The sequence below is a fragment of the Bidens hawaiensis genome, unplaced genomic scaffold (genome assembly GCF_021521415.1).
Source record: "Bidens hawaiensis isolate Kalapana, Puna unplaced genomic scaffold, B.hawaiensis_p1.1 tig00046643_1, whole genome shotgun sequence".
NCBI lineage: Eukaryota > Viridiplantae > Streptophyta > Magnoliopsida > Asterales > Asteraceae > Bidens > Bidens hawaiensis.
Window position 1 is genome coordinate 1 of NW_027498312.1, and position 126,308 is coordinate 126,308.

Here is a 126,308-nt window from a genome sequence, read left to right on the forward strand (position 1 = left end):
TGCGTGAAGGTTTGTCGTTTTTTGGGTTTATGCGGGTTTTGCCGCCTTCCCCATGCAACGACTTTCCACGTAATTATGCGGTGAAAACCGGCATATTAGTGTTGATAGTTCATAAAAGTATAAATGTAAAATCATCAGCGTCGATGTTTTAAGGAGAATCATTTCCATTAGAAGTGGCTCTTGGCCTTTTCTTTACTAATTTGGAATTGATTTACATGCAAACTGTGTAAATGAGCTCCCTTCCATGTTGTTGGGATGGGAGTGCCATCGAGCCGATACGCACCTGGTTCGGGATCTCGTTCTTTACGCAGCATGTAGTCTCCACATTGAAGCTGGAATTTTATTCGTGTTTTCCCCCGCTGGGGTTCTACACACATCAGCCTGCTCAGCGTTCATTGCGCCACGAGGTGCGCGAGCGTCCCATCTCTGACAAATGCTTCGACCATGTCCTTTACGTCTATGCATTCTTCAGTGTTGTGGCCTTTTGTCCTGTGAAAGTCACAGTATTTGCTCCGATCAGCATTGTGACGATGTCGGATTATTTGAGGCTTTGGCCATGGGAGCTCCTCGGTGGCGAATATCTCGGTGACGCTTTTGGTGAGCGGCGTCCATCTGGAGTTCTTGTTTGACTGTACGTTATCCCTTCCGCCTAACCGATTTTGCAAGCCGGATGAGGTGTCAAAGTTTACCCTTGACTGCCAAATGCCTAGCTTTCGCTTTTTGTTTAATCGGGCGGTAAGGACGTTGTCTTCCCTTGTTTTCTGGGTGTAGAGGTTTGTGCTCTGTGGGAGATCTCTACCCAGTTGCTTCTCCGTTTCCGCAAAGCGTTTTGCTGCTGTCATGATGGCATCCCATGTGGATGGCATGCCATCTTTACCCGTTAAGGTGCGGATGAGCTCTGGGTCGTTCGCGCCCTGAATAAAGGCAGCGCGAACAAGATCTTCGCTAATGTTACCCAGACTTAGCTTCTTCGAATTGAAGCGAGTGATGAAGTCTAGCAAAGATTCGTCTTTTTCTCGAATGCACTTGAGGATTGTCCATTGCTCCTCGGTATACTTTCTTTGCTGGCTGAAGTGTTGGCTAAACTTCTGTTGGAAGTCTGCCCAGTCGTAGATGTGGTTGACCGGTAGACGATCGAACCACGCTCTAGCGGCCCCGACAAGCGTCATTTGGAACATGTAACACCACGTGGGTTCCGTCCAACTACTGACGGTTGCCCCCGCTATGAATCTGTTCAAATGATCATCTGGGTCAGATATACCATCATAGGTGCCTATGCTGGACATTTGTTTGGCACTTTTTGGGGCGATTGCTTCCGCAATGTCCCTTGCAAATTTGGACGTTCCCCGCATTTGCAACGTTTGGTCTGAATGTTTTGGAGAAGTCTCGTGGACTTCCACTTGTGCTTTTTGGTTTGAAGGCTTGTCCAAAATGCCTTCTCGGTTGGGAGTCCGTTTCCTTACGCTTCCCTTTTGCCCTATGGCGAGGGTTCGTGTCGGAGTCGGATTCCTCGGAGTCATTGTCCAAGTATTCTTCGAATTCGTCGGCCTGTTGGACGGAACGCAAGCGTTCGTCCAACTCAGCTTGGAATTCCTTTTGACGTGCCTCCGCCCATGCCTTAACTTCATCGAGAGTTTGGCGGGGGAGTCTTGTTCGTTTTTCAAACTGGGTATCAGTGAATCCCAGTGGGCGATTATTTACTGCACTTGCCTCAGCTTGGGTAACTGGGGTAGTGTTTGTAAAATTTACTTCACTTGCCCCGGCTTGGGTAGCCGGGGTAGTGTTTGTAAAAACTGTGTTGCTGGTATTCCCCCCAGTAGCTGGGGTTGTGGTTACCGGGGTTTCTTTAACCATCTTTGAAGTTTGAAAAAACTGGAGAAAAATGTTCTAGCTTTATGCACGGATGGCGCCAATGAAGAAACACTAACCGGTCCCCGGGCAGATTACGGGTAACCTGGGGGTTAGATAGATGTTTCCCACGAGGGGTTAGACCCAGAGAAGATGGTTCTTCTGATAACCTGCAAAACAGACACCGTGAGCTTGTCACTGAGAAGGGGGGGGGGGGTTCCTCCTTGTGACCACCCTCCGGCGTGAGAATCAGACTAGATTGCTCTTTAAATATAAGTGTATATTAAGAGATTGCTAGAGCAGATATCAGGTATATTATGATGATACAAGATAAGATGAGATGGTCATACCATTTGGGGTATTTATAGCCGAAGGTAGGTTTCCAAGGAGGTGTGGCCGGCTGCAACAGTGTTCCTGTTCCACCAACAGTGGCCTACGCACGTGCCCTGCTGGTAGTTGGTGGGTAGGCAGCGGCTGATAGTGACCAGGCCTGCTGTGTACTATTCCTTTTCCACCAACTGCCGGCTATGCACGTGGTATGGCAGTAGTTGGTGAGTAGGCAGCGGCTAATAGTGACATACAGTACAGGAGCATGCTGCTCGCCATACTGTTGTCAATAAGCTGTCGTATCTTTAGTCAGATCTTTTTCCCATACCTCGTCAGGTACAGTACAGAAGATCTTCCCGTATCGTACGGACTGGCTTACTTGGGCGGGAGTATTCCCCCTCCCGCCCTTATGCGGGATTGTTCCCGGCTTTGCTCATTCCTTCAGGTGACACTGAATGATTGAGAGCTGAGTGCCTTGTGCGTGTAGCCTTGCTGCGCGGGTGGCCTTCCCTGATGGCTTGTATCCGAAGCTGCGAGAACAGGCGGAGTTCTTCACCATCGGGAGGCATTTCCTGCGGGAACAGCTTGCGTACTGCGCGTAAGGACGTCACGTCTCTGAGCATGGTTGGTCCTGCGGATCCAGTTGGTTTCTGCGCAGACGTCCCTCTTCAAGGTGAGTCTTGCGGGTCCAACTGGGCTCTGCTGGGACCTACCTCTTCAATCGTGAATACAAATCGAATACCTTATGAAATTGAAATCGAAGAAATATGAAATCTGAGTGAGAATGAATTTTTTTTTTTTTGAAAAATAAGTGAGAATGAAATAAGCCCTAAATCATATTTTGTTCATCGGAGAAGAAAAACCCGTGGCAGGAAAATAGGAACTATTATTGGTGTTAGATATTTTTTTTAATAATAGAACCCTAAATAAGTGATGGGCGGGAAAATAAAAATCTAGACGATTATGAATGTAACAGCTGTCCTAATTTGGTTAGATTAGATTAATAACCAAATTTTAATTTTCAGTACACAGCTGAGTTTCTTTTAAAATATTATTTTCTATAATTTGTTTTAATATTTTTTCTGATACGCGGGTTCAGTGAGTCAAAGTCAATGACATATAAATAAGCTTTAAGTCCTCGAAAGTTTTGAGGCTCCTTTCAAAATTCGATTATTTAAATTCAAATTTTAGGCTGTAAGAAAAAGGCCAAAAGAAATCTGATGGGACGTGTTTCAGTCGAAAGAAATGTTTTGGCTACAAATAGAATGGAAAATAATATGAGCCTTTATCAACCATAAATACATTGCACGTTACATGTTTTGTATGCTAACTAAAACTTGTGTCATATGTTCAAGATATGTTTAATAACATACTGATTAAGGTTTACTTAATTCACCAGCATTAGTTAACTAAGGGATCTGAGTAAGAACTAGTTTGCTCGTGTAATATTTCCGAGCAAAGTTTGGATTTACTATAAAAATTGAAGTTTGTTTGAGAAAAATATTTTCTTAAGAAAATATTCTAAGTAAACTCTGCTAAAGGTAATGTATCGAGCACACTCAGGATTACAAGGTCTGTTCGACAAGGAACATGTTTACTCGAATACCTGAATTACACTTGTATTTTTTTTTTTTAGTATGTTTTGTAATGATTAAGATTTCTAGATGGAATGCCAGACGCCTATAAAGAGAATGATTAGGTCCGGTTTATTGTTTGAAGTCAAAGAGGAGACGGATGCGGGCGGTCGGGCCCAAGCCCAGCCCAGTTGCGATTTATTGTTTAATAATTTACAAACCCTAGTTCAGTCTTTAATTAAACAATGGTATGTACTTGTAATTATTTATCACTCAATAAAGAATACCTAGTTGCCACCCGTGGACATAAGTCAGTTTAGATCGAGCCACGTTAAATCCTCGTTTTTGTATATTGCTTTCGTGTTTGTATTCGATTCGTGTGTGCGTTTAATCCTAACATGACTCGCGAAAATTATTGTTTAGTAATTATGGAGTTATTTCACAAAAGATGTTATAACTCGTTTAAGAGCTATTCGAGTTTGGTGAGGCCCATGAACCGCTGAAATTAATGTTTGGTGATTAAGGGGTTATTTCACAAATAAATGAGATGTTATAACTCGTTTATGAGATATTCGGGCTTGGTGAGACCCATATTCGCGAATTCGGTTAAAACGTATGAGAAATCTCTAATAACAAATTAAGAAATCTGGTTGTTTGAGAGGGGGAGGGGAACAATCAAAGAGTGACGCCTAGGATTTTTTGGTAGTCATTATTTATATAGATAGATAGATATTACTAAAATATTAACTGAAATTATTAACATTATTAATAACCAAATTTTAATTTTCAATGCACAGCTGAGTTTTTTTTAAATATTATTTTCTGTAATTCATTTTAATATTTTTTTCTGGTAGGTGGGTGCAATGAGTCAAAGTCAATGAGAAATAAATAAGCTTTAAGGCCTCGAAAGTTTTGAGGCTCATTTCAAATTTCCATTATTTAAATCCAAATTTTAGGCTGTAAAAAAAAGGCCGATAGAAATCTGACGGGACATTTCAGTCGAACTTCCATCTTCCGAGTGGCTATTGTTTAAAAGATTTGTTTTGACTGACCCGTCGGAGGGAAGATCATCTCTTCGATCGGCTGACATTTTGGTGTTTGGATGGATAGGAGGGAAATACCTGTGTTTCTCCTTTGGTGGGCTTAGGGAGTAGTGGTTTCGCGGTCGGTCAAGCCGCATTAAAAGCTGCTTCAGGTAAGGTGGCAAAACATGAAAAGGCGTGTCTTGACAACCAACATGTATTTATTCCTTTTGCTTTTGACACTTTTGGTTTCCTCGCGCCTGAAGCTGTGGAGCTACTTACCCGTGTTCAGCGGGTCATGCATAGTAATGTTATGACTCCAAGATCAGCAAATATAGTTTTAAAAGATTGGGTTTTGCGATTCAAAAAGGGGTAGCGGCGCAGCTTGTTGCCCGCTTGCCTTTTGTTTCGATGTAATCCAATGAACATGATTGTTTTAACAATAGTTTATCAACCATATCAGTGGCGGATCCAGCATACAAACGGGTGGTTCCAGCATACAAACGGGTGGTTCCCCGGAACCACCCGAGTTTCGAAATAATAGTGTACGGATATATAGAAGACGCGTAGGAACCACCTTATAAATTAAGAGGGAACCACCTAAAAAAAAATCCTGGATCCGCCACTGAACCATATATGCATTACACGTTACATGTTTTGTATGCTAACTAAAACTTGTGTTATATGTTCAAGATATGTTTAATAACATACTGATTAAGGTTTACTTAATTCACAACCATTAGCTGACGTATGTTTTTGAAAATGTATCTCACGGAGGTTTGTTAATGCATCGGATAGTATGGATAAAAGAGAGAAGGGCATCATCGGGCTATCCTAAGGAGAAAGATTATGGCATGGCATTCGAATAGTTTAGAACTTTAAATTGTATACATATCCGTTCACAAACAAATGTAAGATTTGTATTCAATATTATAATTATTAGTTTTCCATCGTACGTGTTAAATTTAAAATCTGTTCTAGGTGATAAATTGTGTGAATCCAAACACGTTATTCTACATTATCATTTGCGAGTGTGAGTTCTTATACAAATGGAGTTAGAGATGAAACGGAAGATCACATTTATTGCAGTAGAAGTTGTTGACTGAAAGAGTTAAGGAGCGTTGGACCCACAATTATTAAAATGATATTCATTACCTGGGGCATTGACTTGGTGTGACTTTGACAGGATACAGTATAGGTTATAAATTCGCGGGCTCTACTCATCTATCGCATTTGAGTTAGAGAGAAGCAATTCACAGAATGTGTGCATTAATGTGAATCCAACCGTAATGTTACTCCCTTTGGTTACCTTCTTTCTCATGCTACAAACTTGTGGTTCATCATTAGACAGCAGACACAGTGGCGGATTCAGAAAATTTTATTGCAGAGGTTGGAAAGCTTTTGGGTCAGTACTCAGTTGCTTATCGTTGTATAAATTTTCTTCGGTCTGGTCCGGTTATACGGGTCGGATCAAATCGGTATATAATTTCTTTTTCGATCTGCTTTGGTCGTTTAAGTCGGGTTAAATCGGGCTGGGTCATATGAAAAAAAGATAATCACACAACATATCATATTACCATATAACAAAAAATACATGATACGTCATAAGTTATGCATAATTAAAATACAATATATTTATAGTTGTTTTTTACGAGTTTTTATTTTTTGGTATCTAATCATAACATCATTTGTTCGATATTCATGTATTAAAAAAAAGCAAAACAAATGCTTATTAAAAGTTAAGAAGTTACTTATTATATATAATAATTTATAACTTTGGTGCCGCAAAGCCCCTATTGGGGCACTTTGCGACACCTTAGTGGTAGTATTTTTTTTTTAAAGTTTCAGCCTGTAATAAACGTAATGAAAATCTGCAGAATGTGCATTTTGTTTTTGTTTTAGTTACGGTATCGTGTCTAACGTCACGGAAACCGACCGAATTCATGTAACTGTGCTTTGCTTTAGTTTCAGTACCGTAATAAAAACAGACCGAATGCTGATTTTCGTTTTTTTTGTTCCGATACCGTAACGAACATGATGAAAACTGACTGATTTCGCGTAGACTCAACCTCCTCAATGTCTGGGATCGATAGTGGTCGGGTTTTAACAACGATTGAGTTTTACCGATCGACGCCAGTCCACGCCATTGGTCCACCCCAATTTTTATTTTATTTTTGCATTAGTTTCGATACAATAATGCACGTAACCGAAACCGACCGAATTCGCGTCGACTTACTGTATCAACGTTTGGGTTTTACCACTGCCCGAGTTTAACGGACCTGCCCGGCGCAACGCGCCGGGAAAATACTAGTTAATCATATACGAAATAAATGGGCAAGTAATTTTGGGCAAAAAAACATACTGACTTTTATTATATATTATGTTATAGGTAAACTAACTAAATGTTTTGTTGACATTATCTTTATTTTCACATGTTCTATTAAATTTTGGTAAAATAATGGGCTGTGAAAGAGAGTTAATAAAGGTCCATTACATCCTTAAATGTTAAATTAGGTCATCTAGCTTCCTTCTTTTCTTCTTTAACTACAACATGAGGATACTTCTTTGCGCCGGCTGCCGGAAAATATGGTTGGTTTACTCTCTTTTTTTTCATCTCAAGTTCTCTATGTTGGTGGTCATTCTCAAATCCATAGGGGTCGGCGTCAAAATTTCATAGGGTCGACCGGAATTTTAACACATATATAACACTAAAAAAATTTTCTCACAGGAGTTGGCCGACCCCCTACCGCTAAGGTAGCTATGCCACTCATTAGACACCATAGTGTGCATCAAAGCTTCTTAGATGGGGAGACCATAGTTTCAAGGAGCGCAACATTCGAGTTAGGGTTCTTTAGCCCGGGTAGTTCCAAGAATCGATACCTGGGGATATGGTATGCAAACACAACACCTCATGTGTTTGCATGGGTTGCAAACCAGGAAACTCCACTTATCGATAGTTCCGGCATAGTTAAATTGGATAACCAAGGGATATTGTCTATTGTCAATGGTAATGGCACCACCATTTGGTCATCCAACTCCTCCTCATCAGACATAAATGTCAATCCAATAGCACAACTCTTAGATACGGGCAATCTGGTAATTATGAAAGAAAACAAAACCAACAAGGAAGCTATCTTATGGCAAAGTTTGGATTACCCAGGAGATACCTTCTTACCAGGAATGAAGTTGGGGACGAATTTCATGACAGGACGACAGATGTACTTGACATCATGGAAGGGTGTTGATAATCCTTCCCCAGGTGAGTATACACTATGGGTTTTCAATGGTTAAGGGTAAATATCCACAAGCATATATTAGGAAAACCTCTGTTATTCAAACAAGGGCTGCACCAAGTAATGGAATAACATCTGGAGGCCATCCAATCAATAACACTAACCCATTTTATATCTTAGAGTTTTATATGATTGTTAATGTGGATGAGATGTATTTTGCCTATACTTTTGAGAGCACCTTTTTGCTGTTAAGGCCAATAATAAGTCCCGGTGGAAAGTTTGAAGTCTGGCATCTGAATAAGAAAACTCAAAAATGGACGCAGGATCTCTACTTTCCGTCTGATAAATGTGACAGCTATGGAGTTTGTGGCCCGTATGGAATCTGTAGTACTGTCGACAGTTATGGGATTTGTGGATGCCTGAAAGGGTTTGAACTAAGAAATTCGCAAGAAATGAGTAATTACAATTGGAGCAGTGGTTGTGGAAGAACAAGATCTTTGGATTGTTCGCCCAAAGAAGAATTTCAAAAGATCTCAAGCCTGAAATTGCCAGACACTCAGAATGCTTCTTACGACGGCAACATGAGCCTGCAAGAGTGTGAGGTAGCTTGCAAGAATAACTGCTCATGCACTGCATATGCAAATCCAAACAGCACTGCAGACGGAGTTGGATGTTTGCTATGGTTTGGTGATTTGATTGATGTCTGAGGGTATACACTAAATGGACAAGATCTTTATGTTAGACTGGCAGCCTCTGAGTTATTAGGTAAGATAATACATTAAAAACAAATAAGCACTATAAGCTGATTCTGTTACTGTTCAAGCTTTTAAAGCTTACTACTCTACGTTTTTGATTGTACAAACTAAATGAACAGGGGCTTATATGTGTTTTAGTGGCAAAGACATATGCCATCTATTGGTGTACTCATACCTTTGACTACTCCAAATTTGACATCATTTTTGTTTGTTGTAACTTATATATTATTTGTTATAGGTAATTCGTCAATGCCTGTTATTGGTGGAATTCATTCTAGATTCCCAAGAGAGAGGTGAGCAGTTATTACAAAAAAGAGGCATCTTGCTATTGCAATAAGTTATTACTACTCTACATTTTAGACTGGCTAAATATTGAATCTTTTATGGTTAAAACAAGGAATGAACATCTTAGAAAGTATAAGGGGCATAAAATGAATATGTAAATCTTTAATACTTACGATTGTATAATAATATTATTGATTAGGATCCGAATGATGTTCGAAGTCCGATAAAACGAAAACAAATACAAATACAGAAAATCCGAAATGTTACATGAAGGCAGCCGTCATTCCAATGCGTAATGAAGCATTGTGGTCCACAACCCTGTATAATCTTCTAGCAAAGATAGCTACATAATTTGTCACTATGTAGCAACCTTGCTGATGCAGTTTCGGAAGCGATCAATGGCTCGAGAGACTCATGATAATCAAAGACGATAATTTGAACCGAAGGTTCTTATAATAATAAACTTAATCAAAAACTAATGAACTAAACAACCATAACCCTATTTATACTAAACAAAGAAAAGAGATAAATATGAAAACAAGATAAACACAAAATATTAAAAGATAATAAAAATAATAATTTAACTTAAAAGATAATAAAAACAAGATACTCATGGTATCAGAGCTTTTGGTTCTCAAATGGCTCGACGTGGTGGTGAATACTTGCTTGATCGTAGATTCGCCGATCGAGGCAACGACAGAAGTGTTTTCTATTCACGTGCTCGTGGAGAAGATCGATTTCCTACTCGCAGAGTCGCCGACCGAGGCAGCGGTGGAGTCTGTTCCGACCCACGGGATCTTATGAAGATCCAACGACTTCGAAAACGAGTCCGGGATCTTGAAGAGATCAAACAACTCCGAAAACGAGTTCGCGATCTCGAGTTACAACGGGAGATGCGCAAGACGGAAACCGAGTCAAGCACCGTCGTCTGGGACGAAGGTGACAGCGGAGAGGAGCATCCGTTTTACGGTCACTCACCTCGGTTCTATGAACCGATCTATAAAGTTGAATCTTGTCATGAGTGTTTTTTGGAAGAAAAGCCTAGAGTCGGACGAGATGATTAGTAAAGTTGAACTATTTGAGCAGGTCATCATAACTATAAATTGGAATCGGATTGATGTTCCTTTTGACCCAGGCGGCTTCGGTTCAAAAATAAAACTCGAGGACGAGTTTTTCGAAGATGGGAAGAAGGAGGTGGAGAGACCCGACAACCCAATAGACCCAGATGGTACGAATTTAGATCCTCGGGTGAGACGACTTGTAAAGTTGAGCGGTTTGGGTGGGTCGTGACGATAATAATAAAACAAGATCGATTTGATGTTCCATTTGATCCCGGTGGCTTTGGTTTGAAGGTAAAACTCGAGGACGAGTTTTATTCGAAGACGGGGAGTATGATGCAGGAGCATCTCTTAAGTTAAATTATTATTTTTATTATCTTTTAATATTTTGTGTTTATCTTGTTTCCATACTTATCTCTTTTCTTTGTTTAGTATAAATAGGGTTATGGTTGTTTAGTTCATTAGTTTTTGATTAAGTTTATTATTATAAGAACTTTGTTCTTGGAACCTTCGGTTCAAATTATCGTCTTTGACTATCATGATGCAGAATTATCTCCATATTTGAACTTTGATTTTTTAATATCTTTTATTATTTTGTGTTTATCTTGTTTCTATATTTATCTCTTTTCTTTGTTTAGTTTAAATAGGATTATGGTTGTTTAGTTCTTTAGTTTTTGATTAAGTTTTATATAAAAGAACATTGTTCTTGGAACTTCGGTTCAATTTATCATCTTTTGGTTCTCAAATGGCTCGACGTGGTGGTGAATACTTGCTTGATCGTAGATTCGTCGACCGAGGCAACTGCATAGGTGTTTTCTATTCACGTGCTCGTGGAGAAGATCGATTTCCTACTCGCAGAGTCATCGACCGAGGCAGTGGTGGAGTCTGTTCTGACCCACGGGATCTTAAGAAGATCAAACGACTCCAACAACGAGTCCGCGATCTTGAAGAGATCCACCGGCTCCGTAAACGAGTCCGCGATCTCGAGTTACAACGGGAGATGAGCAAGGAGAAAACCGAGTCGAGCACCGTGGTCTGGGACAAAGGTGGTGGCGGAGAGCAGCAGCCGTCTTACTATCACCCACCTCGGTTCTTAGAACCAATTTATCCAGAAAGTGTGTTGGAAGACAACCCCGTCTTTGATGAAGACGGAATTGACTATGATGAAGATGAGTGTTTTTTTGCGAATACTTCCGGTGGTGATTTTAACTATGATTCGCCGCCCGTATTTGATAACTACGGGGATGAAGAAAAAGAAGAAAACAACAATCATAAATCTTCAATAACCTCTCAAGGTATTGTGAACACGGAATATGTTGATGAATTGATTTCTAGTATTCATAATTTTGGAAGAGGTGGTGGTCGACCTTTGGTGGCTATTGTCGGTGGTATGGCGACTGTTGATGGAAATAACAATAGTTGTTTGGAAATTCCGTCAGTAGAGGAGAATTTGGCATTATACGTGACAACTGAGGAAATAATATTGGCTATTCAAAAGGAAAGGAATATTATTTCTTTAAACAAGGTTGACTTTCCTAATGTTATAGGTGGCATGGATATTATTCAAGAAGAAAAATACCAGTGGAAGGGATTTTTGCCAAATGCTAATTTTAATATAGTTAACATTATAAGGTTGGAAGTCAATCAAATATATCTTAAAAATGCACAACACATAATGGGGCCAATTATTAACTATACAAGTCAAAAGCCTAGCGAGACGTCTCGAGAAGTTGAAATATTTGAGCGGGTCGTGATGTCGAATAAGAATCTGGTTGATTTTCCTTTTGAACCCGGTGGCTTGTCTTTGAAGTTTTCAAGTTCGTTTTTAAAGATTTTTAAGTTGTCTAATAACAAGAACAAAGGAGTCGGTCATTTGTCTCGGGTTGTCAATAATTTTTTCGACGTTCTCAAGACTCGAGGACGAGTCTTTTTCAAAGAAGGGGATAAAGAGGTGGAGAGACCCGACAAGCCAATAGACCCAGGTGGTACGAGTTTAGAGTTGGGTGAGGCGGCTCGTGAAGTTCAACTAGTTGAGCGGGTAAAGTCGAGAGCAAACACGAACCGTTCTAATGCTACATTCGACCGGGGTGGTATAAGTTCAAAGTCACGCGAGGCATTTTGCAAAGTTGAATTGTTGAGGCATGTCATGAAGTTAATAATTAAGGAGCGCGTTGATGTTCCTTTCGATCCAGGTGGCTGTGTGATTCTGAGGCAAAACTCGAGGACGAGTTTTTTCGAAGATGGGGAGTATGATGTAAAATTATCTCCATATTTGAACTTTGATTTTTTAATATATTTTATTATTTTGTGTTTATCTTGTTTCTATGTTTATCTCTTTTTTTTTTGTTTAGTTTAAATAGGATTATGGTTGTTTAGTTCTTTAGTTTTTTATTAAGTTTTATATAAAAGAGCATTGTTCTTGGAACTTCGGTTTAATTTATCGTCTTTTCATTAATCATGTGTCTCTCGAGTCATTGATCGCTTTCAAAACTGCATCACTTGCACTTGGAGTATTTCATCAAAATGTTCTTGTTGGCTCAAGTCTGCTATGACTTCAATGGCATCACCATGTGTTAAAAATTTTAGTTAGGATTCAAATAGCATATCCAAGGCATTAACAATGAAGATGAAACTAATACATAAAGAGTGTTGCTGAAATTAGAATTGAACTCTTACATGACGGTCCACAAACAAATAGCAGAGCTCTTTTCTGTATGAGCTTAGGTTTTGATCGTGGTTTGATGTCACGAATACGAATTAAGTTCACATCCATTAAGTTCTCAGTCATTCTTCTGTGTAAGAAATTAGTATTAGCAATAAGTTTAAGGTGTATGGGGTGTGTATATACATATGTGATTATACTATGTCGAGCATTTATGTGTAATATAATTGTTGTGTTATCTAGTGTGCTATATCATACAACTAAACAATAGAGGTAGTAAACAAAGATAAATACATATAAATAAAAATCGAACAACAAAGTAATTTGACACATGCAAAAACCAACGAAAAAAAAAACCATGCACGCAAATTTTTTTTACCGAAAAACCAAACCGAAACAAAAACCCAGTGTTTGGTTTTATGGTTTTGTAAAAACCGAACTAACAGTTCGGTTTTGGTTTTGCGTGTAATAAAAACCAAACCGAATTTCTAGATTTTTATTTTATTTTATTTTATTTTAAGTTATCTATAAAGAATTTAATAAATATGTAACACAAATTAGTTAACAATTAACAAAATTATTTATACCTACATCAACCATTGTGTCCGCTCGTTAAGGAAATGAGCTTGAATATGAACAGTTGCTTTTTGGCCTAAAATTTTCAAGGTCAAATGGCAAAAAACGAATTTGAACCAAAACCAAAACCAAAACCGAAAAACTGATTTAAAAAACAAATCCAAAAAACCATTTTAAATACCAGTAAGTATACATGCAAACAAAAAGTCAAAGCATAAAAGAAACTGTGAAAACATGTCACGTTCAACTCTCAAATGATCAATCAGTTTGGCAATCCTAATTTTGTTGCAAATCATTAGCAAACGAAACAGCCTAAGAATCATTCATCGAACACCTTGTAAGCAGAATTAATGACAACTAAAGCTAATCACTAGGAAGCATTTCATCGAACACCTTGTAGGCAGAACTATAAAACTATTCCTCTGATTAATGATTATACCACCCAAGTACAAAGATATCAGAGTAAGATACCTCAAGCAAAAACAAACCGATCGAAGGACGACAAAATACGATTGAACACATGCACAGCTAAGAACCTCCTCTCTAATTCGATGACTTTATTATCCTCCGACGATGGTCACTATTAACACGGCTAATTGTTTTAAATAAACATGGTGCAAAGAGGTTATGGGAGTGTCAGACACCTCGAAAGTTAAATGACAAACACCACTGCAGAAGGTACAAAGCACATAAGCATAATAAGAGAAGCAAAATAAGTGCGGGCGCTGTTTGGTTAAACGTCTGAATGACTGTGCAGAATGACTATTTTACCTATCTAAACTATTTCATGCTGAATGAAATATATCTGTATAGTGAGAGCTCTTAATAGTTGTACTGAATGACCAAACTTACATTATAACCAATCAAAATACATCTTAAAACAAATTTCATTTTAACAAACCAAAATACATCTTAAAGTTAGTTGACCAATGCATTGACACAAATAAATTAACAACATACCCATGAATAGACAAACCCCTAAACATCAATCAAGGCTTGAGCTAAATCTAAACAAACATAACACCTATTTTAATACAACTAGTAATTGAACTTGCGCATTGATTGCTTATATTTTCCAAAAGTAATGTTTGTTCTTCACTCATAGCTAAAATGATGTAATTTTTATCCAAAGAGTGGCCTGGTACAAAGTTGAAATTACACATAACCTAAACTAGAATTTTGCCCATCACGCGTTGCGGCGAGACTCAAAAGCACATTTTGTTACCGTGTAACATCCTACTTTTTCAAATAATAAATAAAATAATTTTATTTATTTAGTTAAGTGGTATTGTTCAACTATGTTAAATATATATATATATATAGGCAAAGTATAGAATGAAAACCCACTTGAGTTGTGAAAACCCGCGAAAACCCTATGTAACATCGTTTTTTTTACATGTAATATACGTTGTAACTGTAGGTCCCGACGCGGGTGGATCTAACAATGATCTTGGATCAACCGAGCTTAGTGCTAGCGGAAATCATACTAAGCCACCTAAGCGGTCTCGGATCTTGAGATGTTATTTTCGAGTAGAGAGAAATGGAGGGAATAAGAAAGGGAGTTTGCAAAAGGTATTCTATTGATCAACAATTGACCACTCACTTCTCATGGCATGCTTCCTATTTATAGGGAAGCATGCATGAGAAGTAAGTCACATCAAGTGCCCAATGGGCTTTACAACATTATTTCCCTTGGGCCTTTACATTCAATACTAACAACCAAAGTCCAAAACATATAATTACAATACAAAAGACTCAAACAAAATGGGACTAACAATCTCCCTCTAGTCTTTAGTATTGGAACCCGTCGGTGTCGTAATCCAGCCAGCCGTCCTCGGGTAGTGGAAGTTCAACAACTCTTTTAATAAACTTGTTGAAGGCTTCAATTATCCGGTCTGTGTTCTGACGACCGATATCCTCGATGGTACCAGGGGAGAGTTGTAGAGCTTCTTGATATCTTCTATATGCAGCCCCATTAGCTCATGCTCGTCAAATACGCGAATCTCAAGCAGATCTTTGCAGCGTATGACGGCCTCCCCTGTCGTGTTGTCAAATTCCCAGCCAATGAAGTTTCGAAGGATGTTGGGAATAAAGGGCTCACCATGGTAGATGATATGACAATTCTTTGGTGCCCTGTATCTCCACATTGTTCGTGGCTCTTCGGTGGCTGGGTCTATCTCCCTTGGGTTCTTGTACTTCCGACCCTTATTCGGCTCAAAATCTTTGTAGTCGACCTTCGACTGACGATGAAGATAATCTGGAATCCAACTTTCCAACGTACTTCCAACCGCACCATGGCCTAGAGCTTTTCGAAGATAGTTTAAGTCAAGCTCTGGTAACGACTTCAGCTCATGGTGGTTGAGATAAATCAGATCACCACTATATCGTCTGATCGCCCAACACGCGTTCTCCTTATTATATTTCGCGTATACAATTAGCGAATCATCTTGGTAAGGATAGATGAGATCGCGTGCGCTTGCACGACTTGACACAATATGATTCTTCCTCTTCTTCTTTGGTGGCTCCTGTGTCAAGCGGCAGTTTGATCGGAGACGGGATCAGCAGCTGGAGTCTCTGAAGCTTGAACTTGAGCAGGAGGAGTGTCTGGATTAGGTGAGTAGTTTATGTAGTCATCTTCAACCCCTTCCTTTGTATTCTGTTAAATAAGATGCTCCAAGTTCTTTCTCGCTTAAATAAAGTCATCCATAACACCTGCAAAGTCATCAGGAAATAAATCTTTATACATGTCAGTAATCTGTGTATCATGCTCCCTGACTTTGCCAGCCGAGTCGTGAGCAGGAGGGTCCTGAACTTCATATTGAGTGTGTGGAGGTGATTGAGTGTTATCTCCACCTCCACCTCTTGCTGCCCCGGCTCCTCCGTTTCCATCGTCTCCGCCTTCATTGCCATCTCTATCATCATCTTCATCAAAACTATCATGCACATCATCGTCATCGTCTTCACCATCATCATCATCTTCGTTATCACCATCATCACTTTCAACATCAACATCTTCCTTTTCACCTTCCTCTTCACCACCAATACCACTAGACTGGCCGCCCTATTGTACTAACCGACCAACAGTCGTCTCTCCTTCAGATGCCTCAACCCTAACTCCTTGCAAGGCCACACTCGGACTTGCGTTAATCACCAGCCTGAGAAGTCTCACCAGACCTTTTCCAACTTCTGAAAACTGTATCAAGTCGATCCTCCAGACCGTGAAAGTCATCTTCATGAATACCCATAAGGTCTGAGGCCACTTGATATTTGCTCACCAACTCTTTGATTGTATTCAGTTGGAGCTTATTAAGATGATCATGTTCCATCACCATTTCTTGAATTGCCTCCATCTCGGCTCTGAGTGAATCAGGGAAGCGGATGAAGCGAGCTGATTCTCTAAGATTGTAACTCTTGAATTTGTGGCCTCACTCTCAACATCCCACTTCCGAGTGGCATCCTCGATCTTCTTGTTAAGACTTGTTCTGAGAGCGCTTGCAGATGGTAGGCTTCTTTCTAGAGTGGCCAATCTGTCAGCAAGTATGGAATGGTCTGCTCTCAGATTGGCATTTTGAGATGCTTCGTTGTTCAGCAGCAGTTGTTGATTCTGGACTCTGGTGTGAAGCGTGTTAATCAATAATCTTTGATTCTCCAATTGAGCCTCATTCACTGCCTTCACTTTCTCCAGAACTTGTACCCTTGATTTCAACTCTGCCTTTTCTTTTTCATCCGCAATCTCCTTTACTTTCAAGTCCTTGATGAATCTAAGAAGCCCCATTTCACGTTCCGCCCTTTTTGCGTTTGATTCCTCCAGTGCGACGATCCTATCGAGGATAGGATCGGCGTACACTGGAGGTGTCGAAGACTTTCCTCGGGCAATGGGTTTGGATGAGATAATGGTGGATGGTGGAGTGGTGGACATTACGGGTGGTGAGGTTGTTTGCAAAGGCAAGGTGATTGGTTGAGTAAGGACTTGTGAGGTTGTAGTGGTGGGTGGTGTTGATTGTGAGACAGGTGGTGTTCTGGTTTGGGTTGGGGAAGTTATAACAGTTTGGCTTCATAAGCTTGTTGTTTAGATTGGTGAGCTGAAGACGGATGAAGTGAGTATGAAGGAAGTTGTAGGTTCGGTGATTGGTTGAGTGGTTGGTGTTGTGATTTGGGAAGGTTCGGGTTCGGTTTGGGTTGGTTGTGTGACTAGAGTTGTGGGTATGTCTTGGGGTGGTGAGGGTGGTATTTGGGGTAGGAAGGTAAAAATTGGTTGGTCTGTTGGAGTGGATTCGGGTGAGGATTCTGGTGAGTCGTGGAGTAAGGTTTTGGTTTTCTTGGATTTGGATTTCTTTCTTGTCTTGGCTTCTTGTAGGTAGGGATTTGGATTTTTGTTACATCTAATGCTTTGAGGGCTTGGGCTAGGGCTTCTTTGGTGATTTTGGGTTGGTCAGATGGTTTGTCTTGTGAGGGAATCTTGACAAGAAATTTGGTTGACTTCTAGGAGTCCCCAAGTTTCCTCAGACGCTTCAAGGGCGGCTGGTCTTCCTCTTCTACTTCCTCTTCTTCAACCACCACCTTTTCCTTGCCAGAAGCACTACTAACAGAAGGCTTGTCAGTAGCCTTCCTCTTCGAGTCATGCCGAGCCTTTGTTCTGCCCTCATCAGGTTCATCACTAGAAATGGCTTCAATCTCAGCATCAGAAACCCCAATCTCTCCACTTTCAACATCTTGGTCCCCCGCAGACTCGGTCTCCTCAAACAATCCAAATTTAGGACCTGGACGTGGTCCCTTATACTGATGTCCCTTGGTCTTGGTGCTCAACAACAAACCAAAGATTGACATATTTATCTCATTCACATGATAGGGCTCGGGAAATGACTTCTTGTCCTTAGCTTTCTTTGATCCTGGCCTAGGGACATATGGAATTAGATCATCAAGAAGCATCTGTACAAATCTTGGGTACATAAGCCATGTCGCCCCACTCTTAATATTCCCCAACATCCATAGGAATATCCTTCGAGAGTAATTGAACTTCTCTCGAGTCGTCAATGCAAACATAATGCGGACCCAGTCAGCACTCATGCTATCAACTCCTCCACGAATATCAGCAAAGCAATGAGTGACAATGTGGAATAGAAACCTCCAGTATGGTAGAAGATGTTTCTTCTCGACGCTCTTCCACTTAGTGTCGTATCCCATCTGTGTAACAAAATCAACCAGCTTCTTCCTGTCTCCCTTCTCATATGTATAATCTGGCTGGTCAGCAATCTTCAACACCCGTCTAATCTCTGCTTCAGTGATGGTCAACTCTTTTCTCGCAACTGTTGTTGTAAACGATAGAGAATCATCGGCAACCTTGGCAAACTCCCAGAAGTCCAAGACCCATTTATAATAAATGGCTGGATTGACTGTGATAGCATGTGCCATGGGTGATTGCCTGAGCCCCTTGACCATAGACGTGAAAACTTTGTCGTCCTTTGCCTTTGACAACCCGAGAGCACAGAAGTTATTATGACACTGAAATTAAACCATAAGATCATGAGAATCATCATTAAAACATGATAAGATATATATAAAATCAGATTCATACTCAAGAAAAGTTATATACATATGCATTAAGTGTTACATATTATAGAATTTAATTGATTAATTATATACAATTTTAGTTTTAATAGGTTAATAAGTTAATTTATAAGTCATTTAGTTCAATATGTACAAATATTAAGTCCAAAACAGTTCGATAGTCCAAACAGTCCAGTAGTCCACAACAGCCCAAACACTCCTGTAGCTTCAGTTTGAAATTTTCAAAAATTTTGCTAAGTATGACTTTTTCGCATGACACTTATTTCGCTTCACATGACCAAGCGAAGCGAAACAAGGACTCAATTCACTTCGCATGACCATGAGAAGCGAAACAAAGAGCATTTCGCTTCCCATGATCATGAGAAGCGAAACAAAGAGTATTTTGCTTCGCATTATCATGAGAAGCGAAACAAAAGGCATTTCGCTTCGCATGACCATGAGAAGCGAAACCTCCTTCCAAGCAAAAAAGTTCCTTGGCTTAAATTTTGATTCCTTTTCCTTTCCTTGGGTGTCGCCTAGACCTGAATTAGGTTTCTGGAAAGTTTGAAGGCAAACCCCTTAGATTTACATGATCAATTGAACCCTTGATATATGAACAAACCTAGATCTACAAACTGTTCAACAAACAAACCTAAAACTAACAATTTAATGATGATAAACTCGATCTAAAGTCCTAATATCAGAATCTAAGCATGATAGCAACAAATATTATGAAGATCTATCCTTAGATCAAGCCGACGGTTCATAATAACCACCGTTTCGATCCATGAGAACCCAGAAACAAGAATGAATCGGAGGAAACAAGGTGTTTATGAAGTTATACTGAGGGAGGATATTCATGATTCAACGGCATATTTGATAAAAAGTAGGCCAGATCGTTGAAGATTTGAAAAAGATTTAGGGTTTGAGAGTTGAAGATAAGAGAGAAGAGAGAGAGTGAAAAGTGAAAGTGTTTGGTGAATAGTGAAAGATATTTTGGGTTCCCATTTATATAGGGTCAGCCTATCTCGTGATAAGGTCTAAATATCGCGAGTATTCACCAAATATACACTCTCGGTCCTCGGTCTTTAAAATATTTGCATTTTCAAACCCGAAAAAAATTTACTCACCGATTCCACGCACTTGTTTAATTTTTATAATTTTCTTTTGTCGGTCTGTTACTGTTAAACTTTGCACTAACGATCTCTTAAGCATAAGCATAAAAATGAAATAAAAATAAAAATAAAAATAAAATAAAAAATAAAAATAAAAATAAATTAAAAATTAAAATTAAAACTTAAAATATTTAAATGTACAAGTACTTAAAAATTTTAGAAAAACAAAAACAAAAACAAAAACAAAATAAACAAGAACTTTAGATGAAGATAATATTAAATTAATTTACATAGTTCTTTTCTTTATTTAATTTACAAAGAACGATCTTGACATGGAATCATATTGATTTGCAAAGCCCTAGATCACGTCTCCATTTTGAAGTTATTATGACACAAATTCATCATTTACTGTAGATATTGTCCACCTTTTTAACTTGACAAGTGTTTTGATGTCAAAGTGATACATTTGAAGTTCAATTAGACACGGTGCTTATGTGGTCCCCACTTAATCAGACATGTTACTGATTCCATTATATCTCAGGTTTACTTTGTGTTAACATATCACCTCAACTTGACTTAAACCTTTCTTAGTTGATCACAGTACTCTTATTAACATACTTGACTCAATGTACACTGTACATATGACATTTTGTGCTTTGCACACTTGACTCGATCTAGAAAGATTAAAATAAAGCAGAAGTTCAGGCCATAACAATCAGGTCGGATAATACCATATTATCGCGCAGAGAAAGTCCAAGGCTTGAACAAAAGAAAGAAAATAAAATAAAGCGGAAGACTCAGGGCCTTAACAATCAGATCTTGTATGACTACAAACGTATAAAGTCCAAGGCTTGAGTCAAAAATAAATGAATAAATAAGGCAGAAGTTAAAATTCCTAGGATTGACTCTTTTTCTTTTGTTTTTCTGACTCTTTTGTTTTTCTTTTTCTTGCTTTTCTTGACGTTTCACTTGACTCTTTTCTTGACTCAATGAAAATTAAAATTGACACTGACTTTCATAAGACCACTGTGATTAGGTAAAGAGAGGCTTGGGTATGACATGTGTAATGTAACACCCACAAATTTTAGGTCCAATTTTGACAAGTTTGTGAAGGTAAAGGACCAAAAATAATTATGAGAAAGATAATGGGAAAAAGTATGATAAAGAAAAGAAAGCATATTATGCTAAGGGAATAAGTAAGGAAACTTTATCCCACATGAAAACTGGGAAAGAAATAAAAGCACTTTATAAGGAAGGAGTTTTCCATGGTAATGTTCTTATGGGGCTAACCACTCTCACTAGTCCTAGCGGAGGGTGCGAAGCACCCGACGCGCACACGCACGCGCACGCGCACGGGCGATGGGCGTAATGTGGCGTTATGATGGCGCACTTGGCACTTCGCACGCTCGCATCGCCGCATAAGGGCCGCTTTAGTATTTTTGAACTATGGAAGATAAACTAAGAAGTGACGAGTTAACAAAGTCCAGGGGTTTAAAATAAAAATTCTGATTTCCAGACCCTTCGCGTTACGCGACGGGTATACTGATTAGATCATCGTGCTACGCGATGCAGTTTGCCATGAGTTTAGAAAAAGGGGGGTCGCGCTACGCGATGGTCCAAAAGGAAGGGGTATCGCGTTACGCGATGACCCGGTTAAGTAATCGGATCAACCACGTGTCAACATGTGGCAATCTCTGGTGGATTGCGACGTCGCGCTACACGATGGCCAGGGGAAAACCCCATCGCGCTACACGACGATCCCCAAAACTTTGCCTATAAAAGGGGGATACGGGTTTGAAGCATTCTCATTTCAAAATCACCTTTATTTACACACACATAACCTTGGGGAACGTGCCCGACCATTGTGAAGTTCCGTGGTCCCGATTTCTCGTAAAACGTGCATGAATGTAAGACCCCGAATCTCGGGAATCCTACAGTTGGTAATCATAATAAAAAATTCACAAAAATTTAAAACTAAACATGTTCATCTTATTAAAATTAGTTCAGAGTAATCAACAGCGGAATAAATAACATCAAAATTCCCAAAAACCCGGAAAAGTACCTAAAACGAAATTTTAAATGCTTATAGTGATAAATTAAAAGAAACAGTTTGCATTATTAATTCTTCGACTAGATATGCCTTCAACCCCCCGAGTAGCATCCAGCACGTCCAAGCGGTAGCATCCACTTCTTAACCTGAAAGTCAATCTAACATGCACACAAAGTCAGCTTGAGCTGAGTGAGTTCAAGTTTTAAGTAAATAATATCAGTAGTAATAGTTATGATAGTCATACCAAAAGTTTTTAAAAGTAAAAGGGTGCATCCATCAAATCATCATTACCGAAAACTAAACATCCTCATACATACTTATACAAAATGTATATGTAAACATCCTTTCAATTACATCCCTATATATAACAGTATATATATATATATATCATCCACGTATAACATCAGGGTCGAGCAAACGTACAACCCAAACACGTAACATCAGTGCATGCAAACACAAAGTAGGCATACACAACATCAGTAGTCGAAACGACTACAACATCGCCAAATATAGGCCAAGCAATAATGTATATATACATATATATATATATATATATATATATATATATATATATATATTTAACATCTCAAGGCCTACCATATGCTAGCAAGCCTATATAAATTCGTTTAAAAACATTTCAAGAGTTTAAATATCAAAACGGGATTATAAAACATTCCAAGAGTTTACATATAAAAACGGGTTTATAAAACATTCTAAGAGTTTAAATATAAAAACGAGATTATAAAACATTCTAAGAGTTTAAATATAAAAATGGGATTATAAAATATTCCCAGAGTTTAAATATAAAAACGGGACTATAAAACATTCCAAGAGTTTAAATATAAAAACGGGATTATAAAACATTTCCAGAGTTTAAATATAAAAACAGGATTACAAAACATTCTAAGAGTTTAAATATAAAAATGGGATTATAAAACATTCCCAGAGTTTAAATATAAAAACGGGACTATAAAACATTCCAAGAGTTTAAATATAAAAACGGGATTATAAAACATTCCCAGAGTTTAAATATAAAAACGGGATTATAAAACATTCTAAGAGTTTAAATATAAAAATGGGGTTATAAAACATTCCCAGAGTTTAAATATAAAAACAGGACTATAAAACATTCCAAGAGTTTAAAATATAATACGGGATACGAACAGTTAGGCCATCATCAACACTAAGTATTCGTACTTAGACATCTATATACATCCATATATTTATATCCCTATAAATACCGTCCAATTAATAACATCAGGGTCGAGCACACGTACAACCCAAACACGTAACATCAGTGCATGCAAACACAAAGTTGGCATACACAACATTAGTAGTCGAAACGACTACAACATCGCCAAATATAGGCCAAGCAATAATGTGTATATATATATATATATATATATATATATATATATATATATATATATATATATATATATATATATATTTAACATCCCAAGGCCTACCATATGCTAGCAAGCCTATATAAATTAGTTTAAACGTTTCATCAGGAAAAATCGTTTAATACTAGGAATTAATACTAGGCCTAATAGCAACCTCGAGCCTAGACCACAAGTAATTTTAAAACCCGAGTAATAAATTTGACCCGGCCGTGATTACCATGCACACACACATCAATAAGCCTACTCACATCATTCTTAGTCTCGAGGAACTAAATATCATCACACAACCATAGGCTATAAGGTAACACATACTCATACATACATACATACCTCCATACATTCATACATATATATATATATATATATATATATATCTATATATATATATATATCATCCCAAGACCTTCCAAATAACAGGTAAGCCTATGGGCCATAAGGTAATATATATTAATCAGTCCAATACATGAACTAAGTAAATAGGTCTACTCGCATTCAATTACTACCAAGCCTACTAACATCATCGAGTTTAGACCATATTCAGGTATATAACCTTAAGGAATATAAGACCATAAACGAGTCTACAATATCCTAAGGCATAAAATATAGTTCACAAATAGTTTCATAAATGCACAAATATGAAAGAGGCTATGTAATACCATCCAAATAGTTGTAACGAGTAAAATCGTGTAAAATTGTATTACGGTGTGCATGCTAGCCCAAAACTTGAAAAGAGTAAAAAGGGCATCATGAACTCACCTGAATCAACCGAACACCTGCAATGAGCTAGGAAATCCTTAAGTGCACAATCACAAGCAAGGGCCTATAAATTATACACAATGCGTTACTAAACTAGACTGTAAAAACACTCTAGCCTAATGGGCCGTTCAAGCCCAACAACTTGGCCCAAGGTCCAACACTTTGGCCCAAGGCCCAACAACTTGGCCCAAGGCCCAACCACTTGGCCCAAGGCCCAACACTTGGCCCAAGGCCCAACACTTGGCCCAAGGCCCAACACTTTGGCCCAAGGCCCAACACTTGGCCCAAGGCCCAACAACTTGGCCTAAGGCCCACCGATAATCAAATCGGGTCGAATGCGCGTGAAATAAACCTTAAAACCATTTGTTAAACGAATCAGCCCCGAATGGACCAAATTCCATTTTAAATCTTTTCATTCATCAAGATTATGTCACCCGAGTTGATAGGGTTGACGGTTCCCTTTTACAACTCTTACTTTAACGTTTAAACGAAAATTCGCGCACCGCCGACTCGATTGACGAAGCACTAACCCCAACAGCCCCGTGCATCAAAAATATAATTTTCCCACAGCCCTTAAACCCCCCTAGGGCTGTACAAACTGATTCGGTTGGTCATCCGATTGTTTAACGCATCAAACTCAACAATTGCCAATCCTACACCCGATAAACCCTAGTTTTCGAACTAAAATCGATTGACCGACCTAAACACCTCCAATGGCCATGAAATTTTAGTATGTTGTAAGTGACATACCTAAGAATATGACGGAGTACGAACTTCAATTATAACAGCCCCGAAATATGCGAGAAAGGGCAGCCACCGGTTAAGCCTAAAACGAACTTATCGATCAATACGAATATAACATGCAGATTTTAGCATGCAAAGATGTATTTTATTACATAGGAAAACCATGGAATTAAATTATTAAATTTTTACCAGTATTGCATAAATATCTTAAGTTTATAAAAATATTTTTATTATATTTTTCTAGTGGGCACAAAAATCATAAAAATTCTTCCAACACAGAAAGGTATGTGCAGCTATTTCAGCTGCGCAACAAAATGGTTTTATTTTTATAAAATTCATTACCCAGCCAAATTAAATGATTACAATTGGGTTTGGTTCCTAACTCAAAATATTAACTTCCAGAAGTGGAACTAACCAATTTAGACTTGTCGAAAAATGGTTATGATGTCGGGAAGACAGACCAGAATCCGACATCCCGCATCAGCTTTGACACTCGATTTTATAAAATCATAAAAACTATTCAAATCTCGTCCAAAAATTACGTATTATACCTTTCTGGAAACTAGACTCAAATTAGAACATCATGGAATCAAGAATCGATCAAAAAAAGTGGATTAACATCCCATTAGAGACCCTACAATAAACATATACGAATCTGTCAGCAAGCTGTTATCATCAAAACTCAATTTTAACGACCAATAAGCGCGCCATAAGGATGAATTAGGGTGAAAAGGAGCTGTATACGTATAATACCGACCTGGAATTGAAGTTTGGACAGCCGGAAGGTGGCTGATTGCACGCAAAACGAGGTGGAAAGGGGGTGGGTTGCTGCTGCCGATCGGACATCACCATAGGGTTAGGGTTTTGGGTTTTTGATTATAATATAAAATGTTACGTTCTGGCCCTTCCAAATTGAAAGTTGCGACACTTGAATGAAACTTAAGTAATTCAACTTATGGGCTCGTCTAGGAGGCCCCCCCGAAGATTCAAGACGAGTCCCGGATTCTAAACAAACATTTATAAACAATCGAGCCGATTAACGAAATTTACGGGCGTTACAATGAATTGAAGTTCTGACGCTCCGTCGAGTGGTTAAGCGAGTTTGAAACAAAAGTTCTGACGCTTTAAGTAGAAGTGCTACTTGTACAAGGCTTAGGCAAATCAAAATACTCGCGTAAGGTAGGGATTTTGCTTAAATTATTATTTTATTATTATTTAATGGCTTAGACCCTAGTCAAGGGTATAGTCTTTACCTTGATCAAGTAAGTAAGTGAAATATAAGCTTTCATAAGATAAGATTATTGATGAAAGGTTGCTCTTTATTTTTATAAAGATATTACTTATGAAAGAAGAAACTTGATATATAGACGTTTCTTCATGATGAAGAAACGTAGCATATAAATGTTTTACAAAATGAAATGAATATCAAGGTAAAGGTTATGCAAATAGACTTAACGTCTATAGCTAGATTGTAGATCTAATTATTTATATAATGTTATTCTCGTACTATAGGTCCAAGATAAAGATCATACATCTGTTGGTGAGAAATCTTGAAATCAACAAAAGGTGAATACGTCCAAACCTTTTTATAGTGTGAAATGTTTTATGACGTGAATACGTCTATGTACTGTATATTTTGAAAAGATATTTACTCTTTGAAACTATGGACTATTATCCATATGTAAAAGAGTTATGAAAATATTTGCATGAGGGTTGGTTCAAATCCTCTAAAACGTTTTGATACAAGGTAGTACTAAACACTCAGGCTAAAATACACATGTGTCTGGATCCTTACATATATGTACTGTAGTGGGCACACTATAGACATACTGACCATGAGGCAAGTGACTGTTCTCTAGGGCGAGTGAAGTCCGATTATTTGGTTTGTGCGTATGTTTAGTTCCGATGAGATGGAATTTAGACCCACTGAGTCGTTGAACACTATTGGTGTTGTGTCATTACGAATTGTGAAAAATGTTTTATTGAGTCAGCGTATTCACCAGCATATAGCTGACGTATTTTGAAACTGTTTTCAGGTAATCAGGAGTAAGGAATAGTGATGGATATGCCAGTGAAGATAGAAGAACACTAGGCATAGTTTACAGCTGGTGGCTCAGCAAATTTTGTATTGAGGCATATATATATATATATTAAACTTGTTTTTTTTCAAAACAAGTAATTTTGTAAAACAAACAAGGGTATTTAATTCCCTATGTTATGAAAGTAAATATTTTAAAATAACATTTTCACCTGCGAACTTTGATAAATTGACAAAAGTGGTACCAAATGTGGGTCACACGCCTAGGCTCGAAGGCGGGGTGTGACATGTAATTACATCTCATTCTTCATTGATATTACTTAAATGGAATCATGCAACCGCTTCTTAAACGTGTAGCCACTAGCAATGGCAGAAATTTAAGTTTATATCGCCCAACACTTACTTGTTTGTTAAGCCTATCTACACATCAATGAATGAATTTGTAGCCTTTTGTTCTATTCTTTTGACTTGCTAGGATCAATACATACCAATGTACTATCACTTTCCATACGGTCGGATCAAGATCTTAATTGAAAATTTTAAATGTCCGACTCCCTCTACGAAGGAGCTCCCTCTTAACGGGACAATGCTTTTAGAGTTTTCTTAAAATTTTCTTAAATAGGAGTAAGGATGAAATTAATATTATATATAAAAATTAAAATCTTTTTGTTAAGTCAAATGACTTGATTTTTGTTTTACTAAAAGTAAATTTAAAATCTTTTTGGTGAGTTAAGGTTAACTCATTTTCTCCCTCTAAAATTGTGACATATTTGAAAAATATTTACTATTTTAAACCCTAAAAATTAAAAATTTACTCAAAAGAGAGCATACCCACTGACTCCACGAGAAACAAAAATCGGGCACGACTAAAGGCTTTAGTAAAGAGATCTGCAAAGATATAGTCAGTATCGACCCTTTTTATGTCGACAAGCTTACGATCATAACAATCACAAATAAAGTGTATTCGGATGTCAATGTGCTTGGTCTTTGAGTGTTGGACCGGGTTTTTAACAATAGCAACGGCCGCCTCATTATCACATTTGATCGTGGATCCATAGAAATTTAAACCATAATCCAGCAGCTGATGCTGGATCCATATCACTTGAGAGCAGAAGCTGGATGTGGCGATGTACTCGGCTTCTGCTATGGAGGTGGACACGGTGACTTGTTTCTTGCACTGCCACGAGATCAACCGATCACCCAGGAATTTATATCCACCAGATGTTGACTTTCTGTCCAAGTTGCATCCCCCATAATCACTGTCGGTGTAAGCATGAAGTTCCAAAGGTGACTCCTTTGGATACCAAAGACCCAAACGTGGTCTACCCTTCAAGTATCTAAAAATACGCTTGACAGCCGTCGTGTGGGATTCTCTCGAGTCAGACTGATATCTGGCACACTGACAAACAGGGAACATGATGTCCGGTCTGCTTGCAGTGAGATACATCAGGGAACCAATCATTGACCTGTAAAGGTGTTGATCGACTGGTTTTCCCAATGGATCAGGAGCGAGAACAGGTCGCGTAGCGATTGGTGTCTTGAAAGAAGCTGAGTCCTTGAAGCCAAACTTCTAAACAATGTCGTAAACGCACTTCTCTTGGTGTATTAAAGTCCCGTCCTTCTTTTGCTCAACCTGTAAGCCCAGGAAGAAAGTCATCTCCCCTAAGGAACTCATTTCAAATCACTGTTGCATGACCTCAGAGAACTCCTTGCACAGATCCTCATTCATGGACCCGAAGATAATGTCATCTACATAAACTTGTACCAGAATCAAATCTCCCTTGACCTTCTTAGCAAAGAGAGTTTGATCAACGATTCCTCTCTTGTATCCATTCTTCACTAAATGATCAGCTAGGGTGGCATACCATGCACGAAGTGCTTGGTGAAGACCATAAAGTGCTTTGTCAAGACGGTAAATGTGATCAGGATGACTTGGATCTTCGAAACCTGGCAGTTGACTGACGTAGATCTCTTCCTTTACTTTCCCGTACAAGAAAGCAGTCTTCACATCCATTTGTTACACTTTGAAGTTCATGTACGAGGCGTATGCCAGAAAGATGCGAATTGCTTCTAGTCTGGCTACTGGTGCATAGACTTCATCGTAATCAAGACCTTCACGTTGTCAAAACCTTGCACAACAAGTCGGGCTTTATTTCTAATGATCACCCCCTTGTCATCTCTCTTATTTCGGAACACCCATTTCGTTCCGATCGGCTTCTTATTCTCTGGTTTTTTCACTAGCCTCCAAACATTCAGCTTCTTGAACTGTAACAGTTCTTCTTGCATGGCTTCAACCCCAGAATTTTCTTTTAGTGCAACCTTGTAGTCCTTGGGTTCCACCTGTGAAATAAAAGAAGCAAAAAGACATTTGTTAATGTTACCGGAAGTACTGCGTGTTTGGATTCCAGCGGACGGATCTCCAATGATGTTCTCAGTCGGATGCCGACGATGAATTGGTAGCTGTGGAATATGGTCGACATGCTCGACTGGTGTGGCCTCAAGCTGGATAGTCAGGCTCTCTATGGGATGAGAATCAGTGATTTCAGGAACAGAAACATTTGGTTGAGGATTCACTTCACCTTCCTCTTGATCGACCAAGTGTTCTGGTGCAGTGGGACCTTCCCATAGGTTGTCATAAAATGGGACAACAACGGCTGGAACAGAGGTAGTGTTGGTGTCATCAGAAGCATCATTCGCACTTGGTTCAACCTGCACATTTGATGCATTGACCTCCATTGCAGGTCCTTGATTGTCTTTATCTGAGGGAGGTGTGGGGACAGATTCTACCACACTTGGTTCTGCAGGAGGTGGCTCTACTTGATCGACTTGAACATTTTTATTGTTGTTGGCTGACACATATGAATCAGAATCTGAATCAGTCATGTCTTCAACAACTAGCATTTCAGTGGTGTCGGTAGAGGGTTGCTCATCATTAACCGGGGCTTGTTGATTCGCCACGGGTTGTATATTAAGTATGGGTGCAGCAGCTATGTCAACATGTCCGAGATCTCTCAATACAACATGCATCAGGATAGACTGATCATCAGCAGGTTGAACCAGCGGAGAGACAACAGAGGAAACCATTAGTACAGTGGTGTCATGTACATTCCATGAAATTTCTTGAACAAACTTTCATAATCAAACATCCAGTCAGGACCATTGTGTGCATCAGTAGGGTTCAATTCTTGCCAATCAATGTTGAATGACTCCAAGATTACTCTGGTTTTCTTGTTGTAGACCCGATAAGCACATTTGTCGGCAGTATAACCAACAAAATAGCACTCATCTGCCTTTTCAGCAAACTTGGAGGATTTTCCAGCATTTGTTTGGAGTATGGTACAGGGACATCCAAACGTTCTGAAGAAATTTACACTTGGCTTCATTCCATAGAAGACTTCACACGGAGTCTTGTTCAATCTTTTGTTCAGAAGCACACGATTCTAGGTAAAGCAAGCAGTGTTGATGGCCTCACCCTAGAAAATCAATGGTAGTTTGGAATATGAGAGCATTGTTCTAGCGGCTTCCACCAAAGTACGGTTTCTTCTTTCAACCACCCCATTTTTTTCGGGAGTGTAAGGTGCGCTGAGTTGATGAACAATTCCCTTGTTGTGACAGAATTCATTCACCACCTTGTTGCAAAACTCTGTGCCGTTGTCACTTCTGATACACTTCACCTTTTTGTCAGTTTGATTCTCAACCAACACGATAAACCTGAGTAGAAACTGTGATGTCTCGTCCTTGTGCCCTAACAGAAATTTCCAACTGAAACGCGAAAAGTCATCAGTAATAACCAGACAATAGGCTTTTCGACCTATTGCCATTGGTTGAATTGGACCGAAAAGATCCATGTGCAACAGCTGAAGAGTGGAATTTACAGAATTTACAGAATAACTTCCCTTGTTTGGTTATTTCTCCTCCAATGTCGCCGGCAAAAGAAACGTGTCCACCATCGAATGATTTGATGTCGAACAACAGGGACTCGTCTCCTGTCATGTGTTGGGTGCAGCCACTATCCAAGTACCAAATACTGTTGACAGGCCGTCCTGGCTGACCCTACAGACACGAACAACCAGTTAGTGGAGGGTTTCCTGAGACGTACTTGTCTCGGGAAAATTAAACACAAAATCACCAAGTTTAATTTTATGATTCTTGAAAATTTAATCTTTTGGTGAGTCAGAATCTGAAGAGCAATCCCTCGAGGAACTTGAATTATGATTTCCTCGGTTTTGAAATGGATTTCTTGATTGCCTTCGTTTTGGGTTAGGCTTAACCACAAAATTTTCTTGATTAGCCTTTGAGAAAACCTTTAAAGAGTTCTTGGGCTTTTTAGCTTCAGATCCCTTAGCTAACCTCTTCCTTTCTCTTTGGGTTAGCCAGAAAGGTTTCTTGGGTTTTTCGGTTCTTTTGGGTCTGAAATTCATCTCACTAGCTGAAGTGTAGGTTTGGTGAGGCATTTTCTTATTTTGAGCTGGAAATTTAGAAAACGTCTGACCAAACTTACTATTTAGATCTCTTTGTTGCTTATGCCAGTTTTTGCAATATATTGCAAGATGAGACGGATTCCCACAAACAAAACAACATTTTCTTTGGTTGCATTTGTAGATATCTTGGTCACTGAGATATGTGTGATAGGGTGATGTAGTTGGGTTAACATTTCTGTAACTTGTATCTGTTTTATAATGATGAACATTTGAAAATTTTGAAGCAAAATAGTTTGAATGTCTAGGTTTCTGTTGAGAATAATAATAGTCACTATCAATCTGATCATAATATTGAGCACTATTGTTTAAATTTGTATATTGGGAAATTGAGGTTTTCTTCGGTGGCACGTATTTACAGGAAGTGCTTGGTTTTTCATTTTCAAATTTTAATTTCTCTTTTATTAAGTTCTCAACATTATGATCAGTTGATGAGCAACTTTGACTAGTCTGTTCATTAACCTTGACTTCAATGGTTTCATAAAAAACAGTTTCACATTCTGAATCAGAAGAAGAACATTCACTTTCATTACAAATATTTGTACAACAGTCATCACCAGATGTTTCACAAAACACAGCTTTTGATCCTGACATTAAGTGTTGGTACATGTGTGTCAGTAGTTCATAGTCTAGCATTTGTAATCGAGTCTGTAATGCAATTATGTTTTGATTATGTTTATATTATGTAACACGCGAAGTTGTCAACAAGTTCGCTCTGGCGAACTTGTTGAATCAGCGAAGTTATTGACAACTTCGCCTGTGGCGAAGTTGTCGTGTTTATATACTGTTTCAGCCGAAACAGTTTGTGTTGGTCGTTTAGGGTTTTCGTTTCAGTTGTTCAGTGAACGTGTTACGTGTCATTGTCTGTAATAGTGACCTCGGGTCACGTGTTTGTTATCAATATAACGTGTTTGGTTTATTGCTTGTGTGTTCGATCTCTACATACTCTACACTCGTATCTACCTACGCAGGGATTCCGCACCTACGTTGTTAGCGACATCCCGTGTACGATCCGTCCAGGAGCCTACAATTGGTATCAGAGCCATCGGCTCGATTGTGAGGTTCGGGATTTCACGCGGGTGTAGAAAACGTCTCGTTTGACCTATTCGCGGGACGTGTTTTTGTTGGGATTGTGTTTTGCTCGTGCTTGACAGTCATTTTCAAGCCATTGCATTGATCGGAAACTGCTGGATTGTCGAAATCAGATCTGAACAGTTTCCTTGTTCATCGGGCGAAGTTACCGTTCTTCGGGCGAAGTTACCATTCTTCAGGCGAAGTTGCCGTCACTGGAATTAGGGTTTCGGCGAAGATATAAGGATTAGCGAAGTTAACCACAACTTCGCTTACCTCATAAGTTCGCCTTAGCGAAGTTATCCGCAACTTCGCTTTCCACCCAAGTTCGCTTACCTCCTAAGTTCGCGCATTCTAAGCGAAGTTATTTTTAACTTCGCCAAGTCAAGCGAATTTAAGACCCAGCGAAGTTCTCTTTTCAGCGAAGTTAACTTTCAAGCGAAGTTATTCTTAACTTCGCCTACTGAGCTGTTTTAATATTTTTTTTATTTTCAGGTTTTTCAGGTTTCCGCAAGGATGTCGTCAATTAACATCTCCGATTTGGTCAAGATGGAAGTAGAAGCGGGGTCTGCCACTAAGGCCCCGAGGCTGATGAAAGGAACTGACTTCGTGGCATGGAAGGACAGATTCATCCAATACATTAAATACCAGGATGCCAAAATGTGGGTGTGCATCCAGGATGGATATATCCCTCCAACTATGCAATACGAAGGCCGGGATGTGGTTAAGAAGTATAGCAAAATGGAGGATGAAGAAAAGAAAATGTACGAGGCCGAAAGCAAGGCCCATGCTGCGATAACAATGGCACTTCCTCAAGAGGTTCTCCATACGTTCCGAAAGTACACTTCTGCGAGAGAGCTTTGGGATGCTCTTGAAAATAGATTCGAGGGGAATGTGGGTATCCGTGCATCAAAGATCAAACTCTTAAAGACCCAGTTCTCCGTCTTCAAATTTTTGAAGAACGAATCACTGGATGATATTATCACCAGATACTATCATCTAATGACAGAGCTTAGCAATTATTCGATTGCCTATCAAGAAGAAGAGATCGTTGAAAAGCTTCTCGATGCTCTCCCACCGAAGTGGGAAATGTACACCGTTCTTATGAGGGAAGACAGAGACTTTCCTAATTATGATTTTGAAACGGCAGTAAACAAGCTCAGAACTTATGAGCTTAATATGGTTCGAAAAGAAACACCAACAGATCTGATACAAGACCCTGGTATGTATGGTGCAAAGGTTAACTTAGGCTCGAGTTCGAGGCCTGAATCTGCTGCTTATTACTCAAAAGGGGAGTCAGGTTCTGACTCTTCTCATGAAGGAAACGTTTCTGTAAACTCGAATGGTGATGTCTGTTTCGTTGCTGGAGGGTCAAGTACTTCAAAGCCTCAAGCATCCTCAAGTGGTTTTTCTGCAAATGCCTCAAGCAATAATTATTCCAAGATGCCTATGAGTGTAAAATCTGCTGAAGAGCAGTTTGCAGTCTATGCATCATTTATTGCTTCCTACGAAAACTACATTCAGGGGAAGATTGTGGACCCTGCTGCTCTAGATGAGGACTACGACCAGATCGATGCTGATGATCTGGAGGAGATGGATTTGCAATGGCAAATGGCAATGATTGTGAGGTGTGTAAAACGGTTTATGAACAAAACTGGGAGAAAGTTTGTTGGTGGTAGGCCCGGGTTCGACAAATCCAAGGTAAGGTGCTATAATTGTCAACAGTACGGGCACTTTGCCAAGGAATGCAGAAATGAGAGGGTTGAACGAGGACAAGGTCGGCCTACACAACACTCTGGAGTTAACAGAGAGATTAACGCCATGTTGACCAGAGAAGCAGGTGAGTACAACTGGAACCCGCATTCAAGTGGTTCTGGTGAGCAAGCGAACATGGCTGAGTCTGAAGTTGAAGATTGTGAGAAGGTTGTTGGAAATGAGAAAGCTACTGAAGAAGAAACCGCTTTCATGGCAGATGACAAGGTTAATCGCTCCGAGGTAAGTACTAAGAATATTTGTACTAGTTGTGAGAATTTGTCTGAGCAACTAACAACAATGACTGATCAGTACGTCCGTTTAGATGCTGATTTTAAAACTATTAAAGAAGATCACCATTTTACGAAAGCAAGAGAAACAAGTTATAAAATTAAAATAAAAGCATGTGAAAAAGACATTCAAAGGTTAAAAACTAAACTTGCTGAGAAAATTGAAATAATTGATCTTAGTTATGAAGTTTTAGAAGAAAAAACTAAAGTGATTGCTGATCGGGATAAACAGATTGCTGACCACCAGGTGAAGGTGGTGGAACTGAACCGCAAACTTGAGCAGTTCAGGAATTCCTCAGCCATCCTTGATCACCTCGTGAGTGATCAAGGTACCTCTGCAAAGAGGGGAGGAATCGGTTATCACGAAGTTCCACCACCCTTTAACCACAACTATACCTATAATCCGAGTGTTCAGAAATCTGTTGATTTCGAAGTTCCTCAGACAACTCCTATCAAGATTACAAGTGTAGAACCAAGTGTTAGCTGTGGCGAAACAAGTTCGCCTGTTTCTAGTGTGAATATTTCTGTTTTGAGTCCAGCCTCATCGGATTCGGATAAGTTGTCCGAATCTGGTCAGACAAAAGAGGAGGTAGGGTTACCCAACGGTGGAGATAAAAATGAAATTTCTAAAAAGAGTTCTCCACTCAATCCGTACGTCCCACCTTATGTGAGACGAACGGCTGGTAACACTGCCCCTACATCCAAACCAACATTTGACAAGAAAATGGAGAGTCGATGTTGCTTTAGATGTAACAAGTTAGGACATTTAGTTGCAGATTGCCCTTTGAAGCCGAGATCCAGAGGTGTGAAGCCAAATAAAACTGAGTCTAAGCGTCATTTTGTTACTGCTAAAAATGAAAACTTTAAAAAATGCCAAAATGTAACGAATTCAAGTTTTCATAAAAACAAACCTCAGTTTTACAACCAAACCACAAGATATAACACTTTCAATTCTCAAAGGTTTGGAAGGCATTACACTCAATCTGCAGGGAGATTCCCTAACAGGACTTACAGAAATTATCCTGATGCTAACTTGAGAAAGCCAGGGTACGGGACGTATCGATCCAAGACCAATTGGTCTTGGGTCCCAAGATTCTAACTCTTTGTTTCATTGTGCAGGAACAGTTGAACAGGGCTGCCAACAATCTTTGGATTGTAGATAGCGGCTGTTCCCGGCACATGACAGGCAACAAACACTTGTTGCAAGACTTAAAACCTGTTCAGGGAGCAAGAGTTAGTTTTGCTGGTGAGAGCGGAGGAAGGATTACCGGTAGAGGAACTGTGTCGAATGGGAATGACACTTGAGAATGTAAACTTTGTGGAGGAATTAAAGCACAATCTGCTGAGTGTGTCGCAGATTTGTGATAAAGATTACACTGTCCATTTCACGAAGAATGAAGCGATTGTATTGAAGCCTGGTTTTCAAATACCAGACGAATGGATAGTAATGAAAGCTCCACGTGAAACGAATACATATGTGATGGATATGAGGTCTACTGAAATGGCCACTGGAGAATCCTGTTTAATGACAAAAGCAAGCGAATCAGAATCAGAATTATGGCACAGGAGAATGGGACATATTCATCTTCGGAAGATGAACTTCATTGTCAAGAATGGGCTTGTGATGGGTGTTCCCTTAAAAAGTTTTAACTTTGAAGACAAATGTATAGCATGCAAGAAGGGAAAGCAACACAAGAAATCCCATCTCACCAAGAAGATTAATTCTATTGCCGGTACTCTAGAACTACTTCATATGGATCTCTTCGGTCCAGTGAATGTAAAAAGTCTAGGTGGTACTTCTTACTGCTTGGTGATAACTGATGACTACTCGCGATACTCGTGGGTATATTTTCTGAAAACAAAAGACGAGACAACTCAGATGGTGAAGAATCTAATTACAAAAGTTGAGAACGTCATGAGTAAATCAGTTAAATACATCAGAAGCGACAATGGGACAGAGTTCAAGAACTTTGAAATGGAAATCTTCTGTCTTCAGAAGGGAATTGAACATCAATACAACGCTCCGTATACTCCACAACAGAATGGAGTGGCTGAAAGGAAGAACCGAACGTTAATTGAAGGAGCCAGAACTATGCTGGCAGACTCGAAGCTTCCTGTTATGTTCTGGGCTGAAGCAGTTGCTACAGCCTGCTATGTTCTGAATAGGGTGTTAACCGTTAAGAGACTTGGAAAAACTTGTTACGAGCTTATGCACGGAAGGAAGCCCAACTTGTGCGGTCTTGAACCATTTGGGTCTCCTTGTTCGATTTTGAAGACTAATTCGAAATTTGGTGAAGTAGCCGATGAGGGAATCCTAGTCGGTTATGTTGTTGGGACTCCCAACAGACGGTCTTCAATACGTCGACTTGCAAGGTGGAGGTGGTTTGTAACACCGACATTACTAGTTACCAACCGCCAAAACCAAGCAATGGACCTGCTGAGCTTTTCGACTATGTTAAACTTTTTAAGTCGTTTAACGTACCTGATTTGGAAATTTCTGAAGAAGACGAAAGAGCTGTGACGAAGATGATACTTGATGAGGAAGAGAATCTATTGCAACATCAGATGTTTGAGAAATCTCAACCTTCCACATCAAACCCTATCGATACCCCTGCGGTCTCAACTGAAGAAGAATTTATTAATCCTTTTCACTCTCAGCCAGAAACAACCATAGATGAGATCTCTTCAAATTTGGAAGATAATTTGCATGTCGGTGCTGTTCCGACCACGAGAATTCACAAAGATCACCCATTGGAGAATATTATAGGTGATGTGTCCTCCAGTGTACAAACCAGAAGTAGCTTGAATGAGCACACCTGTGTTTATACAAGCATAAAAGAAACGGGTATAATGAATGAATGTTTGTACTCCTGCTTTATAAGCCAAATTGAACCAAAGAATTATCAAATGGCTTTAAAGGACAGCTCGTGGGTCGAAGCCATGCAAGAAGAGTTGGCTCAGTTCGAGAAAATGGAAGTTTGGACTTTGGTTGAAAAACCAAGGAATGTGCATGCTATAGGCACAAAATGGGTGTTCTAGTGTAAGAGAGATGATAAGGGAATTATCGTAAGAAATAAGGCGAGGCTGGTTGTTAAAGGTTTTAATCAGCAAGAGGGTATTGATTACAATGAGGTGTTCGCTCCTGTTGCCCGGTTAGAAGCGATTCGATTGTTTTTGGCGTTTGCTGCATTTAAAAAGATGAAGGTATTTCAGTTGGATGTGAAGAGCGCGTTTCTAAATGGGAAAATTGATGAGGTTGTGTATGTTGAGCAACCTCCAGGTTTTCCTGACCCAGACTTTCCTGATCACGTATACAGGTTGAGCAAGGCGTTATATGGGTTACATCAGGCACCTCGTGCCTGGTATTCAACGTTATCGGACTACTTGCTGGAAAATGGTTTTGAAAGGGGACTGATTGACAGTACGTTGTTTGTGAAGAGAGAAGGATGTGACTTCCTACTGGTTCAAGTCTACGTGGATGATATCATTTTTGCTGCATCAAGAGTATCCATGTGTCAGGATTTTGAGGCTGTCATGAAGAAACGATTCGAGATGAGTGCTATGGGTGAACTAACTTTCTTTCTAGGATTGCAGGTTGATCAGAAGAAGGACGGGATGTTCATTCATCAAACGAAGTACATTCATGATGTGCTGAAAAGATTCAAGATGGAGGACAGTTCTCCATATGATACTCCAATCTGCGTCAATCACAAATTGGGTGCTGAATCAGATGGTGACGCAGATGTGGACCCAACTCTGTATCGGGCGATAATAGGTTCTTTAATGTATTTAACTGCTTCTAGGCCTGATATAATGTTTGCTGTTTGTCTTTGTGCACGTTTTCAGGCAAATCCGAAAGAATCTCATTTGAAAGGTGCAAAGAGGATACTACGGTATCTCAAGGGCAATCCGAAGCTAGGGTTGTGGTACCCAAAGGGAGGAGACGTTGAACTGGTGGCATATACAGATTCTGATTATGGGGGATGCAATCAGAGTCGAAAGTCAACAACAGGAGGCTGTCAGTTTCTTGGAGGAAGATTAGTTTCCTGGCAGTGCAAGAAACAGACATCAGTTGCAATTTCAACATGCGAAGCTGAATACATGGCAGCATCCAACTGCTGCTCTCAGGTTTTGTGGATTCAGCAACAATTACGCGACTATGGTCTGAATTTCTTACTCACTCCTATTTTAATTGATAACATTGCCGCCATCTCAGTAATTAACAATCCCGTGAAGCACAGTAAAACTAAGCATATTGACATTCGTCATCACTTCATACGGGATTGTGCTGAGAAGAAACTGATCAAGATCGAAAAAGTTGATACACTTGAAAATTTTGCTGACTTGTTTACAAAAGCGTTTGATAAATCCAGATTTCAAAACCTAATTGAGCTGAACGGGATGATCAATCCCGAGTAACCATGCCTTAGTGTTTGGTTTAAAAAAAAAATAAAAAAAAAATAAAAAAATAAAATTAGTCGGTTACCCTCATTGTGTCATTATTGCTTAAAATTAGTCGGTTACCTCAGTTTGATGGACATATCCTCGGATATGTTTTGGTCCTCGTTTCAACTTAGAGAATGAGGTTAGCCATTAACCGGAAGACTGAAAGTGACTGGGGCAGTTATGACGTGTGTTCTTCAGTTGCTGAAAATTAGTCGGTCATTCTTAGTAAGAAGGACACATACTTGTATGTGGTCGGTCCAGTTGATCCATTGGATCTTCAGGATTGCCGTTTACCTGACGACTTTGACGTGATCGGGGCGATTGAAATCAAAATTTTAATGGGAAATGAAATTACTTTTCAAGTCTAATACTTCGTAAGAAGTTCTTTGCTGTGTTTAACAGAAAATTGATCCAACCTTGGAAAATGATATATATACTGATTGTGTGTGCTTAACTAGTGAAATTATTAGGCTTAAAAGGCTTAAGAACAGTCATTGTATGTCATGGTAATTTTTATGATGCGTAAAAGTGTATGTGATACTAACTTAAACTACTCGAATTTACGTGGAAACTCCTTAAGAGTTTTGTATGTCTTCATACATATCTTTTCGAAGGATAGGCAGAAAAGCAACTACCCAGTCATACACGAGCCCGTGAGTGTTCTGATTCCCGTGAAGAAAGCATTTCAAGACACTGCAGTGATCCAGATTCGGGACTTGCAGTGGTTTAGTACTCCGAAGTCAATAAGAATGTTTGGTTTAAAAAAAAAAAAAAAAAGATTATGATACATGTATATTTTTAGTACTTATGAGACATAGTAACAATCAAGACTTCTCAATTCTGGAGTAAGAAGAGAACGGGAAGCAGACAACGAGTATATACAAGTTAATCAGACACTATGGGTCGAAGTCAATTCGGGGTGACTTGGGTATAGCCAAATACGCTTTGAGAATAGATAGAAGACATCATTATCTCTGAGTTGTTGCCCACTTAAAATTTTGAGCTTAACTGAACCTTAATCCGTATCACAGAAACGATGAAAACCATTTAAGTTATTTACATGCTTACAACCTGTTTCTCTATGTCATAATACAGCTAAACACGGATCCAAGTGACAGTCACGTAATTAGTATGATTCCTGTTGGGATCTTTTCTAAAAACGTAGTGGTCCCTGACTAGACTGAAATTTGATCCCTTATTTGGTAAAATTTTTATAAGTTTTTTCTATTTTTGTAGTTATATTAATTTATCGTTGGTTACTGGGTCTTGATCATATTTGTTTAACTCTTTTTGGAAACTTCTAATGTTATGTGCAAGATTTTTCAAACTTAAAGGGTTGATTTTGAATTTACGGACGAAGTTGTTGAATTTGGCGAAGTTGTGCTTAACTTCGCCTAGGCGAAGTTAAGCGTAACTTCGCCTGAACCAACTCTGCCCTATATAAGGCTTTTAAAACTGGAACAGTAACATATATTGCAATTTTCCGGCGAACATACTATCAAAAACCATATTATCCGAGATCTTGTTTACTTTCCGATTTCGATCTTTGATTTCAGTTTCTTGTGTTCATTGACGGTATGTGTTGTCAATATCATTCACAAACTTACTCGTTCGGTATAGTTTTACCCGGTTCGAGACCTCGGGTCGTCGAACCTTCAAAACCTAGTTTTTCAACCGTGTATTACGTGTTCATGGACGACCTTTTCGTCTCAAAACCATTAATATAAGCTGTTCTCTACTCCTGGATCGTCAAATCGTTGCGAAAACATCGGATCTATGGCCTTTGAATCTGAACAGTCGCCGTTTCAGATTCAGGCGAAGTTAAGGTTTAGGCGAAGTTATCCACAACTTCGCCAGGAGATTAATTTCGCCTGTGGCGAAGTTATCCGTAACTTCGCCTTGAACTCAATTTCGCCTGTGGCGATGTTGTGATAAGGCGAAGTTATCATCAACTTCGCCTATACCAATTTACGTAACAGTTTTTTTGACGAACTTACAGTTGAAGCGAAGTTGTTCCCAACTTCGCCTCACCTATAAGTTTGCCTGTACAGGTTTAATCACAACTTCGCACGTGGTACAAAGCGAACTTGTGAGTTGCTTACACATTGTCTAACTTGTTTTGTTTTGTGCAGATATGGCTGCTATTGGCGGTGCTGGTGGTGATGACGGTGATGATCAACGACAATTCTTTCCGGCCCATAACCAGTACATCACTTTAGATCCAGACGCACGAGGCGTAGAAGACTACAGGGAGATTATCACGTTTCTCCAGCGATCAAGAGTCTTTCATGCGATCACAAATACACTGCCCATTTCTCTGCCTAACATTGAAGACTTTTGGCAGACAGTGTACTATGATTGCAGGCCTGAGCCTCCGGTGATGCGAGCAACCGTAAATGGTCATAACATACAGTTTTCCTCGGAAGATATACGGTTGGCTCTGCAGTTCGGTGAAGAAACAAGAAATGACCCAACGGAGTTCGTAGCTCCTTTCCGTGATGGAGCTTATTTGAGGATGGGTTATTCGGGTCCGCTGGGGGACTCGCAGAGGAGGAAAGGGTTTTTGCTGGATCAATGGCGCTTCCTGATGCATGTATTGATTGTATGCATGTCCGGCAGGAAGGCAGGAACAGATGGGATGGGCGTGACGATGCAGTCAGCCATGATAGCGCTGATTTACAACCGCCGATATTCTTTTAGTCAGCTGATATTCTACGAGATCGATCGTCAGAGAAGGGCTGTGGCGCGCGAGCGATTCACTATGTATCCTCGTTTCTTACAGATGATTTTGAATCATGTCGTTCCGTCGCTACCGCAGAGACGCCCGATTAGATACGTCGAATGCGTGACGAAACGTATCTTTGCTCAGTGCCGCACTTAGAGCACTCGTAGCAAGCCTGAGCTGCGTCCCAGGCATACTCCATTATTCGGGTATCTCATCAATCCGGAGTATGTTCCTGCAGGAGGGGACGAGTTCAGAGACCCGCAACCACATCAGGCGGCAGCACCACATGCTGTATCAGCTGCGCCTGTTGTATCTACTGTTGCCTCTGCTGCTGTGCCAGCTGCGGTATCTCATGCTGAGTCTACTGCTGAAGACGTTGATCTTGATGCTGCCTTTGGCGTACATGGTGTGTTTGATATGGATGTCTCGGGTCCTCAGTTTGTTGATGTTACTAGAGCAGTTACTTCGGTAGCTGACTCCGATCTAGACGAAACGTTTGCTGAAGCGAGACGACTTATGGTGTCTCGGGAGAGAACTACGGGAAAGAGGCCGAGAACTGTAGACGAGGATGAGGACGAAGTTGATGAAGAGGAGGCAGTGCAGATTGTGCTCAGACGTTCACGAAGAGAACGGACAGGTATGGGTTCCGGAGCTGGAGAATCTTCAAGGCTGGTACGTTTTGCTCCACCTGCCTTGTCTGGTATGTCTCTTATTCCTTCCACAGCGCAGGTTACTGCTGTCGAGACGTCGACCCCAGCAATTGTGTCTCTACCACCCCAACCGCTTAATCCACCGGTGGTAGTTGCACGATTTGTGGAGTCGACCATCACTACTACTGCAGGGTTACCAAGTGTACCACCTGCGGTCACTTCTGCTGCTGATGTCCCGCCAACTCCAATGCCTACTTCAGATTCCGAGAGGATTACATCACTAGAGCAGATTGTTGCTGATCAGACAAAGACCATTCAAAGCCTAGTGGAATCCAATCGACTACAAGCAGCCCTCCTGGTTGAACACGGAAAAGTAATAGATGCCTTCAAGGCATTCTTGGCATCTCAGGGGGAGAAGACGTGTAGGGGTGATGAGTTGAGGACGAAACGGAGAGAAGATCATGACGATGATCCCAATGCACCGGAAGGTGCAGGTGGTGAGCTGCCAAGAACCTCTCAGGCTCTTGGGGCTTCCACAGCTGAGGGGGAGTCTACAAATGCAGCTGGTGACGACGTGGTAGCAGTTGATGATGATGCTGATGTTGAAGATGTTATCGACGCATTGAAAGAGTTGGATGAGGAGGATGATGAGTTTATGATGGAAGATGATGTGCTGCCAGTTGATGAGATCTAGAGGATTGGAGAGCAGATTACGGTTGAAAACGTGTTAGAGGAAGGGGAGATTGTTGATGACTCCGTGGAACACGAGATTCCGGAGGTTGAGAGACCAGAGTTGGGTGATGAGAACGCGGAGGAAGATGCTGAGTGGGAGGAACAACCGAAATGGAAGGAGGGTTGTGCCCACTAGTTCGTAAAGACGAAGAAGCCGGCGGTCCCTAAGATGTTCAGAAAAAGTTACAATATTAAGGGATACGCGGAAGCCAAGAAAGGTATTATCTGCTGGTTATACGACGAGCAGCTGCGGCTCTTCGTGATCAAGAGATACGATGGCATTCAGTACTTCCAGAGAAAGTTGAGATCTCTAAACACACTGCCAGAATGTGAAGTAAAAGATTTAGCCAGATTGGGATTGATAAACAGAAGTGAAGACAACATGGCTAGAATCATTGCGAAGATCGTGTGGAAAGAGTGCGTTAAAGAGAAAAAGTTTGAGCTACTGAAACCACAAAAGGGGAAACTTGTCGAAGACAAGGATAGAGGTCTGAGAGTTGATGGAAAACCTTGGATGGTTATGAAATATAAACCGATCCGGTGCCTTAAAGAAGTACCGATGAAGTTCATGCCCAAGGACGTGCTCAAAGATCTAAAATGGTGGTATGTGGATTGTGAGACAGCTGAGGCGGTAATGGAAGATGAGGATGAACAAGAAGTACTTCGGGTTTACGACCCGATGCATCTTGTTAATCTATCGCAGGCTGATCTGAAAGTGCTCAACGAGAAGAAGATCTTCTACATTCCTGCTTGGAAGGATCAAGCTAGGAAATATCAACGGGTGGTGTCGGTATGTGTTAGAGAAGGGGCGCATGCGTAGAGATGCAAGATTACAAGACTCAAGATTTGAAGATCAAGATATGAAGCTACTGCCAAGGGGGAGTCTGTTGGTACATGTGTGTCAGTAGTTCATAGTCTAGCATTTGTAATCGAGTCTGTAATGCAATTATGTTTTGATTATGTTTATATTATGTAACACGCGAAGTTGTCAACAAGTTCGCTCTGGCGAACTTGTTGAATCAGCGAAGTTATTGACAACTTCGCCTGTGGCGAAGTTGTCGTGTTTATATACTGTTTCAGCCGAAACAGTTTGTGTTGGTCGTTTAGGGTTTTCGTTTCAGTTGTTCAGTGAACGTGTTACGTGTCATTGTCTGTAATAGTGACCTCGGGTCACGTGTTTGTTATCAATATAGCGTGTTTGGTTTATTGCTTGTGTGTTCGATCTCTACATACTCTACACTCGTATCTACCTACGCAGGGATTCCGCACCTGCGTTGTTAGCGACATCCCGTGTACGATCCGTCCAGGAGCCTACATTAAGCTTCCTAACATTGATTCACACACTTTATTACAAACAGGATTGTTAATCGTTTTTGTGAGACCCACACAAGATTCAAAACGGGGTTCTAAGTCTCCTTTTGGTTTACAACCCTAGTTAACTTTCCCACAATCACCACTTACATCACCTGCTACACAAGACACGTTGACGTTAGACTTATTAGATGATGGAATTTGAGCTTTTGATGAAGAGGCAGCAGGAACGAATTTCACTAGTTTTGGTAGTTTACCAATACCATAAGCCATCTCTTCATCAGGAGAAGTATTATAGCTAAAATGGGGTAGGCAAGTGTAATTATCATTCATTGGTAGAGGCACCGCTGAATAATCATAACCTAGTCCCAATTTAACTTTAGTACTTCTCTGAGCTCCAATAAGATCATCTAATTGTTCAGATGATGCTTCAAATCTTTCAACTTGTTTTTCCTTTTCTCGTTTATCAGAAATATCAAGTTTCGACTTTTCAATCTCATCTTTTAAATTATTAATTATGTTCTTATAATAGATGACATTGTGCTCTTCTTGAAAGATTTTAAGTTTAAGATTTGCAACATCATCGTGATGAGTTTTAATCTTTTCAACATAAATCTGTTCAGCATTTACATTTTCAGCATTTAGTTGATGAAGTTTTGCATTTTCTTTCAAAACTTCGTCCTGAAGATATCTATAATATGTAACTTTATTCACGCAAGCTTGAGAGCAAAGATTTTTATTTACCTCATTAGAGGGTGACGCATCAGAACTTGCAGCAGTAGATGAAGAAGCTTCATTGTTTGTTGTGAAAGCCATGCCAGCCATGTTGAGAGGATTCTGCAGCTCTTGGAATTGATCATCCCAATCCATACCAGTTTGAACATCCGATTGGGAGACAAGGGCCTTTGAGTTTGTACTTGTATTGCCCTTGTGTGGATGATTCCCAACTCTTTGAGCTGAGTTGCTTGGCTTCTGCACTTCATGCCTCTTTCCAGCAACTTTGCTGTTTTCTTCCTCTGTTACCTCGGTCACATGAATATCATTTGCTGGCTTTGAGGGATTTGTGCACTCTCGTGAGAAATGACCCATCTCACCACAATTGTAGCATCGTAGCTTCATCTTGTCAAACCCAATCCTTTTCCTGTCAGAGTCATTGAAGCTATCCTTCCCATATGTCTTCATGAAGTTTGTTGCTCTTTGCACAGCCATTGCCATTTGGTACTTGATATCCAGCTTTTCAAGATCCTTTTGATTGATGTCTCTCAAATCCCCAGCCTCAAACTGTGGTGGCAATAGATTTCCCTGCAATAATTCTTAATGAAATGACAGAAAGGCACGAACTATTGAGACATTTGAATCATTCAGCAAGGGAAGAGCTTCACAGTAATTTGAAGGTTTGCTTGGTTGAGGTTTTGAAGATGAGGAAATCCCTTGAGCTTTTAATGCTTGGGCAACCGCACTGTCGACTGCCTTTTGAAATGAATTTGTACTTGAAGAGTCTGATTGATTGCTGGTTGAGATGAAAGCAGTTGGTTGTGAAGGCACACTCGGGGAGTACTTAGGAGTGGTCACAGGATACACATTCTGTTGAGTCTTGCTAATAAAAGCAGTTGGCATTGAGGAAGTAGTACTCACTCCAGCTTGATTCAGAGAACTTAGATGATTGTTCATTCTCATCTGCTCATCCATTTCAAATGACTTGACAGTAGAAATCAAATCACTGTTTGTCATGGCATTTAGATTTGTAGTTCTCTTGATTGTGATTGTGTTTGTACTCCAACTATAGGGCAACGAATTCATCAACTTGTGTCACACCCTCAAAATCCACTAACGGAGTTTTACCGTCAGAGGGTGTGAACTGGCAGGATCGGAATCATTAGTTATAACCAAACCAAAGAAAACGTTTAAATGAAAAATAAGTGCGGAAGCGTAAAACCTTAATTCAAAAGTTGCGTCACGCAGGACGACTTAAAACCAAATGTAAATGTTAAGAGTAAGATGTTTAACAATTAATGCATGCTCCTAAACCGCGCGCCCGCCTCGGCTACCTGAGAATAACATACTAAAAGGGGTCAACACGAGGTTGGTGAGTTCACAAGTTATATAAGATAAATCGTTTAGCGTTTGAGTTCAGCGTTTTCGTTAAGTGTTTTGCGTAACCACGTTACGGCGTTTAAAAGTTTTGCGTAACCACGTTACGGCGTTTAAATGTTTTGCGTAACCACGTTACGGCGTTTAAGTGTGTAACCACGTTACAGCGTTTAAATGTTGCGTAACCCCGTTACGACGTTTGAGTGTGTAACCACGTTACAGCGTTTAAATGTTGCGTAACCCCGTTACGACGTTTGAGTGTGTAACCACGTTACAGCGTTTAAGTGTGTAACCACGTTACAGCGTTTAAATGTTACCAGATAATGTTATGTCAAATTATATATCGATAGGTAGCTAATCTATACAACAAGTATTACTAAGTGGTTCGAGACCGAAGCTGACTGTTTATCAAGTGCCCGTCACCAGGTCAACCCAGACCATGGTAAGTGTTAGCCAAAAATTACACCCACTCAACCTCCAGTTGAGCTTAGCGTCGGGTGGGGTTTGTCAAACCCAGTAGTACTACTCAACAGTGACTCGCTATTCCAAATATTAACCGGTTCGATGCGTGGGACTTCAAGGGTTACGTGCCGCTTAGCCTCTACAAGTGATATATATAATTTATAACAAAATCTTAAATATGTGTTTATCTCAAAAATGCGTTTATCGGAGTATGTTATCTCCCCCAAGTGAAAAACGTTTGAAAACAGTTCAAAGAGCGGGGTAAGTGAAACTCACTGTTTGCGAAGAATTTCCCAAATTAGATCACCAAGTGATGCGCGTCGTAGAACTCTCTCTAGCGTTCTAAATTAACAAAGAGATTTTCTAAGTTTCGGAACGTTTAACGAGTCTCTAGACTCGGCACATAATACCTATGCACATAACATGTGTCGTGTTTCGTTTTGTGGATCGTGTGTGACTTAAACAAGTACACTTGTGATACAATACGTGTGTGAGCAATTACTTTCGTGTCATGTATAAACAATGTACATCACTAGCAAATACTCCCCGTAAGGGCAATTTAGTCAAAATACGACAATTAATTAGCAATTACCCTCCACAAGGGCATCTTGGTCAATTTATGACAATCAATTAACAACTATCATATTTCATGCAATTTCACAACAATCAGCAGCTAATTTCATCGAGACAGAATTTCTACTTGAAAGATTGTACTATTTCACCGATCATAACATCTCAATTAATTCACCAAAAATCATCACTGAAGCATACATGTCTTAGGTTTCCAGAACATATTTTATTTTATTTTTATTCCACATAGATTTCTCATAATGATCAAAACACTACAGCAAACTCATATCAGTCAGATTCATGCGCAACAGAATGTTATTTGCAATTCCCGTTAAACGAAAAATCCAATAAATGCAAGACCACTTGGGTTAGGTTCCTAACTCAATAAGTAAACTTCCAGAAGTGGAACCAACCAAATTGGCCTCGTAGATTATGAGATATAACATTTACAAAACAACCTAACAGCAGGTCTAACAATTCAGCTTTGCACCACGTTTTTGTAAAATCATAAAAGTTAACTTTCACACGTCTAAAAATTACAAATTTATATTCTTTAGAAACTAGACTCAACCTAGTTTACTGTAATATCAATTATCTCAATCAAATTCCACTTTAACATCCCGTTACATTCATTCAAACATCAACAACACAATCTGTCCAGAAACTGTTTGCATCCAAACTCAACAATTTAACAATCTATGAACTATCATGCATTCACATAACACTCTAGACTCCATAAACAATATCCATGCATATCAATTACACCCAATAAAACTAACAATTAAACATAGAGGATGCATAGAATAGTTGTTTATACCTTCCTAGCACCTTAATCTTCAATCAAACTTGAAAGATCTTGAGTGTGTGTGTGTGTATATTGATCGATCACAAGGAGAGGGGAGAGGGGATGGCTGGCTGATTTGGGGTTAGGGAAAAGGGATGGGAGTTAGGGTTTAGGTTTATCATGTATTTATAGACTAATATGTTACACCTTGGCCCCTCAACTCCTAAGTATTACTTTTTCTAGAACATTCTATCATAACTTGCACCTTAAGTTAACATTAAGTATTTCCTTTTTCTAGAACATTCTATCATAACTTGCACATTAAATTAACATGACAATAATATTATCACATAAAACATAATCCTAACACATAATTATCACATCATTAGTGTTTTAGTGTGTTTCATTTATTCATCAATCGTTTGCGTTTCGGTGCAAATCCCGAAAGACTACTACACATGTAGTAAGTGTTAAGCGTCATTTAAACCCTAGTTTAAATGTAATGAAGTTTGCGTTATAGATTCCATAAATCTAAAGTTTGAATTGACGGAGTTGCGTTAACGGAGTTAACCTGAAATTGACGATTGTCACATCATTCCCATGTTAAAGAATTTTCGTCCCGAAAATTTGAGTCAAGTCGTGATGTGTGTCTGAAAAAGTAAGAAAAATTTTCAGTTTGTCATATCATCCCCTAGTAGAAAGAAATTTCGTCCCGAAATTTAATTCATACTTCCGGTGATTTCTGACGGTTTGCTGGGTTTCGCGGTTTTCTGTGTTTGGTCAGCCCTTCAAAAAGGTGAGGATACTTTTTCATCATTTGATTCTCGCGTTCCCACGTGAACTCCGGTCCACGTCTCGAGTTCCAATGAACTTTAACAATTGGAATTTTGCTGTGCTTGAGCGTTTTGGTTTCCCAATCCAAAACCTCAACTGGTTCTTCAATGAAGCATAACTGTTCATCAACTTGCAGTTCCTTCAAAGGGACTACTTGAGTTTCATCGGATAGGCATTTCTTTAAATTCGATACGTGAAAAACGTTGTGTACACCGCTGAGTTCTGCTGGTAAGTCTAGTCGGTACGCCACTGGACCAATGCGTTCCGTTATCCGATAAGGACCAACATATCGTGGGTTGAGTTTGTTTCGCTTTCCAAAGCGAACCACACCTTTCCAAGGTGAGACTTTGAGTAACACTCGATCGTTTACTTGAAATTCGAGAGGTTTTCGGCGCTTGTCAGCGTAACTCTTTTGGCGATCTCGTGCTGCTGCCATGCGATTTCGGATTTGAACAATCTTTTCCGAGGTTTCGAGTACCAGTTCTGGACCAGTGATTTGGCTGTCACCCACCTCTGCCCAGCAGAGTGGTGATCGACACTTCCGTCCGTACAGCGCTTCAAACGGCGCTGCCTTAATACTTGCGTGGTAGCTGTTATTATACGAAAACTCTACCAAGGGTAAGTGGGGTTCCCAACTTTTTCCGAAATCTAAAACGCATGCACGCAACATATCCTCCAGGGTCTGAATAGTCCGTTCACTTTGCCCATCCGTCTGAGGATGGTATGCTGTACTCATATCGAGACGTGTGCCCAGTGCGCTTTGCAGCGACTTCCAAAAGTGTGAGGTAAAACGAGAATCTCGATCGGAAATGATCGAGACAGGCACTCCGTGTCTAGACACCACTTCTTTCATGTATACTCGAGTCAGTCTTTCCATTTTGTCCGTTTCCTTAATCGCTAGGAAATGTGCCGATTTAGTCAACCGGTCAACGATCACCCAGATGGTATCGCATCCCGTCGGTGTCTTAGGCAAACCCGTAATAAAATCCATTGAGATGTGCTCCCATTTCCACATGGGGAGTTCCGGTTGCTGCAGTAGACCAGATGGTTTCTGGTATTCAATCTTGACTCTGGCACAAGTCAAGCATTTGCTCACGTAGGTGGCAATGTCGGCTTTCATGTTCGGCCACCAGTAAAGTGCCTTTAAATCATGATACATTTTATCTGAGCCAGGGTGGATAGAATATCGGGACTTGTGAGCTTCGTCCATCACTAGAGTTCTCAACTCTCCGTATCGTGGAACCCAAATCCGGTTCTCAAAATATCGGACCCCGTCCGATCTGGTTTCAAGTTGCTTGTTCATGCCCCGCATGAGTTCCGATGGAAGATTTTCATCTTTCAAAGCTTCCAGTTGCGCATCGCGAATCTGATCGGGTAAGCTGGCATGAATCGTAAGTTGCAATGCTCTTACTCGTCTGGGTTTTTCTGTTTCTTTTCTGCTGAGGGCGTCGGCCACCACATTGGCCTTGCCCGGGTGGTACTTGATGGCACAATCATAATCTTTGAGCAGCTCGACCCAACGACGCTGTCGCATGTTCAGCTCCTTCTGATCGTAGATATGTTGGAGACTCTTGTGGTCGGTGTAAATGGTAAACTTGGTACCGTACAAGTAATGCCTCCATATCTTAAGAGCAAACACCACAGCTCCGAGTTCCAAATCATGGGTCGTGTAGTTCTTCTCGTGAACCCGTAGTTGTCTAGAGGCGTAGGCTATAACCTTCTCGAGTTGCATCAGCACACAACCGAGACCTTGTATAGATGCGTCACAGTGTACCTCAAAATTTTCTGTTCCCTCGGGGAGGGCTAAAATAGGGGCGCTACAAAGCTTGGTTTTCAACAGTTGGAAAGCGGATTCTTGCGCGTCACCCTAGTTGTACTTAGTGCCCTTGTGAGTCAAAGCGGTGAGGGGTTGAGCAATCTTTGAAAATCCCTCGATGAAACGCCGATAGTAGCCGGCCAGTCCTAGGAATTGTCGCACTTCAGTCGGAGTCTTAGGTGCTTCCCAGTTTTTGATGGCCTCTACCTTACCGGGATCGACATGGATACCATTCTCGTTGATCACATGTCCTAAAAAGTGAACCTCGCGAAGCCAAAATTCACATTTCGAGAGTTTAGCATACAGTTGTTCCTTCTTCAGTAGTTCCAGGATTATCCTTAAATGCTCTTCGTGGTCAGTCTCGTTCTTGGAGTAGACGAGAATATCATCAATGAAAACAATCACAAACTTGTCGAGGTACGCCTTGCATACTCGATTCATGAGATCCATAAATACGGCTGGTGCGTTGGTTAGGCCAAAAGGCATAACCGAGAACTCGTAGTGACCATACCGTGTTCTGAAAGCCGTCTTTGAAATATCTTCTTCGCGCACTCTCAACTGGTGGTAACCGGATCGTAGATCGATCTTCGAGTAGTAACTCGATCCCTGAAGCTGGTCAAACAAATCATCAATTCGGGGTAAAGGATAACGGTTCTTGACCGTCACTTTGTTCAACTCCCGGTAGTCGATGCACATTCGGAAAGTCCCGTCTTTCTTTCGGACAAACAAGACAGGGGCTCCCCATGGCGATGAGCTAGGTCGGATAAAACCTTTATCCAACAAATCTTGCAACTGGGTGGACAACTCCTGAAGTTCCGCCGGTGCGAGCCGATACGGGGCTCGTGCTATGGGTGCTGCACCGGGTGTCAACTCGATCTGAAATTCGACTTGACGAATAGGAGGGAGTCCAGGTAAATCCTCCGGGAAAACTTCCGGAAAGTCTCGCACAATCGGTATGTCTTCAAATAGTTTCTCCTCCGCGGGTTTCTCAACAATCTGCGCCAAAACTGCCGGATGACCCTTTCGTAAATACTTCTGTGCCTTCATAAGGGTAATGATGCTGGTGGTCATGCCGCTTCTCTCGCCTCGGACCGAAATGATCTCGCCAGAAGGGGTGGTAATATGGACGATCTTATCATGGCATATAATCTCCGCTCGGTTCTCAGATAACCAGTCCATGCCGACAACGACATCGAAACTACTAAGCGTAAAAGGAATAAGGTCGATGTCAAAGACATGACCTGACAGTTTCAACTTACATCCCGCAAGTATATGAGTTGTTATTACAGTTTTACCGTTAGCTAATTCGACAGGAAACTCAGCGTCTAACGGGGTTGGAGTAAGGTCTAAAAGTTGGCTAAAGGCTTTCGACACAAAACTCCTATCAGCTCCAGTGTCAAACAAAATAGAAGCAAAACAATCGTTTACAGGGAACTTAACAGGTTCCTTACCGTGTAAGGAATGATTTTTATTAACCAAGACATGTTTTTATGGTATTAAACAAGTTCAAAAGCTACTTATTGCGGGCTTGACATGACCCAATCACAAAAGCTCTTCCTTTCCCATTGTTTCCACCACCACTGCCATTTCCATTACCTCCATTGTTGTTATTCTGTTTCAGCTTAGGGCAGTCTTTCTTAAAATGTCCCTCTTGACCACATTCATAACATCCCTTAGTCGTCGCAGGTGGTTTAGGAGCATCCTTTGCCGCAAGGTCTCCTCTACATTCCTTTGCTTGGTGACCCCTCTTTCCGCATTTTAGACACTTGACTCGGTCACACGGGCCAGCATGATGATAGTTGCACTTGTTGCACTTCGGGTGCTTACCAGCATAGCCGTTCGAACCCTGCCCGCTACCGTTGTTATTGTTGTTGTGACCTTGATTGTTGAAGCTCCGGGTGAAATCGGGCTTTCGGTAGTGTTGCTGCTGTGGGGGGTTCGAGAATGAGGATCTGGTGTTGTCGAACTTTCTCTTTCCGCTGCTCGGGTTGCTGTTGTTGTTGCTGTCAGTACTCGGGTTGTCACGGGCTTTAGTGGTTGAACCCCTAGGTGGTAACGCACCTTGGGTCACAGCTTGATCCGTCAGTTTGTGAGCTAAACGGATCGCTTGTTGGATCGTGGCTGGCCTGGAAAACGTCACCATGCCCTGAATCTGCGGTGCTAATCCATCAATGTACATTTCTATTCTCTTGTTCGGCGGATCCACCATCCGCGAACACATCACAGCCAACCCGTGCGAACGAGTAGTGTAGGCTTCGATTTCCGAACCCACCATCTTCAACGACCAAAATTCTGACTCCAACTTCGACATCTCCTCTCTCGGACAGTACTCCTCTCGCATCATGTTCTTGAACTCCTCCCAGTTCATCGCGTTAGCCAGTTCCAATCCAAGAATTTGCACATCTGCACATCGTCTGGGGACACCTCTGAGTGTGCCTCTGGCTCAGCCGGTTCTTCCTCCGGTTCCTCTTCGGGTTCCTCCTCGGGATCTTCCTCAGGTTCCTCCTCAGGCTCCTCTTCGGGATCTGCCTCAGGCTCGGCCTCAGGCTCTGCCTCAGGTTCGGCTGCGTTCTGAGCAATTTGCATTTGTAAGACATCGCAACGCTCTCGAGCTATCTCGGTTCGGGTCCTTGCTTCTTGGAGTTGCTCTTGCGAGTCTATCATCTCGGCTTGCATCTTCATCATAACCTTCGTTTGCTGATCACTAGCCTCTCGCATTTCCTTCATTGCCGCTGCCATGCGGGAAATCTCCTCCTTAGTCTCGGTTTCGTCTTTTAACATTCTGGAAACGTTCTCCCTCGTATAGCGCATGTAACCCACGTCACGCTCCAAGTATGAGACAACAGCTGCGAGAACTCTCTCTACAGGTTTGGTTATGGGTGGTAGGGTGTTGGGATAAGCAGCGTGGTTTGGGTGAGGTAACGGGGGAACTTGTTCGCGATAGACCATACGTCTGATCATGTTAGGGTACCAATCCCAGCTAACGTCGTTTTCGTAAATGCCTCCGGATAGGCGGTACCTCTTTGGTGCGGGTGCTTCGAGTTCCGGGACTACTCGGGGTGGCAATGCGGTAGGTAATTGCGGTTCCTTCCCGTGAGCATGAGTCATCGGATCGGACGATGATGAGGATGGCGTCGACATCTCTACAGGTATGCCGTGTATGCGCGCGTATGAGTGAAAGAGGTAAAGAGATAAGACAACAAAGACTACACAAACCTATGCAGTGCGTATCATTATAACTAATGGGTCGTCGCGGTTATAGTCTAGTATGCAAGCAGCTTCTAGTTCGCTATAACCAATGGCTCTGATACCAATCTGTCACACCCTCAAAATCCACTAACGGAGTTTTACCGTCAGAGGGTGTGAACTGGCAGGATCGGAATCATTAGTTATAACCAAACCAAAGAAAACGTTTAAATGAAAAATAAGTGCGGAAGCGTAAAACCTTAATTCAAAAGTTGCGTCACGCAGGACGACTTAAAACCAAATGTAAATGTTAAGAGTAAGATGTTTAACAATTAATGCATGCTCCTAAACCGCGCGCCCGCCTCGGCTACCTGAGAATAACATACTAAAAGGGGTCAACACGAGGTTGGTGAGTTCACAAGTTATATAAGATAAATCGTTTAGCGTTTGAGTTCAGCGTTTTCGTTAAGTGTTTTGCGTAACCACGTTACGGCGTTTAAAAGTTTTGCGTAACCACGTTACGGCGTTTAAATGTTTTGCGTAACCACGTTACGGCGTTTAAGTGTGTAACCACGTTACAGCGTTTAAATGTTGCGTAACCCCGTTACGACGTTTGAGTGTGTAACCACGTTACAGCGTTTAAATGTTGCGTAACCCCGTTACGACGTTTGAGTGTGTAACCACGTTACAGCGTTTAAGTGTGTAACCACGTTACAGCGTTTAAATGTTACCAGATAATGTTATGTCAAATTATATATCGATAGGTAGCTAATCTATACAACAAGTATTACTAAGTGGTTCGAGACCGAAGCTGACTGTTTATCAAGTGCCCGTCACCAGGTCAACCCAGACCATGGTAAGTGTTAGCCAAAAATTACACCCACTCAACCTCCAGTTGAGCTTAGCGTCGGGTGGGGTTTGTCAAACCCAGTAGTACTACTCAACAGTGACTCGCTATTCCAAATATTAACCGGTTCGATGCGTGGGACTTCAAGGGTTACGTGCCGCTTAGCCTCTACAAGTGATATATATAATTTATAACAAAATCTTAAATATGTGTTTATCTCAAAAATGCGTTTATCGGAGTATGTTATCTCCCCCAAGTGAAAAACGTTTGAAAACAGTTCAAAGAGCGGGGTAAGTGAAACTCACTGTTTGCGAAGAATTTCCCAAATTAGATCACCAAGTGATGCGCGTCGTAGAACTCTCTCTAGCGTTCTAAATTAACAAAGAGATTTTCTAAGTTTCGGAACGTTTAACGAGTCTCTAGACTCGGCACATAATACCTATGCACATAACATGTGTCGTGTTTCGTTTTGTGGATCGTGTGTGACTTAAACAAGTACACTTGTGATACAATACGTGTGTGAGCAATTACTTTCGTGTCATGTATAAACAATGTACATCACTAGCAAATACTCCCCGTAAGGGCAATTTAGTCAAAATACGACAATTAATTAGCAATTACCCTCCACAAGGGCATCTTGGTCAATTTATGACAATCAATTAACAACTATCATATTTCATGCAATTTCACAACAATCAGCAGCTAATTTCATCGAGACAGAATTTCTACTTGAAAGATTGTACTATTTCACCGATCATAACATCTCAATTAATTCACCAAAAATCATCACTGAAGCATACATGTCTTAGGTTTCCAGAACATATTTTATTTTATTTTTATTCCACATAGATTTCTCATAATGATCAAAACACTACAGCAAACTCATATCAGTCAGATTCATGCGCAACAGAATGTTATTTGCAATTCCCGTTAAACGAAAAATCCAATAAATGCAAGACCACTTGGGTTAGGTTCCTAACTCAATAAGTAAACTTCCAGAAGTGGAACCAACCAAATTGGCCTCGTAGATTATGAGATATAACATTTACAAAACAACCTAACAGCAGGTCTAACAATTCAGCTTTGCACCACGTTTTTGTAAAATCATAAAAGTTAACTTTCACACGTCTAAAAATTACAAATTTATATTCTTTAGAAACTAGACTCAACCTAGTTTACTGTAATATCAATTATCTCAATCAAATTCCACTTTAACATCCCGTTACATTCATTCAAACATCAACAACACAATCTGTCCAGAAACTGTTTGCATCCAAACTCAACAATTTAACAATCTATGAACTATCATGCATTCACATAACACTCTAGACTCCATAAACAATATCCATGCATATCAATTACACCCAATAAAACTAACAATTAAACATAGAGGATGCATAGAATAGTTGTTTATACCTTCCTAGCACCTTAATCTTCAATCAAACTTGAAAGATCTTGAGTGTGTGTGTGTGTATATTGATCGATCACAAGGAGAGGGGAGAGGGGATGGCTGGCTGATTTGGGGTTAGGGAAAAGGGATGGGAGTTAGGGTTTAGGTTTATCATGTATTTATAGACTAATATGTTACACCTTGGCCCCTCAACTCCTAAGTATTACTTTTTCTAGAACATTCTATCATAACTTGCACCTTAAGTTAACATTAAGTATTTCCTTTTTCTAGAACATTCTATCATAACTTGCACATTAAATTAACATGACAATAATATTATCACATAAAACATAATCCTAACACATAATTATCACATCATTAGTGTTTTAGTGTGTTTCATTTATTCATCAATCGTTTGCGTTTCGGTGCAAATCCCGAAAGACTACTACACATGTAGTAAGTGTTAAGCGTCATTTAAACCCTAGTTTAAATGTAATGAAGTTTGCGTTATAGATTCCATAAATCTAAAGTTTGAATTGACGGAGTTGCGTTAACGGAGTTAACCTGAAATTGACGATTGTCACAACTTGTGATTGACCTCAGAGTTGGTTATGTTGACACTGGAAGCTCTTATTCTAACCATCAGCTTCTCAAATCTCTTTATCAAATCCAACACACCTTCACCTTGTCGATGGTTGAACATATTGAACTCTTCCTTCAATAGGGCCTTCTTGTTTTCCCTAATTTCAGCATTGCCCTCAATCTTCTCAACAAGTGCTTCCCACAAACCCTTGGCACTTGTGTGTTCACGAAGAGTCTCAGTGATCTCATTAGAAAGACAGACAGTTAAAATGAGATAGGCTTTCTTGTCTTGTGCTAATAAGTCTCTGTCTGCTTGATCATAGTTTTCAACAGTCTTAAGTTGTTTCCCAGGATCAGTGCGAGTCACAGGAATATGAGGACCTTGTTCAAAACATCTCATTAGGTCAGTTTTAGTCAATGAGATGTAGTTCATGAATATCCATTTGAAGTCGGCAAAGTTGTCATCTAAGGTCAGGTCATAAACTTAGGAGGCTTCTGAGGGGTTCCAACTTGGTTTTTCAACAGCAAATAACCCTTTAACAACTCAGAATCAGTGGTTGTGATGGTCTTGGTAGTCTCAAACACTTAACAACCCTTAAACAGTTTAAATTTTGAAAACATTTAACTTTTTCGCGCGAAACACTTTTTCAAGCGAAGCGAAAGAATGGTTCAAGCGAAGCGAAAAAGTTCCAAGCAAAGCGAAAAAGTTCCAAGCGAAGCAAAAAAAATGTAGAGACGCGAAATTGTTCTAGGCGAAGCGAAAAACTCTTTGATGCGAAAAAGTTCGGTTTTCTAGAAGCAATCTTTCTTGGGATCTGTTCCACCTAACTTGTCAGTACAAGGTCAAAGGTAGGTACGCTGATTTTGATGCCATGAGAAGTGAAATTCTTAGCTTGTTAATTTTAACACTTTTCAACAACTCGTAACACCAAAATTTATCACTTTTAAGCCTAAAACTTTTTAGATCTAGGACTTGAACACTTGTTATCTTCACCGAGAACACTTTCTAAGACATTTTATGAACTTGAAGCCGAATCTTTTTGTAGTTTTCTTGTTTTTGTTGTTTTTGTGATTTTCTTGTCAAGGACACTTGTTTTCTTCTTCTCAAGATTAAAACCCAAGGTTGTGATCCAAAACCCTCAACTAGTGAGCCGAAGCACTTATACCAATATACCAATTGTAGGTCCCGACGCGGGTGGATGTAACAATGATGTTGGATCAACCGAGCTTAGTGCTAGCGGAAATCACACTAAGCCACCTAAGCGGTCTCGGATCTTGAGATGTTATTTTCGGGTAGAGAGAAATGGACAGAGTAAGAAAGGGAGTTTGCAAAAGGTATTCTATTGATCAACAATTGACCACTCACTTCTCATGGCATGCTTCCTATTTATAGGGAAGCATGCATGAGAAGTAAGTCACATCAAGTGCCCAATGGGCTTTACAACATTATTTCCCTTGGGCCTTTACATTCAATACTAACAACTAAAGCCCAAAACATATAATTACAATACAAAAGACTCAAACAAAATGGAACTAACAGTAACATTTAATACAAAACATCGAAACACTAAAAAAAAATTGTTTTGCTATTTTTTAACATTTTTTACTAATTTTTTTATATGTTTTTAGAAGAGAGAAAAAGTTATATTTATGTTAACATTTTTTATTAACTTTAATTATGGACCACAAGATTTAATCTTTAATTAAAAACATGTGGTTGAGAATGGGTTTCTAGAGTTTTCACAACTCAAGTGAGTTTTTATTTTAACCTAACCCTATATATATATATATATATAGGTTGGATTTAGAGGGAAATTTTCTTAAAAAGAGAACTAGAGAACTAATAAAAATTATTTTTAACTTTTTTTAAAAAAATATTTTGCGATTTTTTTTTCTTTCCTCCTTCTAATAAGATAAGATGATATTGTTCCTATATAAACAAAAAAAAACTGTCGATGTAGTGCATATGTGTACTAATGTGTATTGCATATATCCAATAGTATTTTATTGCATATAATACAACACAATTGCATTATACAATACACATTACTGAATAGATGCAAATACAACACTAATAATTGTATGCAATACACACTTTCGCATATACGTAATAAAACACTAATGCACATATGCATTATATCGATTTTTTTTATTTTTGTATATAATATAACACTATTGCATTAATACAATACAAAAAATTGCATATATACTCAACACTATTGCACATATTAAAATACACACTAGTGCACATATGCAATAAAAAAAGTCGATGTATTGCATATGTGCACTACAACGAGTTCTTTTTATTATTTTTTTAATTTTATATTTTTTTCTAGTGAAGAATAACAACATATAAAAAGCATGAAAGAAAAAATTAAAAATACTATTTTAATTAAATTAAAAATATTTTTTATTAGTTCTCTATTTCTTTTTTTAAGAAGTTTTCTTTTGATCATCTCCTTATATATATATATATATATATATATATATATATATATATATATATAGGATCATGTGAGAACTTTTTGGGAATTGAGAACTATGAGAACCATTTTAGACCACAAAAAAACCCAAAAATAAAAAAAATCATAAAAAAACACAAAAATAAAAAAAGTAAAAAAAACCAAAGTTCTTATTTATTATCCCGGTTTCTTAAAAAAAACGTTAAAAAAAATTCTCGGTTTAGCAAAATTATACATATACATATATGTATAATATGTACATATATGTACACACATGTTTTTTTTCCTAAACACGTATGTATAATTTAAGGTAAATGATAATGTACATATGTGTACATTACATAACTATAGATTAAATGAAAATATACATATGTGTATAGGTATAATACGAATTAAAAAGAAAAAAAAATCGGTTTTTTTATTATACATATATGTATAATATGTACACACATGTTTTTTCCTATACACATATGTATAATTTAAAGTAAATGATAATGTACATATGTGTATATTACGTAACTAGAGATTAAATGAAAGTATACATATGTGTATAGGTGTATAATACGAATTAAAAAGAAAAAACAAATTTCGTTTTTTTTAATGAAACCAGAAAGAAATATAAGAATTTTGGTTTTTTTACTATTTTTAAATTTTCGGTTTTGTTTGTTTTATAATTTTTTTAATATTTTTTTAGAGGGTTTTTTTAGTGGTCCAAAATGGTTCTTAAAGTTCTCAATTTGTCAATGGTTCTCTTAGGATCCTTACCCTATATATATATATATGAGGGATATTTTGAAAACCATGTTGAGTTTTAAGAACTTAAGAATTCAATTCTTGGCCACATATTTAATTAATGGATTAGAATATGTGGTTGAGATTAATTCCGAATAAAAAGTCAAAATAGGAGAGAGAATAAAGATATAACTGATTACACTAACCTTTACGTCCGTCACATATGCGTAAAAAGTCGACCCGGTGTTTAAAAAATTCTGTAATTTTTTTACGTATATATAACCTATATATATTACGCATGTGTAAAAAAATTCGAAAAAATCATTACATTGAGTTCTTTCGAGTTCTTAAAACTCAAAGGGGTTCTCATTTATATATATATATGTATATATATATATGTATATATATATGTATATATATATATGTATATATATATATATATATATATATATATATAGAAAAGGGTTCAAATAAGAATAAAGAGTTTCTTAGGAATGGTAAGAACCAATATATTTTTGACATTTGGCATTAAAACCTATGATAAAAAAATAATTTTAGGAAACTATGTCGGTTATAATGGTGAAAAAGAATTCTAGGAAACTATATCGGTTTTTGGTAATTTTAAATCTCAACCCTTGGATCCCCTAATCTAATGGCTCATAATTATTCTTATCATTCCTAGGAAACATTGTCTTTTTACAATAACCTATCCCTATATATATATATATTTACGGAAAGGATCATAAGAGAACACTTTGCAAATTGAGAATTTTGAGAACCATTTTGGACCACTAAAAAAAACTCTAAAAACTATTTAAAAAAATTATAAAACAAAAAAAATGAAAATTTTAAAAAAGTAAAAAAAACCAAAATTCTTATATTTCATTTTGGTTTCATTAAAAAAACCCAAAAAAAAATTAATTAATTCGTATTATACCTATACACATGTGTAAAATTTCATTTGATCTCTAGTTACGTAATGTAAACATATGTACATTATCATTTACCTTAAATTATATATATATATATATATATATATATATATATATATATATATATATATATATATATATATAAAATTTTGCTAAAACCGAGAATTTTTTTTGGGTTTTTTATGAAACCGGAAGAAATATAAGAATTTTAGTTTTTTTAGTTTTGTGTTTTTTTTGTTTTATGATTTTTTTTTAATTTTAGGTTTTTTGTGGTCTAAAATGTTCTCATAGTTCTCAATTCCCAAAAAATTCTCACATGATCCTGATCCTATATATATATATAGGGTAAGGTTAAAATAAAAACCCACTTAAGTTGTGAAAACCTGCGAAAACCTTATGTAACATTATTTTTTTTGTTACATGTAATATATGTTATAACATTTAATACAAAACATCGAAACATAAAAAAAAATGTTTTGCTATTTTGTAACATTTTTTTACTAATTTTTATATATGTTTTCAGGAGAGAGAAAAAGTTATATTTATATTTACATTTTTTATTCACTTTAATTGTGAACCACAAGATTTAAACATTAATTAAAACATGTGATTGAGAATGAAATTCTAGAGTTTTCACAACTCAAGTGGGTTTTCATTTTATACTTAGCCTATATACATATATATGTATATATACATATATATAGCACCATAGGATTGATTACACCAAATTTGGCATTAAATAACAAACTTGTAATTGTTACAGCTAATTTGTCAACGCCCATTATTGGTGGAAACCATGGAACTCGTTCTAGATTCCCCAAAGAGAGACGATTAATTATTACAATCAGTTTGTCAACATTAGCAGGGTTGTTTGTGATTATAGCAATTTGCATTTGGATTAAGAGAAATACTAGAACAGATGTAGAACGAGAAGGCAAGTGAAATTGGTCTAACTAATACCATTTAATCAGATTTTTGGAAAAAAAAAATTTTTGTCTCTACCTTTTATAATTAATTTCTACATGCAACAGCAAAGGTCCTAGAAGAAGATCATAACAGTAGCAGAAAGAAGGGAAGTATAGAGTTGCCCGTGTTTACTTTATCAACAATTTCTAGGGCAACCAACAAGTTCTCTGACGAAAACAAGCTTGGAGAAGGTGGATTTGGTCCAGTGTACAAGGTAATGAGGCAGGGCGATAAACATCAATGCCCATGGTGAAAAAAAAAACTGTATGTCTAATAATGTTAAAATAATCCAGGGTGTACTAGAAGAAGCACAGGAGATTGCTGTAAAACGCCTTTCAAAGGCATCTAAACAAGGGCTTGAGGAATTCAAGAATGAAGTTATATGCATTGCTAAACTTCAGCATAGGAATCTGGTTAAGCTCTTAGGATACTGCATTCAAGGCGAGGAGACAATGCTGGTTTATGAATACATGCCTAACAAAAGCCTGGACTGGTTTATATTTGGTATGGCTCTCTTTCAAATCCGAAGAAGTAATTTATACCAGTAGAGAAGAATATAAATTTATATAGTATAGGTACATCAACTTTTTGCATATTCATCAGATGATTTAATGAAGTCATTACTCAACTGGCCACAACGTTTCCACATTATCCATGGGATTGCCTGAGGTCTTCTTTATCTTCATCAAGATTCCCGACTTAGAGTTGTACATAGGGATTTGAAAGCAGGAAATATTTTACTCGATCATGACATGAATCCGAAAATATCAGACTTTGGTTTGGCTAGAATGTTTGATGGACATGAGAGCGAAGCAAATACAAAGAAAGTGGTGGGAACTTTGTAAGAATCCCCTCAACTTTCAGTTCATTTATATGCATGTTATCTATTGATCATTTTAACAGTGTTATATATATACCTTCTACACAGGGGCTACATATCTCCGGAGTACGCAGCGAATGGTTTGTTCTCGGTTAAGTCTGATATTTTTAGCTATGGAGTTCTGGTGTTAGAGATTGTGAGCGGAAAGAAAAATAGAGGTTTTGTGTATGAACAAGACCATGATGTTAACCTTCTTGGACATGTAAGTGTGTAGAATAGGATCATTTCATTGATGAATAAAACTAATATGTGTTGATTACCTGGTTTGTTTTAGGCTTGGAAACTTCACAAAGAAGGCAAGTCTCTTGATCTAACTGACATATCACTAGGTGAGTCATGGTCTATTCAAGAAGTGTTGCGATCAATACACATTGGTTTATTATGTGTACAACATCGAGCCGAAGATAGACCTACCACATCAGTTGTGGTTGCCATGTTGGCTGGTGAAGGATCACTACCTTCTCCCAAAAAACCTGCTTTCTTCATCCAGGGAAGTGAAAGTAATACTGTTGCAATTCACCCATCATCAAATAATGGAGTGACAGTAAGTGAAATAGATGGCAGATAATGAGGAGAAACAGAAGATGTAAGTTTTAGTAGGGGAAAAAAAAAAACCTATATTAGGATGGGACTTTTCTTTTCAAGTTGTAACTTAAAATGCATTTGGTTGGAGATCTGTCTAACTCTTTATATAGTTGTATGTGTATTCATTAAGAAAAATGTAGCATGTTTTTTTGAAATTTGCAGTCAATATATCATTCACCATAACTTAAGAATTTGATAAACCATGATTCAACTGAAGCAACTCAATCTGATTCAAGCTACGAGCAACTATACAGATTTACAATCTATCATCGAAATAAAGAAAACATATTAACTTCATCTCCTACAATTTCATTTGGTTTGCATTTCACATTACTTTTCAAACTGTCTTAGCATTTTACTGGTGAAGTCACAAGCCCCTTTTATGTGTTTGTCACTCAAGATTTTTGTTACATATATATGTCTCAATTCATTTTGTTTCGCTTGTTGTGCATCAGATTCATTTAACAGTCCAGATTTCCATTGCTTGGTTGCAATAGTATAATATGTTTCCACTGGCTCACTACAAAAACACCACAGTGTAGGCTCTTGTACAGTGTTCTACACGGCATTCCCATCCTTATTGGGATTGTTGTACATATTTGAGATCAATGGGATATTTATTTGGTGTTCATTTCCAGAAACTTGTATCTCCTTGTAAAGTAAATTACAATTCAACACGCCTTGGAAATGACCGTATTGTAGGTCCTAGATACGGGATCAAACAACGTGTTCTTCAATCAATCTCACTCGTGAGCTAGCGGAAATCACTTGCGAAAAACCGAGATCTCGGATCTTGTTTGTGCTCGGTTTATTTCCGAGAATAGAAGGAAAGTAGGAGAGGGAGATAGTTGTGAGAAAGTAGGATAAGTGTTTTTGTCCGAGAGTTAGTTTAGCATGCGCATACTTCCCTATTTATAGGACAAACATGCCATGCCTATGTCCTTTATTATCGGCCCAATGGGCTTTAAATATATGGCCTAGGGCCCAAACATACATGAAAGAAAACGAAAGCAAATTAGAATATATCGTGAAAAACACTAAATAATAAAAGAATACAACACAAAACAGGGTCTTATAATCTCCCTCTAATCTTTAGTATTATTTATTAAGCTTTCGTCTTCAGTCGGTCTCATAATGAAAGCTACTTCAATATAGAATAGTTGATATGTCAACAACATGATGAACAAAGTTGTTGAACTTCTCAACTATTTTGTCTGTGTTCAGCTTGATGATATCTTCATTAGTGTATAGAGGACGATGGTACAGTTTCAACAAATCATCCTTGCGGAGACCCATAAGCTCGTGCTCGTAAAACAGACGAAGAGGATGCATGCTATTGCAACGGATAACAGCTTCACCAGTGACATTGTTAAAATGCCAACAGACAAAGTCATGAAGCATGCTGGGCGTAAATGGTTATCCATGCATGATGGATTGGTCGCCCCTCGGCCACCTCTTTTGGCATCTTGTATCTCCATGTTGTGCGTCTCTTTCCGGTGACTAGATTCGTCTATGTCGGATGCAAATAAGACCTACCCTTGTTAAGTTTGAAGTTGGGGTAGTTTTGCTTCCATTTCCGATGCAAATGCCTCTTGAGCCATCCCTCGAGCTTCTTCTCACCAATACCGTCACTAATCGATGTCGAAAGGTCAAATAAAAAACATTTATAAATTACCTTTACTAGCTAGGGCAAGTAAGGTATCAAATCCATAAGGAATTAGTGGAAAGTGCTAATCAAGTTTAATACTTTTTAATTAATTATACTAGGGTGGACAAACAATGCCAAGCGGTTTGAATATTGGTTTGTTTGTAAAACAGATAGAGAAAATAGTGACACACTTCAGGTTCAGGTAACGCAATGAACTAATTGATGAGGTAATGCAATGAACTAATTGATGATAACTTATACCAATTGGGAAATCACATAGACATGATTCATTTATTAGAATAGATAAATGATTACTAGACATAATAGTTTGGTTATGATGATTCACAGAACTTAATCCGAAGAATTGACACAATATAACACAGTCTACCTAATTATCAGTTCATTAATACAAATCTAAGCATCTATCAAGGATTAATGGTAAATGGCTCAATGACGATAGGAACTTAATCCTAAATGATGATGAACAAAAAGCAAATAATTGATGACAAAACAAAAGTCTCAGAATAACAACAGTTAATCAGTTCCAATAAACAAATAGATTCAATCAACAAAAAGATTAATCAAAACTAAATCCCAATACATGTAATGTTCATAAAAATAATCAGTTTATATACAAACTCTACACCTGAAGTGGTCATGAGTGGTTTATCCTTACCTCTTCATCATGATTAGCTCGATTATGGATTAGAAGGATGAAACCATGGATGATTTGGTGATTGAGAGGTGTTAAGATGGTGAAGAATGGCCCCAAAATCGTCCTAGGTAGCTAGGGTATGAAGCATAGGCTTTCTAGGGTTTAATCGGGCTTAAATAGTGAAGAAAAACCCAAAATTCACATTTTTCCATTTAGCCGACCGTAAGCTACGATCGGCCAACCATAAGCTACGGTGGCAACCGTACCTTACGGACGTCAATGTCTGCTTTACGGTGACAGCCCCCCTCCCCACTGCTTTGCCCATAACTTCTTCATTATAGCTCCGTTTTACGTCCCGTTTTCGGCTACGTCTTCGCCTTCAAATACTCTATCACTCCACATAATAATATATTCATTTTCACTCCATCTCAAATGCTCCAATTTAGCTCCTTTAAGCTCAACTCACCTGTAAACCTAAAACCACTCAAAGTAATCATGTCCGAGACATATAAACACACAAAACACACTATATAGCTCGCTTAACACACATTATTTCACCCACACATCACATTCCCACACTTGTCCTTTTTCATCCCGAAAAAGATTTACAACGGAATCAGAACCAGAAACTGTCTTTATAAAACACTTAAGTTAATTTTATTAATTACAGATAACACAAAAACCACGATTGCCGATATTTCTATCCATTTAAACCCATTAATACTTACTGGGACAAATAAGGTGTGACAAATTCATTAGTTTATATGATTAAGTGGAACCCACACATCAAAGCCCTAAAGCCGCCTTACCATGCTTCTTTATGGTTTTTACAGAGCGAGACCACCCCTACTTGACTTAATGTAGGTCCCGAAACCGGATCCGACAACGAACGACTTTGTTCTTGATAAACGCTCGAGACGGGTGCGGTGAAACAAACGACCGAACATAAATAATATAACGATAAAATAAAGGAATGATCTCGTTATCGGTTGCAAAAGATTACAAATATGATAAAACGAACCGATCCCACCCAAGGTGAGCTCCCCTTGGGTAGTTGTTTACACCATCAAAACATACAAACAAATGAAATACAAAGTTCTATTTACAGCAAAATAAAAAACATTTTAGAAGCATTCTCCTCGTTAAAGCTAAACGTGTGCCCAAAGTTCTCGTCTCGTGTCCGGATTTGCTCGCCGACATTAAATATTATCTTGACTATAAATATATAACAGGTTTCGCCATTTGATATCGCAAGTCACTTAAATGGGCCTTACAATCACCCCCTTGACTTGTGATCTCAAAACATCATCGAACCGTGTCTCGCATCTTCACATATCACCCGATAAACCAACCGAACCTTATTCGTTTCAATTCATGTAACGATTCCGACGAAACCAGGTATACCCTAACTGGTAGACGTTAGTTACGTCATATGTAATATCGGGTACAAGAGTTACCATGATAATTATACGAGAATACATGGTTCATTGTATTGATTGTACGTGAATATATAATTCACCGTATTGAATATGCGATCAAACGATCGATAGTTATTGAAACCCGAATGAATCGAGGGTTCAATTATAGACGAGATATATGATATTTAGTGATGTTACGAAGTATTAAAGCTTCGGGATAAGTGGATTAAAGCACAGAAAAAAGATTTCGATTTAATAGTACGTCGGTACGTTAAACGAAACCTTTAATACCAAACCGAGCAAGAGACGATCGATCAAGCCGAAAAAGATGCGTAATAACTAATAATATGACGTTTTAAGTTAATAAATGTCATGGATTAAGTTTTTAAATCGGTTTTATATAAATTTCAATTTTTAGACCAAAAACGACCGTTTTAGCCTCGTTTTAAGCCGAATTAAATATTTAACCGAGAAACGAACTGAACCAGATTATCCAAAACATTATCCAGATTTCGGAAATCCAAGTTTGTGGCCAAGAATGAACTTGTGGGTCCCACCCCACCCCATTACCATTTCCGATCGGCCTCCATGGCCCTCATTTTCTTTTTTTTTTCTTTTTTCAATCAACTCTCTCAAAGATTCATCAATCCTCTCAAGATCATGATCCAAAACCCGAGATAATTAGCAAGAAAACAAGGTAAAGAATCGAGTTAATCACGTTTCCATCTTCGTTTCTTGAGTTAGTTTGCAAGAAAATGAGGTTTCAAAGATGAAAACCGATTCTTGCATGATCAAGTGATGTATACGGGTTATACAAGGGATCTTGGTCCAAGAAATGAGTTAAACGAATCAAAAACAAATTTTTACGGTTAAATCTTTGTTTTTAGTATCATAACCGTAACCATGAAAGAAATGGCTTGATCGTGAGTGTAACTTGCTTGGTATTGTGGTATGTTGTTTGTAGGCTCTGTATTTAGTGGTAGATAAGGCGGAAAGATGAGTTTGTAGCTTGTAGTGGCGGAAAACGAAAGGTATATTCGGTTATGTTCGGTTTTGGGAAATTTGGACAGATTGTTGATGCTTTAGAGTTAGGTCATGAAATTTTACAGAGGTGTTAAACACATGAAAAGATGAGTTCTGTGAATTTTTGGTAATATTTGGATAAAGGATGAATATTTGGTGAATTTAATGCTCGGTTTTGGCCAAAAATGGTGAAAAATAGTTAAATATCATGAAAAATTCTGGAAAATTTCAGATAAGCTTTTTATATCATGTATAAGTCACACAAAAAATTTGAGGTCCGTTGGAGAAGTCTAAGTAGGCTTTTCGGTTAAATGAGTTCTAGGGATTTCTAGCTCGGTTTTGGAAAAAGGGCATGTAAAAGAAGGTTTTGGTTCTGGAAAAATTACAGGGGACTATGTGGATGGCAGGGGACATCCAGGAAAAATTTGGGATTTTTCTAAGGTCGTTTGGTATTTACGACATATTTAGTGTTTAAATGGTGTTTAAACATAGATAAATAAATTTTAAATATAAGAATTAATCCTGGAAATATTTTTATAAAATTCCCCACTATTAAAAAGTGATTTGTGCAAAATTTCAAGATCCGAGACTAAACGGATAATTAATCGTGCTGATTATCAAACTTTTAAAGTTAAAACGAGTAAACCGGTGAAGCTCGCTTAAGCGAGCTGACTGGTGTATAAAAACCTTAAAAATGGACTATTTTCATATAATTGAGTTAAACAAGTAAAAATGAATCATCCGAAAATAAGTCGGATGATTTGGGTATTTTTAACCGATTTTAACGGTTTCCGGTACGCCAAAGACGGAAACGAGTCCCGCTGCCAATCGGGACGTCTAAACCGAGCTATAATTTCACATTTTAAATTAAATTATCAGACAACCACTATTTTCGGGTCGTGTGTGACCAAACTCATTTTTGAAACATAAAACGGATATTCGTGCTAGGCACGCAAAACGAGAAAACGACTAATAGAAATTGTGACCATGGAACTCTAAACGACATCACAATCTGAGTCCGGAGAAGTATTTCTGGGTTAACATTGCCCCGGAACAGGTACAGTACTGGGTTAACAGTGTCCCCAGATGTACCGATTGATAAGGTTAAATATTATATAACCAATAATTGTATAATAACGATCGTAGGGATCATATTACAGATTGGACGTGTTAATTGATAATGATTGTTGTTACCTGCTTGCATGTGCTAAGGTGAGTTTCACAGGCCCCTTTTTACTGAAATGTTTTAAATATTTTCCCGGGGCGGAAAGCATTTTTCTATCAAAATGTTTAAGTACATGCTGATCGCATGGAAATGAATGTATTTATATAATGTTTATTGTACGGGAATCGTACGGTAATGTATTAAAATGGTAATTGTCTGAGTTGTTAATATTGTAAGGTCCCGCAACAGTGTGCTGGGTTAACAGTGTCCCCAGAGGTTATTGGAAGTGTTCTGGGTTAACAGTGTCCCAGAGGTTAGTGGAAGTGTTCTGGGTTAACAGTGTCCCCAGAGGTTATTGGAAGTGTTCTGGGTCAACAATGTCCCCAGAGGTTATTAAATGTGTTTATGGGTTAACAGTGGCCCCAGATAATATTATATTATGATATGGATTTATCATGGTTTACTAAAATTGTGAAACTCACCAACTATTCGTAGTTGACCCGTTTTCTCACATGCTTTTCAGGTACAACTAAGATAAAGTGATTGATTACGTGCTAAGTGCTTGATGTGTGTAAGGTTTGCGTGCTGGACGTTAGGATACATTATAACAGATAGAATTATGAACCGTATTATATGATGTGTGTATCACCTAGACGGTAATAAAAGATGAGATAATGTAATTTTGAAGTATATTAATGCATTCGGTTTTCCTTATAAACAATGTGGTTGATATCAGAGTTGTCTGTCGCATCCCGTTTACGTTTCTGCTGCGGTTACGGGATGTTACAGAACTTGGTATCAGAGCCATTGGTTATAAAGAATTAGGATGTCTTTAAAAGATACCTAAAATATAACCAGTAGCTCAAGTATTATAGGATCTGAATATCAACTAATAATTTATAGTGACGAGGTCTGGATGAACTTGGATGGACAAGTGAGTTATTATGGTCCGGAACATAATAACAGACTTGTCCGCACGTGGGAATTCAGGGAAAGTCACGGGGTACATTAATAGGTAAAAATGGCAACATATGTGTAAAGTATATAATATTATTTATACGTGCTAATATGTATATATATATATATGTACATATCTTGTGGGTACATGTATTGAGAAATGGGACCCGGATAAGGAACCGGGGAAGGAAATAATAAAAAGTACTGAGGATGCCGAAATTTCTAGAGCATCGGTTGATGATAAGTCCGACTTATCGGGCCATAGTTATGATAGTACCAAGTTACATCTCCCGTTTGACATTATCCAGAAATATCTAGTAACCGTCACTCCCAACCAAAATTGATGAATCCCTTACCCTACCAACATCGGTACCGTATATCCTAATAACCCCAGATGTTCACCCGAACCGTCGACCCTCACGTACGAACGGATCCGTACCTGAACCCATTCTTATTTCATTGAAGTAAAGGAGTAAATAAATAAAATAAAATAAAATAATATATTGAAATATATATATATGTATTGCTCACTCACAAACATATGAGATGGACCAACTTCAGATCGAGAATTACCGATTTTAGCAAACCTATAACGCCTGAGGACATTGACTGAGCGAGTGTAGAGTTTCCCATAATAGTAATTAATAATATTTGAATGCAACCCATGTTGCGCAATTACCTTGAACCTTGCAACTCCCTATGTTATCCTTACATCCGTTAGATGTTTACACCCATGTATGCTCGAATAGAATGATTACCTATACACAAAGAAGTGTTGGAATCATTATAGCATAGTTGGTTGTTCGTTCGTAGGAGGTATACTGTGTATGCCGGATATACGAATAAAAACGGATATTATAACTCCGTGGTATGTAATCGTTTGGTGCTCACGTTGAGCATGTATCGGTTATGCTGATATGCAGAAGGATATTGAAATCAAGTATATTAAACGATAATCTTTGTTGAGAAAAATCTATATGTCAGTTGGTGACAAGGGTTATGAAGCATATTTAAACATTAACCGACGTTAGGTTAAGTCCGCATGTTATTATATTTATGGGACATATATATGCTAGATGCCGGTATGTGTAATATATATGATAATATTTGGTGTGTATGTGTACCTGTTGTTATGATTGAGCTGGCAACGAGCTATACGGTGAGATTAGTATTGATTACTGCGTACGGGATGAGTACGGCAGAATGACATAAAAAGAGTAACTCCAATGATGGAGATTGATATGATTCAGTTGATTGCTCAAAGATAGCAGATGATGATACCGAACGTCGTATCACAGATCACTGCTAGTGTTGATGCAAATGTGATCACAGAATTATAGATCGAGCAATCACATGATTATGAATATTTCAATTCTTAGTGTTATTACTAAGAGTGTTAATGTCCCACCAAATACTATTATGACTACAAGTATTAGTTATAAACTAAACATGAATGGTAGTCGTAATGAATTAGATCCGGTATGAAGGACGTGTTTATTGGTTGTGTTAAGGGGATTATTAATGGTTTACTGTTGGTAAAGGGAGGAATAGATTAGCGAGTGGATAGAAAAGATCGAAATGGTTAAGGATATTGGTAAGAGTCTAGAACATTGTGTAGTGAAATATGCTACAGATATGTTGGGAGATTATGTTGTATCGTGATGGAACACGATAGTACAAAATTATAGTTAGAAAATTTTTGTTTAAATAATATGGTCAGGATTTAAAATTCTTGTGCTAGAGCACTTTTATTCGAGTAATTGAGTTCAGAGATTTGAAACTGAGCTATGAAAGATAAAAATGTTGTGTGCTGATCACTTAGAACGCGCTAATCGTTTAAAGGAATTGTCATGTCTGGTAACATGGCTAATTACTCCTGAAACTAAGCGAAGTAAGCGCAATATTGGGGACTAACTCCATCGATAAGGAGTATAGTCAATCCTGTAAAATATACAACCTTTGGAAGGGTTGTGTCACAAGCCAGCATTGATATATTTGACTCTATGAGAAGTGGACTGGAAGGACGCTAGGTGAGACGTTGAGTGTTACAGAAGAGAAGTGATAAAGGCATAGTGCAAGATAGGCCTTTGAATAAGTAGGTATGTCCTACAACCCAGAATTATACTGAGACTAGTTCTGGTGTGAAACATGAACCGCATGAAGGGTCCTTCCCTAAATGTGGAAAATATGGTTATCGGCAGGAAGAAGAATGTCGAGTGATAGTAGGCCACAGGTGTGGTAAAGATGGACGTAATGCCCTAATTGTAGAACCAATTGAAGCCAGGTGAACCGACAACCCCAACCCATTCGTGTACAACCACTCCGAACCCAACAACTTCAATAACAATCCATCCGAAGAAATCAAATTATGCCAGACAGTTGTACTTGCTATGAATGTGGCAGTACAGAACATTTCAAGAGAGATTGCCCAAAGTTGAACCAAGGTGTTGTGAAAGATGAACCTCATGACAAGCATCAACCTCTGATCAAGCAAGGAACCGTGCTTTTGTGAGTAATTCAAATAAAGCACGTCATGGTCCAAAAGGGGTATTAAGTACGTTGTAGTTTTAAATCAATTGGCTTCAGTGATACTTTTACGGTCGTCGATAGATGTTAGTTCCTGCTAACCTCCTACCCTTTGGAAAGATACCGATTAGTGAAACTATAGAACCCTATACTGTAGATTTGCTAACGGCAAATCCCTAAGGGTTAACTAAATGGTTCGGAATTGTCCTATTATCCTGAACGATTAACCTTTCTTTATTGACCTACGACCCGTAAAGTTAAGAAGTTGTGACGTGATAGTTAACATGGATTGGCTAACTCAACATGAAGCTGAAATCAAATATGAAAAGAAGATGATTAGAAGGAGAAACACATATATATAGAAATATATATGTGTTGGGTACAGAGAAATATATAACATACAGAGAAAAGTGTACGGTATTATGTTACCACTCTAATCTCACCTTGAGGTGTTATAATATTTACGACAAGAAGACGTGGTATACTTAACAAACGCGACTGCCAAAGTATTTAAAAGAAAACATATAGAAGATATCCCGATGGTACGCGAATTCCACAAGTTTTCCCAGAAAAACTTCCTGGATTACCGCCAAACCGACAGGTAGAATTCAGAATCGAATTAATGTCTCAAGCTGGCCCTGTTGCTAAAGCACCCTACCGAATTGCACCGTCCGAGATGCATGAATTATCCAATCAGTTACAAGAACTGTTGGATAAGACTTTATACGACCCAGTTAGTCACCATGGGGTGCACCAGTTTTAATTGGGAAATGAAGGACGAAAGTGTTAGGATATGTGTTGATTAGGGAGAATTGAATAAAGTGACGATCAAGAATAGGTATTCACTTCTTCGAAGTAAATGATCCGTTAAACCAACTGCAGAGGGCGATTTGTTTTTAGAAAATTGGTCTTAGATATAGTTATCGCCAAATGAAAAATCCGAGAGGAGGACGTTGCAACAACAGCGTTTCGGACTCACTACGGCCATTTTGAATTCTTAGTTATGCCTTTCGGGTTAACAAATGCGCAGGCAGTATTCATAGAACTCAGGAATCGAGTCTGTAAACTTTATTTTGACAAATTTGTCATAGCATTCATTGATAATATTTTGGTATATTTGCAACGTAAGGAAGAGCACGATCGACGGTTAAGGAAAATTGTGGAAGTGTTAAAGCAAGATGAGCTATACGCGAAGTTTTCGAAATGTGATTTTGAATAAAGAAGGCATAATCCCTTGGTCATGTTGTAAAGCAACAAGGATTACGCAAAGATCCAAATAAGATAGAAACCGTTAAAATTGTGCCAAGCGCCGATTTTAAGTCTCCCCGATGGAGACGATGGTTTTGTCGCGTATTGTGACGCGTCGCGTAGAGGGTTAGGATGCGTGTTGACGCAGTATAATAAGGTCATAGCCTATACTTCCCGACAGTTAAAAATACACGAGTAAGATTTCACTACTTACGACTTAGAACTGGGAGCGGTTATCTTCACACTTAAAATGTGGAGACATTATCTCTACGATACGAAGTGCACCATCTTCACCGATCATAAAAGTTTGTAGCACATTTTTGATTAGAAGGAACTGAATATGAGGCAACGAAGATGGGTCGAGTTGTTAAGCGATTATGACTGTGACATCCGTTATCACCCTGGCAAGGCTAACGTCGTAGCCGATACCTTGAGTAAGAAAGATCGGGTTAAGCCATTGCGAGTGCAAGTGCTGGGGATGATAGTCCAGTCGAACCTTCGAACCTGATTCGAGTCGCTCAACGTGAGGCGTTGAAAGAGGAACAATTGGAAAAGAAGGAACCTTACGGCAATGAGGAGAATTTCGAACAGCGCGTGGACCTAAATTCTCTACTTCAAAAATCGGGTTTGGATCCCGACCCTCCATGACCTTCGGGAATTAATCATTGACGAAGTGCATAGATCGAAATAATCCATACATCCGGAATCGGATTTGACTATTGATGATACGGATATCTGAAAGGATTTTTATTAATGGCCGAGTTTGGAGAAAGATATGGTTACGTGTGTTGGTGAATATTGAGTTATGCCAGAGATAAGGCTGCACACCGAAAACCCTAGGGAACGCCACGACGACAGAAAATTCGCCAATGATAGTGGGAATATATTACAATGAATTCTTGCCCAAATTCCTGATGGTGAAATGGTATCTCGTCGTGGAGTACCATTTTCAATGATCTCAGATCAAAATAGTCATCCTACTTCCATTATTGGAAGGCGGGGAAGGAAGCATCGAGAGCTTGAAGCTTTCTATGGGTGAAGTAATTATCACCAATTTGTAAATTGAAAATGGGCGTCAATCAAGCCATAAGATTTGAATTGATTCGAGAAACAACCAATCGGATTTATAATATTTAAGATGAGTTGAAAGCATCGCGAGATTGGCAAAGGATTTATGCCAACATTCATTGGAAACCATTGTCATTGGAAAGAGGTGACAAGGCATTTTTAAAGGCATCACCTTAGAAAGGTGATATGAGGTTTGCCAAAACCGAAAATAGCTCCTTAATATATTGGGCCTCATGAGATTATCTCCATGATTGGTCACTTAGTTTATTGATTAAAGTATTCCAGGGGCTAAGTACTATACATGATATTTTGCCATGTATACGGATTGAAAAGTGCCTAAGCGATGAGGCAACGAAAGTACTAGTAATAGAGGTACTCATAGAAGACATGTTTGATATCATAACTAATTCCGTAGAGATAGTAGACGGGAAAACTAAACAGTTTGGACATACCAAGCGTTATTAATTAAGATTAAGTGGAAATTCACAGCGAGGACCAGATTATACTTGGTAACGCGAGGGTGAATTCTGAAGGAAAAACCCCCCACCTTTCTCTCGAAAGGAGATAGTGGGCGTGTAAAATTTCGAGGACGAAATTTCTTAACGGGGGGAGAATGTAACGATTCCGATGAAACCAGGTATACCCTAACCGGTAGACGTTAGTTACGTCATATGTAATGTCGGGTACAAGAGTTACCATGGTAATTATACGAGAATACATGGTTCATTGTATTGATTGTACGTGAATATATAATTCACCGTATTGAATATGCAATCAAATGATCGATAGTTATTGAAACCCGAATGAATCGAGGGTTCAATTATAGACGAGATATATGATATTTAGTGATGTTACGAAGTATTAAAGCTTCGGGATAAGTGGATTAAAGCACAGAAAAAAGATTTCGATTTAATAGTACGTCGGTACGTTAAACGAAACCTTTAATACCAAACCGAGCAAGAGACGATCGATCAAGCCGAAAAAGATGCGTAATAACTAATAATATGACGTTTTAAGTTAATAAATGTCATGGATTAAGTTTTTAAATCGGTTTTATATAAATTTCAATTTTTAGACCAAAAACGACCGTTTTAGCCTCGTTTTAAGCCGAATTAAACATTTAACCGAGAAACGAACTGAACCAGATTATCCAAAACATTATCCAGATTTCGGAAATCCAAGTTTGTGGCCAAGAATGAACTTGTGGGTCCCACCCCACCCCATTACCATTTCCGATCGGCCTCCATGGCCCTCATTTTCTTTTTTTTTTCTTTTTTCAATCAACTCTCTCAAAGATTCATCAATCCTCTCAAGATCATGATCCAAAACCCGAGATAATTAGCAAGAAAACAAGGTAAAGAATCGAGTTAATCACGTTTCCATCTTCGTTTCTTGAGTTAGTTTGCAAGAAAATGAGGTTTCAAAGATGAAAACCGATTCTTGCATGATCAAGTGATGTATACGGGTTATACAAGGGATCTTGGTCCAATAAATGAGTTAAACGAATCAAAAACGAATTTTTACGGTTAAATCTTTGTTTTTAGTATCATAACCGTAACCATGAAAGAAATGGCTTGATTGTGAGTATAACTTGCTTGGTATTGTGGTATGTTGTTTGTAGGCTCTGTATTTAGTGGTAGATAAGGCGGAAAGATGAGTTTGTAGCTTGTAGTGGCGGAAAACGAAAGGTATATTCGGTTATGTTCGGTTTTGGGAAATTTGGACAGATTGTTGATGCTTTAGAGTTAGGTCATGAAATTTTACAGAGGTGTTAAACACATGAAAATATGAGTTCTGTGAATTTTTGGTAATTTTTGGATAAAGGATGAATATTTGGTGAATTTAATGCTCGGTTTTGGCCAAAAATGGTGAAAAATAGTTAAATATCATGAAAAATACTGGAAAATTTCAGATAAGCTTTTCATATCATGTATAAGTGACACACAAAATTTGAAGTCTGTTGGAGAAGTCTAAGTAGGCTTTTCGGTTAAACGAGTTCTAGGGATTTCTAGCTCGGTTTTGGAAAAAGGGCATGTAAAAGAAGGTTTTGGTTCTGGAAAAATTACAGGGGACTATGTGGATGGCAGGGGACATCCAGGAAAAATTTGGGATTTTTCTAAGGTCGTTTGGTATTTACGACATATTTAGTGTTTAAATGGTGTTTAAACATAGATAAATAAATTTTAAATATAAGAATTAATCCTGGAAATATTTTTATAAAATTCCCCACTATTAAAAAGTGATTTGTGCAAAATTTCAAGATCCGAGAGTAAACGGATAATTAATCGTGCTGATTATCAAACTTTTAAAGTTAAAACGCGTAAACCGGTGAAGCTCGCTTAAGCGAGCTGACTGGTGTATAAAAACCTTAAAAATGGACTATTTTCATATAATTGAGTTAAACAAGTAAAAATGAATCATCCGAAAATAAGTCGGATGATTTGGGTATTTTTAACCGATTTTAACGGTTTCCGGTACGCCAAAGACGGAAACGAGTCCCGCGGCCAATCGGGACGTCTAAACCGAGCTATAATTTCACATTTTAAATTAAATTATCAGACAACCACTATTTTCGGGTCGTGTATGACCAAACTCATTTTTGAAACATAAAACGGATATTCGTGCTAGGCACGCAAAACGAGAAAATGACTAATAGAAATTGTTACCATGGAACTCTAACAACATCACAATCTGAGTCCGGAGAAGTATTTCTGGGTTAACATTGCCCCCGGAACAGGTACGGTACTGGGTTAACAGTGTCCCCAGATGTACCGATTGATAAGGTTAAAGATTATATAACCAATAATTGTATAATAACGATCGTAGGGATCATATTACAGATTGGACGTGTTAATTGATAATGATTGTTGTTACCTGCTTTCATGTGCTAAGGTGAGTTTCACGGCCCCTTTTTACTGAAATGTTTTAAATATTTTCCCGGGGCGGAAAGCATGTTTCTATCAAAATGTTTAAGTACATGCTGATCGCATGGAAATGAATGTATTTATATAATGTTTATTGTACGGGAATCGTACGGTAATGTATTAAAATGGTAATTGTCTGAGTTGTTAATATTGTAAGGTCCCGCAATAGTGTGCTGGGTTAACAGTGTCCCCAGAGGTTATTGGAAGTGTTCTGGGTTAACAGTGTCCCCAGAGGTTATTGGAAGTGTTCTGGGTTAACAGTGTCCCCAGAGGTTAGTGGAAGTGTTATGGGTTAACAGTGTCCCCAGAGGTTATTGGAAGTGTTCTGGGTCAACAATGTCCTCAGAGGTTATTAAATGTGTTTATGGGTTAACAGTGGCCCCAAATAATATTATATTATGATATGGATTTATCATGGTTTACTAAAATTGTGAAACTCACCAACTATTCGTAGTTGACCCGTTTTCTCACATGCTTTTCAGGTACAACTAAGATAAAGTGATTGATTACGTGCTAAGTGCTTGATGTGTGTAAGGTTTGCGTGCTGGACGTTAGGATACATTATAACAGATAGAATTATGAACCGTATTGTATGATGTGTGTATCACCTAAACGGTAATGAAAGATGAGATAATGTAATTTTGAAGTATATTAATGCATTCGGTTTTCCTTATAAACAATGTGGTTGATATTAGAGGTGTCTGTCGCATCCCGTTTACGTTTCCGCTGCGGTTACGGGGTGTTTCAATTCACCCCCTCAAGGTATGACCCACCTAATTCATTCATGAAGAAGTTCCCGCTTCTTTATCCATCTTGGATCTTAAGCAATATAGGTTGAGAAGAGCTCGAATATCCACAAATCAATTTTGAATTACCGGATTCAACGATCAAATGAACAAAATTTATTATTTCGTTCGAAGTTCACCTTTAGGATCCAACTTCTCGAACGCCTTAAAAATAACAAGCTTTGAACACGGTTAAACAACGACTGAACCCGAATAAATATGACTTACTTCAGTTTGGTCTATCCGAAAAATAACTCTTTTTACGGCCTAACATTATTTCGCATAACCGGCCCAAACTATGATTAAATAACCAAGCCTAAACCATGGTAGGTCCACATTTCCAGCCCAAAAATAATTAAGTAAACTTTCTGCCCAGCCCAACATTGAAGCCCAATAAGAATCTAATAAGAATCTGGCCCAAAAAAATTACTAGCCCAATATATATGTAATAACAAAAAAACAAACCTAGGAGATTTGAAAGATACAAACCCTAGCTTGTGTCCTAACTAGCCGTCATCAGCACCCACTACCGGTGCCGGAAAACCGGTCACCGGCCGCCGGAAAATAAATTCCGGCTACCAATCACCGAGCCGCCAGCCCCCTTCACCGTTAAGCGCCGCCACCCTTTCCATAACCGCCACCATTATAACCACCACCGCCGCCGCCATAACAATTACCGCCACCCATTTGTTTTGTTCATCAGAAAACCCCCTGACCACCGAATTCATCATCGGTAAACCATCGCTGGTTCAAAGCCATCGCCGGTGGTGGCGCCAAAAACCGGATTTCACCGAATCTATACCGAGTTGATGGAGTTTGGTTTTGGCCAGATCGACGATGAGACTCCATGTTCTTTCTCTTTCTTCGGAGCTTGCGACCCCCTCTACCATTAGAACCGACCAGAAACCATTTTGGACCACTGGAGACCGGCCGGAAGTGGTGTCAGCCCACCTTCTTTCTCACCTGATTTCTTTTAATACTCCCTCACAACAACCAATGAAAAAAATCACCGCGAGGTCATAACCCAGCTCCAGATCTGAAATAAAGCAAATCAGAATCTTCAAATCTTCTTGAAATACTTCATAAAAATCTTCAAACAAACCTCTAACCGGCACAGAATCTGGATCTACGAACACGAGACGAACCTCAAGCACTTTTATTTTCTCAGATCTTCAAACTTTATTTCCAAACTTCTAACTTTATTTTCAAAACTTCAACAAAATTAACGTCTCGGTTCGGGTAATAGCGGAAATAGAACCCGAATATCAAGAACAAAGTTGAATCATAAGATTCGACCCGCTCTGATACCAATTGTAGGTCCCGAAACTTGATCTGACAATGAACAGCTTTGTTCTTGATAAACGCTCGAGACGGGTGCGGTGAAACAAACGACCGAACATAAATAATATAACGAAAAAATAAAGGAACGATCTCGTTATCGGTTGCAAAAGATTACATATATGATAAAACGAACCGATCTCACCCAAGGTGAGCTCCCCTTGCATCAAAACACACACAAGCAAATGAAATACAAAGTCCTATTTATAGAAAAATAAACAACATTTTATAAGCATTCTCCTCGTTAAAGCTAAACGCCTGCCCGAAGTTCTCGTCTCGTGTCCGGATTTGCTCGCCGATATTAAATATTATCTTGACCATAAATATATAACGGGTTTCGTCATTTGATATTGCAAGTCACTTAAATTGGCCTTACACTTAAACCTTAAAATTAGATTATCAAAACTTTGCACAACAAAGTGTATAATTTTAAGCCCAAATGTAATTGGGGATATTCACCCCAAAGTCCATCTCCAAAGCTGATTATGCACGAATTCATCTGTAGGGATTACATATGGCGTGTCACTTGTGGTCCGTTTCTTAATGGTAATAGGACGCGAGCAAGGCGACCCATATGACTAACAGCGTGGATGATCAAGTCATAATGTCTTTGTACTTTAAAGCATGTAATGATCAAGTTTAATGACTTATGTTTGGCAGAAAAACTGCGGGTTTGCTCTTTGAGCTATTTTAATATTCATAAATCCACTTAGGAAATATGAATACCCGCATAAAGACCTATGGTCTTTGAACCCTGGAGCATCCCATCAATACCGAATTTAAGGTTACAAAACCAAATGCCTATGAAGCGTTAATCACTTAAACTAGAAGTATTTTTATTTATGTTTATATCACAAGCCATCTAGCATACTCTAATGTTAAGGCTATCGAAGCATCGTTCATTAGTCTATTCATATTTAAAAATTTCTTTTGGTGATCAAATCTATGATGTGCTCTAAATTATATATAATTAATATTAATATTTCCTACACTTTTGAACTAATTTTTGAGCCGGTATTTATTTAATTTTACTCGTTTTTTGGTTCATCATTAGATTTTTAAGGTTTCAAGAGAAAACGGGTTAAAACGATCTAGCATAGCTCGTTTTCAGCAGGTGAATTGTCGAACCAAGTATTTATATAACTAATGATTTTACAAAAAGTGTTTGGGTCAACGTAACATGGTGACAAGGTTTTAAAATAATATTTATTTTACTTTCATGTGAAGATGTATTAGTGTATGGAGTATAACGTTAAATTTTTATCTTGCTTTAGTGATAGCATATGGTTATTGTTGGATTTTATGATGAACAAAGAACAGTTAAGGCTGCAAGGATTCTATCTTTTATTGAGATATTGAATTGAGCGTATATAACTGAGATATAATTATCTCTTTAAATAAGCAAAAGGAAAACAAACTATAACAATAACTCTTTAAGACTAGGTAAAACCTAACAACTAGCTAAACGGCTTTATTTTAAAAATAAACAAAGTGCAAAGCAGAAGACTTGTTCAGCAAAAAAAAGTGCAGCCAAAAAAAAAGAATCATGTGCAGCAAAGTGGAGTTGGATCATTTTTTAACACCCCCTTTTGATTCAAACTCCATGACACCTAGTAGATGTCGAAAGTAGACAAACTTTTCTCTTCCTAGGGCTTTAGTTAAAACATCAGCAAGCTGATCATTAGTCTTGCAATGATTAAGTACCACCACTTCTTGTCCCACCGTTTCTCTTATAAAGTGATGCTTTATTTCAATATGCTTTGACCGGCTATGCATAATTGGATTTTTACTGAGGTTGATTGCAGACATATTATCACATAGAATGACAGTAGCATTTGTTTGAATTAAGCCAAGATCTTCAATAATTCTTCTTAGCCATATTGCTTGACAAGTGGATGTTGTGGCCTCAGTGCTTGATAAGGCAACTGTTGTTTGTTTCTTTGAACTCCAGCTGATCACACCACTTCCTAGAGAGAAAGCATAAGCTGAGATACTTTTACGGTCATCAACACAACTTGCCCAATCACTATCAGTGTAACCACTTAACTTAATGTCTGCTCCTTTATCATACCAAATTCCAAATTGAGTTGTTCCTGCTACATACCTCATAATTCTTTTTGCTGCACCAAGATGCAATTTCGAAGGTGACTGCATAAACCTGGAAACAATACTTACGCCATATGTCAGGTCTGGCCTAGTATGAGTTAAGTACATCAGCCCTCCAATCAAGCTTCTATACATAAACTCATTGACCTTGTCGACACCATCATCACTCATCAGTTTCTCACTAGAATTCACAGGGGTGTCTTCAATGTTGCAGTCTTGCATACCAAACTTGTTTAGAAGACTTTTTGCATATTTCTCTTGGGATATGAATATCCCATGTTTGGATTGCATAACTTCCAACCCCAAGAAATATCTAAGCAACCCGAGATCAGTCATCTCAAACTCTTTCATCATTCCTGTTGGGACCAGGATCTTTGATACTCGAAATTCAAGTATCGTTGGCAACTGTTAGCAGGACTAAGGATTCTCAATGGTTCAAGGATCCTTAACGGTCAATTTCAGTTATATTCTAATATATTTTTTGCAGGTATAACACGTGCTTACCAGAATTCCTATTATTACGGAAGGAATATTTTACCTGGTCTTCCCTTCTCGTCCACGCTCCTAAACGGTCGAGTTGAAAGAGTAAACCAAACGTGGCCGAGATTATAGCATAAGTAGTTAATTAGCCGTTGTATTTCATTGTATTTATATATCGAGTGATAGCTGATCACAACACACAACACTTTAGCATTGAGAGTTCATAGCAAACACTTGTATTCACGATCAGCTATTATTCCACCATTTGTAACCTTTTTAAGCTTAATATAATTGGTAGTGATAGTTTTCACTACCCGAGGTTTTTGTGCCGGCGGGATACTAGTTACCAAGGGCTTTTCCTCGTATAAATCTCTGTGTTTATCATTTATAACTGTTACTTTCATCGCATTAATCCATACTAGCACCAATCCTCACTTACGAATTTGGTTCATTGATCCTTAGACCGATTTTTAACCAAAACAATTCCTTCCTTGAAATCTACAATGAGGTTAGAACAACGGCTTGTGCATATAATGTCATCTACATACAAGCATGCATACATAGATGAATTGATTTTTGGCATTGTGTCTAACATATAAAGTTGGTTCATTGCAGCTTCTTTTACACCCATTCTTGATGAAGTAACTATCTATTTTAGAATACCAGGCCCTAGGAGCTTGCTTTAGACCATATAAAGCCTTTTTCAGCTTGCACCTTATCTCCATTCCCTGTTACTTCATAGCCCTCAGGTTGTTGTACATAAATTTCTTCTGTTAAGTCTCCATTAAGGAAAGCTGACTTAACATCAAGTTGGTGAACCCACCAACCTAGTTGAGCAGTAACTGATAACACCACCCGAATTGTTTCAAACCTGGCCACTGGTGTAAAATTTTCTTGATAATCTATCCCTTATTACTGAGAATACCCTTTAGCAACCAGCCTTGCCTTATGCCTTATAACCTCACTATAGCACCAACTTTTGTCTTGTATAACCATTTTAGACCCATCAGATTTTTTCCAGCTGGTAAACTTACCAACTCCCAAGTGTTATTCCTCTCTATAGCTTTCAATTCATCAGCCATAGCATCTTGCCATTCTCGTTTAATTAAGGCTTCCTTGTAGGATGTAGGATCAACAATGTTGAGAGCAAACTGACAAGTGGCATAATCAGCATACTCATCATCATTTGTTATATCAATTTTTTTGGCATTTACATAGACATCATCAAGGTTTTTTTATGTTTGAGAGGAGGTGATGAGGAGTAGGTATTTGAACTAGAGGCTTATGAGACTTGTGAGGTTTGCGAAGTTACTGGAGAATTTGAATCTGGTGGTGTGGAGGATTGGGTCGAGTTCAGAGTTGTGGAAGTGTTATTTGAGGGAGTTGTAGGTTCTGTGAGGTTTTCATTGCTTGATATAGGCTCAATTGGGAATGGGTCTTTGTAGTTAATATCATAGGCTTTATTATCTGCCGAGTCATTACTCCTCCAGTGCCACTTTGAGTCTTCTTGGAACACCACATCTCTTCTTGTCAAGAACTCTTTTGTTGTTGGATTATATAGTCTATACCCACTGGTTTGTTGTGAATAACCAATGAATATACATTTTTCTGATTTGTTGTCTAGCTTCTTCCTTTTTTGGGCAGGTATTAGACCAAAGGCACAACAACCAAACATCTTTAGATGCCTAACCGAGGGTTTAGTGTTTGACAAGGCATGTAAAGGTGTTTTGTTTTGTACAGCTTTTGTAGGAGCTAGATTGATTAGGTGAACAACTTTAGCAACCCCTTCTGCCCAAAAACAATTGGGCATATCTTTGTGTTTTAGCATGCTTCTTGTTAGCCCCATGATGGTTCTATTTTTTCTTTCCACAACACCATTGTGCTCCGGTGTGTATGGAGGTGTGAGCTCTCTTCTAATTCCATGAGCATCACAATAAGTATTGAACTCATTGGACATATACTCGCCACCATGGTCAGATCTTAATACTTTGATGATACATTCACTTTGGTTCTCTACCATGACTTTAAATAGCTTAAATTTACTGAAAGCATCAGATTTGTTAGCAACAAAATAAACCCAACACATGCGTGTAAGGTCATCAATAAACAATACATAATAGAGACTACCACCAAGACTTGGGACTTGCATAGGTCCACACACATCAATGTGGACTAATTCCAATTTTTTTTGTTGCTCTTCATGATTTGAAAGAAAATGTGTTACGAGTTTGCTTTCTAATAACACATCCATCACATGAATTAGTAGGTTTGATGCTTGGTAAACCAAGTACCATACCTTTATCATGTAGGTGCTTCAAATCATAGGTATTGTAATGGCCATACCTTAAGTGCCAAAGTTTGGTAGTATCGTCACCTTCAGATGGCTTCTTGTGTATAGCATTGATAGGACTTCCATTCTTTGAGGCGTCAACCAAGAACATGTTGTTGTTGGACACCATCACCGTCATCAGAATTGTGTTATTCCTTTTATTCTTGATGGTGCACCTATGATCATCAAATAGTAGAGAGTACCCCTTTTTCATCAGTTGCCCAACATTGAGTAGATTATACTCAAGATTGGGTGCGTAATAAACATCATCCAATAGCCTGTAGTTCCCTTGAGTGGTGTCAATTTTCCTTTTCCCTTTACTTCAATTTGTTTCTTATCACCGAGATGCACAATTAAATTGAAAGACTCATCTAATTGTGTAAAACTTTCTTTAAGTCATGTCATGATTAGAGCAATCAGAGTCAAGGAACCAAAGGCATGACTTATTACCTTTTGAAGCTGGCTGAGTCATCAGTGAGAATTGTGAATCATGTATATAAGTCATAAACAAACGTTGCTCATCAGCATCAGTCTTTATTCCTCCTTCTTCTGCTGCAACATTGACTTGTGGATCATAATTGTACCAACAGTCTTTTGTCATATGACCATATTTTTTACATATGGTGCACTGAGGAACATGGCTCCTATTAAAGCTTCTACCTCCACCTCGACCTCTGGTCACATTTCGGCCCCTTCCTTTGTTAGGACTATTACCAAATTGCGGGCGATCTTGCATTACTTGAAGAAGTTGCTCTTCATTTTTTCCAGTCTTTTCAAGGTGTCTACTATTGATCCTTTCCTCATGTGATTGTAGAGATCCCATGAGTTTCACAGGAGTGAGTAAGGAGAGATCATGAGATACCTCAATAGAAGGCACAACATAATCAAACCGTGGAGTAAGGCTGCGGAGGATCTTCTCTACAATCGTTTGATCAGCAACCTCTTCACCAAAGGATCTTTTCTGATTTACTATAATCATAACCCTGGAGAAGTATTTACCAATAGGTTCACCTTCTTTCATGCAAAGATTTTCGAAATCTCTGCGGAGCCCTTGGACTTTGATAGCTTTTATTTGGGAATTCCCTTGGAATTCCATTTTTAGAATTTCCCACGTCTCCTTAGATGTGGAGGCTGCTGCAATTCGAGAGAAGAGAGTGTCATGAACAGCCTGCTGAATGATGGCCATAGCATGAGCATCTCTTCTTTTTGCATTCTTGTCGTTGCCATTAGGCCCAGCTTCCACTAGATCCCAGAGATCTCTTGAACGAAGAATCGTTTTCATGCGAATACTCCAGTACTCATAACCCTCACCCTTGAATACAGGGATTGGGGTAGGAGCACTAGGAAGAACACTTGTATGATCTGCCATGAATCGGATTGGAGAAGGGTTTAGGGTTTAGATGAATAACTAGGGTTTTTTTTTTTTTGCAATCTCAAGAGCAATTGGCTCTGATACCACAATCTGTTGGATTTTATGATGAACAAAGAACAGCTAAGGCTGCAAGGATTCTATCTTTTATTGAGATATTGAATTGAGCGTACATAACTGAGACATAATTATCTCTTTAAATAAGCAAAAGGAAAACAAACTATAACAATAACTCTTTATGACTAGGTAAACCTAACAACTAGCCAAACGGCTTTATTTTAAAAATAAACAAAGTGCAAAGCAGAAGACTTGTTTAGCAAAAAAAAGTGCAGCCAAAAAAAAGAATCACATGCAGCAAAGTGGAGTTGGATCATTTTTTAACAGTTATGAGCTTGGATGCATGTGCCATAAAAGTAAACAAACAAAGGCCACAATTATTTGAAAGAGTTGATGGTTCGTTTGTCACAAGAAAAATATGGGAAAATTGAACATGAAAATATGGCATAAAGGATGGCACACAAATTAACTCTCCAAGCCCATGTGGACACCGACTTTAGAAGAAAAACCATACGAGGGGAATATAATAAATAGTGGAGGCAGCTAATTAATTAAAGGAGGAGAGCAACAAAAGAATTAGTCTTCGGGGTGGAGAGCAGAACAAGAAAAGTCCACGATAATTATTTTTTTTTGGGGGGGAGCCAAGAAAGAATTCAACGAAAGAAAAGGAAAGCATTAGTGGAGGTGGCGGAAGTTAATTTTTTTTGGTGCACAGAAGAATTGGAAGAACAGCCGCAACTTTTGGTTTGATTTCTAGTTTCTAGTCAATCATTATTATTCTAAAAACTTTTGATTTGAGACATGTTTTCTATTTGTTTTGTATGTTTTTAATATTTCTTGAAATGAGTATGAGTAGTTAAATTATTAGAATTGCCTAGGTTTGGTTGATTAACGATGCGTTGATAGATGTTTCGGGTTGATTTGCGAACACATAAGTGATTTTCTATTGTCAAGTTCATATTATTTTGATTTTATTCTATTATTGCTATTGAGTTCGTCAATATTATATTAATTAAACCCCGTGTGTTTTTATCTATACATGAATTAGTTTCGTGTTTGGTTTAGGATTGCATGTTAGACTGATTACTTGGTGTTTTTGGTCGTTTGGGGTAAACGTCACCATAGGGTTTGATTGGTTAGAGTTGTTTATCTCAGTGGTTCATCTCCTTTTAGTCGGACCAAGACATTAGGAGTCGGTTTATCTCTTTGGTCTAGTCGATTTAGTTAGCCATTGCGAGACCTTATTCGGTTTTCTAGCCGTTGATTAGGTTAATTTGTAAGTCGAGTTATTTAATATTGAATATTGAATTACCCCTTATTCTCTAGGTTCGTTAGGATTACGAGACTTAGTGGAGTTTGTGATTTGATACAGACCAAGTAATATATCGTTAGGGTACTTAGAAAATCAACCGTACTTTACCTTTCTTTCTAGATGTTTTTAGGGTCCGGACAGGCTGGTCAGACCGGGAACCGATATCATTAACGATCCGGTTGATATTAGCCCATTTTTATAAAACCCGGCCGGTTCTTGCAATTTCCGGTTGACCCATAACCGACGAACCGACGGTCAGACCGACAATTTTGAAAACTAACACTAAAATCAAAGCAGACTATCTATCCATCTTTCTCCAGCCAGCCTTCTATAGTTCTATGAAACACTAGTTTTATTTACATTTAGATGGAATACTTGATAAAGGAAAGATGGAGATGAAAAAGATGAAGATGAAAGATAAAGAAAGATGGAGATGAAGAAAATGAGCAGCCTCCACAAATGAACTTTTTTCAAAAGTTAACAAACCCTAATAACATAAAATGAATGGGCTTTTGTTGGGCGTTGTACAAAAGTTACTTTTTTAAAGACGGGTCTTTTAAGTTTTAACCATTTTTTACTATCAATTATAAAATGTGCACATACGTGACTTTAAGTATGATTTGGATTTTGATGTCTATTATTGAAATTTCATGAAAGTTAATTTTTATGTGTGTGTATATATATATATATATATATAGGGGCGGGTTCTAATGAAAACTCCTTTTAAAAAGAAAACTTAAAAACTCTTAAAAACTTCTAAAAAACTATTTTTAACTTTTTTTGAAGATTCTTTTTTTCAATTATTCTTATATGTTGTTCTTGGTTCAAAAAAAAAAAGAAACTTGTCGGTAACCTCGTCGGTAACCTCGTCGGTATAGTGCGCATGTGTAATTATGTGCATTGCATATATGCAAAAGTGTTTGTATTGCATAGAATACTAACACTATTGCACATATTTGATATACACTATTGAATATATGCAATAAAACACTATTAAACTCAAAAATACAAAGTAATACACATGTGTAATACAATGGTATCGCACAATAATACGTATGTGCATCGGTTTTTATTTTTTTTATATTTTTCGAGTGAAATATAAGAAAATATAAGAATAATGGCTAAAATAGAATTTTGAAAATATTTTTTTATTTTTAATTAAAAATAATTCTTTAGGAGTTTTTAAGTTTTCTCTCTAAAGGTGAGTTTTCTCTTGATCCTCTCCCTATATATATATATACATATATATGTATATATATATAAAATGACGTCATCCGGGTCAATATCCGGTCCGACCTCCCGGGTCGGTCCGACCTGTGACCCGTTAAGACGTCCGGGTCTGAAAACATTGAGTAAAACTGACCGTGGGACCTATTTTCCCTTATTACTGTCTAGTTAGATCATCTTTAGAACCCGGTTTTGGTGTTCATTGTCACCCTAGCGTTGTTGATAGTCGTTAAGATTCCTTAACTAGGTGGTTCCTCTTCATCATATTTGAGAGCTCCGTTAGCGCCGTTAAGCTTTGTTAAGTTTTCTCGTTAGTTTCATTAAGTTAAGTAAGTTAGTTAAATTAGTTTAAATTAATTAAAATAGAATAATAATAATAAAAAGTTAAATATTTGTTATTAGGCAATACTTAGTTAGGGTCTAGTTTTCCGAGCCACCTCACGTGTCTTTGAGTTCGATATCCGGACTTCCTTTCTCTTTGCTACGCGCGACCGATACACTTGCTAATTGTGTGAACTAGGTTAAGTTGTTTGGTTTTAAAGCTTAGTCGCGAACCACATTTTTTTATATATATTTTCGCACATCATTCTAACAAAAGGCTTGAGTATAGTCTGACGTTTAATCCCAGTCCTTACACAGGCTTAACTAAACAAACAAAACCCGATGATGTTTCCCACTAAAAAAATCAAGCAATTAAGAGTACAATTAAGTCAATAACCAAACCTTCCTTTCATTCTTAAAGGCTGAGCCTACCGAAACATCCTAAATTAAATGTGTTTCTATTTTTTTTTAATAAAACTATTAGTTTTTTTATATATGTTAGTTTTAACAATCAGTTCCCAGCTTTTCTATCATTTTCCATTGTTTAAAAAAAAAAATTTAATTCAGGACATTTAACATTTTCCACCTTTTCAAATTCAATCCCGCATCCCGACACTTAAACTTTACATTGTCCCCAATGTAATTAACAGCGAAAACTCGAGTGTCGCATACAGACAATGCTCCCCATGTTAACCCGGACACAAGTAAAAACGACTTTAAAAGTGTACAACCCAAACATTGATAAACATTCACATCACATAAAGGTGCAACACCACCACAGACCAAACATAGTTCAAAAAAAAAAAAAAACAACCACACACACACCCCAAAGGTTCATACCGTCACCCTGCCAACCAAAACAGTAAATAACATGTTCAACAGAAACAAAAAAAGAGAGAGACACACGGACCTGATTCGAATCTCTCATGTAGAACTGGTCACGCTGATGAGTACTTTTGCAACCTTGACCCTCATTTCTTGAACTATGATATGATAATATATATTCTCTAACTAATCTTCACTACACCACCATGAGCTTCCCTACACTTAGGGTTTACTATGACTGCTAAACACAAACAGAGAGTAAAACGCCAAAAAAAAAACAAAAACAAAAACAAAAATAAAGATAAACAAAACAAAACAAAAAGGTCGGGTTGCCTCTCGGTCAGCGCTAAGTTTTTGTTAAGGTCTTCAGCTGGACCATTACCTTATTTCGCGATTATGGTGTTCTAATTGAGCATTTACTTACCGAATTTCACACATACGCTCGGTAGTTAAGGTGCCAATGTTCTGCTTCCTCCTTCATGACCAGCATGTCTAATGAATAAGGGCCTGTGTGAATGCACATTTTCCCATTGAATTTCCCACACACGCCCTATAGTTAACACATCTAGCCCTCACTCTCTTTATTATGTTCAAAACGTCAAATGTTGATCATTATCGAACCGAGCATTTTCCCACCGAATTTCCCGTGTATGCTCGGTAGTTAAGGTGTTGTGTCCAGACTTTATTTTTTGTGGTGGACATGTCAGTATAACCAATATGGGCCCATTTCATCATGTTTTGTTCAAGGTCTTCAAACCCCTCCTTCTTTTTCCTTGAACTTGAACCATTCCCTCAACTTCGTTTATTGTTGTGATTATTATAAGAGAACAATTGGGATTCACCTGGGCTACTTCAATCACATGCTCTTCAAAGGTTGATAAGCCTTCAACCGGGTTTAAACTTTTAACTTGATACCCCAAAATATCATCTGACCCATCTCCCCCTACATGACTATAATCATCGAACCCAACCACTGCATTCAATGGCTCTTCAGTAATTGATAGAGTCGGTGTTGTATGAGTCTCCACAACCTCCTCTTCAACTTAGTTATCTAGAAGATCAATAACCCCCTCATCTATCACTTCATCATCAGCCACGACACCACTAGACAACTTCTCTTGTTCTAGTTTAATTTCGGCCACCTCTTCTAATAGTTGAGTCATTAGTTCATCTTGGGCAGCATTAGACGTTTCTTGAATCTCTAACCTTTCATTTATACCCTTATTCTAAGCTTCTTGATCTCTCTTCATCTCCATTAGAAAATCCATAACGTCTTTCATAGACTCTTCATTGTTACCCGATGAATCCTTTTGATCTTGCTGATAATTACTTTGATGAGTACCACCATGATTATAATATTGAGGGACTTTTTCATAAATTGGTTGGGGTACTCATCATAATAGTAGTCTTCCTCCTCTCGGTAACTTAAAAAAGTTGGTGTCTCAGGTCCATCACTATCATATTCATTTGACTCATAGTAGCTTTGAGGGTTGTATGAAGGTGGTTCATAGTACAGGGTACAGGATTGAATGGTACGGATCAGCATCTTCCATGAACTCATATCCTTCATGTGGGTCATAAACCTAACTCCTTGTCGATTTGAGTTACCTATACACATGAAACACAGAGATACCAAGCGTAAAATCAAACAAGGTAGTAACACTAAAAACAAAACAAAACAAAACACTAAACTAGCACTTTGCGCGTTGATTCCCCGGCAACGGTGCCATTTTTTATCGATGTCGAAAGGTCAATTAAAAAATATTTATAAATTACCTTTACTAGTAAGGACAAGTAAGGTGTCGAATCCATAGGAAATCAGTGGAAAGTGCTTATCAAGTTTAATGCTTTTTAATTAATTATACAAGGGTGGACAAACGATGTCAAGCGGTTTCAATATTGATTTGTTTGTAAAACAATTAGAGAAAATAGTGACACACTTCAGGTTCAGGTCATGTAATGAACTGATTAATGATAATTTATACCAACTCGGAAATCACATAGACATGATTAGTTTATTAGAATAGATAAATAATTACTAGACATACTAGTTTGGTTATGAAACCCTACACCAGGAGATGGTCACAAGCGAATTAGCCTTGCATATTCATCTTCAATAGCTCTCTTGGTTCTTCAATGGATGATGGCAAGGATGATTCGGATGATTTGAATGGATGATGGAAAGAGGCTCCAAAATCACCAAAATATGTTACGGTATGAAGCATAGGCGTTCTAGGGTTTAACCGGGCTTAAATAATGAAGAAAAACTCAAAATTCGTGTTTTTCCGTCTAGCCGACCGTAAGCTACGGTCACCACCGTAAGCTCCGGTGGCGACCGTAGGTTACGGTCGTCACTGTCTGCTTTACAGTGACGCCCCCGGCACATTTTTTTCGATAACTTCGACGTTATAGCTCCGTTTTACGTCCCGTTTTCGGACATGTCTTCATCTTCAAATTCTCTATCACTCCACATAATAAGATCTTCATTTCCACTCCATTTCAAATGCCCCAATTTAGCTCCTTTAAACTCCACTCAGCTGTAAACGTAAAACCACTCAAAGTAATCGTGTCCGAGACACATAAACACACAAAACACACTATATAGCTCACTTAACACATGTTATTTCACCCACACATCAGTCACCAGCCGCTCTTCTGAAATTATTCATATCTAGTTCGGAAAGTGAATGTAGCTCAGTGTGATGCAGGTACGTGAGGTCACCATTTTCCCTTCTTATAGCCCATAACTCACTATCAGCATGCCATTTGGCATAAATGATTAGCAAGTCATCATGGTATCGATAGTAATTACCACGCATGTTGGCAACCTTAGAGATAATGTGCCACTTCTTCTTTCTTGTCTTGGACTTGGGCGGGAAGAGCAACAACATTAGTAGGCTCATGCTCTGGATCCTTTTCATCACGAACCATTGTGTCTGGTCTCGGAGAGTAATTTATTTCTTCATCATCAAAGTCTTCTTATGCTGGAAAACATGGTACCTGCACATTGATCAACATTAAAGATAAACGAGAAGCCTTTCTCCACCGCAGCATTCGTGTCTCATATTTTATTTTCTGTGCGGGATTGGCAGAGGAAGGATCATCTCGCGGCATGTCGTCATGTGGAGCCGTTTGTTTACCCGCTCCATTGCCACCATCAACTCTGCCATCTCCCTCACCACCATCATTATTGTCATTCGAGCCACTATCATTTCTCGGATCTTTGTCAAAACTATCATATGGATCATCGCCATCTTCATTCTCGTCATCCACATCATAATCATCCTCCTCCTCATCGTCTCCTGTGGTAGTCTCTCCAACAACCACAGTAACCACAGGAAAGATTTTAGTACCACCAACACTGACACCAACAATCGTGCCAACCACCGCTGAGTCACCACCAGTCACGGCAACACCAGTGCCACTACAACCACCACTGGGACCGGCCATAGCAAACTATCCTTTATTCCTTTTATCTCCTTCCTCTTCATCATAGGAGTTCACCCAACCCCCAAAGACTTTCCTCAACCAACCTTTAATATCATTAATGTCTTGATTTGTCATACTCATTAACTTCGAGGCTGCAAGATATTTACTGGCCAGGTCTTCACTAATCTTTAGTTGGGCTTCATTTAAACGATCTTGTTCCTCCAACTTCATCTTCAATCTTTCAATCTCAGACGTTAGCTCATCACTTCTCCAATAAGGGTACCAATATTTCTTGATGAACCTTGATCACTCTCAAGCACATCCTTCAATTTTGTTTCAAGGCAAGAGGACAATAACAAGTAACTCTCTAGATAGGAGATTCTTGATTCCAGCCTCAAGCCCTCCTCATGTTGTCGAGCGAGTGACAGTGATTGATCAGTCAATAACGTTTGTTGACTGTCTACTCGCTTTTGGAGAGTCTCAATCCATAGTCTTTGACTCTTAATGAGAGCTCTATCAGTCTCTCATTCACTCTCCAGTTTAGCAACCCTTTCTACTAATGCGCTCTCCTTCTTCTTCTGATCTCTCACGAATTCAATCTTTCTCGCTTTTCGTTGGATTGCTCGAGGGCCTGAATCCTATCAAGGATAGGATTCAAAAGTTTTGGCCAAGGCTAAACAAACCGGAAGTTTCGGGTTTTGTCCAAACAAAACAACTAATCATCCAAATGACTTAATTCTTCAAGATTACCACATGCATGTAAAGTATAATCTTGAAAAACCAAGGGCTAACCAAAAACCCAAAAAACTTTCGGCCATATGGTGAATCACACCATAAACCCGAAGATTTTAGTTATTGAAGCATGCATTCGTATAAGCGGCTCTTGATGCCATTGTTGGGTTTTAACAAGATTATCAAAGTCATATAACCTCTTTTATATGAAAAACACAGCGGAAAATTAGTTTTAAATCTTGTTATTTAGATAAATATAAAACCGATTTTATATGCAAAACCCAAAACCCAGATCCATATACGAACCTACATGCTTACCAACACATAAACAACCATACGAAGTTCATGCATGTCAACCTTTCAAGTAGTTAAGAAGGTTGAAGAAGATGATGTTGAATGACAAGTATTCAAGGAAGAAAACCTCAAACTTGTATACCCCCAAGCTTGCAACAAACACCTTGTATGCTAGGATTTTGCATTTCAAAAAATGTAGGTCCTGAACCGGATCCAACAATGAATGGCTTTGTTCTTGATAAACGCTCAAGACGGGTGCGGTGAAACAAACGGCCGAACATAAATAATATAACGATAAAATAAATGAACGATCTCGTAACCGGTACAAAAGATTCATAATGTTAAAACGAACCGATCCCACCCAAGGTGAGCTCCCCTTGGGTGGTTGTTTACACCATCAAAACACACACATACATATGACTACAAGACCCTATTTATAGCCAAATAAACCATTCTAGAAGATCTCCTCCGTTGAAGCTAAACGCGCGTCCCGAAGCTCTCGTCTCGTGTTCGGACCTCTCGTCGACATTATTTTCTTGACCATAAATATATAACGGGTTTCATACTTTGATATCGCAAGTCACATTTTTGGCCTTACTACAATCACCCCCTTGACTTGTGATCTCAAAACATCATCGAACTGTGTCTCTCATTTTCGCAAATCAACACGATAACCGAAGCTTCATCAATCACCCCCTCAAGGTATGATCCACCTAATTCATTCATGAAGACGTTCGCTCTTCTTTATCCATCTCGGATCTTAAGCAATATAGGGTCAGAAGAGCTTGACGAAATACCGGGGACAACGATCAAATGGCAAAGCTTATTAATTCCGTGAATGAAATTATTTAAGTAATCACCCCTAATAAATAAGTATCTCAGATACTCGTATCCCACATTTTCAAGGTGAGAACTTAAACAATTTAATTCCATATTAAATCCAACTTGTTCAAAAATTATCACCTTAATAAATAAGCATCTCGGATGCTCGTAGTCCACGTTTTCAAAATCCAATTCTTGAACGCCTTAAAAATAACATATAAATAATACGCTTTGAACACGGTCCAATAACGAAGAAAACCTGGACAAATTTGACTTTATTCAGATTGGTCAACCCGAAAAATAAAAGACTTACTTGGCCCAAAATATGTTCTAAATAATCAGCCCAAGTAAACAAACATCCTAAAGTAACCCCCAATGCATCAGCCCAAGTAGGTTAAAGTAGGCCCAGCCCACAACAACTATGACAAAAAACATACCGGAGACTTGAAGAAACCCTACCAACAACAAATTCAGCCGCCATCAACATCCTGCCGAAAAAAAAAACGTATTCCGACCATCATATGAAATTATTATCATCTCTTTACCTAACATCATCAGTCGTCACTACCCACCACCTAACATCATCACTAGAAGCAACAAGCAAACTAGACAACATGCCGTCGTCAAACCGGCAGCCGGAAAAACAGCCACTCGAACTCTCCGACTCAGTGACATCAGCACTTAGACCGTAACTTCTCATCCTCACAACACCATCAGTCAAAAACTGTCACTGCCGCTGAATTTTCCGGCCACAAGCGCCGCCGTATTTTCCGGCCACCACAGGCGCCACCCTTTGTTGTCTCTCTTTTCTCAAACCACTTCTTACAACCTACCCACTACAGACCACCGGATGTCACGCCGCCGCCACCGGAGGTGGTGTCCGGCCTTCCAGCCTTCCTGACCGTCACCCTTGGGTTTGCCATAAAATAGCTTTTTATCTCATAGATCCAGAGAAATAAAAGCATAACTTGATATAAACACATTTGACAGTTAACCACAAAACAACTGTTCATCAAGTTCATCATCAAAAACCTAAAAAAACTTCACAAAGACCCCAAAACAAACCTCAAATCAGCACTGAATCTGGATATCTACGAACACGTGACCAACTTCAAGCATCTTTATTTCCCGAAATCTTCAAACTTTATTTCCAAACACCGAACTTTATTTCACAAAGATCCCAAAACAAACCTCAAATCAGCACTGAATCTGGATATCTATGAACATGTGAAGGCTCCCACCCATTTCAAATCCAAAATCCTTTTTTTTTTAATTTTATGTTATAGAACTTAATGTTATGTTTATTTTATAAAATGTAACATAACATAAATAACATGCAAGAGTAAATAGCCATACATACACTTATTTAACCACTTTAAATAACATTATGAAATGTCATCCATATGATTTATTTATTTCACAACTACAATGTATTTAAAAACCCCTTTCTAAATATCATAAGTGTTAATATTTATTTACTATGATCATATCATCTATAAACAAATATTATTGGTGTTTGTCTAGCTTGTTATTAGGTATGACCCGACTTGGATCATAACGTACTAGCCACATCAATTGTAATATGTGTCTTGGGCAGACCGAGTCCAACAGTTCGAAGCACCGGTACCTGGGGATATGGTTTAAGAATACATCTCCTCGTGGGGTTATATGGGTGGCGAACCGGGAAACTCCACTTACACACGCCTTGGGCATGGTCAAATTGGATAACCAAGGGATCCTGTCTATTTTTAATGGTACTGCTGGTAAGTCCATTTGGTCATCTACCTCCATTGTTTCCTTCACAAATGTCAATCCCATAGGACAACTTTTGGATACCGGCAATTTGGTAATTAAGGTTGCAAATAGTGTCATTTGGCAGAGTTTCGATTACCCTGGAGATATCTTGATATTAGGAATGAAATTGGGGAAGAATTTCAAAATGGGAAGAGAGTTGTACTTGACATCATGGAGGAGTGCAGATTATCCTTCCACAGGTGGGCGATGGAGGAGGGCATGTATACACATACCTCTAATCATATGTGCATATTAGATATGGTTGCCCACCAAAAGGAGAAGTATTTCCGGTATAATTATAATCTCACAACAATTTCATTCAAGTCTACTGTGAATCCTAGTGGCAAGCTTGAGATCTCACGGCTAAATAACCAGAACCATGAATGGATGCAAGATCACACCATACCAGCAGATTATTGTGACAACTACGGATTATGCGGCCCATATGGAAGCTGTAATACAACCACTTTTTGCTACTTGTAAATGCTTGGAAGGATCTGAATTAAAAATCACACAACTAAATTCTGATAATTGGACTAGCTGATGTACACACAGCAGAGCTTTGGATTGTGGTCCTGAAGAGGGATTTCTAAAGTTTTCAAGCATGAAATTGCCAAGCACACAGAATGCCGTATATTATTTCAGCTTGAGTATCCAGGAATGTGAGGTAGCTTGCAAGGATAATTGATCGTGCACCGCCTATGCAAATCCAAACACGACCGCAGGTGGAGTTGGATGCTTGCTATGGTTTGGAGATTTGATTGACGTACCGGTGTACTCACAAAATGGGCAAAATCTTCATGTTAGGCTGGCGGCTATCGACTATCAGGTATGCTAGTACAAGTACCATATAATGCAATTTACTTTTAGTAAAAAATGACGCATGACTCATTAAGTACAGAAGTTTGCATGGTCTCCCAACATAAATGGAAAAGGGTGCTCATCTTGGTCGTATCAAGTTCATCATCTTTGGTGCTTCTGTTTTCGGTCGCATATGTTTGCATAAAGAAAAATAGGAAGTCTCGCATTAAAGGAAGAAGTAAGTGGTATGCCCTTCATAAAAAGAACACAGATGTTCAAATTGAAGATCTGGATGAGCTGCCGTTTTTAATTTACCCTACATAAAATAGCAAAGGCTACAGATAATTTCAGCATCAATAATAAGATAGGAGAAGGTGGCTTTGGTGTTGTTTACAAGGTAACTTATTTTCAGTCCCTAAAGCATTCAGGTAATATCAGTTTAGAAAAGATACCTTGCTATTTTAGGGTGTGTTGGATGATGGTCAAGAAGTAGCTATAATGAGGCTGTCAGAAACATCCACACAAGGGCTTGATGAATTCAAGAACGTGGTCATCTGTATTGCAAAACTTCAGCACCGGAATCTTGTGAAGCTTCTTGGATACTACGTGCATGGAAATGAAATGATTTTGATTTTTGAATACATGGATAATAAAAGCTTGGACACAATTCTATACAGTTTGACTCACTTCTGTCTCAATGCATATGTTATTTATTGGAGGTTGCAATGTTGTTAAATTCCTCAATAGACATTATATTATTATGTGGTTATCTTCCCACAGATAAAACGAGAAGTTTGATTCTTAAATGGATGGCTCGAGGTATTCTATATTTACATCAAGATTACCGCCTTCAAATTATCGACAGAGATCTCAAGGTGTTGGTTCAGGCCCAAGATTACACACACTAAAACACTCTCAAAGAAACTCACGTATGAATGTATGTAGTATGTATATAAACTTGCAGAAGAAGAAGAATGAAAATTGCAAGAAAGAGAGAAACACTTTTCAAAGAAAGAGAGCGCTTTATTCAATAAAGAGAGATGGCTATATATAGCCTACATGAACTTGAAATAACCAACGAAAACATAACAAACTCTACTCCACTTTCTCCTAAACTTAAGCTACAATTCCAACTATATTTTCTTCCTTTGAACTCGGTCCACCCCATGAACTCGGTCCACTTATTTAATTCAAAACCAAATACTAAATAAAACAAACTTACTTATTAATAAAACTAAATAAATAAACCTTAACACACGATTACCCAACACAAGGCAGGTTATATTTTGCTGGACAACGACATGAACCTAAAAATATCTTACTTTGGTCTTACTAGAAAGTTTGTAGGATCCGGTACTGCTGCTATCAACTATGAGAAAAAAAGTGGTTGGGACATAGTAAGAATCTAAAACCATGGTTTATTAGAACATTTTTTCCATTCATTTATCCAAACATAAAGAGAGGAAAAAACAGATTGCTAATTTTCAATTTATTCTATTTACTTTGCTGCAGTGGATACACTTGAGCAGAGTATGCAGTTCACGGGCGATTCTCTATAAAGTCAGACATATTTAGCTTTCGCGTTGGAGATAGTGAGCTGTAAGAAAAATAGAGGATTCTCACACAAAGATCATAATGACAACCTTCTTGGACATGTATGTTATAATGATAGAGACCAAAATCAACTAGATGTGCTTTTATGTAGATAACACGTTTTAGGTATATAATACTTACCATACTTTTGGTCTGATTCAGGCATGGAGACTTATAAAGAAGGCAGGACCAGTGAACTCATGGATTCAGCTATAAAAGACTCGTGCAAGTGCTAAGGTCAATACATGTTGGGCTACTATGTGTGCAACATAATGCTAATGATATGCCAACTATGTTGTCGGTGGTTCTAATTCTTGTCAGTGAAAGCGTGTTGCCTGAACCTAAACTACCTGCTTTTTTCACTGGAGAAAGCGAGAGGGAAGTGCAGTCTGTTTCATCAGTTGATGAAGAGATGATAACACAACTTATGCTCGATAGCAACCACATCTTTATGTCAAATTTGTTTTCTAGTTTAGGTTCAATTTTCTTGTTATATCTTAAATCATCTTGTTTTCCCTTTGTTGAGGAAGATACTTAGAAAATGACCTTTCTTTGCTCTGCATTAGGTTTCTATTGGTATATGAACGAGGGCTGGTGGCATATGTAAGAAATGACTTATTTGGAGCAGGGCAGTATAAGAGTCAAAAATCTGAATAATCTAAAGTTTAGGGGTATACATCTGGATGAGCCCGAGTTGGGTTTTTTCAGATCAAGTTGTTAATCTGCCGGGGATGATGCTGGAGGTATGTTAAAAAGAAGGTGCGCATGAAGATACAAAATATAAAATAAAAGTAGAAATTTCTTTGATCTGTAGTTAAAGGTTCATACTATTCATTACTCTTTTCGTATCTGGAACAGATAAAACGATAAAAAGTTATGTCATCGTACCCATAATATTAAAAGAATTTAAAATATATTAAAAGTCTTTTTGGAAATGACCAGAACATTCAAAAAGTTTATCAAGTTTAGCTTTCTTAATCAACAATATATAAATCAATTTTGAATTCTATGCAACTACTCCTACCTGAAAATTACCAGAACATTTAAAAGTCAATTAAGTTGAATCAAACAATAGTAATGTTACTCCCTCATTTTACTATATATAATAGAATCATAATGATTGAGGTAGATAAAAATATCGATGAATCGATATGAATCAAAAAACAGTAGCGCTACTCTCTCATCTTACCATTGTCTTTCTAATGTTAAGTATTTGCACTTCATTAGAAACCATATCTGTCCATAAAAATATCATAGATGGTGAGACCATCGTTTCGGGGAATGAGAAGTTTGAGCTTGGTTTCTTTAGCCCAGGATGTTCAAAGCACAGATACCTGGGGATATGGTTTAAGAACACATCTCCTCGTACCGTTGTATGGGTGGCGAACCGGGAAACTCCCCTTACTAACACCATGGGCATGGCCAAGTTGGACCACCATGGGATGCTGTCTATTTTAAATGCCACTTTGTATCTGTTACAAAAGTCAGACCCATAGCACAACTTATGGATAGTGGCAATTTGGAAATTAAAGACGCGAGCAGTGTCATTTGGCAAAGTTTTGATTACCCTGGAGATACCTTCATATCTGGAATGAAATTGGGGAAGAACCTGATAACCGGAAGGGAGTTGTACCTAACATCATGTGATGATCCTACCACAGGTGAGTATACAGTCTCATTCTTAATGGAGGATTGCAAATACCCTCAACTATATATTAAGAAAAATTCTGTTATTAAAACAAGGATTGGGCCGTATGATGGTATAGAATTTGCTGGCCTGCCAAACTATAAGCATAACCCAATCATATGTACATAGTAGATATGGTTGTCCATCATAAAGAGATGTATTTCTGGTATACTTCAAATCTTACCACAACTTCGTTAAAGTCTACTTTGAATCCTAGTGGTAAGGTTGAGGTCTGGCAGCTAAATAACCACAACTACGAATGGATGCCAGATCACACCATGCCAGCAGATTATTGTGATAACTATGGAATATGTGGACCATATGGAAGCTGTAATACAGCCCCTTCTTCTACTTGTGAGTGTTTGAAAGGGTTTGAGTTAAAAAGCCCAAAGCTAAATCCTGAGAATTGGATTAGTGGATGTACACGGAGGAGAGCCTTGGATTGTGGGCCTGAAGAGGGATTTCAAACATTTTCAAGCATGAAATTGCCAGACACACAGAATGCTGTGTTTAGTGCCAGCTTGAGTCTCAGGGAATGTGAGGTAGCTTGCAAGGATAATTGCTCATGCACCGCCTATGCAAATCCAAACAAGACTGCAGGTGGAGTTGGATGCTTACTAAGGTTTGGAGATTTGATTGACGTACGAATTTACCCACAAAATGGGCAAGATCTTCATGTTAGGCTGGCGGCTATTGAATTATCAGGTATACTAGTACAAGTACCTTATATTAATTAATACATGTCACTTTTAGGTAATACTTATTGTCTTATACACGACTTATTTACAGAAGTTAAAAGGAAAGGGAAACTCACCCTGGTCATATCAACTTCATTAGCTTTGGTGCTTCTTCTTGCAGTCATTTATGGCTGTATAAATAAAATTACAAATTCTCGCATGAAAAGAAGAGGTAGCTGGTATGCCCTTCATAAAAAGAACACGGATGTTCAAATTGAAGATTTGGAAGATCTGCCTTTCTTTAGTTTACAAAAAATAGCTAAGGCAACAGATAATTTCAGTGTCAATAATAAGCTAGGAGAAGGTGGCTTTGGTCCTGTTTACAAGGTAACTTATTTTCAGTCTCTATAACATTCGAATATAATCAGTTTTAGAAACAGCTACCTTGATATTTTAGGGTGTGTTGGAAGCTGGTCAATAAGTAGCTATAAAGAGACTATCACAAACATCCAAACAAGGGCTTGATGAATTCAAGAATGAGGTCATTTGTATTGCAAAACTTCAACACCGGAATCTTGTCAAACTTCTTGGCTACTGCATTCATGGAAATGAAATGATTTTGATTTACGAATACATGCCTAACAAAAGCTTGGACACAATTCTATTTGGTTTGACTTACTTCTATCTCAATGCACCTTTCGTTTATTGGAAGTAGCAATGCTGTTAAATTCCTCCACAGACATTAAATTTTATGTGGCTATTTTCCCATAGATGAAACCAGAAGTATAATGCTTGATTGGCCTAAGCGTCGTAATATCATACATGGGATAGCTCGAGGAATTCTATATTTGCACCAAGATTCCCGCTTTCAAATTATCCACAGAGATCTTAAGGCAGCTAATATTTTGCTAGACAACAACATTGTGACAACTGCCCGAATCCGACCCGACCCAGGTACCCGTTTCTCTGATCCGTTTCTTTTTTTATGATTTAAAGTTTATTATTAATCCTTGTAAATTTAACTGAGTAAATTAAATATATTTATTTGTTCATTCCCGCCTCTTTCTCTTCCCCTTTCTTTCCGCCGTCCCGCCTTCCTTTCTTGTCGTCCCGCCTCTTTGTCTTGTCGCCGTCCCGCCCTCCTGCTTAACCCTTAAGCCTTGAACCCTCTTCTTTGCTTGTCCTTTGGTTCTTCCCGCCTAAGGATGTCTGCAGCTCCTCGCGCTAAGGAAGCCTGCGTGAAGACATCTTGTTCCTGCAATGCGTGAAGAGAACTCTTCTCGCAGCGCGCTAAGAATGTATGTTCTTCCCGCGATGCGCTAAGAATTCTAGTTCTTCACGCAGCACGCTGAGAATTTGTAGTTCCCGCGGCGCGCTAGGAATTTATGTTCTCGCAGTGCGCTAAGGATTTGTGATTCTTCCCGCAGCGCGCTAAGGATTGTTGTGCCAGCCTTCGCGCTCGCGCACACAGCCTTCTCGCGCTGAACCCTTGTTTAAATCTAGCCGTTTGCTTTTGTGTTGTCTTATCTTTTGAGCTGTTGACCTGCTTTGCTTTATGTCTGAATAGTTGCTTTCGGCGCTGCATGCGTACCAACCCCATTGGTTGGTAGATAAAGTAACTGACATTATCTTTTGAGGATCTGCTTTTGCCATGCTTGACCTGTACCTTTTTCTGTCCCTGCCCATGCTTTTTACTGTTCCCTGACAGCTTTCCCCTTTTGCTTTTCCTCTTTTCCTGCTGCCATATCTTTTGAAATCTTTTACTTTTTGCTTTTGATATCTTTTGTTATCTTTTGAGATCTTGCTTTTGGAATCTTTTTGCTGTTATCTTTTCTTTTACTTTTGGAGATCTTTTCTAGGGTTTATGTCCCCTAGGGTTTGCCTATAAATAATAGTAGTATTTTCTTAACACTTCACACACTACACTTATTATCTCTTCCTCCCTCTTGCTCTCTGCCGTTGTCCTCCTGCCGCCTCCTCTCTTGCCTCCGTCTTCCTCCTTGTTCTTCCTGCTTTTCCGGTAATATATTATATATAATAATTTACTTATTAATTATGCTAACTTATTACCTAGACCTAAAACCGATCGTTGAAACATAATCTTTAATTATAGGTTAACTTTGCTTGTTTAAAGTTGGTTCTTGCTTTATCTTACATCGCATCTTTATCAAGTGAGTAATCTCGTATCTAATCCCTTTTTGTTTTAATGTTTTGGGATGTTCATGTGTTCGTACAAAACTGAGTCTTAAACTGTTTATGAAGTTTTAGTCGCGCAGTATCCCATGTGTTATGGATATTTACTTGGCTGTTATTTGTATGTGTGTATCATTAACCGCTTTGTTCGGCCTATTCCGAAGTTCTCATGGATCCATTGGTAGACACGGGAGAACCTATCGTTTATGTTTTCTCTTTTGTTTACACTTGCACAGTTTTCTTGTTTTTGTGCTCAATTGGGAGTACGGATTGAACTATGAGCTATGAATCTAAGGCTTGGTCACAATCTGATTTCACCCTTGTTAGATACCAGATTAACATATGTTGCGCGCAGATTTACTGTTGTTATCTATGATTATCTATGATTAACTATGAATATCTATTAAACTTGATTTCTCACCAACACGCAAGTGTTTGACGTTTATTTTAACACATGTTCAGGGTTGCAGTAGCTGTTTTGAAGCTTGGGGACACATAGGATGTTTACTTTTGTTTTGGACCTAGATTTAAAATGTAACAAGACAAGTTTATGTTATTTGAATATTATGATTTATAAATATATTGATTTATGTTGATTATGTTCTTTATTTTCCCCGCTGCGCGTGCGCGATAAAATGTGTATTAATAAATATTGACACCAATAGTGTCACGAGTAATGAAACAATATGTGGCGCCCCGATGTATAATCCGCCTTTGGTCGGGGTGTTACAGATTGGTATCAGAGCTCGTTGACTTTAGGATAGGTGGTTAGACGTAACGGCCTAGAATACCTAAGAGTCCCTTCTCGCGCATGAGAGAAATCTCATGTTTGCGCGCTTATTGTTAATTACTCGTTATTTATGAATATGCTCGCGCTTGCGCAGTATATGATTTTATGTTTTATTTCGCGATATTTCGATTTTTGTTGAATTTCGATTTTATTGATTTTACTTACATATTCGTTTGTTGGGGTTGAAAATCCGAAAAGTCATGGTGATACATGAATAGTTGATTTTCAATTTCCATTTACGATTATGTTCTGAGGTTGGAGACTTGAAAAGTCATGGTGATACATGAATTGTCAACCTCCAATACTCATTTTCTTGTATATTTTATATTGAAGATTGGAAAGTCATGGTGATACATGAATCGTCAATCTCCAACACCCGTTTACTAGCTATTTTAAATTGAGAACTCGGAAAGTCACGGTGATACGTGAATTGTCGATTCTTGATTCGAATTTGTTACCTTTATTAAAGTCTGCATTTAGGATCATTTATTTTACTTTAACTTTTGATAGTATCTAACTCTGCGAAACCAAGCTTTATAAAGTTAAACTTTGCGATAAAAACCAAGATATTAACTAAAATTAAAACTTTTATAGAATGCCTCCGCTATCTCGCCGATTTCAGAGAAGAGAAGCCTCGCGCGTGCGTAGACAGCAACGTTCCCAGGAAATGGCCGCCGCAATAGCCCAAGCTTTGAGCCAAAACAATGCTAATACCTCCAGTTATAACATTAAGTCCTTTAATGCGGGTAACCCTCCGAAGTTCACAGGTCTTGAAGGAGCCACCGTGATGCTCCAATGGCTTGAGAAGATTGAAAACACTTTCCTCCATACCCAATGCCCCTCAGACAGACGAACCCTATATGCTTCCAGTGTCCTGGAATCCAGAGCGCTTACATGGTGGAATGGAGTAGCTCATGCGCGTGGCGCAGAGGCTGCTTCTAGCATGACATGGGAGGAATTCAAGGAAATTCTTACGCGAGAATTCTGCCCTCCCAACGAAGTTAAGCGCCTGGAGGAGGAATTTTGGAATCTTAAGCAATACAGCGGTGAAGCGCGCGAGTACGCGACGCGCTTCCACGAGCTAAGCTTACTGGTCCCTCACCTTGTTACCCCTTCCCGCCGAGCCATCGAGAAATTCCTTGGGGGTCTCCCCATGGAAATTCAAGATTCTGTATGGGCCAGAAACCCAGTTACCCTCTCTGACGCCATCGAGTTGGCCGCTGTGCTCAGCGACAACCATGTCAGAGCAGGAACCCTGTTCCTGCGGGGAACTGAGAAGACCAAACCCACCAAGACTGTCCCTGAACCAACAGAAACCAAACCAGAACCCTCAAACCATAACCAGAAACGTAGGCGCAGACAAGCCTATGCGCTTACCAACCCGCCCATTGTCCAGCAACCAATTTATCAACCAGTTTACGCGCCTAACCCACTGTCAACCTACCCAGCACCTCCTGTAGTCCACAACTATGCCTTAACCAATCCAGCACTTCCTGCCCCGCCAACTAAGAAACCTTACACAGGAAACCAACCCTTTTGCCCAACCTGTAGACTTCATCACCCACCTCAAGTCCCGTGTCGACAATGTAACCGATGTGGCCGCGTAGGTCACTCCGTTGAGTACTGTAGAACCCCTCCCTCCAATCCGATTGCGCCAACACCACCAGCCTACCCGCAGAACCCACAGCCAACTTACCAAAACCCACGACCCAGATCGTGCTTTAACTGCGGTGATCCAAGTCATTTCCGGAACGCATGCCCAAGGCTACAAGTTCAGATTACTCAAGCGAATCCGGTGAACCAAATTTCGAACCAAGTGACGCGTGGCCGAGCTTTTAACATAACCGCGCACCAAGCGCAAGCGAATAACGACGTAGTTAATGGTACATTTTTGCTTAATGGATTTTATGCATCTATGCTTTTTGATACTGGCGCCGATCGAAGTTTTATTTCTCGCGCGTTTGAGCAGAAGCTTGCGCGACCGCGCAGCGATTTAAAAGAAGATTTTTCAGTTGAATTGGCTAATGGTGAAACTGTTTTAATAAACTCGGTGATTAAAGATTGCACGCTTAATCTTAACGAAAACGATTTTCTAATCGACCTCATCCCTATGCCTCTTGGAAGCTTTGATGTTATCATTGGTATGGACTGGCTCTCGAAGAATCGCGCCGAAGTTATTTGCGCCAAGAAATTGATTCGCATACCTCGAGAAAATGGTGATCTTCATATCTACGGCGAAAAACCCTCCAGTGGTCTTAAACTTATGTCTTGCGCCGAAGCCCAAAGACTCATGCGGAAGAAGTGTATTGCATTTCTAGCCCATGTGGTTAAACCCGATGAAGGAAAGAAGCTTCGCGATATCCCTGTTGTGCGTGATTTTCCTGAAGTTTTTCCTGATGATCTTCCTGGTATCCCTCCCGCTCGTGAAGTCGAGTTCCGTATTGATCTTGTCCCTGGTGCTTCCCCCGTGGCTAAATCTCCTTATCGTCTTGCACCCGCTGAGATGCAAGAATTGGCCAGCCAACTTCAAGAGTTGACTGCTAAAGGATTCATTCGCCCTAGCTCTTCGCCCTGGGGTGCTCCGGTGTTGTTCGTTAAAAAGAAAGATGGATCGTTTCGCATGTGTATTGATTACCGCGAGTTGAACAAACTCACCATTAAGAACCGGTATCCCTTACCGCGTATTGACGACCTCTTTGATCAACTCCAAGGTGCCTCCTGTTTCTCGAAGATCGATCTCCGTTCTGGTTATCATCAGTTGCGTATCCGCGATGAAGATGTTCCGAAGACTGCTTTTCGAACTCGTTATGGCCATTTTGAATTCTTGGTCATGTCCTTCGGTTTAACCAACGCACCCGCCGTTTTCATGGATCTTATGAATCGGGTGTGTAGGCCTTTCTTGGATAAATTCGTGATCGTGTTTATCGATGATGTTCTGGTGTATTCTAAGACCAAGGCCGAGCATGAGCAACATCTCCGGTTGGTATTGCAAAAGCTTAGAGCCGAGCAACTCTATGCTAAGCTTTCCAAGTGTGAATTTTGGTCTGATGAAGTACAGTTTCTTGGTCATGTTGTAAACAAGATGGGTATTCATGTCGACCCATCCAAGATTGAAGCAATCAAGAACTGGATTACGCCATCCTCTCCTTCTGAGATCCGTTCCTTTCTGGGCTTAGCTGGTTATTACCGGCGTTTCATTTCGAACTTCTCAAAGATCGCTTTGCCTTTAACAGCTCTAACGCACAAAGGTAAACCGTATATTTGGGGCTCGAAGCAAGAAGAAGCCTTTCTGACGCTCAAGCGTTTGTTGTGTGAAGCTCCTGTTCTTGCGCTACCTGAGGGTAATGATGATTTTGTCGTGTATTGCGATGCATCCAACCAAGGTCTCGGTTGTGTTCTTATGCAACGAGGCAAGGTTATCGCTTACGCATCAAGGCAACTCAAGGTTCATGAAAAGAATTATACAACTCACGACCTCGAGCTTGGTGCAGTTGTTTTTGCCTTGAAGATCTGGAGACACTACCTTTATGGTACTAAGTGTATCCTCTACACTGACCATAAAAGCCTTCAGCATATCTTTGATCAAAAGGAACTTAACATGAGGCAACGCCGATGGAACGAACTCATCAGCGATTACGATTGTGAGATCCGGTATCATCCTGGTAAGGCTAATGTGGTAGCCGATGCGCTCAGCCGAAAACCCTGCCAACTTAACTGTATCTTGCCGCGCACCCAGCTTCACTTCGCGCCGATTCAAAGCAACCTTGAATCGCGTATTCGTGACGCGCAGCGCGCATCCATCAGTAATGGTAACCTTCGCGCCGAGTTAGCGTGTGGCGCGGAAGCACTCTTTGTCCCTAATCTGAATGGAATTCTCTGCTATCTCAATCGCATCTGGATCCCTTGTGATGAGAATCTTCGCGCTGATATCCTGAGTGAAGCGCACAAATCTCGATATTCTATTCATCCTGGCGCTGATAAGATGTACAAGGATTTGCGCATTACTTATTGGTGGCCTGGCATGAAAAAGGATATTGCTGTGTTCGTAGCTAAGTGCCTGACTTGTTCTAAAGTTAAAGCTGAACACCAACGCCCATCTGGTTTGCTCGAACAACCAGAAATTCCTACGTGGAAATGGGAAGGTATAGCGATGGACTTTATTACCAAGTTACCTTTGACAGCAAACAAACATGATAGCATTTGGGTAATAGTGGATCGATTGACTAAATCTGCTCACTTTCTGCCCATTCGTGAAAACTACCATGTTGAGCATCTCGCGCAGCTTTATGTCAAGGAAATTGTCTGCCGCCATGGTATTCCTTTGAGCATCATATCCGATCGCGATGGCCGTTTTATATCTCGCTTTTGGAAATCTCTCCAATCTGCGCTAGGAACTCGCTTGGACATGAGTACGGCATATCATCCTCAGACTGACGGTCAGTCTGAGCGAACCATTCAAACCCTTGAAGATATGCTTCGATCTTGTGTTCTTGATTTTGGAGGTAATTGGGATTCACACCTACCTTTGATCGAGTTTTCTTATAATAACAGCTATCATTCTAGCATTGGTATGGCCCCATTTGAAGCACTTTACGGTCGAAAGTGCCGTTCACCGATTTGTTGGAACGAAGTGGGTGAAGTTCAAATCACAGGACCCGAACTAGTTCAAGAGACAACCGATAAAATCGCCAAGATCCGTGATCGTCTGCTGACTGCCAGAAGCCGGCAGAAGAGTTATGCTGATCGCAGGCGAAAGCCTCTCGAATTTCTAGTTGGTGATCTTGTTCTCCTCAAAGTGTCGCCTTGGAAGGGTGTTGTCCGCTTTGGGAAGAAAGGTAAACTTGCGCCTCGTTATGTTGGGCCATTCAAGATTCTCGCGCGTATAGGAAAAGTTGCCTACAAACTTGACCTGCCGCCCGCGCTCAGTAATGTGCATCCAACTTTCCATGTATCCAATCTCAAGAAGTGTTTAGCTGACGAGAACCTTCACATTCCTCTTGATGAAGTTCAAGTTGATGAATCTATGCATTTTGTTGAGAAGCCCGTGGAGATTATGGATCGCGAGGTGAAGAAAACCAAGCGCAGTCGCATCCCTATTGTTAAAGTTCGTTGGCAGTCCAAGCGCGGAGCCGAGTTCACTTGGGAAAGGGAAGATCTGATGAAGATCAAGTACCCGTACCTTTTCTCTGCGCCACCTACTACGAGTTAAATTTCGGGACGAAATTTCTTAAAGTAGGGGAGACTGTGACAACTGCCCGAATCCGACCCGACCCAGGTACCCGTTTCTCTGATCCGTTTCTTTTTTTATGATTTAAAGTTTATTATTAATCCTTGTAAATTTAACTGAGTAAATTAAATATATTTATTTGTTCATTCCCGCCTCTTTCTCTTCCCCTTTCTTTCCGCCGTCCCGCCTTCCTTTCTTGTCGTCCCGCCTCTTTGTCTTGTCGCCGTCCCGCCCTCCTGCTTAACCCTTAAGCCTTGAACCCTCTTCTTTGCTTGTCCTTTGGTTCTTCCCGCCTAAGGATGTCTGCAGCTCCTCGCGCTAAGGAAGCCTGCGTGAAGACATCTTGTTCCTGCAATGCGTGAAGAGAACTCTTCTCGCAGCGCGCTAAGAATGTATGTTCTTCCCGCGATGCGCTAAGAATTCTAGTTCTTCACGCAGCACGCTGAGAATTTGTAGTTCCCGCGGCGCGCTAGGAATTTATGTTCTCGCAGTGCGCTAAGGATTTGTGATTCTTCCCGCAGCGCGCTAAGGATTGTTGTGCCAGCCTTCGCGCTCGCGCACACAGCCTTCTCGCGCTGAACCCTTGTTTAAATCTAGCCGTTTGCTTTTGTGTTGTCTTATCTTTTGAGCTGTTGACCTGCTTTGCTTTATGTCTGAATAGTTGCTTTCGGCGCTGCATGCGTACCAACCCCATTGGTTGGTAGATAAAGTAACTGACATTATCTTTTGAGGATCTGCTTTTGCCATGCTTGACCTGTACCTTTTTCTGTCCCTGCCCATGCTTTTTACTGTTCCCTGACAGCTTTCCCCTTTTGCTTTTCCTCTTTTCCTGCTGCCATATCTTTTGAAATCTTTTACTTTTTGCTTTTGATATCTTTTGTTATCTTTTGAGATCTTGCTTTTGGAATCTTTTTGCTGTTATCTTTTCTTTTACTTTTGGAGATCTTTTCTAGGGTTTATGTCCCCTAGGGTTTGCCTATAAATAATAGTAGTATTTTCTTAACACTTCACACACTACACTTATTATCTCTTCCTCCCTCTTGCTCTCTGCCGTTGTCCTCCTGCCGCCTCCTCTCTTGCCTCCGTCTTCCTCCTTGTTCTTCCTGCTTTTCCGGTAATATATTATATATAATAATTTACTTATTAATTATGCTAACTTATTACCTAGACCTAAAACCGATCGTTGAAACATAATCTTTAATTATAGGTTAACTTTGCTTGTTTAAAGTTGGTTCTTGCTTTATCTTACATCGCATCTTTATCAAGTGAGTAATCTCGTATCTAATCCCTTTTTGTTTTAATGTTTTGGGATGTTCATGTGTTCGTACAAAACTGAGTCTTAAACTGTTTATGAAGTTTTAGTCGCGCAGTATCCCATGTGTTATGGATATTTACTTGGCTGTTATTTGTATGTGTGTATCATTAACCGCTTTGTTCGGCCTATTCCGAAGTTCTCATGGATCCATTGGTAGACACGGGAGAACCTATCGTTTATGTTTTCTCTTTTGTTTACACTTGCACAGTTTTCTTGTTTTTGTGCTCAATTGGGAGTACGGATTGAACTATGAGCTATGAATCTAAGGCTTGGTCACAATCTGATTTCACCCTTGTTAGATACCAGATTAACATATGTTGCGCGCAGATTTACTGTTGTTATCTATGATTATCTATGATTAACTATGAATATCTATTAAACTTGATTTCTCACCAACACGCAAGTGTTTGACGTTTATTTTAACACATGTTCAGGGTTGCAGTAGCTGTTTTGAAGCTTGGGGACACATAGGATGTTTACTTTTGTTTTGGACCTAGATTTAAAATGTAACAAGACAAGTTTATGTTATTTGAATATTATGATTTATAAATATATTGATTTATGTTGATTATGTTCTTTATTTTCCCCGCTGCGCGTGCGCGATAAAATGTGTATTAATAAATATTGACACCAATAGTGTCACGAGTAATGAAACAATATGTGGCGCCCCGATGTATAATCCGCCTTTGGTCGGGGTGTTACAAACATGAACCCAAAAATCTCTGACTTTGGTCTTGCTAGAAAGTTCGTTGGATCCGGTACTGCTGCTATGACAAAAAAAAGTGGTTGGGACATAGTAAGAATATAAAACCATGGTTTACTAGAACAGTTTTTCCATTATTTTTCCTAATTTATTTTATTTACTTTGCTTCAGTGGATACATTTCACCAGAGTACGCGGTACATGGGCAATTCTCTGTAAAGTCAGATGTATTTAGCTTTGGTGTTTTGGTGTTGGAGATAGTGAGCGGCAAGAAAAACAGAGGATTCTCTCACAGAGATCATAATGACAACCTTCTCGGTCATGTATGCTATACTTATATAGACCAAAGCTAGTGTTTTTATTTGGATAACACCTTTTGGGTGAACTATACTTACCATATGTTTGGTCTGATTCAGGCATGGAGACTCTATAAAGAAGGCTGGACCAGTGAACTCATGGATGCAGCTTTACACGGCAAATGCAATGTCTTTGAAGTGCTAAGGTCAATACATGTTGGGCTGCTATGTGTGCAACATAATGCAAATGAAAGGCCAATGATGTGTTGTAAAACACACGTATTTTCCGTACCTTTTATCTACGTATTCTATTACATTTTATGTATTTTAACTTGTTTTAGATAGGTTTTACATGTTTTTTAATTTATCTTGTAGGCAAAGGGTGGAAAGGAAGAAAAACCAAGCTTTTCGGAGAGCTTACGGGTCTTTTACGCATACAATTTCAAGACAAGACTTAAAGCCCGGCCCGTTTACATCATGGAAAAGTCCAAGCCTCTTGTTAATATTATAATAAAAAAAAAAGAAAAAAAAACCCTAATGGTGGCAGACAAGTTCCGATCGGCCAGACAGCAGGGAAAAGAAAGGAGAAAAAATTTTTTCGGCTTGGAGTTTGGGACTTGTGGTGGCTAAGGAAGGAAGAAGATGCAAGAACCAAGCCTCGTGATCATTTACCATCAATTTTACAGCCAAGGAGCAGCCTGGAATCACTCCATATCCTTCCATCTTTTACATTGTTCATCATATTATTTTACTTGTTCAATTGATTACATAGTTTTGCAATTGTGTTAGAGATTGACTTGTTTATGATTGCTATTGATTGTTGGATGATTGTTAAGATGTTTGAGATGAGTTTGATGATGTTTTTAATGAGTATTCATGGCTGTCCAATTATGATTCTCGGCTAAACTTGTTAGTTCTACCTAGGAATGATGATAATTGTTAATGTTTGATGAGCTTGTTGGATTGTTTGATTGATAGACGTATATTGTTATTGTAAAGTTTGATTTAGACATGAAATAGTTTGTGTTTAAGGGCTGGAAATTTAGGTGATTCATTGCATAAACCCCGTGTGTCGGTTGATTACTTTTGTATTGATTGATCGGTGCATTGTTTGATTCTAGACTTTGTGTTTAGCGTTTGTTTGCGGTAGGTACCACCGTAGGGTTTTGTTGCATGATTATTGGATTAAGTACAACGGTTAGACACCTTCTTTGAGACCGAGAGGTGATAAGAATTTAGGGTTGTCTCATTGCCTTTGCATGCTAGAATAAGAATTGCGCGAGAGCGAGTTTGTTTCTTGTCAGGTTTAGGTGTTTTGAGCGACTAGTTGATCTATTTTAGTTTAAGTTGAATTGTTCCTCTACCCTTGGTTATGTAGTATTCATTTCCTTTAGGGTCGAGTGTTGGTAAGACCGATAGGTGATCCATCATTAGAAGACGTTAGCAATTGTTTCCCGGTTTGGTCGTTTTAGCCGATTTTGAGTAGTTTAGGCTTGTTAAGTGAGACCGAGAGGTAATCCAGTGAGCCTGAGCGATCCTTAGTCGTATCATCTTTAGGGACCGGTGTCTTGATATCATTCAATCCATTAGCTTGTTAAGCCTACAATTTGATTCAGTCCTAGGTAGACGTTTTTCTCCATCCTAAGTTAACACAGTTAGTTCCCCGTTAAGTTTTCTATTTTTGGTAAGTTTTGTCAGTCAGTTAGGTTAGTTCAGTTAAGTAATTAAAAATCAAAAATCAATTAAATATTATTCTAAGGTAGGTCTTGTCTAGGATTAGTAATCGTTAGCGTCTTACGTGTCCACGTGTTCGTTACTCGGACTTCCTAGGTCTATACTACTTGCGATCGGTACACTTGTCGGTTGTGTGTGGTTTAGGATTTTTGTTTTATATTTAAAGCTTAGTTGTGAGGGTCATTGTTATAGGGTTATCCAACGCACATCAGCCAACTATGTTGTCGGTGGTTCTAATGCTTGTTAGTGAAAGTGTGTTTACCCCAACCTAGACAACCAGCTTTTTTCACTGGAGAGCGCAATAGTGAAGTCCAGTCTGTGTCTTCCGCTGATGAAGAGATGATAACACAACTTTATGCTAGATAACAAACATTTTTATTCAAATTTATCCCATGTTGAGGAAGATGCTGAACAAAGAGCCTTTCATCGCTATGAGTTAGGTTTCAATTGGTGTATGGTCGGTGGTTGGTGGCGTATGTCAAAAATAACTTGCTATGAGCGGGGTGATGTTAGATCCCTTTTGGTGTATTTAGTCTTTTGTATTGGTTCGTTTATGTAATTGGGCCGTTTGGCAACTTTTGTATGTATTTAGGCATTAGATGTTATTTTGTATGTACTGGGCCCAAGGGAAATGGCCTAAGGGAAACTATGTAAACAAGCCCATTAGGCATTGATGATAATGGCATGCTTCTCATGCATGCTCCTCTATAAATAGGGAGCATGCCATGAGAAAGAAAAACCTTTTGCTAGAATCTTCAACTTTCACACACTTACTTTCTCTTTAGTTCTCTCTCACCAACTCTCTCTCTAAACCCAAAAATAAACTTTCTCAAAATCCGAGACCTCTTAGGTGACTTAGTGTGATTTCCGCTAGCACTAAGTTCGGTTGATACAAGACACATTGTTAGATTCACCCGCCTTGGGACCTACAATTGGTATCAAAGCTTTGGCTCACTAGTTGAGGGTTTTTGGATCACAACCTTGGGTTTTGATTTTGAGGAAAAGAAAGATAATCTTCTTGCAAAGAAAAACCACAAAAACAAGAAAAACAACAAAAACACAAAAAGAATTGGTTTCAAGTTGATAATCATGTCTTAGAGTGTGTTCTTGGTGAAAATAACAAGTGTATTAGCCTTAGATCTAAAAGTTGTGGGTTTAAAACTGTTAAAGTTGATGTTACGGGTTTGAAAAAATTGTTAAAATTGACAAAGTAAAAATTTCGCTTCGCTTGGCATAAAAATCAGTGTAACAACCTTTGACCAGAACTGAAAAGATTAGGTGGACAAATCCCAAGAAAGATTGCTTCCAGAAGACTGAACTTTTTCGCATCAGAAACTTTTTCGCATAGCATAGCTTTTCGCTTCGCAAGACATTTCGCTTCGCAAGACTTTTCGCTTCGCTTGACTTTTTGCTTCGCACGGGGATTTCGCTTCGCGTCACTGTTCATCAGAATTATTTTCGGTTCGTTTGAAACTTTTTCGCTTCGCACAGACTGTTTCACACGAAATTCTTGACTGTTTTAAAATTCAAAACTGTTTAAGGACTATTAAGTGTTTGAGATTGCTGAGATCATGACGAGCACTGATTCTGAGTTGTTGAAGGGGTATTTGCTGTTAGAAAACCAAGTGGGAACACCTACAAAGTGTCACACCCCAACCTAAGGCGGAAATGCCGGGGCGTGATCCGATTGCTCACAGCTCTAAGACACTATCATATATAAAATGTGACAATATCTAATTAATTATTTAATTCAATTAATATTCAATATTCAATTACAACAATACAACAAGTCTAAATCCATGTATGTCTTCATTATAATCCTAAGGTCTTTCTAAGTGTCCATCATTCAACTCAGGCTAACCTGCATATGCGTAGAAAATGGAGTTTTGGTCAACAACACATGTTGAGTGAGTTTACCACCAGTTTTGTAATAAAATATGAATAATATAATAAATAAGCAAAACGTAATAAATGCGGCAACGAAATCAAACCATAAGCATGTAAGTTGTCGACTAAACCTTTGCCAAGCGAATCGGGCGCCGGTAAATCAACCATAAGCATATAAGAATAAGACCGGTGTCAAGCGAATCGGGCGGTGGTCAATAGAATGAGAACCCTCTCCAAGGGGATATGTCAAGCGAATCAATACAATAACATATAAGCACATAACAAGTAGATTTGATTAATCACACACAATTACACGTTTGCTATTTTTGATATGTATGTATATATAGATATGTATGTATATTATTATATACGCATATGTCCCTAAAACGTTTATGAAAATCGAGCAAAATAGAGGAGTGATAAGACTCACCTGGTCGAATATGCCAAACGTGAATGATTACGACAAGAAACGATAATCACACTCCTCGAGAATTACCGACAAGAATCCTAATTAAATAATGTTATGATTGAGTTATAAATGATATGATACGTATGAAGAAATTAGAATTTCGATGTGAATTGAGTTACAATTATGATTTGTATGTTATGGATTGAACGATTGATCTCTACGAATATTATTATTATTTAATTATAAAAATCATTGTTTGTCATAAAATCGGGTTTACGAATAATTAATTTGAATAAATATAATTTAAGATATATTATAATAATAATAAACGTCTAAATATATAATTATCGAAAAACTTATATCTTGGAGTTTTTAACGATATCCGATGGTAAAAATATATTAACATGTTTAATACGTTTATCTATTTTTGTTTAAAAAAATATACATATATACATATGTCTAATAAATAGGGAAAATTTATAAAGACGTTTTAATGGCAAAAACATTAATATTGATGTCGAGTTTTAATAAAAAAATTTGGTTTATTATTAATAATAAATATATATATATATATATATATATATATATAGACACACACACACGAAAAACTTGTAATGAAACTAATTGACACGAAACGCTTATTTTACGATATTGGTTTAAATAAAATATTGATTATTTAATATTAAATATTAATTATGATATATTATAATAGTTTAAACAAGTTAAAATAACCAAATAAAACAAATAATAAAAACAAGGGCCGGCCGGGACTCGAACCCTCGTCTGACGGCCGAAACAAACTCGCGCACCCACACCCTAGCCAACTGTGCTAGGGTGTCAGCTGATACAAGTGTATGAACGTTTTATTATATACTGATTTTACAACTACCCACTTTAATCATAAACCCTAATTAAGCAATCGAGTAATCCGTTCAATATTCATATAATTAGTGTTAAGGCTTCTGTTAGGTGCTATTAGACGAACAGTATTCATATTCTAATTACCGTAAACGATGATGAATGAAGGGTTAACGACGAACCAGCAGTTGCGGCAAGGACAACGACGAACAGATAGGTTACAGCCAAACTCAACACAATTAACTATAGGGGTTTCAATCGCCGGGTTGTACATGAGACTCAGACACGAGCAATTGCAATAATATCAAGCTTAGGATATATAATCAACTTAGGGTAGGACGGTTTGGGTTTATAAATCAATTCTTATTATAAACGATCTTGTTTCTAAATTAGTTATGTGATTTAGGTCGATTATGATACGGGAAATCATAAGCATGATTCAATTCCTGATTTAGAATGATAATTGTGGTTCAAGATAGCTAAATGGATCAAGATTTTAGGTAAATGGATTATGGGTACCGGGTTACGGGTTTGGTACCCAATTAATTATAAATGTGTTATGTACAATTTGCAATTTAGTCCCTGAATAATTTAGATGGAAACAAGAACGGGTTAAAGTTTATACTTTGGGTTAAATATGTATTTTTCCAAAGTTTTATATATAGTAAATAAACATAATAAATAAATATAAATTGTATAAAAATTCATCGACAAATGTGATACTTTTCAGTGTTAAAATTTCCCAAATTTAAAACGGGTCGGGTTATAAATACCAAATACGGGTTTGGAAAATCCGAGATGTTACAGTCTCCCCTACTTTAGGGAATTTCGTCCCAAAATTAAGGAAAACCACAACATCATCGTTTTGAAAACAATTATACTTTTAACGAAAATATCATAACATAGAACTTATGATAACCGAAGCAACGTTTCAAATGACAATTCGATAAGGGCACTTATATGTATGATGTACCAGCGGCGTATCCACCATGTCCTTATCATTCATCATTCGTACCGTTACCCTAGCTACCTTAGGTTCTAAATCATGACACACAATTTTACGTATTATGATTTCCATGAGAGGACTTGAATAATTATGTTCCGGACCATAATTACTTTTATCGTCGGATGGTCTACATAACTCGTTTCATCATGTGGGTTGTAAAATATTTAAAATCATTATTTTGAAAGGAACAAACATTTTGACAATTTGAAAAAAAATAATAAAGGTTCGAGTTTGATTAATAAAACCATGCAATTCTTGTTATATCTTTTGATTATTAAGAGTAAGATTTGGAAATCGCAAGAAAAAGGGTTTCTTGAAACAGACGCTGTATCGAATTGGATGGATATGGATAAGATAATAAGGTAAGAATACCAAAAACCTAACAAAGTATTAAAGGAAAGGTCACTCATAAGAAGAAACGTGCAACATAGTTCAACAAAATCACCAAACGTCACAATTAAACCAAGAGTCAATACGATACCAAAAACAGAAAAGACGAGATAGTCTTAAAATGGAAATAAATAAGGAAATAAAAACTTCAAAATCTTCAGTTACGGTTGGCTTGATTTTCTTGACTTGGAGCACTTGAGGTACTTGGATCCATGATGACTTGAGCAGCAGCGGTATATGGATTTGGGATAGCTTGGATAGGTTACACCTGAACAGCTTGCATCAGTGGGGCTTGGTTGAAGTGAGTTGGGTAAACTTGAGCTTGCGGGTAGGGGGTTTGATAAGGTTGAGCCATGTTGGTGATAGGAGCTTGCAGTAGATATGGTTGATGGGTCGAGACTTGAGAAGCATTAAGGATGTAGTAGGGGGCAGGCAAAGCTTGAGCTTGATGTGTATGGATCAGTCGAGGACACGCATTGCGAAGGTGACTAGGATCTCCACAATTATAGCAAGAACGGATTTTAGGAATACCGGGTTGAGCAGGTGGGGTAGTTTGAGCATCGGACGGTGCACGACAAACGTTAGCAAGGTGACCATAACGGTTGCATCTGGTGCACATGCGACACAGAGATTGAGGCGGGTGATGGTAGTTGCAAACAGAGCACGACGGGAAAGATCTAGTATAGTTCTTCTTGTTAGGAGCATCTTGGTTGGACGGTTGTGGGTTGGTTTTGTTAACATCATAGTTGCGGTGGTTGGCTTTACGTTTGTGGTGAGAAGGGTTACCAGTGGATTTGGGTTCGGCCTTAGCATCGGTGGAGGAATCAGCTTTGGAGTTGTCGGGGGTAAGTTTAGCATCCTTACTAGGCAGAGTTCCATCTCTAACATGATCATCAGACCGTGAAGCTGTAAGGGTAATAGCTTCCTCGATGGAGAGAGGGTCTCGCTAACCACAGCATCACGAAAGATCGTCGGCAATCCATGAATGTATTTGTGAATACCACGAGCCAAAAGAGTCACAAGGTGAGGCACAATCAGGCTAAGTTCCTTAAAACGATTCGAGTAAGTTTAATTATCACCACCAATTTGTTTAAGCTCCCAAAACTCCGTCTCAACCTTTGTAGTTCATGCTCGGGACAAAACTCTCTCTTCATTGCATCCTTGAGTTCCTCCCAAGACATAGCCAAAACTTCATCAACACCATGTAAGGCTTTATAAGAGTTCCACCACGTGAGAGCTCGTTTTTCAAAGATGCTCGTTGCTAACCTAGTACGCTTATCTTCCGGACATTCGCAGTGGATAAACTTGTTCTCCATTTGTTCAAACCAGCGGAGGAGCTTAGTAGCATTCTCCTCACCAACATAAGAAGGGGGTTTACTTGTGAAGTTCTTGTAGTGGAAATTGTTCGGTGTAGCCGAAGTAGCGGATCCATTGGAGTTGATATTTTGCAGTTGAGCCACGATCTCGGGTAAAGCAGTAGTAAACTCCTTAGTGATTCTAGCACCCAGACGGCGATCATGAGGGGTCGACGAAAGACAGTGATTACGACGATGAGCGCGAGAAGACATTCTACGAGGATCAACATTGAAAATATATAAGACAACAGGTGAGTTGTAGGAATGAGTTGATATGAAATAATGGGGATGCGTATGTGTATGTACATATATGAATTAGAGCTAGTGAAGACTCGAGGGCGAGTCAAGAATTAAAATAATATGTATGAGTTGGAAGCATTTAAGTAAATAATGTTTTATAAGATTTTCCAAAAATAAAATAACCAATCATATCAAACGAGTTGACCTCCCATGAGCTTTCCATGGCAATTTGAATGGTCCAACTAATTAAATAACATAAAGTTTGTGAATTGGCCTCCCATGAGCGTTCCATGGAAATTTGTTGGCCCAATTCAAATAACGAGTAATAAACAATTGAGTTGGTCAGCCCATGAGCGTGTATATGGCGTTTAACTGACCCAACTAATTAACGAATTATTGAATCAATGGAGTTGTTCAGACCATGAGCGTTACACAGCATTTAACTGACTCAACTAAATATCGAATCACAAATCAAATATAAGTAGTTGGTGTATCTCAAGAATCACCGCGAACGATACGTTCCAACCCAAAAATCAAATCGAAAATTATTTAAGAAATGTATAGTTGGAGTGCCCGTGTATTTCCATGGATTTTTCATCCAACTAAGCATTTAAAATAATTTAAAACAAAAATTTGGAAGTATAACCATTTAGCCGATTATGTTTACCGCGTAACCGTTTAGCCGATTACAGGTACCACTTAAAGTTATGTGGTTGTACGAGATTTGTCATACCCCCATGCTTCAAGGTGAAGAAACAAAACAAAACACGGGAATTCTTAAGGAATTTCCCACAATAAAAGGTAATCTACTAAAATTAAGAGGATTTAAAAATATTTTGAAAGTTGAGGCATAACCTCGGAATTTGTGTGTGCGTGTAACAATATAAATACAATTTAAATAATTAATCTGAGCAAGATGTAAACAATTTATTAAATAGCACATAAGGCAGTTCAAATAAGCACCTATAGGGTTCCTAACATATGTCTAGGACCATTTCTAACGACCTATCTTATAACCTTTGGCTCTAATACCAATCTGTCACACCCCAACCTAAGGCGGAAATACCGGGGTGTGATCCGATTGCTCACAGCTCGAAGACACTATCATATATAAAATGTGACAATATCTAATTAATTATTTAATTAAAGTAATACTCAATATTCAATTACAACAATACAACAAGTCTAAATCCATGTATGTCTTCATTATAATCCTAATGTCTTTCTAAGTGTCCATCCTTCAACTCAGGCTAACCTGTATATGCGTAGAAAATGGAGTTTTGGTCAACAACACATGTTGAGTGAGTTTACCACCAGTTTTGTAATAAAAAATGAATAATATAATAAATAAGCAAAACGTAATAAATGCGGCAACGAAATCAAACCATAAGCATGTGAGTTGTCGACTAAACCATTGCAAAGCGAATCGGGCGCAGGTAAATCAACCATAAGCATATAAGTATAAGACCATTGCCAAGCGAATCGAGCGGTGGTAATAGAATGAGAACCCTCTCCAAGGGGATATGCCAAGCGAATCAATACAATAACACATAAGCACATAACAAGTAGATTTGATTAATCACACACAATTACACGTTTGCTATTTTTGATATGTATGTATATATAGATATGTATGTATAGTATTATATACGCATATGTCCCCAAAACATTTATGAAAATCGAGTAAAATAGGGGAATCATAAAACTCACCTGGTCAAATAAGCCAAACGGGAATGATTACGACAAGAAACGATAATCACACTCCTCGAGAATTACCGACAAGAATCCTAATTAAATAATGTTATGAGTGAGTTATAAATGATATGATACGTATGACGAATTTAGAATTTCGATGTGAATTGAGTTACAATTATGATTTGTATGTTATGGATTGAACAATTGATCTCTACGAATATTATTATTATTTAATTATAAAAATCATTGATTGTCATAAAATCGGGTTTACGAATAATTAATTTGAATAAATAATATATTATAATAATAATAAACATCTAAATATATAATTATTGAAAAACTTATATCTTGGAGTTTTTAACGATATCCGATGGTAAAAATATATTAACATGTTTAATACGTTTATTCTATTTTTGTTTAAATAAATATACATATATACATATGTCTAATAAATAGGGGCAAATTTATAAACACGTTTTAACAGCAAAAACATTAATATATATATATACACGAAAATCTTATAATGAAACTAGTTGACACGAAACGCTTATTTTAGATATCGGTTTAAATAAAATATTGATTATTTAATATTAAATATTAATTATGATACATTATAATAATTTAAACAAGTTAAAATAACCAAATAAAACAAATACTAAAAACAAGGGCTGCCTGGGACTCGAACCCTCGTCTGACGGCCGAAACAGACTTGAGCACCCACACCCTAGCCAACTGTGCTAGGGTGTCAGCTGATACAAGTGTATAAACGTTTTATTATATACTGATTCTACAACTACCCACTTTAATCATAAACCCTAATTAAGCAATCGAGTAATCCGTTCAATATTCATATAATTAGTGTTAGGGCTTCTTTTAGGTGCTGTTAGACGAACAATATTTATAATCTAATTACCGTAAACGATGATGAATGAAGGTTTAACGACGAACCAGCAGCTGCGGCAAGGACGACGACGAACAGACAGGTTACAGCCAAACTCAACGCAATTAACTATAGGGTTTCAATCGCCGGGTTGTACAGGAGACGCAGACACGAGCAATTGCAATATTATCAAGCTTAGGATATACAATCAACTTAGGGTAGGACGGTTTGGGTTTATATATCAATTCTTTTTATAAACGATCTTGTTTCTAAATTAGTTATGTTATTTAGGCCGATTATGATACGGGAAATCATAAGCATGATTCAATTCCTGATTTAGAACGATAATTGTAGTTCAAGATAGCTAAATGGATCAAGATTTTGGGTAAATGGATCGCGGGTACCGGGTTATGGGTTTGGTACCCAATTAATTATAAAAGTGTTATGTACAATTTTCAATTTAGTCACTGAATAATTTAGATGGACACAAGAACGGGTTAATGTTTATACTTTGGGTTAAATATGTATTTTTCCAAAGTTTTACATATAGTAAATATACATAATAAATAAATATAAATTGTATAAAAATTCATCAACAAACGTGATACTTTTTAGTGTTAAAATTTCCCAAATATAAAACGGGTCTGGTTATAAATATCAAATACGGGTTTGGAAAATCCGAGATGTTACACAAAGCCTCCAAAGTATATGACCTTAGATGACAACTTTGTAGATTTTAAATGGAGGTTTATGAACTTCATCTCGTTGACTGACTCTGACTTAATGAGATGCTTTGAACAAGGTCCTCATGTTCCCATGACTGTCACTCAAGCTGGGGAACAACTAAGGACTCTTGAAAATTATGATCAAAATGATTGGGACTTGTTAGCACAAGACAAGAAAGCATATCTCACTTTAACCGTTTATCTTTCAAATGAGAGCACCAAAACTCTACGTAAACACAGAAGTGCCAAGGGTTTGTGGGATGCACTTGTTAAGAAGGTTGAGGGCAATGCTGAAATTAGGGAAAACAAGAAAGCCCTATTGAAATAAGAATTCAATATGTTCAACCATCGTTAAGGTGAAGCCGTGTTGGACTTGGTGAAGAGATTTGAAAAGTTGATGGTTAGAATCAGGGCTGCAAGTGTCAACATTCCAAAGGCTGAGGTGAACCAAAAGTTGACGAATTCATTGCCATATAGCTGGAGTACCAATACGGTCACAATCAAGAGAACTACCAACCTGAATATGATGACAACCACTGACTTGATATCCACTATCAAGTCATTTGAAATGGATGAGCAAATGAGAATGAATAATTGTTGATACACGTTTTGTACGTCTCAGTCTTTATCAGGACATTAATGTATTTAGTATAAAGTATAGGGGTCTTAATGTAAATATGGCTAAATGGGCCATTCGCTCTAATGTAATGTTACATTTGTTACCCAGTAACGAATGTAACACATTCGTCTAATTGTAAGCTCATTCGTTAACCCAGATTAACGAATGAGATAACGAATGAGAGCTATTCGTTATAGGTTAAAGTATTAACGAATGAAGAGTTCATTCGTATGGTTTAATGTAACGAATGACACATTCGTTAACTGTTAAGTTAACGAATGTGGTCATCCCCTATATATAGTCTGTAAATTATTCATTAATGTAAGTTTTCAGTTCAGTGATCATTCTCTCTCGTTACTCTGTCAAATTGTCATCTCCATAACGTATTCCAGCTTAATCGTATATCAATCAACATGTGTATCGTTGTTATCAAGATCTAGATCTGTATCCAGGTTCTTTCAAGTGGTATCAGTGCCTTGGATCTGATCTACGATACATAATCGAGTTTTAATCGTATTCAATTGATTCGTTTCATGATGAATTGATTGAGTTTTAAGGTAAATTGATAATTGTAGAAACATAACCAGTTTGTTCTGTGATTGCGAGTTCGGACTAGGCAATTAAGGTTCGGATTTGGTTTTGGATTGTTTTGATATAAGTTTTAAGTAGTTTCAGTAAGATTCGGACGAGTTGGAAGTTGAAATTGGAAGTTTGAATCGTTGAAGACTTATTCGTTAAGATGAAGTCTTATTCGTTAGGATGAAGCCTGATTCGTTACACTGTTTACACTCATTCGCTAAGACCTAACCACTCATTCATTACAATTTCAATCTCATTCGTCAAGATCAAAACTCATTCGTTCAATCTGATTCGTTAAGCCACATACGTTAACTGTCATTCGTTAGCAAAATTTTAACGAACAACCCATTCCTTAAAGTAATCAATTTTTAACGAATAACCCATTCGTTAAAGTAATCAATTTTTAAAGAATATCCCATTCGTTAAAGTATTAACGAATATCCCATTCGTTGCTGGTTCATTCGTGTGAACAGTAAGCGAATAACCTTTGAAAGTTTGACAATTTTAATCCCTGAAGTTTATCATGGCTGCTCAGAATTCATCTTATTATGCGTTAGCATCATAGAATGTCTTATTGCAACAGATGCTGACGATGGATAACGAGATTGGCAGTCATAATAAGTGTCCCAAGCTGTTGAAACTATCGGACTTTGCCCGTTGGGAACCAAGATTCCGTGCACATCTGGGATCCGTGCATCCTAGCAGTGTTCGTTTTCTTGATGATGTTTATGCTGCACCACTGATCGGTAATGACAATACAAGTTGGACTCCGAAACCTTTTAAGGATTATGAGACACATGAGTTGAAGGACATTGAAAGTGAAACGAAAGCATATTCTACACTCACTATGGCTTTACCGGAACATATTTTTCATCAATATAGTACGATCAAAGTCTGTGCTTCACTGTTTACTACCTTGAAAACGAGAAGTTTGGGAAATACTCTAGAAAGCAAGAAGACTTTGGTGAAATTTCAATTCCGAAATTTTATCCTGATGAAAAATGAAACTTTAGAAGAAATGATCAACCGTTTCAGCCATTTGATTGTTGAAATGTCATCTGTTGATCTTGAGTCAACTGAACAAGATAAGATTGATACTTTAAAGAATGCTTTACCTACAGATTATTCAACTTTTTTGTTCGTGCTTAAAGAGAACGGTTTCTTTCAGAAACCTGAACTGACTGCTATACAATTCATTAACAAGATCGAAGAAAGGGAATTTGATCTT

General features: G+C 38.5%; 3 pseudogenes across 1 annotated transcript; all 3 read left to right on the top strand.

Annotated features, from left to right (window-relative positions):
- Nucleotides 1-5,820: 5,820 nt before the first annotated feature.
- On the top strand, nt 5,821-63,553 carry LOC143596499 (G-type lectin S-receptor-like serine/threonine-protein kinase At4g27290; annotated as a pseudogene).
- A 33,657-nt stretch (nt 63,554-97,210) lies between these two features.
- On the top strand, nt 97,211-100,494 carry LOC143596500 (G-type lectin S-receptor-like serine/threonine-protein kinase At4g27290; annotated as a pseudogene).
- A 467-nt stretch (nt 100,495-100,961) lies between these two features.
- On the top strand, nt 100,962-114,803 carry LOC143596501 (G-type lectin S-receptor-like serine/threonine-protein kinase At4g27290; annotated as a pseudogene). The gene is made up of 8 exons (XR_013146722.1): nt 100,962-102,208; nt 102,293-102,567; nt 102,638-102,848; nt 102,952-103,100; nt 112,412-112,501; nt 112,580-112,730; nt 112,824-112,982; nt 114,650-114,803. The product of XR_013146722.1 is annotated as a G-type lectin S-receptor-like serine/threonine-protein kinase At4g27290 (transcript).
- The last annotated feature ends 11,505 nt before the right edge of the window (nt 114,804-126,308 follow it).